At 43.1% G+C, this 144,179-nt stretch overlaps 2 protein-coding genes across 4 annotated transcripts; one reads left to right on the top strand and one right to left on the bottom strand.

The window, feature by feature from the left end:
• The first annotated feature begins 21,202 nt into the window (after positions 1 to 21,202).
• TSN (translin) lies at positions 21,203 to 34,977 on the top strand. The gene is made up of 6 exons (XM_063428531.1): positions 21,203 to 21,405; positions 28,407 to 28,500; positions 31,027 to 31,123; positions 32,326 to 32,441; positions 33,411 to 33,490; positions 34,113 to 34,977. The coding sequence occupies exons 1-6, from the start codon at positions 21,340 to 21,342 to the stop codon at positions 34,347 to 34,349; spliced, it is 690 nt and encodes a 229-aa protein (XP_063284601.1). The 5' UTR covers positions 21,203 to 21,339; the 3' UTR covers positions 34,350 to 34,977.
• Positions 34,978 to 45,645: 10,668 nt separating this feature from the next.
• On the bottom strand, positions 45,646 to 132,715 carry LOC134571116 (uncharacterized). Of its 3 annotated transcripts, none has more exons than XM_063429196.1 (8): positions 132,671 to 132,715; positions 131,696 to 131,901; positions 89,223 to 90,970; positions 87,984 to 88,131; positions 56,400 to 56,604; positions 54,359 to 54,978; positions 50,349 to 50,494; positions 45,646 to 50,069 (listed from the first exon to the last, which is right to left on the bottom strand). In XM_063429196.1, exons 3-8 carry the CDS (start codon positions 90,869 to 90,871, stop codon positions 49,271 to 49,273), a joined length of 3,567 nt encoding a protein of 1,188 aa, XP_063285266.1. In that variant the 5' UTR covers positions 90,872 to 90,970; positions 131,696 to 131,901; positions 132,671 to 132,715; the 3' UTR covers positions 45,646 to 49,270. The 3 variants fall into 3 exon arrangements, with proteins under 3 accessions (XP_063285266.1, XP_063285267.1, XP_063285269.1); XM_063429197.1 differs by lacking the exon at positions 132,671 to 132,715 and adding an exon at positions 132,308 to 132,331; XM_063429199.1 differs by lacking the exons at positions 131,696 to 131,901; positions 132,671 to 132,715 and having other exon boundaries at positions 89,223 to 91,074.
• Between the last annotated feature and the right edge of the window lie 11,464 nt (positions 132,716 to 144,179).

The following is a 144,179-nucleotide window of genomic DNA, read 5'->3' as shown; positions in this document are numbered from 1 at the left end:
TACACACACACTAACAGCACCCTCACACACACAGCACCCATACACATACAGCACCCTTACACATACACACAGCACACACTAACAGCACCCTTAAACACACACAGCACCTACATACAGCACCCTCACACACACACATCAGTGTATGTGTGTGTGTGTATATATATATATGTATATATATATATACACACACGGTGTGTGTGTTTGTGTTTTAGGGTGCACACCCTTATGCAATAGGCTTCGCACGCCTATGACTGATTTCCAAACACATTTTTTGTAGTTTAAAGACAGATTACTGGGAGTAGTATTGCTGTGGAGCTCTGTGATAAACTCACACACATTACTGGGAGTATTATTGCTGTGGAGCTCTGTTATACACTCAGACACATTACTGGGAGTATTATTGCTGTGGAGCTCCATTATACACTCAGACACATTACTGGGAGTATTATTACTGTGGAGCTCAGTTATATGCTCAGACACATTACTGGAAGTATTGTTGCTGTGGAGCTCCGTTATACACTCAGACACATTACTGGGAGTATTATTACTGTGGAGCTCAGTTATATGCTCAGACACATTACTGGAAGTATTATTGCTGTGGAGCTCAGTTATATACTCAGACACATTACTGGGAGTATTATTGCTGTGGAGCTCCGTTATACACTCAGACACATTACTGGGAGTATTATTACTGTGGAGCTCAGTTATATGCTCAGACACATTACTGGAAGTATTATTGCTGTGGAGCTCAGTTATACACTCAGACACATTACTGGGAGTATTATTACTGTGGAGCTCAGTTATACACTCAGACACATTACTGGGAGTATTATTACTGTGGAGCTCAGTTATATGCTCAGACACATTACTGGAAGTATTATTGCTGTGGAGCTCAGTTATACACTCAGACACATTACTGGGAGTATTATTGCTGTGGAGCTCCGTTATACACTCAGACACATTACTGGGAGTATTATTGCTGTGGAGCTCTGTTATACACTCAGACACATTACTGGGAGTATTATTGCTGTGGAGCTCTCTTATACACTCAGGCACATTACTGGGAGTATTATTGCTGTGGAGCTCTGTTATACACTCAGACACATTACTGGGAGTATTATAGCTGTGGAGCTCCGTTATACACTCAGACACATTACTGGGAGTATTATTGCTGTGGAGCTCAGTTATATGCTCAGACACATTACTGGAAGTATTATTGCTGTGGAGCTCAGTTATACACTCAGACACATTACTGGGAGTATTATTGCTGTGGAGTTCCGTTATACACTCAGACACATTACTGGGAGTATTATTACTGTGGAGCTCAGTTATATGCTCAGACACATTACTGGGAGTATTATTGCTGTGGAGCTCTGTTATACACTCAGACACATTACTGGGAGTATTATTGCTGTGGAGCTCTGTTATACACTCAGACACATTACTGGGAGTATCATTACTGTGGAGCTCTGTTATACACACAGGCACATTACTGGGAGTATTATTACTGTGGAGCTCTGTTATACACTCAGACACATTACTGGGAGTATTATTGCTGTGGAGCTCTGTTATACACTCAGACACATTACTGGGAGTATCATTACTGTGGAGCTCAGTTATATGCTCAGACACATTACTGGGAGTATTATTGCTGTGGAGCTCTGTTATACACTCAGACACATTACTGGGAGTATCATTACTGTGGAGCTCTGTTATACACTCAGACACATTACTGGGAGTATTATTGCTGTGGAGCTCTGTTATACACTCAGGCACATTACTGGAAGTATTATTGCTGTGGAGCTCTGTTATACATTCAGACACATTACTGGGAGTATTATTGCTGTGGGGCTCTGTTATACACGCAGACACATTACTGGGAGTATTATTGCTGTGGAGCTCTATTATACACTCAGACACATTACTGGGAGTATTATTGCTGTGGAGCCCTGTTATACACTCAGACACATTACTGGGAGTATTATTGCTGTGGTGCTCTGTTATACACTCAGACACATTACTGGGAGTATTATTGCTGTGGTGCTCTGTTATACACTCAGACCCATTACTGGGGGTATTATTGCTGTGGAGCTCTGTTATACACTCAGACAAATTACTGGGAGTATTATTGCTGTGGAGCTCAGTTATACACTCAGACACATTACTGGGAGTATTATTGCTGTGGAGCTCAGTTATACACTCAGACACATTACTGGGAGTATCATTACTGTGGAGCTCTGTTATACACTCAGACACATTACTGGGAGTATCATTACTGTGGAGCTCTGTTATACACTCAGACACATTACTGGGAGTATTATTGCTGTGGAGCTCTGTTATACACTCAGGCACATTACTGGAAGTATTATTGCTGTGGAGCTCTGTTATACATTCAGACACATTACTGGGAGTATTATTGCTGTGGGGCTCTGTTATACACGCAGACACATTACTGGGAGTATTATTGCTGTGGAGCTCTATTATACACTCAGACACATTTCTGGGAGTATTATTGCTGTGGAGCCCTGTTATACACTCAGACACATTACTGGGAGTATTATTGCTGTGGTGCTCTGTTATACACTCAGACCCATTACTGGGAGTATTATTGCTGTGGAGCTCTGTTATACACTCAGACAAATTACTGGGAGTATTATTGCTGTGGAGCTCAGTTATACACTCAGACACATTACTGGGAGTATTATTGCCTTGGAGCTCTGTTATACACTCAGACACATTACTGGGAGTATTATTGCTGTGGAGTTCTGTTATACACTCAGACACATTACTGGGAGTATTATTGCTGTGGAGCTTTGTTATACACTCAGACACATTACTGGGAGTATTATTGCTGTGGGGCTCTGTTATACACTCAGACACATTACTGGGAGTATTATTGCTGTGGAGCTTTGTTATACACTCAGACACATTACTGGGAGTATTATTGCTGTGGGGCTCTGTTATACACTCAGACACATTACTGGGAGTATTATTGCTGTGGAGCTCTGTTATACACTCAGACACATTACTGGGAGTATTATTGCTGTGGAGTTCTGTTATACACTCAGACACATTACTGGGAGTATTATTGCTGTGGAGCTCCGTTATACACTCAGACACATTACTGGGAGTATTATGGCTGTGGAGCTCTGTTATACACTCAGACACATTACTGGGAGTATTATTGCTGTGGAGCTCTGTTATACACTCAGACACATTGCTGGGAGTATTATTGCTGTGGAGCCCTGTTATACACTCAGACATATTACTGGGAGTATTATTGCTGTGGAGCTCTGTTATACAGTCAGACACATTACTGGGAGTATTATTGCTGTGAGCTCTGTTATACACTCAGACACATTACTGGGAGTATTATTGCTGTGGAGCTCTGTTATACACTCAGACACATTGCTGGGTATTATTGCTGTGGAGCCCTGTTATACACTCAGACACATTACTGGGAGTATTATTGCTGTGGAGCTCTGTTATACACTCAGACACATTACTGGGAGTATTATTACTGTGGAGCTCAGTTATATGCTCAGACACATTACTGGAAGTATTATTGCTGTGGAGCTCAGTTATACACTCAGACACATTACTGGGAGTATTATTGCTGTGGAGCTCCGTTATACACTCAGACACATTACTGGGAGTATTATTGCTGTGGAGCTCTGTTATACACTCAGACACATTACTGGGAGTATTATTGCTGTGGAGCTCTCTTATACACTCAGGCACATTACTGGGAGTATTATTGCTGTGGAGCTCTGTTATACACTCAGACACATTACTGGGAGTATTATAGCTGTGGAGCTCCGTTATACACTCAGACACATTACTGGGAGTATTATTGCTGTGGAGCTCAGTTATATGCTCAGACACATTACTGGAAGTATTATTGCTGTGGAGCTCAGTTATACACTCAGACACATTACTGGGAGTATTATTGCTGTGGAGCTCCGTTATACACTCAGACACATTACTGGGAGTATTATTACTGTGGAGCTCAGTTATATGCTCAGACACATTACTGGGAGTATTATTGCTGTGGAGCTCTGTTATACACTCAGACACATTACTGGGAGTATTATTGCTGTGGAGCTCTGTTATACACTCAGACACATTACTGGGAGTATCATTACTGTGGAGCTCTGTTATACACACAGGCACATTACTGGGAGTATTATTACTGTGGAGCTCTGTTATACACTCAGACACATTACTGGGAGTATTATTGCTGTGGAGCTCTGTTATACACTCAGACACATTACTGGGAGTATCATTACTGTGGAGCTCAGTTATATGCTCAGACACATTACTGGGAGTATTATTGCTGTGGAGCTCTGTTATACACTCAGACACATTACTGGGAGTATCATTACTGTGGAGCTCTGTTATACACTCAGACACATTACTGGGAGTATTATTGCTGTGGAGCTCTGTTATACACTCAGGCACATTACTGGAAGTATTATTGCTGTGGAGCTCTGTTATACATTCAGACACATTACTGGGAGTATTATTGCTGTGGGGCTCTGTTATACACGCAGACACATTACTGGGAGTATTATTGCTGTGGAGCTCTATTATACACTCAGACACATTACTGGGAGTATTATTGCTGTGGAGCCCTGTTATACACTCAGACACATTACTGGGAGTATTATTGCTGTGGTGCTCTGTTATACACTCAGACACATTACTGGGAGTATTATTGCTGTGGTGCTCTGTTATACACTCAGACCCATTACTGGGGGTATTATTGCTGTGGAGCTCTGTTATACACTCAGACAAATTACTGGGAGTATTATTGCTGTGGAGCTCAGTTATACACTCAGACACATTACTGGGAGTATTATTGCTGTGGAGCTCAGTTATACACTCAGACACATTACTGGGAGTATCATTACTGTGGAGCTCTGTTATACACTCAGACACATTACTGGGAGTATCATTACTGTGGAGCTCTGTTATACACTCAGACACATTACTGGGAGTATTATTGCTGTGGAGCTCTGTTATACACTCAGGCACATTACTGGAAGTATTATTGCTGTGGAGCTCTGTTATACATTCAGACACATTACTGGGAGTATTATTGCTGTGGGGCTCTGTTATACACGCAGACACATTACTGGGAGTATTATTGCTGTGGAGCTCTATTATACACTCAGACACATTTCTGGGAGTATTATTGCTGTGGAGCCCTGTTATACACTCAGACACATTACTGGGAGTATTATTGCTGTGGTGCTCTGTTATACACTCAGACCCATTACTGGGAGTATTATTGCTGTGGAGCTCTGTTATACACTCAGACAAATTACTGGGAGTATTATTGCTGTGGAGCTCAGTTATACACTCAGACACATTACTGGGAGTATTATTGCCTTGGAGCTCTGTTATACACTCAGACACATTACTGGGAGTATTATTGCTGTGGAGTTCTGTTATACACTCAGACACATTACTGGGAGTATTATTGCTGTGGAGCTTTGTTATACACTCAGACACATTACTGGGAGTATTATTGCTGTGGGGCTCTGTTATACACTCAGACACATTACTGGGAGTATTATTGCTGTGGAGCTTTGTTATACACTCAGACACATTACTGGGAGTATTATTGCTGTGGGGCTCTGTTATACACTCAGACACATTACTGGGAGTATTATTGCTGTGGAGCTCTGTTATACACTCAGACACATTACTGGGAGTATTATTGCTGTGGAGTTCTGTTATACACTCAGACACATTACTGGGAGTATTATTGCTGTGGAGCTCCGTTATACACTCAGACACATTACTGGGAGTATTATGGCTGTGGAGCTCTGTTATACACTCAGACACATTACTGGGAGTATTATTGCTGTGGAGCTCTGTTATACACTCAGACACATTGCTGGGAGTATTATTGCTGTGGAGCCCTGTTATACACTCAGACACATTACTGGGAGTATTATTGCTGTGGAGCTCTGTTATACACTCAGACACATTACTGGGAGTATTATTGCTGTGAGCTCTGTTATACACTCAGACACATTACTGGGAGTATTATTGCTGTGGAGCTCTGTTATACACTCAGACACATTGCTGGGAGTATTATTGCTGTGGAGCCCTGTTATACACTCAGACACATTACTGGGAGTATTATTGCTGTGGAGCTCTGTTATACACTCAGACACATTACTGGGAGTATTATTGCGGTGGAGCTCTGTTATACACCCAGACACATTACTGGGAGTATTATTGCTGTGGAGCTCTGTTATACACTCAGGCACATTACTGGGAGTATTATTGCTGTGGAGCTCTGTTATACACTCAGTCACATTACTGGGAGTATTATTGCTGTGAAGCTCTGTTATACCCTCAGACACATTACTGGGAGTATTATTGCTGTGGAGCTCTGTTATACACCCAGACACATTACTGGGAGTATTATTGCTGTGGAGCTCTGTTATACACTCAGACACATTACTGGGAGTATTATTGCTGTGGAGCTCAAACCTGGAAAGTGACACATTCTGCCAGTGCCCTCAAAAGAGGATTTTTTCACTAAAAAATGCTTTTGGTAAATTGCCACTGATTGGCAACATTTAAACATTATTAGAAAGCATGGATAAAGGCAGACTGTGACGGTACTACCACTGGGATATTGGCCTACATTGTGCAATGGCGTTAATTCATGACAATTCACGGATTAGTGAATAAATCAAAAACAAGAAATATCTACCTGGGAATTGGCCAACTGTGGCCTGCTGGTAGCCCAGCTTCCTCTGTGGATACGTTTGGAATACAATTCCCAGCATGCTCAGCCAGAGAGACCATCATGCACAGAGGTATGTTGTGTATCTAACTGTATTACATAGTAACATAGGCTAAAAAGAGACGTGCGTCCATCAAGTTCAGCCTTCCTCACATATGTTTTTGCTGTTGATCCAAAAGAAGGCAAAAAACCCAGACTGAAGCGCTTCCAATAGTTGTTCAATAGCCATTGTGTATCAGTGTAAAGATTCAGAGAGACTAAACTGAGGCAACCTGGTGGATTCAATGGAGCAGGGCTGAAAATGGATCACGTGGGATGTTAATAAATCCTCTACATCAGTATCTTTATAATTCTATTAATCTGGATACAACATGATTTGATAGCTATGAATGATATGGTGCAAAAAGGGGGAAATTATAGTGATATAATGATCCCACAGTGACATCTAGTGTCAATTATACAAATTGCAGTAAGTTTTAATGAACACACATAACATTTAACTTCTGTATGTTCACTGTATTAATTGATCATTCCAGCTAATATTGCAAACCTGTCAGCTTACACAATGCCTGGTGTAGATTCCCAGCCATGCCCGGTACAGATATTACACGTTGATCAGCAGATTCCCAGCCATGCCCTGTACAGATATTACACGTTGATCAGCAGATTCCCAGCCATGCCCTGTACAGATATTACTCGTTAATCAGCAGATTCTCAGCCATGCCCTGTACAGATATTACACGTTGATCAGCAGATTCCCAGCCATGCCCTGTACAGATATTACACGTTGATCAGCAGATTCCCAGCCATGCCCTGTACAGATATTACACGTTGATCAGCAGATTCCCAGCCATGCCCTGTACAGATATTACTCGTTAATCAGCAGATTCTCAGCCATGCCCTGTACAGATATTACACGTTGATCAGCAGATTCCCAGCCATGCCCTGTACAGATATTATACGTTAATCAGCAGATTCTCAGCCATGCCCTGTACAGATATTACACGTTAATCAGCAGATTCTCAGCCATGCCCTGTACAGATATTACTCGTTAATCAGCAGATTCTCAGCCATGCCCTGTACAGATATTACACGTTGATCAGCAGATTCCCAGCCATGCCCTGTACAGATATTATACGTTAATCAGCAGATTCTCAGCCATGCCCTGTACAGATATTACACGTTGATCAGCAGATTCCCGCCAGCCATGCCCGGTACAGATATTACACGTTGATCAGCAGATTCCCGCCAGCCATGCCCTGTACAGATATTACACGTTGATCAGCAGATTCCCAACCATGCCCTGTTCAGATATTATACGTTAATCAGCAGATTCCCGCCAGTCATGCCCTGTACAGATATTATACGTTAATCAGCAGATTCTCAGCCATGCCCTGTACAGATATTACACGTTAATCAGCAGATTCTCAGCCATGCCCTGTACAGATATTACACGTTGATCAGCAGATTCCCAGCCATGCCCTGTACAGATATTACACGTTAATCAGCAGATTCTCAGCCATGCCCTGTACAGATATTACACGTTGATCAGCAGATTCCCAGCCATGCCCGGTACAGATATTACACGTTAATCAGCAGATTCTCAGCCATGCCCTGTACAGATATTACACGTTGATCAGCAGATTCCCAGCCATGCCCTGTACAGATATTATACGTTAATCAGCAGATTCCCGCCAGCCATGCCCTGTACAGATATTACACGTTGATCAGCAGATTCCCAGCCATGCCCTGTACAGATATTACACGTTGATCAGCAGATTCCCGCTAGCCATGCCCTGTACAGATATTACACGTTAATCAGCAGATTCTCAGCCATGCCCTGTACAGATATTACACGTTGATCAGCAGATTCCTAGCCATGCCGTGTACAGATATTATACGTTAATCAGCAGATTCTCAGCCATGCCCTGTACAGATATTACACGTTGATCAGCAGATTCCTAGCCATGCCCTGTACAGATATTACTCGTTGATCAGCAGATTCCTAGCCATGCCCTGTACGTTAATCAGCAGATTCCCAGCCATGCCCTGTACAGATATTACACGTTGATCAGCAGATTCCCCCCAGCCATGCCCTGTACAGATATTACACGTTGATCAGCAGATTCCTAGCCATGCCCTGTACAGATATTATACGTTGATCAGCAGATTCCTAGCCATGCCCTGTACAGATATTATACATTTATCAGCAGATTCCTAGCCATGCCCTGTACAGATATTACACGTTGATCAGCAGATTCCTAGCCATGCCCTGTACAGATATTATATGTTGATCAGCAGATTCCCGCCAGCCATGCCCTGTACAGATATTATATGTTGATCAGCAGATTCCCGCCAGCCATGCCTTCTACAGATATTATACTTTAATTAGCAGATTCCCAGCCATGCCCTGTACAGATATTACATGTTGATCAGCAGATTCCCAGCCATGCCTTGTACAGATATTATACTTTAATTAGCAGATACCAAGCCATGCCCTGTATAGATATTAGATGGGGCTCCACGCAGAGACTCCTAGACGTCCTCAGTACAGATATTGGGAGTCCCACTATACTGACTGCATCACCCTTTATCACCCACTACAGTATCCGCGCAGACTGGCTGCATTGATTATTAAGAGATCATTGTTTATATAAACTGGGATATTATTTGGGATTCTCAATATTGCAAATTGTAACAGAAATAAAAGGTTAATGAGGATCCTGCTTGAACCAGTTTGAATCTAGAGGCGGTGGGTACTGGGCCTCCAGGGGCCAATACTGCAAGGAATCACTTTTATTTCTCATTTTGGTTATACATTCAGATAATCAGGGGATGGAATATGATATACAATATGAATATCTCCCAGTGTGAGAAATGTATAAATAAACTCCCCAATCTGTGATATTATAATAACTGATTGTAATCTACAGATTGGGGGATTATCCCAGCATTCCTGGGGCTCGGTTATTATAATATCACAGATTGGGGGATTATCCCAGCATTCCTGGGGCTCGGTTATTATAATATCACAGATTGGGGGATTATCCCAGCAATCCTGGGGTTCAGTTATTATAATATCACAGAGTGGGGGATTATCCCAGCAATCCTGGGGCTCAGTTATTATAATATCACAGATTGAGGGATTATCCCAGCAATCCCGGGGCTCAGTTATTATAATATCACAGATTGGGGGATTATCCCAGCATGGGGTTCAGTTATTATAATATCACAGATTGGCGGGTTAACCCAGCAATCCTGGGGCTCAGTTATTATAATATCACAGATTGGGGGATTATCCCAGCAATCCTGGGGCTCAGTTATTATAATATCACAGATTGGGGGATTATCCCAGCAATCCTGGGGCTCAGTTATTATAATATCACAGATCGGGGGATTATCCCAGCAATCCTGGGGCTCAGTTATTATAATATCACAGATTGGGGGATTATCCCAGCATTCCTGGGGCTCAGTTATTATAATATCACAGATTGGGGGATTATCCCAGCAATCCCGGGGCTCAGTTATTATAATATCACAGATTGGCGGGTTATCCCAGCAATCCTGGGGCTCAGTTATTATAATATCACAGATTGGGGGATTATCCCAGCAATCCCGGGGCTCAGTTATTATAATATCACAGATTGGGGGATTATCCCAGCAATCCTGGGGCTCAGTTATTATAATATCACAGATTGGGGGATTATCCCAGCATGGGGCTCAGTTATTATATTATCACAGATTGGGGGATTATCCCAGCAATCCCGGGGCTCAGTTATTATAATATCACAGATTGGGGGATTATCCCAGCAATCCCGGGGCTCAGTTATTATAATATCACAGATTGAGGGATTATCCCAGCAATCCTGGGGCTCAGTTATTATAATATCACAGATTGGCGGGTTATCCCAGCAATCCTGGGGCTCAGTTATTATAATATCACAGATTGAAGGATTATCCCAGCAATCCCGGGGCTCAGTCATTATAATATCACAGATTGGGGTATTATCCCAGCAATCCTGGTGCTCAGTTATTATAATATCACAGATTGGGGGATTATCCCAGCAATCCTGGGGCTCAGTTATTATAATATCACAGATTGGGGGATTATCCCAGCAATCCTGGGGCTCAGTTATTATAATATCACAGATTGGGGGATTATCCCAGCATTCCTGGGGCTCAGTTATTATAATATCACAGATTGGGGGAGTATCCCAGCAATCCCGGGGCTCAGTTATTATAATATCACAGATTGGGGGATTATCCCAGCATTCCTGGGGCTCAGTTATTATAATATCACAGATTGGGGGATTATCCCAGCAATCCTGGGGCTCAGTTATTATAATATCACAGATTGGGGGATTATCCCAGCAATCCCGGGCTCAGTTATTATAATATCACAGATTGGCGGATTATCCCAGCATGGGGTTCAGTTATTATAATATCACAGATTGGGGGATTATCCCAGCAATCCCAGGGCTCAGTTATTATAATATCACAGATTGGCGGGTTATCCCAGCAATCCTGGGGCTCAGTTATTATAATATCACAGATTGGGGGATTATCCCAGCAATCCCGGGGCTCAGTTATTATAATATCAAAGATTGGGGGATTATCCCAGCAATCCTGGGGCTCAGTTATTATAATATCACAGATTGGGGGATTATCCCAGCATGGGACTCAGTTATTATAATATCACAGATTGGGGGATTATCCCAGCAATCCCGGGGCTCAGTTATTATAATATCACAGATTGGGGGATTATCCCAGCAATCCCGGGGCTCAGTTATTATAATATCACAGATTGAGGGATTATCCCAGCAATCCTGGGGCTCAGTTATTATAATATCACAGATTGGCGGGTTATCCCAGCAATCCTGGGGCTCAGTTATTATAATATCACAGATTGAAGGATTATCCCAGCAATCCCGGGGCTCAGTCATTATAATATCACAGATTGGGGGATTATCCCAGCAATCCTGGGGCTCAGTTATTATAATATCACAGATTGGGGGATTATCCCAGCAATCCTGGGGCTCAGTTATTATAATATCACAGATTGGGGGATTATCCCAGCAATCCTGGGGCTCAGTTATTATAATATCACAGATTGGGGGATTATCCCAGCATTCCTGGGGCTCAGTTATTATAATATCACAGATTGGGGGAGTATCCCAGCAATCCCGGGGCTCAGTTATTATAATATCACAGAGTGGGGGATTATCCCAGCAATCCTGGGGCTCAGTTATTATAATATCACAGATTGAGGGATTATCCCAGCAATCCCGGGGCTCAGTTATTATAATATCACAGATTGGGGGATTATCCCAGCAATCCTGGGGCTCAGTTATTATAATATCACAGATTGGGGGATTATCCCAGCAATCCTGGGGCTCAGTTTGATGTAGATTAATTTAGAAATAAACAAATATGTTTAAATGTCTATCTGTTCCTGTCCAAATCTGAGATGATTAAATTGCGTATACGCAGAAGTAAGTTCACACTGACACATGGAGTTCAGGTTAAAAGCACTTCAGAAAATTTAATGGCATCTGGTTAGAAAACGAGTATGCAGACCCTTTTAAAGGCAAAATGACATCATCATTGAATATCAGATAATAACAAATAAACATCATTAATTGGATTAAATGTTAAGTGACTATATCAGTGTCCACCCATCAATATTATTAATTGGCTCAGGGATTTGAGTGACTAGCTAGGTGTCCTCCCACCGGGAGGTGGTATTGTTCTGGACACGGGTGTGGACAGAAGGCTCAAGCGCCATCTTTCCCAGCATGAGGTTTACTCGGTGGAAAGGGGGGCTTGAGCGTCATTTTACACAGTCAGTGATGTCAGGTCTTGTGGTCAGGTGCAAGGTTCTCTTATGAATAGAACATTTCATTAGTACAGTGTTCTCATGGCCTTGGCTCTGGCCTTGGTTATACTTTGTTGCATGTTACAGGAGATTCAATAATTCCGCAGTCAGCTATGTCTTTATAGAAAATACAGTCTCTGTTCATTGTATTGCATGTTGCTGGGAAATTCTGTCATGTAATGTAGTTTAAGATGGAGGATCTGTCAGGTAATGAGGACAAAATGGAGGGTCTGTCACAGTGTAAGGTTAAAATGGAGTTAGTACAATAATTCAATACAAGTTCAATAAAGATTTTTAATAATTCTACATCAGTCCCCCCTATGAAATGTTAAATTCTAAAAGATAAACTTTATTGGTTAGTTTCAGAAGACAGGTTAGCCCAAAGGCACAAAACCCTATGAAGTAACGGTTCTTAAAGTCTTCTTAGTTCTACAGAGGAACATCATAAAATAGACAAGCTTACATTACCATATGGACCTGTGTTATCTGGAGTATAGGCACAACAAGTCATTTTTTCTTTAGAGTCAAAAGTGTGTCAAAATCAACAAATGTTACTTCCCATGTTGCAGAGAGAGAGAGTCTTGAATCTGGAACAATGAATCCACTGAGTGATCTCTGCAACTTTCACAATGCACTATTGGGTGTATGGTCTTGGTTGTCACATTGATGACCGGCTAGGCTTCTGGCCATCCTGACAAAATGTCTATTATAACTAGTGCATATTTGACCCAGCAGCTCTTTGTCACCTGGATTCTTGAAAGGGATGGTGAGAGTTAGCTGGGTGCTTAAGATTCTCCTCCTCTTCTGCCTGAGCTGTCCTTGGCACAAATAACACAGGATCGGCAGTAACTGATGATTAGAGGAGTAATTCTAGGTGCTTTAGAGTATTTAGAGATCAAAGAGTTCATGAGGGTCTTGGATAGGTATAAAGTTCCATGGGCCCACTGCCCAGTACATGTTTTTGGGTAAACAGAACTTGAGAGTGTTGGAGTACAGCCCGTCTTCAAGGGTTGCCCCTTTCTGTTTTTCCAGCTTTGTATTTCTTCAGGGTCATTCTTTCAGAAGCCTGAGATCTGCGGGTAGGGCCTACATGGTGAGTATAGAAGTTTCTTTAGCGGACACCATTCTGTCCACTTCCCTTGGTGCACTTGTGGCTTGGTTGGCAGCTTGGTCAGCTGAGTGGTGCTTCTTATCTTCCAGATTGATCCAAAATAATGTGCTGCACCCAGGGCATATCTTGAGTCAGTGTAGATATTGGCATGTCTTCCTTCAGGCATTTTGTATGCCACTGAGGAGGCTGTCAATTCAGCGTCTTGAGCAGATGTGGGTGAGGAAAGTGAAGATGCTTGACGTACCTGATCTTCTGTAGCAACAGCAAATCCAGTATGGTACCTTTCCTCTTTATCCGCAAACAGAGTGGAGTCAGGATCTGGTAAAGCTACTGCATGCTCTGTTGAAAGGTGTCTTGTTTCTTCTTTCATCTGTTTAAAGCAACCATGAGGAGCAGTAGAAGAGGTTTCCTCACCTATTTCTGTGTGAGATTGGGGGGTATTTGTCTTTCTATTTACAGTTCTCTTGCTGACCCCCCTCTGTAGAGAGTTGTAAATTGATTGTTCATGTTTTGTTCTAATGAGTCAGGTTCCTTTCATGAGATTTCTGGGGACTTAGTGAAGAAAACATGAGGGACAGCCACCTCCCTTACAGGTGTCTTACTTCCATGGGAATCTGGGTCAGGACCGCACTATTTCCTTGAGAGTGTCCAAAACAGTTCTTTCAGTGTGGTATTCCCCCCTGGGAAGTGGCGGAAGAGTGGCCAGAGCAACTTTTCTTCAAAATATAATGTTGTCAGGTAGAGGCAGAGTTGTCTATGAGCGGAGGAAATTGGTAAGGAATAAGAAGGGAGGAAGCATATAAAGGATATAGATATGGTAGTGGGGAGGTGGAGGAATGAGTAGTGGATAGAGCGAGAGGGGAAGAAGGTGGAGTAGGAAGGACAGGGAAAGTGGGAAGAGGAGAAGGTGGAGTAGGAGGAGGAGAAGGTGGAGTAGAGGGAGGAGTAGAAAGAGGAGGGAGGAGTAAGAGCAGGAAGAAGGAGTAGGAGGAGGAGAAGGTGGAGTAGAGGGAGGAGTAGGAGGAGGAGAAGGAGGAATAGAGGAGAAGTAGGAGGAGAGAGGAGAAGGTGGAGTAGAAGGAGAAAGTGGAGTAGAGGGAGGAGTAGAAAGAGGAAGAAGGAGTAAGAGGAGGAGAAGGTGGAGTAGAGGGAGGAGTAGGAGGAGGAATAGAGGAGAAGTAGGAGGAGAGACGAGAAGGAGGAGTAGAGGAGAAGTAGGAGGAAAGAGGAGAAGGTGGAGAAGAGGGAGGAGTAGGAGGAGGAATAGAGGAGAAGTAGGAGGAGAGAGGAGAAGGTGGAGTAGAGGGAGGAGTAGGAGGAGGAGTAGAGGAGAAGTAGGAGGAGAGAGGAGAAGGTGGAGTAGAGGGAGGAGTAGGAGGAGGAAGTGGGAGACTGTAGATGAAGGGGAGGGATCGGTGGAAGGAGTAAGCGGGGGTGGGCAGGTAAGGGAGCAGACAGGTGATGTAGCAATGGAGGATACATCAGAAATCAAGACTAGGTAGAAATGCAATGGAGGCTGCAAATAGCCCATGTACAACAACTATTAACTGGCCCTATGCTTTCCCTAGAGAAAAATAATAAAAGGCTAACATGCTCATCTTGTCTGCACAGGCCTCGAACGTTTCACTCCGTGGGTGTCCCGCAGCGGCTAGCCCACCACTTCTCCCACACCAGACTTGTGCCCGTGGAGACAGACGCTATCCCTGACTCTCGTTCTTTATTTTATTTATATCACAAATATACATTATCACAATTTTATGTCTTGCAAATGGGATAAAACTTATTCTACTTTTCACTGATAATGTATTATTACTATTTTTTTTTTTTTTTTTTTCAAACATACAAAATAGACAAATAACATTGTCTTCTGCAAAATAAATGAAAAAGATAATGGAGATTTTGTTAAGCATTGTTAAACAGCTATACATTAATTCACATTTCTTGTTCTCCAGTTTCTGGCTGTTAATGACAATGTACAATGTAATAGAGCAGCAGAAAATGCTAGCAGAATGCTTGGTTGCATAGGGAGAGGTATTAGCAGTAGGAAGAGGGAAATGCTCATGCCATTGTACAGAACACTGGTGAGACCTCACTTAGAGTACTGGATACAGTACTGGAGACCATATCTTCAGAAGGATATGGATACCTTAGAGAGAGTTCAGAGAAGGGCTACTAAACTGGTTCATGGATTGCAGGATAAAATTCACCAGGAAAGGTTAAAGGATCTTAACAGGTATAGCTTGGTGAAAAGACGAGACAGGGGAAATATGATAAAAGTATTTTAAGTACATAAAGGGAAACAACACAGTAAAAGTGGAGACTATATTTAAAAGAAGGAAAAACTACCATAACAAGAGGACATAGTCTCAAAAATAGAGGGACAAAGGTTTAAAAATAATATCAGGAAGTATTACATTACTGAGAGGGTAGTGGATGCATGGAATAGCCTTCCAACTGTAGTGGTAGAGGTTAACTCAGTAGAAGTGTTTAAGCATGCGTGGGATAGGCATAAGGCTAAGCACTTGCTGCTAGTAACAGATCTAGAATTAATACACTATAATGCCCAAAGTCTCAATTCCTATGCATATGCAATAATAAAATATCTGGGCTTACAACAAAAATTATGTTAGTCAGTCTTTTAATCTTGGAGGCAAACATTATCCGTTAAAAAACAGATTGGAACACACTCCCACCTTATTCATTTGTTAATAGTTATGCTTATAATGTTAACTGGTTCCTTTTCAATTAGATCAAGACATTTTTTTTTTTCAATCCTTAATTGTATCACCATTTGTTCAAGAAATCTTGGTTTATTAGAACTTTCTTTTAGTAAATGTTCTTTAAGATAACCCTTCTTTCAGCATGTTATCAATATTTGTACACAAAGTTAAAACACACTTGTTACTTATACGTGAATCGATAGACATATATATTCTATCTACATATTAACCATTACTTGTCACAGACACTTTCCTGATATAGGGAAACTAATAGTAGGATTATTTTAGTAATTGTAACTTTTTGTTCATAATATATGGGAATTGAGGAAGACAGCATGTCTTAGGATAGGATGAGCGTGGTAGAAGTAGATCTCGAATTGACACGATATATGGGCGGATATGACCTCACTAAGGGCAGAGTGAGGGCAGGAGCCTGGACTGACCTGTCTCTTTAGGGACAACCTTCTTTTGTTCTAGGGGCCATTTTCTTTTAGGGCATTTCAGCTTGCAGTAGCTTTACACTAAATTATAGCTTAATAAAAATAAATCAGAGAAGCAACATTCTGTTAGGCAAAATGAAAGCTTTGAAATAACATGGTGCAAAAATAAACTCACGGGATGCAACTAACCTCCCCCATCATTCACCAGCTATTAATCACCCAACACGTCCAAATACATATACAACGCCACGGAACCTGCTGGCGTCGCACAAATGGCAGCAGCAACAACACACAAACCCTAGAAACCTCCTATACGACACATCACTCCTATGTAAGTAGCAAAATACACAATTAGAATATTTTCTAGCAAAAAAATTCCATTGCTAAGTCTTATCAGTAGTAACTCTACGAAACACAAATCTGAATCCGCAAGCACGCAACCCCCCCTCACAGAAAGCAAGAGAGAGAGAGGAAGGCGGGGGAAGTGGGAGAGAGAGACTGCCAGCAGAATCTCTTTAACCATGTCAATGCTGTACAGTAACAAGACAGAAGGATAGCCACGTTACAGTTATTGCAAAAGCAAAGAGACACAAAAACACAACATTTAGTAATACTCTCAGTGAAGCTCAATACAAAACCCCCACCCTTTACCAGGGTAATGGCTAATACAAAATACAAAAACAATTATTATGATATACATACATTCTTAACCCTTTGTGATCTAGTTCTTCCTCAGCCCAACCTTCCTGCTGAATAGCATTGCTACTCTGTCAGTACTCTACGCCAGCTTTCTGGCTGCAATCTACCACATGAAGGCACAGCAATTTTACACACTTTAGCAATCTCTATCTTCAACTAGATCACACGCGCTAGCCAGCCCTTTATTGGGCTTTTCTAATCCCTGTTCCATATCCCTACCTATACAGGCGTCCCAGATATAGGGGAAAGAAGATGAAACAGATTATCTACAATGGTCGGCTGCCACTCAGAAGGGTGGGTCCCTCCAAGTGCATCTTCCCAAAACGCAGACTAGTCACTAATTCCGTGTACCCGAGGTGGTAGCCACGGATTGGAGCGGGGTGAGAAGTGTGTGACCAATCACTTCTCTCACAAGAGAAATAGTAGAGGATAGTGTAAATAATACAGGAAGTATAGGAAAAGTAAAAAGTAAGGAGAAGTTTTAGAGACAGACACAGGAGTTTGAATGACTCCCAATTAAACAAACAAGACAACAATACAATTGAAATACAATGCATGCATCACAGTTCAAATAAAATCAACAGTAATTCCTTTCCTTTACTCGCGTGACCTAAGTCACCTCCCTCAACCTCGTAGTGTCCCCGCTCGGAGAACGACTTCCTCAAGTCTCACTACCAGCGGCCACAGGAAACAGCAATCCTCTCCTACCCGAATCCTGTCTAGCCTCCCTCGTTACAGCAGTCCACAAAGTGTGGCCACCTCTATCCTCACTCCCGTAGCGCCCCTATGAACCCACTCATAAGTCTCACTACTACGTGGTGCTGGAGACAAGCAATGCCTGCTTGAATCCGCCCGCCACAAATAAAAAAAATTGGAATTCCACCAGCCTCAGCGCTCGAAGCTGTGGGTTACCACCTCTCTGCAAGCAGAGTTACGTGCACAATGAGGCTAGCTAGGCTATCAAAGTGACACAAGAAGGATCACAGGAAACTATGAGTCTACACAATTTCCACAGTTCCAACACACCTCTTTTTCCATACAGCCACAGCCACGAGGCTCCTAAAAGAGGTAAACAGGCAAAGAAGACCCCCAGGAAAACATCCACAGGTCCACCCCCCTTTTTCCATACAGCCACAGCCACGTGGCTCCTAAAAGGAGTAAACAGGCAACAGGACTCCAGGCAAATCCCCCGGGTCCATCCCCCTTTATCCCAAAAGGGGTAAACAGGCAAACAGGCAAACAGAGGACCCCAGGCAAAACCCCCGCAGGTCCACCCCCCTTTATCCCAAAAGGGGAAACAAATAAACAGGCAAACAGAGGACCCCAGGCAAAACCCCCGCAGGTCCACCCCCCTTTATCCCAAAAGGGGTAAACAGATAAAACACTCAACCCGGGCACTTAAACTAAAATAGGCCAATACAAACACACCCAGGCAACAGATAGACTAAATGCAGGTAAACAAGTGAGTAACAAGACACCGGGCAAGATATTACCTGTCTTTGATGTCCTCCCGGGAAGCAGTCACAGACACGTGGACGGGTTAATCAAAGGGGGCTGGAACATACCGGCTAGGCTCTGCAGAAGTCTCTACCGTGTACTTGGAGGTGATCAGTCTCCCTTTCCTTCCCCCAGGATTCCTCCGTCCAACAGCGTCTTCCTTAGGACGGCTCACCGGCCAGACATAGCCCGGTGCCCCACGTTCTGGGCGCCAAATTGATGTAGATTAATTTAGAAATAAACAAATATGTTTAAATGTCTATCTGTTCCTGTCCAAATCTGAGATGATTAAATTGCGTATACGCAGAAGTAAGTTCACACTGACACATAGAGTTCAGGTTAAAAGCACTTCAGAAAATTTAATGGCATCTGGTTAGAAAACGAGTATGCAGACCATTTTAAAGGCAAAATGACATCATCATTGAATATCAGATAATAACAAATAAACATCATTAATTGGATTAAATGTTAAGTGACTATATCAGTGTCCACCCATCAATATTATTAATTGGCTCAGGGATTTGAGTGACTAGCTAGGTGTCCTCCCACCGGGAGGTGGTATTGTTCTGGACACGGGTGTGGACAGAAGGCTCAAGCGCCATCTTTCCCAGCATGAGGTTTACTCGGTGGACAGGGGGGCTTGAGCGTCATTTTACACAGTCAGTGATGTCAGGTCTTGTGGTCAGGTGCAAGGTTCTCTTATGAATAGAACATTTCATTAGTACAGTGTTCTCATGGCCTTGGCTCTGGCCTTGGTTATACTTTGTTGCATGTTACAGGAGATTCAATAATTCCGCAGTCAGCTATGTCTTTATAGAAAATACAGTCTCTGTTCATTGTATTGAATGTTGCTGGGAAATTCTGTCATGTAATGTAGTTTAAGATGGAGGATCTGTCAGGTAATGAGGACAAAATGGAGGGTCTGTCACAGTGTAAGGTTAAAATGGAGTTAGTACAATAATTCAATACAAGTTCAATAAAGATTTTTAATAATTCTACATCAAGTTATTATAATATCACAGATTGGGGGATTATCCCAGCAATCCCGGGGCTCAGTTATTATAATATCACAGATTGGGGGATTATCCCAGCAATCCTGGGGCTCAGTTATTATAATATCACAGATTGGGGGATTATCCCAGCAATCCTGGGGCTCAGTTATTATAATATCACAGATTGGGGGATTATCCCAGCAATCCTGGGGCTCAGTTATTATAATATCACAGATTGGGGGATTATCCCAGCAATCCCGGGGCTCAGTTATTATAATATCACAGATTGGGGGATTATCCCAGCAATCCCGGGGCTCAGTTATTATAATATCACAGATTGGGGGATTATCCCAGCAATCCTGGGGCTCAGTTATTATAATATCACAGATTGGGGGATTATCCCAGCAATCCCGGGCTCAGTTATTATAATATCACAGATTGGGGGATTATCCCAGCAATCCTGGGGCTCAGTTATTATAATATCACAGAGTGGGGGATTATCCCAGCAATCCTGGGGTTCAGTTATTATAATATCACAGATTGAGGGATTATCCCAGCAATCCCGGGGCTCAGTTATTATAATATCACAGATTGGGGGATTATCCCAGCAATCCCGGGGCTCAGTTATTATAATATCACAGATTGGGGGATTATCCCAGCAATCCTGGGGCTCAGTTATTATAATATCACAGATTGGGGGATTATCCCAGCAATCCTGGGGCTCAGTTATTATAATATCACAGAGTGGGGGATTATCCCAGCAATCCTGGGGTTCAGTTATTATAATATCACAGATTGGGGGATTATCCCAGCAATCCTGGGGCTCAGTTATTATAATATCACAGATTGGGGGATTATCCCAGCATGGGGCTCAGTTATTATAATATCACAGATTGTGGGATTATCCCAGCAATCCTTGGGCTCAGTTATTATAATATCACAGAGTGGGGTATTATCCCAGTACTGGCCCTTGGGGGCCCCATGTAATGCTCAGTAAATACCCGGAACCATTGTGACCGGTTGCAGTTACTGACCGAGCCTATTATATCACCGGACCGTATGTACGTCATTTCCGGTCAGGGATGGTGACGCTAAGTGCAGGTAGTGACGTCAGGTTCCGGAAGTGTTTTCGCTTCCTCGTGTGGCTGCAGTGTCCGCAGAAGTTAAGAGCCGCACCCACCAATCACCGCTCGCCAACCATCCTGACCCCGCCCCCGAGGTGACGTCAGTGCCAGAATGTCTGTGATTGATATGTTCGTGGAGCTGCAGAGCGGACTGAGCGCCGACCAGGAAATCCGGGAGGTGGGAGTCGGCTGGGGGGGGGACACAGAGTGCGGGGAGACACACAGAGTCTGACAGAGTGCGGGGGACACACACACACACACAGAGTCTTACTGAGTGCAGGGGGGGACACAGAGTCTGACAGAGTGCGGGGGGACACACACACACAGAGTCTTACAGAGTGCGGGGGGACACACACACACAGAGTCCTACAGAGTGCGGGGGGACACACACACACAGAGTCCTACAGAGTGCGGGGGGACACACACACACAGAGTCCTACAGAGTGCGGGGGGACACACACACACAGAGTCCTACAGAGTGCGGGGGGACACACACACACAGAGTCCTACAGAGTGCGGGGGGACACACACACACAGAGTCCTACAGAGTGCGGGGGGACACACACACACAGAGTCCTACAGAGTGCGGGGGGACACACACACAGAGTCTGACAGAGTGCGGGGGGGGCACACACAGAGTCTGACAGAGTGCGGGGGGCACACACACACAGAGCTACTGAGTGCAGAGGGGACACAGAGTCTGACAGAGTGCGGGGGGGGCACACACACAGAGTCTGACAGAGTGCGGGGGGGGACACACACACAGAGTCTTACTGAGTGCAGGGGGGGACACACACACACACAGAGTCTGACAGAGTGCGGGGGGGACACACACACAGAGTCTTACTGAGTGCAGAGGGGACACAGAGTCTGACAGAGTGCGGGGGGGGCACACACACAGAGTCCTACAGAGTGCGGGGGGACACACACACAGAGTCTGACAGAGTGCGGGGGGGGCACACACAGAGTCTGACAGAGTGCGGGGGGCACACACACACAGAGCTACTGAGTGCAGAGGGGACACAGAGTCTGACAGAGTGCGGGGGGGGCACACACACAGAGTCTGACAGAGTGCGGGGGGGGACACACACACAGAGTCTTACTGAGTGCAGGGGGGGACACACACACACACAGAGTCTGACAGAGTGCGGGGGGGACACACACACAGAGTCTTACTGAGTGCAGAGGGGACACAGAGTCTGACAGAGTGCGGGGGGGGCACACACACAGAGTCTGACAGAGTGCGGGGGGGACACACACACAGAGTCTTACTGAGTGCAGGGGGACACACACACACACACAGAGTCTGACAGAGTGCGGGGGGGGCACACACACAGAGTCTGACAGAGTGCGAGGGAGACACACACACACAGAGTCCTACAGAGTGCGGGGACACACACACACACACAGAGTCCTACAGAGTGCGGGGGGACACACACACACACAGAGTCCTACAGAGTGCGGGGGGACACACACACACAGAGTCCTACAGAGTGCGGGGGGACACACACACACACAGAGTCCTACAGAGTGCGGGGACACACACACACACAGAGTCCTACAGAGTGCGGGGACACACACACACACAGAGTCCTACAGAGTGCGGGGACACACACACACACAGAGTCCTACAGAGTGCGGGGGGACACACACAGAGTCCTACAGAGTGCGGGGGGGGCACACACAGAGTCCTACAGAGTGCGGGGGGGGCACACACAGAGTCCTACAGAGTGCGGGGGGGGCACACACAGAGTCCTACAGAGTGCGGGGGGGGCACACACAGAGTCCTACAGAGTGCGGGGGGGGCACACACAGAGTCCTACAGAGTGCGGGGGGGGCACACACAGAGTCCTACAGAGTGCGGGGGGGGCACACACAGAGTCTGACAGAGTGCGGGGGGGGCACACACAGAGTCTGACAGAGTGCGGGGGGGGCACACACAGAGTCTGACAGAGTGCGGGGGACACACACACACAGAGTCTTACTGAGTGCAGGGGGGGACACAGAGTCTTACAGAGTGCGGAGGGGGCACACACACAGAGTCTGACAGAGTGCGGGGGGGGACACACACACAGAGTCTTACTGAGTGCAGGGGGGGACACAGAGTCTTACAGAGTGCGGGGACACACACACACACAGAGTCCTACAGAGTGCGGGGACACACACACACACAGAGTCCTACAGAGTGGGGGGACACACACACACAGAGTCCTACAGAGTGCGGGGGACACACACACAGAGTCCTACAGTGTGCGGGGACACACACACACAGAGTCCTACAGAGTGCGGGGGGACACACACACAGAGTCCTACAGTGTGCGGGGGGGACACACACAGAGTCCTACAGAGTGCGGGGGGACACACACACAGAGTCCTACAGAGTGCGGGGGGACACACACACAGAGTCCTACAGAGTGCGGGGGGGACACACACAGAGTCCTACAGAGTGCGGGGGGGACACACACAGAGTCCTACAGAGTGCGGGGGGGACACACACACAGAGTCCTACAGAGTGCGGGGGGGACACACACACAGAGTCCTACAGAGTGCGGGGGACACACACACAGAGTCCTACAGAGTGCGGGGGACACACACACAGAGTCCTACAGAGTGCGGGGGACACACACACAGAGTCCTACAGAGTGCGGGGGACACACACACAGAGTCCTACAGAGTGCGGGGGACACACACACAGAGTCCTACAGAGTGCGGGGGACACACACACAGAGTCCTACAGAGTGCGGGGGACACACACACAGAGTCCTACAGAGTGCGGGGGACACACACACAGAGTCCTACAGAGTGCGGGGGACACACACACAGAGTCCTACAGAGTGCGGGGGACACACACACAGAGTCCTACAGAGTGCGGGGGACACACACACAGAGTCCTACAGAGTGCGGGGGACACACACACAGAGTCCTACAGAGTGCGGGGGACACACACACAGAGTCCTACAGAGTGCGGGGGACACACACACAGAGTCCTACAGAGTGCGGGGGACACACACACAGAGTCCTACAGAGTGCGGGGGACACACACACAGAGTCCTACAGAGTGCGGGGGACACACACACAGAGTCCTACAGAGTGCGGGGGACACACACACAGAGTCCTACAGAGTGCGGGGGACACACACACAGAGTCCTACAGAGTGCGGGGGACACACACACAGAGTCCTACAGAGTGCGGGGGACACACACACAGAGTCCTACAGAGTGCGGGGGACACACACACAGAGTCCTACAGAGTGCGGGGGACACACACACAGAGTCCTACAGAGTGCGGGGGACACACACACAGAGTCCTACAGAGTGCGGGGGACACACACACAGAGTCCTACAGAGTGCGGGGGACACACACACAGAGTCCTACAGAGTGCGGGGGACACACACACAGAGTCCTACAGAGTGCGGGGGACACACACACAGAGTCCTACAGAGTGCGGGGGACACACACACAGAGTCCTACAGAGTGCGGGGGACACACACACAGAGTCCTACAGAGTGCGGGGGACACACACACAGAGTCCTACAGAGTGCGGGGGACACACACACAGAGTCCTACAGAGTGCGGGGGACACACACACAGAGTCCTACAGAGTGCGGGGGACACACACACAGAGTCCTACAGAGTGCGGGGGACACACACACAGAGTCCTACAGAGTGCGGGGGACACACACACAGAGTCCTACAGAGTGCGGGGGACACACACACAGAGTCCTACAGAGTGCGGGGGACACACACACAGAGTCCTACAGAGTGCGGGGGACACACACACAGAGTCCTACAGAGTGCGGGGGACACACACACAGAGTCCTACAGAGTGCGGGGGACACACACACAGAGTCCTACAGAGTGCGGGGGACACACACACAGAGTCCTACAGAGTGCGGGGGACACACACACAGAGTCCTACAGAGTGCGGGGGACACACACACAGAGTCCTACCGAGTGCGGGGGACACACACACAGAGTCCTACCGAGTGCGGGGGACACACACACAGAGTCCTACCGAGTGCGGGGGGGACACACACAGAGTCCTACCGAGTGCGGGGGGGACACACACAGAGTCCTACCGAGTGCGGGGGGGGACACACACAGAGTCCTACCGAGTGCGGGGGGGACACACACAGAGTCCTACCGAGTGCGGGGGGGACACACACAGAGTCCTACCGAGTGCGGGGGGGACACACACAGAGTCCTACCGAGTGCGGGGGGGACACACACAGAGTCCTACCGAGTGCGGGGGGGACACACACAGAGTCCTACCGAGTGCGGGGGGGACACACACAGAGTCCTACCGAGTGCGGGGGGGACGGACACACACAGAGTCCTGCCGAGTGCGGGGGACGGACACACACAGAGTCCTGCCGAGTGCGGGGGACGGACACACACAGAGTCCTGCCGAGTGCGGGGGACGGACACACACAGAGTCCTGCCGAGTGCGGGGGACGGACACACACAGAGTCCTGCCGAGTGCGGGGGACGGACACACACAGAGTCCTGCCGAGTGCGGGGGACGGACACACACAGAGTCCTGCCGAGTGCGGGGGACGGACACACACAGAGTCCTGCCGAGTGCGGGGGACGGACACACACAGAGTCCTGCCGAGTGCGGGGGACGGACACACACAGAGTCCTGCCGAGTGCGGGGGACGGACACACACAGAGTCCTGCCGAGTGCGGGGGACGGACACACACAGAGTCCTGCCGAGTGCGGGGGACGGACACACACAGAGTCCTGCCGAGTGCGGGGGACGGACACACACAGAGTCCTGCCGAGTGCGGGGGACGGACACACACAGAGTCCTGCCGAGTGCGGGGGACGGACACACACAGAGTCCTGCCGAGTGCGGGGGACGGACACACACAGAGTCCTGCCGAGTGCGGGGGACGGACACACACAGAGTCCTGCCGAGTGCGGGGGACGGACACACACAGAGTCCTGCCGAGTGCGGGGGACGGACACACACAGAGTCCTGCCGAGTGCGGGGGACGGACACACACAGAGTCCTGCCGAGTGCGGGGGACGGACACACACAGAGTCCTGCCGAGTGCGGGGGACGGACACACACAGAGTCCTGCCGAGTGCGGGGGACGGACACACACAGAGTCCTGCCGAGTGCGGGGGACGGACACACACAGAGTCCTGCCGAGTGCGGGGGACGGACACACACAGAGTCCTGCCGAGTGCGGGGGACGGACACACACAGAGTCCTGCCGAGTGCGGGGGACGGACACACACAGAGTCCTGCCGAGTGCGGGGGACGGACACACACAGAGTCCTGCCGAGTGCGGGGGACGGACACACACAGAGTCCTGCCGAGTGCGGGGGACGGACACACACAGAGTCCTGCCGAGTGCGGGGGACGGACACACACAGAGTCCTGCCGAGTGCGGGGGACGGACACACACAGAGTCCTGCCGAGTGCGGGGGACGGACACACACAGAGTCCTGCCGAGTGCGGGGGACGGACACACACAGAGTCCTGCCGAGTGCGGGGGACGGACACACACAGAGTCCTGCCGAGTGCGGGGGACGGACACACACAGAGTCCTGCCGAGTGCGGGGGACGGACACACACAGAGTCCTGCCGAGTGCGGGGGACGGACACACACAGAGTCCTGCCGAGTGCGGGGGACGGACACACACAGAGTCCTGCCGAGTGCGGGGGACGGACACACACAGAGTCCTGCCGAGTGCGGGGGACGGACACACACAGAGTCCTGCCGAGTGCGGGGGACGGACACACACAGAGTCCTGCCGAGTGCGGGGGACGGACACACACAGAGTCCTGCCGAGTGCGGGGGACGGACACACACAGAGTCCTGCCGAGTGCGGGGGACGGACACACACAGAGTCCTGCCGAGTGCGGGGGACGGACACACACAGAGTCCTGCCGAGTGCGGGGGACGGACACACACAGAGTCCTGCCGAGTGCGGGGGACGGACACACACAGAGTCCTGCCGAGTGCGGGGGACGGACACACACAGAGTCCTGCCGAGTGCGGGGGACGGACACACACAGAGTCCTGCCGAGTGCGGGGGACGGACACACACAGAGTCCTGCCGAGTGCGGGGGACGGACACACACAGAGTCCTGCCGAGTGCGGGGGACGGACACACACAGAGTCCTGCCGAGTGCGGGGGACGGACACACACAGAGTCCTGCCGAGTGCGGGGGACGGACACACACAGAGTCCTGCCGAGTGCGGGGGACGGACACACACAGAGTCCTGCCGAGTGCGGGGGACGGACACACACAGAGTCCTGCCGAGTGCGGGGGACGGACACACACAGAGTCCTGCCGAGTGCGGGGGACGGACACACACAGAGTCCTGCCGAGTGCGGGGGACGGACACACACAGAGTCCTGCCGAGTGCGGGGGACGGACACACACAGAGTCCTGCCGAGTGCGGGGGACGGACACACACAGAGTCCTGCCGAGTGCGGGGGACGGACACACACAGAGTCCTGCCGAGTGCGGGGGACGGACACACACAGAGTCCTGCCGAGTGCGGGGGACGGACACACACAGAGTCCTGCCGAGTGCGGGGGACGGACACACACAGAGTCCTGCCGAGTGCGGGGGACGGACACACACAGAGTCCTGCCGAGTGCGGGGGACGGACACACACAGAGTCCTGCCGAGTGCGGGGGACGGACACACACAGAGTCCTGCCGAGTGCGGGGGACGGACACACACAGAGTCCTGCCGAGTGCGGGGGACGGACACACACAGAGTCCTACCGAGTGCGGGGGACGGACACACACAGAGTCCTACCGAGTGCGGGGGACGGACACACACAGAGTCCTACCGAGTGCGGGGGACGGACACACACAGAGTCCTACCGAGTGCGGGGGACGGACACACACACAGAGTCCTACCGAGTGCGGGGAACACACACACACAGAGAGTCTTACAGAGTGCGAGGGCGACACACACACACAGAGAGTCTTACAGAGTGCGAGGGCGACACACACACACAGAGTCTTACAGAGTGCGAGGGCGACACACACACACAGAGTCTTACAGAGTGCGAGGGGGGACCGGAGGCGTGTCGGGGCTCAGTCTTACAGAGTGCGGGGGTGACACAATCATACAGAGTTTCTGCTCTATATTGTCATCACTGATGGTTTTTAGGATGTTAACTTTCTTTTTTTCTTGTTTTTAGGATATCAGGAAAGTAGTTCAGACTTTGGAGCAGACTGCGCGGGAAATTCTTATCCTTCTTCAAGGAGTACATCAGGAGGCTGGGTTCAAAGACAGTGAGTCCATATATCCTAGGCTACTGGTTCTTTCTGTAATGAACAGCTAGTGATAGTGATCACATTGTTTGAACAATTTGGCCTGGCTGCACATTCTAGGTAATACTCTTTCTCACTGACAGATTAAGAGCCCAGTGGGCCTAGTGCTGACAATTATGATGGGTCTACAAAATATTATCAACCAAAAACACTAAAACAATCATACCTCCCAAGCGTCATGTATATGATGGAGATGGTGCTGGAGGGAAATTCATAGGATGCAGCTATGAGAAAACACATACCCACGCTTTCATCTTTCAAGTTATTTCATACCCACTACTGGCAGTGTCCAGTAAAGCAGGAAGTCTATGAACGGGGTAAAAGGGTGGGCCAATGATGCAAATCACATAACCAGAACTGCCAAAAGAGGCGAACATACCCAAAAAGGGGGCATGTGTATGTCCTCATGTCTCCCAGACCCTTAGTGTCTGTGTCCCCATGTCTCCCAGTGTCCCCATGTCACTAAGATACTAGGGGACATTGAGAGACATGGGGACACTGAGATACTAGGGAACACTGGGAGACACTAAGGACTCAAATCTATCACCGTGAGTGCCTGAGATTTCTTTTTCTTTTATACTAGAGGACACTGCGAGACATGGGGGCACTGGGAGACATGGGGACTCTGGGAGACATGGGGCACTGAGACATTGTGATACATAGGGGACACTGGAGACTTGATAAAGACATGGGTACAACCTGCTTAAATCTATCACACTTAGTGCCTGAGATTTTTTTTTTTATACTAGGGGACACTGGGAGACATTGAGACACTCTGAGACTAGGGGACTTTGGAAGACTAGGAAACACAGAGACACTGGGGACACTGGCACACTACAGACACTGAGAGACACCAGAGACACTGGGAGACATGGGGACACTGAGATACTAGGGACACTGGCTGGGAGACATGGGGACACTGGGAGTGCCCCATGTCTCCCAGGTCTAAAACTCGCCCAGTGTCCCCTAGTGTTTGTATGTCCATGTCTCCCAGTGTCCCTTAGCGTCTGTGTCCCCATGTCTCCTAGTGTCACTGTAAGAGACATGGGGACACAGATACATGGGGACACAGAGAGACTAGGGGACTCTGGGAGACTAGGGACACACATTAGGGCCACTGGGAGACATGGGGACAATGAGACACTAGGGCCACTGGCTGGGAGACATGGGGACACTGGTAGACATGGGGCCACTGTGTCCCTAGTGTCTCGGGGTCCCCATGTTCCCCAGTGTCTCAATGTCTGTGTCCCCAATTCTCTAACTGTCCCCATGTCTCAGTTTCCCCTAGTCTCCAAATTCCCCTAGTGTCTGTGTCAACAAGTGTCCCTATGTCTCCCAGTGTCCCCAAGCCTCTCACCGTCCCCATCTGTTTCCCCTATGTTAATCCGTCCCTGCTCTTTCTATGGACATTTGCAAGGTTGTTTTTTTTTTGTTTTGTTTTTTTTAAGGGACACTATGGTCATCAAAACAACTTTAGCTCAATTAAGCTGTTTTGGTGTATAGATCACGCCCCTGCAGACACACTGCTCAATGCTCTGCCATTTAGTAGTTAAATCACTTTGTTTCTGTTTATGCAGCTCTAGCGACACCTCCCCTGACTGTGATTGACACAGCCTGCATGAAAAGAAAACGGTTTCATTTTCAATCAGATGAAACTTACTTTAAACGTTTTTATCTCTGTAAATTAAACTTTAATTACATAGAGGAGCCTCCTGCAGGGTCTACCAAGCTATTAAAGCAGGAGATAAGAGATTCTAAATTAAACATAATTTGCAAAAACGGAAGTGTAAACTTTAGATGGCTTTTTACAGGAAGCGTTTAGGAAGGCTGTTTAAGTCACATGCAGGGAGGTGTGACTAGGCTTCATAAACAAAGGGATTTAACTCCTAAATGGCAGAGAATGGAGCAGTGAGGCTGCAGGGGCATGTTCTATACACCAAAACTGCTTCATTAAGCTAAATTGTTTTTGATGTCTATAATGTCCCTTTAATGGAAGGGAAGATAATCGTTCATTCAGTACCCTGGTCCATAGTAGACCTACTTCAATGTATACTAGTGTGGTCCTTGAATTATTTGTGTGTGCACGTAATGAATATATTGTGGGTTCGTTTGTATTGATTCTTTACTGCAGTTCTTAGCCTGTCTCTATATTGAGAATGCACTAGGAATGATCATTTCAAACCCTGGTACCTAGTGGGAAGCATATTGTTTCCACTCTGCGAATTCTGTAGTGGGCACCATGATGGTATATCCTGGCTAAGCGTTATTGTTTATATATTGTATGTAAACCCCTGCTGCCCATCACACCGCTCTCTTTTATCCAAGACTAAGCCAATATGTGTTCGCTCTGGAGAATGTAGCATTAAGTATGGGCAGTAGATTTCTTTGCATCTTATTATGCTCCTTGCTTTTTGTTTTGTTTTTTTTTTTGTTTAATTTTTATTTGGTTATTATTGTCCATTTTCCTTTACATGTTCCATTTATCAGTACCTGCAAAATGTGTGAAAGTACGGGAACACTTCAGCACTGTCAGATCCCAGCTCGCCATTCTAAAGACCAAATTCCCATCCGAGCAGTACTACAGGTAAGTCATTCATCATCGGTCGCTGGCATTCAGGTTAATCTTTTTGCATAGCCTTATAACTACTCTTCATTTTATAAATAAAAAGGCAAAACCGCAGCCGCACCAAACCACCCAAAGATACCCAAAATAATAAATACAATAGTTTAATAAGGAGCTTCAGTGTCTGCTTCTAATTGTTTACTAGAATCTAATATTTATTGTAAATTAGTTGCTATAATCACACCCAGTGTACTTTTTCTTAAGTCTCATGCACAAAACAACTTAAATTACAGCAATACAAAGTGGATGGAGCTCTTAAAATTGATACAAATAGGTGTTTAATTTACAATGTGCAATTGCATTACAAAGTGGCAGAGGTTGGCTTCGCTTTGTGGTGGAGTGGCACATTGTAAAGCAAGCATTTATTTTGTATGAATTTAAGTGCTTCATACATCTTGTATTGCGATAATAAAATATCTACTTAAGCATAAGGAACAGGAATCGAGGATACGTGTTATTTGAAATGTACGTCACATGTGGAATAACTCATGGAAAAGATAACTAGAATCACTCAGAAAGTATTGATGAGGTCATTCAGGTACAGATTGTGAACTGGCTGAGCCAGTATTGTGGGGACCCACTGGGAGCTGTTTGGATCTAGTAAGACTAGGTAGTTTCATGATCTCACACAGACCATGTCTGCTCCGTGAACCAGGTTAGTTTTTTACTTTATACACTCCCAATTGCTCAGCATTTCTCAGAAAATTATGTTCTGAACACAAAGTGATTTCTCATTAGTTTAATATGAAGCACACAAGTGAGTAATATCGGCTCTTGTGACCTCTCCATACGCTGAAAAATGAATAAAATAACTGTGAGCCATTCTTGTGTCAACTCTCTTTTTCGCCTTCATAAATAGGTCCCGATCAGTGCAGTATGTCCTTCTCTAGCTGGGAAATCCTGCTCATTGATTTACTGGAAGAATTGCAGCATCATTTGTTCTAGTTTGCTTGTCTTTCTGGAGGCCAATGTATTACATTGTGGTTTTGCAGTGTTTGGGGGGATAAAAAGAAGGTGCTGTTTTTGTGATCACTTTGCTTATCGGAAGTGAGACGAATTCTGGGGGAATTCTTTACATTTTCTGGAAATGTCTGAGCATTTGGAGACTTGTCCAGTGTTCTCATTCTGTGATGAGTTGATTATCGGAGACTTCCTCTCTGCAGGTTCCATGACCAGTGGCGGTTCGTATTGCAGCGCCTCGTCTTCCTGGCATCCTTCCTGGTTTATCTGGAAGCTGAAGAACTGGTAACCAGGGAAGCTGTGGCTGAAATACTGGGAAGTAGGTTTACAATGGCAGACTTTTTTTATTTTGTTGGTTTTTGTTTTGTGTTTCCTGTGATTTCTTTTAAATTAGTGGTTTTATATTGTGATTTTAAAAGATAATCTTTTTGTGTATTTAAACGTGTCTCCAAATGGGCGTGTAACTGTTTGCCATTTAATCATTTGTTTACTGCTGTCATAATACAATTAGAAGTTAGATGGCATGTCTACACAAGTAACTAAAACCTGAATTTCTGTTCACATTCCCAATTACTGGTGATCAGAGTCCGGAGTGTTACATGTTATGATGTGCGGAGGCTATATTAGGCACTTATACCAATAAAGTATATAGCTCGCTGGCGCAAACCTTGTATGCGGTTTTCCACGGTGAGCTGAATAAATGTTGTCTATGGTGCTGATTCTGTGAAGCCTCTATACTTTATTGAACAACAATAATACCTAATAAAGCCTCTATACTTTATTGGTATACATCGATTTTTATGGTGCACGGGTGTGGCAGTAGACGCGCTTAGAACCGATGTTCCTTTGTGCAGTATCTTACTATCTTATAGCACCTAAGAGCACTCCTGCAAAGCATTGTGGGACAGTGTTACAATGGTCTTCATAGTAGTTTTTAACCTCCCTGATATTCCATGTAGAGACATTGGTCATCCATGACTGCCGGAGATCACTGTGTTTTTCCATCTAAATGTTTGATATTATTGCCATGACTTATGTATGCCAGGATCTGACATTATTGCATGATAAAACTACGGCCTATTTGTTCACTGAAAACCTTCATGGAAAACCTTTCTTCCTGTTTCTTTCCCTCTCATGATAAATGACTATAAAGCCACACACAGCTTCTCGCGGTCCTCCTCCTGGTATCAGTTTTCCTGTCACATGTTAGAAGGATTTTAATCTGTAATGTATTTAGAAACTAAACCTTTTGTGTCACTGCTCAGCACAGCATTTCTGTTTGTTCTAGTTGAATATGAACGAGAGAAAGGGTTTCATCTAGATATTGAGGATTATTTGTCTGGGGTGCTGAACCTCGCCAGTGAGCTGGTAAGTATGAGGGTTATTTTGTACAAGAAATCTAATGTTTAAGATCTTGTAAAGTTTTTAATTGAAATTACCAAAGAAACACAAGTGCCGTAAGCGATACAGCCCACCCACCATAGTGGTTACGGTGCCAGGAGTCCATGCGATCCTCGACACTAATAATCTGAGTGTTACGCCAAAGCACAAGTTCTTACCGTCTCCTGATGCTCTTGGCCAATGAATTGTGTCCAAACCGGTTATTAGTTGTGATTTAATGTTGAATCATTATTAAAATTATGGTGGAATAAACACACAGTGCAAATTCTATGTTTGGTTTTGGTTCAGAAGTTGGACAGTTGCCTCAGTCCTTAGGGGGTTAAAGGCCAGGGGCTTCATGTATCCTCTACATTTTTGTACTTTAGTGCATTGTGCGAAAATGCCTGGCTGGCTGGCTGGCTGTGTGTATGTATGTATATGTATTTTTTAATGTTTTTCTTTATTGTCTGCATCATGAAAGTTTCAAATAGAATAGTTTGCCATCTTGGTCACCATTTAACTTTTGAAACTGATTTATTTTGTATGTATTTATTAATTGTTTGATATTCTTTTTACTTATTCTATTGTTTGTGTTTGGACCACTCTCCAGTCTAGGTTAGCTGTGAATAGCGTCACTGCCAGAGATTACGCCCGACCCCTCCGCATTGCTACATTCATCAACGAGCTGGATTTTGGCTTTCGACTGCTCAACCTGAAAAATGATTCCTTGAGGAAGCGTTACGATGGTCTAAAGTACGACGTGAAGAAGATAGAGGAGGTGGTTTATGATTTGTCCATCAGGGGACTCGGCCGAAGTCAGCCCAGCACCAGCTGTGCGGACAAGTAATAGATGCTTGTATTTTTAGACTCGTGAGCTCAGATTGCCAGAGCAGTCGTTCTGCGGTCCATTCCAGCTTGCTAGTTTGGGGTAAAGGTGTTTTGATGCTGCATATTCTACCATTGTTTCATTTTATTGGGGTTGTTACAGTTGATATGATTACCGAGTTCATTAAGGAAGCAGAGTGAGTAAGAGTATTTGTTGGAACCTGTGTTTTGTCTTTTCCTTTTTCTTTCCAGTAAATATTTGCTATTCAGCATGTCAGTCCTGCAGTCTCGACAGTTCTGGTGCTATTATTGTCTTTTTGGTTAACCTGATCTTTCTCAATAATGATTAAACCAGGGACCGCCTGGCAATTGCCCTTCAACCCCCACTATTCTCAGCTAGCCAAGTAAAGGTGGTGGGAGGTGTGGTCAAGCCACAGATGACCCTATAAGCATTTAAAATTGTGATGCTGTCCCTGTTTGGGAATCGTTTCAGCTCACTGTGAACGGACTGTTCTTTACACTAATCGTTTAGATACCGCAGGAAAGCCTGAACCCATTAAAGAACCAATGTCGTTGATGGATGGGGGAGACCTACAACTTGTTGTTTATCAGATTATTCCCACATTTTCTATAATAAAGAATTTATTGAAGGAGCTGACTTATGCAATATATTTTTTGGGGGTGTATTTCTCCTTGGCTGTAGAACAAACCGTCTCTGCCTGTACATGTCACTTGTACCCAAATGTTACAAACCTGGTGCAGAAGTGCAACCTTTATTCTGTTTTCTTGTCATTTCAAGCAATGCCTCGGTTTATAGCTGGGCTGGCTCAGTCTGACTGTTGTAATAATAGACATTGCTAACATATGAAATCTATAAACCTGCTTTGCTCATTGACATAAGGATAGGAGTTCGAATTAAAAATCTTTCTACAATTGTATTGTGTCTGCTCTGACGAGCGTCTTCGTAATGTAGAGGACTATATGAGCTGACTGTTGCTGGCTGCAGTTAGTGACTGGATGAAGGCCCTAGCTCTGCGTGAGGCTTGCCTGACTATTGCAGTGATCCAATCCAAGTTGGTAATCATGGCTCAATTCTGCTTTTTTGATTGGACAGATTGGATCAGTGCAAGTAGCTTTTTCCAAACGTCCAAGCGGCAGTCGTGACAAGTGGGATGTAGCTGCCCATTTCTCACAGGACCGGTAGCATTGAAAAGGTTCAAACAATAAAATGCAGTCCCCACCCCCCAGTCTTCTCCCCTCTGAGCCTTCTTTGAACTCCCCAGTATTTGCCTGTCTCGAGAGAGACCGGTCAGGTAGCAGAGCTTTTTTAGTGTTTTGGATAGACGTGGTGAGGGGGCTGCGGCTCCTGGAGGGCTCTGTCTTGTTTTTTGAAGGTTTGCTTGGCCAGTGCACTTGTCCTTTAATTATCATATTATATGAACACACGACGGGCTCCTGTATTTCACTCCTTTATCGTTCTGCTCAATCCGTGATGGGAGAGGCGAAGATGCGGCTGTATGCACAGCTGGGAGGCTCCGAATGTGGACAACACACTGGGGTGTTGTTGCATTCCACTTACGGATCGCAGAGTGCTATGTACGTGCACAATGCGATCTCGGCACCTGGTGAGAACTCTTCAATCTGGAGACTAATCGCAGGATATTTAAACCCAGCAGTAACTATGTGGCCACCGGGTGTGTTTCAGATTAGTTACCAGTGTGCTCTCACCAGAGGCTTATTAGGGTGAGACGAGTAGCTTTCATCTTAATAGTCTTTCTTTCCTAAATAAGTTCATTTGTAGTGTCTCCCAGGTGCAATCCACATTAGCCTTCGTGTGTTTCGCCAATTTGTCCAACAAACAGAGAGGCAATTAGGCAACCAATTCCTTATAGCCTCGTTATCCGTATAGGAGGCACAAGCACGTTTAAGCTAAGTGCATATTAGTTTATGTTTCAGCAAGTTTGTACTAAAATTCAATGCTATTTCCAAGGCTGGCTTCTCTACAAAGGAATAGCCTGTTCACTGCGTATGCTGGTCTGAGTGTTGCAGAAAGGCTGGGCTTCCTCATTGTGGAACACACGCATGGGTTTCTCTGGGTCTCCAATGACCGAAAAGGAATGTACACACAGGTTGTGATTTATCTCCTCTATCGGCAAATGCATGTGCAAGTTATCGTCTTTTTTGGTGCAACTGCTTAACTGCCTGTTGGTGTGCAATGTTCAGGCCCACCTATGTACAGCCTAACTGCATGTCTGTGGGCAGTGCTCAGACCCATCTATGTACAGCCTAACTGCATGTCTGTTGGCAGTGTCCAGGCCCACCTATGTACAGCCTAACTGCATGTCTGTGGGCAGTGTCCAGGCCCACCTATGTACAGCCTTACTGCATGTCTGTGGGCAGTGTCCAGGCCCACCTATGTACAGCCTAACTGCATGTCTGTTGGCAGTGCTCAGGCCCACCTATGTACAGCCTAACTGCATGTCTGTGGGCAGGGCTCAGGCCCACCTATGTACAGCCTAACTGCATGTCTGTTGGCAGTGCTCAGGCCCACCTATGTACAGCCTAACTGCATGTCTGTTGGCAGTGCTCAGGCCCACCTATGTACAGCCTAACTGCATGTCTGTTGGCAGTGCTCAGGCCCACCTATGTACAGCCTAACTGCATGTCTGTGGGCAGTGTCCAGGCCCACCTATGTACAGCCTAACTACATGTCTGTTGGCAGTGCTCAGGCCCACCTATGTACAGCCTAACTGCATGTTTGTGGGCAGGGTTCAGGCCCACCTATGTACAGCCTAACTGCATGTCTGTTGGCAGTGCTCAGGCCCACCTATGTACAGCCTAACTGCATGTCTGTGGGCAGTGTCCAGGCCCACCTATGTACAGCCTAACTACATGTCTGTGGGCAGTGTCCAGGCCCACCTATGTACAGCCTAACTGCATGTCCGTGGGCAGTGTCCAGGCCCACCTATGTACAGCCTAACTACATGTCTGTGGGCAGTGTCCAGGCCCACCTATGTACAGCCTAACTGCATGTCTGTGGGCAGTGTTCAGACCCACCTATGTACAGCCTAACTACATGTCTGTGGGCAGGGTTCAGGTCCACCTATGTACAGCCTAACTGCATGTCTGTTGGCAATGTTTAGACCCATCTATGTACAGCCTAACTGCATGTCTGTTGGCAGTGCTCAGACCCATCTATGTACAGCCTAACTGCATGTCTGTGGGCAGTGTTCAGACCCACCTATGTACAGCCTAACTACATGTCTGTGGGTAGTGTCGGGGCCCACCTATGTACAGCCTAACTACATGTCTGTGGGCAGTGTCCAGGCCCACCTATGTACAGCCTAACTGCATGTCTGTGGGCAGGGTTCAGGCCCACCTATGTACAGCCTAACTGCATGTCTGTTGGCAATGTTTAGACCCATCTATGTACAGCCTAACTGCATGTCTGTTGGCAGTGTTCAGACCCACCTATGTACAGCCTAACTACATGTCTGTGGGTAGTGTCGGGGCCCACCTATGTACAGCCTAACTACATGTCTGTGGGCAGTGTCCAGGCCCACCTATGTACAGCCTAATTACATGTCTGTGGGCAGTGTTCAGGCCCACCTATGTACAGCCTAACTGCATGTGTGTGGGCAGGGTTCAGGCCCACCTATGTACAGCCTAACTGCATGTCTGTGTGCAATGTTCAGACCCACCTATGTACAGCCTAACTGCACACAGACATGCAATGTTCAGACCCACCTATGTACAGCCTAACTGCATGTCTGTGTGCAATGTTTAGACCCATCTATGTACAGCCTAACTGTATGTCTGTGGGCAGTGTTCAGACCCATCTATGTACAGCCTAACTGCATGTCTGTTGGCAGTGCTCAGGCCCACCTATGTACAGCCTAACTGCATGTCTGTGGGCAGGGCTCAGGCCCACCTATGTACAGCCTAACTGCATGTCTGTTGGCAGTGCTCAGGCCCACCTATGTACAGCCTAACTGCATGTCTGTTGGCAGTGCTCAGGCCCACCTATGTACAGCCTAACTGCATGTCTGTTGGCAGTGCTCAGGCCCACCTATGTACAGCCTAACTGCATGTCTGTGGGCAGTGTCCAGGCCCACCTATGTACAGCCTAACTACATGTCTGTTGGCAGTGCTCAGGCCCACCTATGTACAGCCTAACTGCATGTTTGTGGGCAGGGTTCAGGCCCACCTATGTACAGCCTAACTGCATGTCTGTTGGCAGTGCTCAGGCCCACCTATGTACAGCCTAACTGCATGTCTGTGGGCAGTGTCCAGGCCCACCTATGTACAGCCTAACTACATGTCTGTGGGCAGTGTCCAGGCCCACCTATGTACAGCCTAACTGCATGTCCGTGGGCAGTGTCCAGGCCCACCTATGTACAGCCTAACTACATGTCTGTGGGCAGTGTCCAGGCCCACCTATGTACAGCCTAACTGCATGTCTGTGGGCAGTGTTCAGACCCACCTATGTACAGCCTAACTACATGTCTGTGGGCAGGGTTCAGGTCCACCTATGTACAGCCTAACTGCATGTCTGTTGGCAATGTTTAGACCCATCTATGTACAGCCTAACTGCATGTCTGTTGGCAGTGCTCAGACCCATCTATGTACAGCCTAACTGCATGTCTGTGGGCAGTGTTCAGACCCACCTATGTACAGCCTAACTACATGTCTGTGGGTAGTGTCGGGGCCCACCTATGTACAGCCTAACTACATGTCTGTGGGCAGTGTCCAGGCCCACCTATGTACAGCCTAACTGCATGTCTGTGGGCAGGGTTCAGGCCCACCTATGTACAGCCTAACTGCATGTCTGTTGGCAATGTTTAGACCCATCTATGTACAGCCTAACTGCATGTCTGTTGGCAGTGTTCAGACCCACCTATGTACAGCCTAACTACATGTCTGTGGGCAGTGTTCAGGCCCACCTATGTACAGCCTAACTGCATGTGTGTGGGCAGGGTTCAGGCCCACCTATGTACAGCCTAACTGCATGTCTGTGTGCAATGTTCAGACCCACCTATGTACAGCCTAACTGCACACAGACATGCAATGTTCAGACCCACCTATGTACAGCCTAACTGCATGTCTGTGTGCAATGTTTAGACCCATCTATGTACAGCCTAACTGTATGTCTGTGGGCAGTGTTCAGACCCATCTATGTACAGCCTAACTGCATGATGTGGGCAGTGCTCAGGCTTACCTATGTACAGCCTAACTGTATGTCTGTGGGCAGTGTTCAGACCCATCTATGTACAGCCTAACTGTATGTCTGTGGGCAGTGTTCAGACCCATCTATGTACAGCCTAACTGTATGTCTGTGGGCAGTGTTCAGACCCATCTATGTACAGCCTAACTGCATGTCTGTGTGCAATGTTTAGACCCATCTATGTACAGCCTAACTGTATGTCTGTGGGCAGTGTTCAGACCCATCTATGTACAGCCTAACTGCATGTATGTGGGCAGTGCTCAGGCTTACCTATGTACAGCCTAACTGTATGTCTGTGGGCAGTGTTCAGACCCATCTATGTACAGCCTAACTGCATGTCTGTGTGCAATGTTTAGACCCATCTATGTACAGCCTAACTGTATGTCTGTGGGCAGTGTTCAGACCCATCTATGTACAGCCTAACTGCATGTATGTGGGCAGTGCTCAGGCTTACCTATGTACAGCCTAACTGTATGTCTGTGGGCAGTGTTCAGACCCATCTATGTACAGCCTAACTGCATGTCTGTGGGCAGTGTTCAGACCCATCTATGTACAGCCTAACTGCATGTATGTGGGCAGTGCTCAGGCTTACCTATGTACAGCCTAACTGTATGTCTGTGGGCAGTGTTCAGACCCATCTATGTACAGCCTAACTGCATGTCTGTGGGCAGTGTTCAGACCCATCTATGTACAGCCTAACTGTATGTCTGTGGGCAGTGTTCAGACCCATCTATGTACAGCCTAACTGCATGTCTGTGGGCAGTGTTCAGACCCACCTATGTACAGCCTAACTACATGTCTGTGGGTAGTGTCGGGGCCCACCTATGTACAGCCTAACTACATGTCTGTGGGCAGTGTCCAGGCCCACCTATGTACAGCCTAACTGCATGTCTGTGGGCAGGGTTCAGGCCCACCTATGTACAGCCTAACTGCATGTCTGTGGGCAGGGTTCAGGCCCACCTATGTACAGCCTAACTGCATGTCTGTTGGCAATGTTTAGACCCATCTATGTACAGCCTAACTGCATGTCTGTTGGCAGTGTTCAGACCCACCTATGTACAGCCTAACTACATGTCTGTGGGCAGTGTCCAGGCCCACCTATGTACAGCCTAACTGCATGTGTGTGGGCAGGGTTCAGGCCCACCTATGTACAGCCTAACTACATGTGTGTGGGCAGGGTTCAGGCCCACCTATGTACAGCCTAACTGCATGTTTGTGGGCAGTGTCCAGGCCCACCTATGTACAGCCTAACTGCATGTGTGTGGGCAGGGTTCAGGTCCACCTATGTACAGCCTAACTGCATGTTTGTGGGCAGGGTTCAGGCCCACCTATGTACAGCCTAACTGCATGTCTGTGTGCAATGTTCAGACCCACCTATGTACAGCCTAACTGCACACAGACATGCAATGTTCAGACCCATCTATGTACAGCCTAACTGCATGTCTGTGTGCAATGTTTAGACCCATCTATGTACAGCCTAACTGTATGTCTGTGGGCAGTGTTCAGACCCATCTATGTACAGCCTAACTGCATGTCTGTGGGCAGGGTTCAGACCCATCTATGTACAGCCTAACTGTATGTCTGTGGGCAGGGTTCAGACCCATCTATGTACAGCCTAACTGTATGTCTGTGGGCAGGGTTCAGACCCATCTATGTACAGCCTAACTGTATGTCTGTGGGCAGTGTTCAGACCCATCTATGTACAGCCTAACTGTATGTCTGTGGGCAGGGTTCAGACCCATCTATGTACAGCCTAACTACATGTCTGTGGGCAGTGTCCAGGCCCACCTATGTACAGCCTAACTGCATGTGTGTGGGCAGGGTTCAGGCCCACCTATGTACAGCCTAACTACATGTGTGTGGGCAGGGTTCAGGCCCACCTATGTACAGCCTAACTGCATGTTTGTGGGCAGTGTCCAGGCCCACCTATGTACAGCCTAACTGCATGTGTGTGGGCAGGGTTCAGGTCCACCTATGTACAGCCTAACTGCATGTTTGTGGGCAGGGTTCAGGCCCACCTATGTACAGCCTAACTGCATGTCTGTGTGCAATGTTCAGACCCACCTATGTACAGCCTAACTGCACACAGACATGCAATGTTCAGACCCACCTATGTACAGCCTAACTGCATGTCTGTGTGCAATGTTTAGACCCATCTATGTACAGCCTAACTGTATGTCTGTGGGCAGTGTTCAGACCCATCTATGTACAGCCTAACTGCATGTATGTGGGCAGTGCTCAGGCTTACCTATGTACAGCCTAACTGTATGTCTGTGGGCAGGGTTCAGACCCATCTATGTACAGCCTAACTGTATGTCTGTGGGCAGGGTTCAGACCCATCTATGTACAGCCTAACTGTATGTCTGTGGGCAGGGTTCAGACCCATCTATGTACAGCCTAACTGTATGTCTGTGGGCAGTGTCCAGGCCCACCTATGTACAGCCTAACTGCATGTGCGTGGGCAGGGTTCAGGTCCACCTATGTACAGCCTAACTGCATGTTTGTGGGCAGGGTTCAGGCCCACCTATGTACAGCCTAACTGCATGTCTGTGTGCAATGTTCAGACCCACCTATGTACAGCCTAACTGCACACAGACATGCAATGTTCAGACCCACCTATGTACAGCCTAACTGCATGTCTGTGTGCAATGTTTAGACCCATCTATGTACAGCCTAACTGTATGTCTGTGGGCAGTGTTCAGACCCATCTATGTACAGCCTAACTGCATGTATGTGGGCAGTGCTCAGGCTTACCTATGTACAGCCTAACTGTATGTCTGTGGGCAGTGTTCAGACCCATCTATGTACAGCCTAACTGTATGTCTGTGGGCAGTGTTCAGACCCATCTATGTACAGCCTAACTGCATGTCTGTGGGCAGGGTTCAGACCCATCTATGTACAGCCTAACTGTATGTCTGTGGGCAGGGTTCAGACCCATCTATGTACAGCCTAACTGTATGTCTGTGGGCAGGGTTCAGACCCATCTATGTACAGCCTAACTGTATGTCTGTGGGCAGGGTTCAGACCCATCTATGTACAGCCTAACTGTATGTCTGTGGGCAGGGTTCAGACCCATCTATGTACAGCCTAACTGTATGTCTGTGGGCAGTGTTCAGACCCATCTATGTACAGCCTAACTGTATGTCTGTGGGCAGTGTTCAGACCCACCTATGTACAGCCTAACTGCATGTCTGTGGGCAGTGTCCAGGCCCACCTATGTACAGCCTAACTGCATGTCTGTGGGCAGTGTTCAGACCCATCTATGTACAGCCTAACTGTATGTCTGTGGGCAGGGTTCAGACCCATCTATGTACAGCCTAACTGTATGTCTGTGGGCAGGGTTCAGACCCATCTATGTACAGCCTAACTGCATGTTTGTGGGCAGTGTTAAGACCACCTGTGTTTTTTTTTTTTTGTTTTTCGCCTTTAAACACACTAGGATATTTGGTACACTTGTTTCAGTTAAAGCACTGTTGAGACCTGTTGAACTATATACATACTGGGTGTATGTGAAATGTTCAATCAGAGATATTTCTCCCAAAGATTCAATTACAATTATGTATATAGTGCCAACATAGTCTGTGACGCTGTGCAATAACTTAACGAACACAAACAATCCTACAACGGTAGGTGAAGAGGGACCAACCCAAATAAGCTCATTATCTAAAAGCTTGGCTTTTTCCTTGGACAAAGTGAATTCCACTACAGTTTGACCATTATCATGGGTGTTTTAACTCTGTTTGCTGCCAATATAAATTACTGGTGGAATTTTATTTTTAACCTATGGTTATCCACAGTTGTGTCTGATTAGTATCAGATCCCCTGTTATCCCCTGCTATCTGTGCAGGAAAGTGTTTAACCCATTTCCGACCAAGGACGTATCCAGTACGTCCGACAAAAAACGGTCCTTAAGGACCACGGACGTACCTGATACGCTCGTGAGGAATTAGAGTGCTGGAAGTGATCATGATTGCTTCCACCAGCTCTAATGGTATTGCAGTGATGCCTCGATGTTGAGGCATCCCTGCAATATCCTCCTCACTGCCGGTGGCCCCCGGAGTGATCGCTCCCCCTGGAGCCCAGCAGTGAGGCAGAGCATCGGAAGCCATCAGGAAGGCTTCCGATGCTCTGCCTGTACTCAGTGCCTCGAGGGGTCGAGGCACTCAGTAAATATAAATTAAAAAATAGTTCAATAATTATCCCCTCCCCCCATCCCAATGTACTTACCAATCACCAGCGTTACCTATATATTTTTAAAATGTATTAACTCTATTTTTTTTTATTTTTTTTTTTTACTTTTTCCACCAGCAGGGGGACTGCCTGTCAGTTCAGTTATGCATATATATGATTTCATTATAAGTGTACTTTGAGATATATAAATATATATTATACATGTATAGGAAATAAACGTGTGTGTGTGTGTATGTATGTATGTATGTGTATATATATATATATATATATATATACACACACACACACACAAAGGTGTTATATATATATATATATATCTCATATAAATTTTACAAAAAAATAAAACCTTTATTAAAAATACAAATAAAAACGCTAACTTTGGCCAGTGTTTGTGACTAAGTGGCAACTACAAAAGACTGGGAATACCCCATTTGGAATACCTTGGGTTGTCTACATTTGAAAATGGTATGCCATGATGGGGTTATTTCACATTCCTGGGCTACCATATGGTCTCAAAAGGAAACACCGATCCAGCAAACCAATCTGGCAAACTGAATTGGGCAAGAACAAACAAAAAAAACAACAACATAAAACCTGTACATGGGGGGGGATTGTTAAACACAAATATGAGTGTTTAAAACCGTAAATATGGTTTGATGGGGGTATATCACATTGACCGGTTTCAAAAATGTCCCAATTAAGACATGGGTGCATGATGACCAGCTGTGGAAATTCCAAGATGGAAAACTGCAATGCGCACCCTCCAAATAAGGTCTTTTAGCCCCCAGAGAATCCAACAGACCTATACATGGAGGGGTATCACTTTACTCAGGAGATGATGCTGAACACATATTGGGGTGTTCTTTGGCAGTAACCCTTAAAGTTCTCCATACATGTATTCTTAAATTGCTATGTGTGTCAAAAAAATCACTAATTACTTTTCTTTTTTTTAGTTTGGCACGGATTGGTGATAAAATGGCTGCATGAAAAGAGTCAAAATACCCCAAGTTTAATATCTTAGGTTGTCTTCTTTTAAAAAATCTATCCATGTGAAGGGTTATTCGGGGATTCCTAACAGATATCAGTGTTACAATGTTACGTTCATTTTGAAAAAAAAATGCTTTGGAAATAGCAAAGTGCTACTTGTACTCAGGACAAAATTTAGAAACTATTTAGCATGTGTGTTTTTTGGTGGTTGTAATGCATAACAGACTTTTTTCAAAGTTAGAAAAGGTGTGTTTGTTTTTTAAAAATTTTTCATCCTATTTTATATATTTTATAGTAAATTATGTGATATGATATGATGAAAATAACGGTATCTTTAGAAAGACCATTTAATGGCGAGAAAAATGTTATATAATATGTGTGGGTACAGTAAATGAGTAAGAGGAAAATTATAGCTAAACACAAACACCGCAGAAATGTAAAAACAGCCCTGGTCCGTAACGGTGAGAAAATTGAAAAGCTGGTCACTAAGGGGTTAAACGCCAATATCTGTGGGGGTGGGATCCTACTATTAAAAAATCCATAGTGCAAAACCAAAAAACTAATGGTGTGTTGTTCCATGCTGTGTATAGTGAACAAAGAAGTGGGAGTCATTATTTTACCAATATTTCAAAAATACGTATTACAGTATGCTCCCTCATTTAAAGGGACACTCCAAGCACCATAACTACTGCAGCTACCTTTAAAGGCACACTCCTGGCTTCCAGCAGCACACGTTTGGTTACAGTTAATTATACAAAGTGAGGATTAGGTTACTAAAGTGTATTTTAAATTTATAACCAATTTAGCCAAACTATAAGAATTCAGTCAGTTACACTAACCATTTGGATACTTTGGCCTAGCATTTGATATTCAGTTTAAATTCCTGACAATTTTATATAAATATATATATCATAAATAGTCCAGTGAGTCTTACTGATCTCTGAAGACTGGAAGGTACAGTCCTACAAATCTGAACATAACCTGAACCTGGCTGGGCATTTAATAACTAACTTTGAATGTGAACACGTAATGTAATATGGCCGTGTAATACCAAAATGTTCTGTTTAGAAAAACATTATTAAAATGTGTTTCTTGAGTGATCCACCATAATCTGCCTTGTATGGCGCAGTGATACCATCAGTAGAATAAATCAGTCTGGAGTCAAGGCGTATAAAACATTTTATATTAAATAACAATTCCTGTACAACAAACATTATACATTGTGTTATCCATGGTCCTAATCAATGGAAGGAACCCGATTCTCTGGCGTTTTTCCATCTTTGCACCCTAGAATTTTTCAATAAACACTTTTTTTCCTGGTGATGCTACAGATTGATTTATTATTTATTTATTTCCACTTTTTCCCCACAGAAAAGTGTTTCACTTCTCTTTTTCACCCTCGGCCTTGTAATATAGTCTTGGTGACACTGTTATAGCGGCGGTGTAGTGTTGTCTCTGTGACATTGTTACAGCGAATGGGTAGTGTTTTCGGTGACATTGTTATACTGGCTGTGTAGTGTTTTCGGTGACTGTTACACTGGCTGTGTAGTGTTTTCGGTGACATTGTTACACTGGTTGTGTCATGTTGTCTCGTGACATTGTTATACTGGCTGTGTGGTGTTTTCGGTGACATTTTTACACTGGCTGTGTCGTGTTGTCTCGTTGACCTTGTTATAGCGGCGGTGTAGTCTTGTCTCGGTGACATTGTTACACTGGATGTGTCGTTTTGTGTCTGTGAAGTTGTTGCACTGGCTGTGAAATGCTATGCTGTCAGACTGGTGCAGAAGTAAGGGTGACTATACTATAAACAGTTTGGGAACCATGTGCTATGAAACCATAGTTCTGTCATGTAAGTGAAGGCGTATTGGTGTCTGTGCCATGAAACCATAGAAGTTGGGATGCTTGTGCCATAATTCTGCAGTTGTAGGGGTGTCTGTGCCATGTATTCGCAGGAGTATGGATTCTTGTGCCATGTAATCACAGAACTAGTGGTGTCTCTGCCAGGTGTTCGTAGGAGTACCATGTAACTGCAGGGTATCTGGGCTTTCTACCATGTACCTGCATGACCAATACTGTAATCTGTGCCATAGAGCAAGGTATCTGGGTGCTTTACACCATGTAACCCCAGCAGTATTAGTGCCCTGTGCCATGAAACTGCCGGAGTATTCATACCACTAACTTCAGTATGGGTATTATACTGGGTACCCAGTGATAACAACATGTAGGGGTATGGGTAACCAGTGTGGGTACATGTAGAGGTATTGGTACTCAGTGATGGTAACATGGAGGGGTATCGGTATTCAGTGATGGTAACATGGAGGGGTGTCGGTACTCGATGATAATAACATGGAGGGGTGTTGGTACTCGGTGATAATAACATGGAGGGGTGTCGGTACTCGGTGATGGTAACATGGAGGGGTGTCGGTACTCTCTGATGGTAACATGGAGGCGTGTTGGTACTCGGTGATAATAACATGGAGGGGTGTCGGTACTCGGTGATGGTAACATGGAGGGGTGTCGGTACTCGGTGATGGTAACATGGAGGGGTGTCGGTACTCGGTGATGGTAACATGGAGGGGTGTCGGTACTTGGTGATGGTAACATGGAGGGGTGTCGGTACTCGGTGATGGTAAGGTGTAAGAGTATGGCTACCCAGTGACGGTAACGTGTAGTTGTATTGGTACCCTCTGACAGTAATATGTAGTTGCATCAATGACTTCTGAATGCAAAATGGTGGAGTATGTGCCAGAGCAGTCTGTTCTGTGTTGGAGAATTGTTTCTCAGGCTGAAAGTCTCAATTAAGAGACAAACCGGGAACATTGAATGCACTGGATGCTGTTAAACAGCTACATTAAAGGGACACTATAGGCACCCAGATCACTTCAGCTCATTGAAGTGGTGTGGCCGCAGTGTCTCAGGTTCCTTAACCCTGAGCAGGTAATTATTGCAGTTTTTAACAAAGTGCAATAATTGGGGATATTTGATTGTTACTTGTCACTTATCATTTAGGAACTAAAGGAGAGTAGTGTTGGAACGGGTAACCTCTCATGTACTGGCTTGGCAGGACTAGGTCTCCAGAGTCTTGAGGGCTCATTTCCTATTGGCAACACAGCACTCATATCAGGCACATCAAACAACCATTTCTTGGTTCCTGCGCAATAAAATGAGGGGAATTCTGATTGGCTGCTGACCTCACATACTCTTAGCAGGTATATATTTAATCAATAACAGTAATAGTGTGATGGAATTTCTAGACAGCCCTTTTGTAGTTATAGTTCTAGGAGTAGCTTTGTAAGCTGTGACACCATTTACCTGATTCTGGGATGGCACTAGTGCACTCCTGGCACCATAACTACTACACACGCCAGATGTTGTGGACTGCATGTTACTTTGCTAGAAATATGGGGGATGTAGTCCACAACATCTGGCGCGCCGAAAGTTGCCTAGATACAGATAACATTTTTGGGTTCTGAGGCTGAGCAATGCTTTGGCAATCTGTGTTTAATATTTGTAGGTGTAGTGCGCTGACATGCCTTGTTAATATACCCCGCTGGTTAATGCTCGTACTGGTGGAAAAAACGCTACAGATTTGAAAGCATTATTACTAAAATCTTGAAATCTCTTTTTATTTGCCAGGCGTATGTGGAAAAGATCAGTAATTCTCTGTTTTACGAATAGAAATAGGATTATTTGGGTCTATTCTGCACCGATAGTTAATACAGAACACTCTGAACAATATTTAAACTTCCTGGAAAAAGTGATGAACAGATTTTATTTTTCCCCTAAACCAGGAATTGGAGAAATGACCGGAATTTCAAATTAACATCGCTGGAAATGTTCACTAGTTCAGCTATTAGACCTCAGATTTGAAGTTCCCTCAAACTTCGTTTTATGTGTGAGATATGTGTGTAAATCATTGCTTCCTTGTGAACTGCCCACAAAAAGCTAATGGCAGATCTGTGTGGAGCGCGCTGCTTTGTGAATCTAACGGTTTATTCGATGAACGTCTCATAGATTCAGACAGATTATTCGACTGGGAATAGGTTCTGTTAGTGAGTGAAATGTAAAACTACGCCAGATCTGATTAACAATACATTATTTGGTGAAGAAACTGCTGATTGGCATTGCCCCTTCTTCATTAACCCCTCTCAACCAAGACAGAAAAAAACTGCACAAACTCTCCATAGCGAATTCAATGAGCAGATATAGAGATATAAAAAATTCTTGTTTTTGCTCCTGTACTTTTGCTTTTTGTTGTTTTTGTCTTTTTTCCTTCTCTCCATCCAGACTAGTTGATAAAAGACCTACAAACAGTGTTAATAACCACACGGTGCGAAAAGCATTGCCCACATTGCAGGCTCTCCGCTTTAGTTTCTCTCTTGAACTCTGTGTCAATTGTTCATGAAAAGGTAACACGATTTGCCTTTGACTGACATGGTCTTATGTGAAATGTGCTGAGATCAGCACGGCTGGGGTTTGGCCATTGTGGAAGAAGGGCAGAAGTCGGGATTTACACCCATCTTGTCCTGTGATTGCTAGGTTCAAGGCCTGCCTTGCGTTGTGCTTATCATAATATTAGGGAGAGCGTTTCTCCGTTTCTTCCAGGATCCAAGGTCTCTGGAGTAGATTTTGATTTGCCTGAACCAGTGCTGAGTTGTGTCACTGTCAACATCCCGAAACACAAACCCTTCACGTTTTATCTCCAATAGTTCAAATGTCTCCTCACAGTCAGGATCAGAGGATACCACACATTGTCCAAGCCTCAGAGGCTCCCTTAGCATTACAAACTTCCCATTGTTTTTGTCTTTGATGAGTACTAAGACAGCATCCCTCACAATATGGTTGTCCGCACTTCCTTCAAGACCGGACTCCGATGTCCTTCGAATCTTCGCCATCAGTAGTGCTTGCACATTCTGAAATTTTAGAGCCTTGCAGCCCTTCTTAACCCACTGGCCGTCTGTGGGCTGTGCTAAATGCATAGGTCCTTCCTTGATAAAGCGTGTCTCTTCTCTGGGCCAACCTACCTGCTTGATGGCCATTTCTCTTATCTCAATATTGGTAAGTTCTTTATTTTTCCTGCTTTCTCTGCGGAAGGAACGCAACGTCCATGGATTTCCCTCCTGCTTAGTCTTCATGTTGATGTGTTCAAGGTGTGACTCAATACGGCTCTTTGCCTCCCACAGGCTGCCGTTATCTGGGTGGAACTCCGTTGTACTCTTTAGGATACGACTAAGCAGGAGAGGATACTTGGTGACCCTCTGCAAAGGAGCCATGAGAAAGGATCGGAGGTTCATGCGCCTCAGTGCTGTGTTGTCATTCTGAGACACATCTAAAAATATCCTAGAATAGGAAATAGAAATATAACAATAATACACTATTCTCCCACAATTCCTAGTGACTTCTTGCAGTGAATGGATATTTAAAATATTGTTTTGTGGAAAATACAGCATTTTCGAAATTTCTACTTTTAGGACAAACTTTCCATTAAAAGGTAAAAAAAGAGAATTTTAATGATCTTGTCTTAAAATAAAGGATTAATAAGAAAAAAGTAATTTTATACGTTACAGGAATAGTGCTGGAATTGTTTCCAATGGCAGTGTCACACATTACAATGCTCACCTCAGTAGTTCCTTCTCCTTCTCTAGTGCATTGAGCATGGCTATCGAGGCAGATTGCTGCAGACAGTATGTCTGGAATGAAGGCAGCATGTTGACAAACTCCAGAAACACTTCGCCAATACAGACGGTCATTAAATCATCGTCACTCTGCGTACACAAGAACACAGATACAGACAAAGAATCATTATTACCCTGCTCTCAACAAGAACACAGATACAGACATAGAATCATCTCCCTGCGCACAAGAGAACACAAATACAGACATACAATCATTACCCTGTGTGCAACGAATACACAAATACAGACCTAGAATCATTATCAAACTGTGTGCACAAGAACACAAATACAGACATAGAATCATCGCCCTGTGCGCACGAGAACACAAATGCAGACATAGAATCATCGCCCTGCACGCACGAGAACACAAATACAGACATAGAATCATCGCCCTGCGCGCACGAGAACACATACAGACCTAGAATCACTGCCCTGCGCACACTATGACACAAATACAGACATAGAATCATCCTCCTGTGTGCAACAACACAAATACAGACATAGAATTATTGCTCTGTGCACACGAGAACACAAATACAGACTTAGAAACATCTCCCTGCGCACACAATGACACAAATACAGGCTTAGAATAATTGCCCTGCGCACAAGATGACACAAATACAGACAGAATCATCGCCATATGCACATTAGAATTTAAATAGAGACATAAAATCATCGTCCTGTGCGCACCAGAACACAAACACTGACAGAATCATCATCACCCTGTGTGCACAAGATCACATATTCAAAAATAGAATTGTCATCACCCTGCAGATTTGGCGAAACAAATACAGACTTAGAATCATCTTCCTGTGCGCACAACACAGATAGAAACATAGAATCATCATCACCCTGTGTTCACACAAATACAAACATAGAATTGTCATCGTCCTTTGTGCACGAGAACATTAATATAGACAGAATCATCATCACCCTGCGCACACGACAACACAAATACAGACATAGAATCATCTTCGCCTGCATCAAGAGAGTTATCATTAACGGTAAATTTTTCAGGCTGGTGGTAAGTGGTGTCCCTCAGGGTTCTGTTCTGGGATCCCTTCTATTTAACATGTTTATAAATGATCTTGAAGACAGCGTTGAAAGTCATGTTTCAGTGTTTGCAGATGACACAAAACTCTGTAAAATAATACAATGTGAGCAGGATATTCATTTGCTGCAGAGGGATTTAGATAGACTGGGGGACTGGTCACTCAAATGGCAGATTAAATGTAATGTAAAAAAATGCAAAGTTATGCAATTCGGCGTAAAGAATACACCAGCAACGTATACCCTTAATGGAAGCGAATTAGGGATAACACGCGAAAAGGACTTGGGAATTGTTATAGACAACAAACTATGCAACAATGTGCAATGTCAATCAGCAGTGGCCAAGGCCAGTAAGGTATTGTCATGCATGAAAAAGGGCATTCATTCTCGGGATGATAATATCATTTTGCCTCTTTATAAATCGCTGGTAAGACCACACATGGAATGTGCTGTGCAATTTTGGGCACCTGTTCTAAAGAAGGATATTATGGCACTGGAAAGAGTGCAGAGACTGGCTACAAAATGAATAAAAGGAATGGAACATATCCACTATGAAGAAAGGTTAACAAATTTAAACCTATTTAGTTTAGTATAACGTTGCCTTAGAGGGGATATGATAACATTATATAAATATATTCGGGGCCAATACAAACCATTGTGGAACATCTATTCACAAACCAAACTTTACATAGGACACGAGGCCATGCGTTTAGACTGGAAGAAAGAAGTTTTTGTCTAAGGCAAAGGAAAGGTTTTTTTACCGTAAGAATAATAAGGATGTGGAATTCTATCAGAGTCCATGCAGATGTTTAAACAGCAACTCGATGCATACTTGCAAAAACAGAATATACAATGATATTTTTCAACTTTAGGGTAATAGCTTCTTGATCCAAGGAATAATCTGACTTCCATTCTGGGGTCAAGAGGGAATTTTTTTCCTAGTTTGTTGCAAATTTGTTTTTGATTGTTTTTGGATCAATAGCAAAAAAGAAAGGTGAGGAAGGTTGAACCTGATGGACACGTCTCTTTTCAGCCCATGCCCTGCGCACAGGACAACACAAATACAGACCTAGAATTATTACCCTGCGCACACAACACAAATACAGACAGAGCATCATCGACCTGTGCACACTACGACACAAATACAGACAGAATCATCATCACACTGCGCACACGACAACACAAATAGACATGGCATTATCGCCCTGTGCACACGACAACACAAATACAGACATAGAATTATCATCGAAACGAGAACACAAATATAGACAGAATCATCACCTTGCACACACGACGGCACAAAAATTTCATGACTAATAATTGAACATCGGTACACAGTTATGGGAAATTAATTATTTCACAAGTTTAAAATGGATATTTCAGCCTATAATTTGAAATTCACACTTTAGTGAATAATCCTCTAAATGTTGCAAGAGCTTATTTTGTGAATGTCTCCCTGGCTAACAATATATAATATGACAAAGGTTGCACCCTCTACCCTCCTAACAAAGGAAATACACCTAACTCTCTGATGCTGGCCCTTTAACATCGGATTACTAGAAAATGAAAAATTCTGCTTTAAATAGAAATTAGAGTTGGGAAGTTAATTCTGTATTTCCATATAAGCTACTTATTTCCCTTTGTTGCGGTCTTAATCCCCTGTATTATCTCCCACCGAGGAAACAACTTCTGATTCCTATGGCAGCAGCTGTACAGACATCCCAGCTTCCATCCTGACATATACTGGCCTGGGTTTCACACAGCTTCCATCCCGACATATACCGGCCTGGGTTTCACACAGCTTCCATCCTGACATATACTGGCCTGGGTTTCACACAGCTTCCATCCGGACATATACCGGCCTGGGTTTCACACCGCTCCCATCCTGACATATACCGGCCTGGGTTTCACACCGCTCCCATCCTGACATATACCGGCCTGGGTTTCACACCGCTCCCATCCTGACATATACCGGCCTGGGTTTCACACCGCTCCCATTCTGACATATACCGGCCTGGGTTTCACGCAGCTTCCATCCTGACATATACCGGCCTGGGTTTCACGCAGCTTCCATCCTGACATATACCGGCCTGGGTTTCACGCAGCTTCCATCCTGACATATATCGGCCTGGGTTTCACGCAGCTTCCATCCTGACACATACCGGCCTGGGTTTCACGCAGCTTCCATCCTGACATATACCGGCCTGGGTTTCACACAGCTTCCATCCTGACATATACCGGCCTGGGTTTCACACAGCTTCCATCCTGACATATACCGGCCTGGGTTTCACACAGCTTCCATCCTGACATATACCGGCCTGGGTTTCACACAGCTTCCATCCTGACACATACCGGCCTGGGTTTCACACAGCTCCCATCCTGACATATACCGGCCTGGCTTTCACACAGCTCCCATCCTGACATATACCGGCCTGGGTTTCACACAGTTTCCATCCTGACATATACTGGCTTGGGTTTGACACAGTTTCCATCCTGACATACTGGCCTGGGTTTGACAATTTTAATAAAGTTAATAGGGTTACTTACTAAGGTGAGATTTCAAGGTGAATTCAAAGTTAATTTTAAATAATATTTTATTTTTCTGCTACTTTGACCTGAAATTTAAAATTCAGTTTGAATTCGCCTTGTTTCTCACTTTTCATTTTAAAGACATAATGAGAGAAAGCGACAAAATGAGCATAAATAGGCAGTGGGTATTAGTTAAGTGAATACAAATGAGCATCACTATGGACTGGGAGTCGTTTTTCTGAACTTACTATTCTGTTTACGTTTCCTGCATGTTAATGTCAACCTAACATTTGTCTTTAATAAACTAGAGCACATGGGATTTCACACTCAGACTCAGAATTCCCTAGTGACAGCCATGAAGGTTTCTTTATTTACCTGGTCAAACGCTTGGTCGATTTCTTCTTGTAGGACCTCCAGAAACTTCCCGTTGAGGTCAATGAGCTCCTGGATGTTGCTGAAGACAACCAGCAGCTGTTCAGGAGTTAGAAGTCCTGCAGTCTGCATGGGGATGTAAAATTCCTCCTTTATAATCCTTATATCGTCCCCGTAGCTGGACTCTGTGTTTACAAACTCCATAACGGCCTCCTTGCGCTCAGTCCTGCGCATTACACATTTTATACACAAAGTGTCCTGTCTCTTCCCTCGAACTTCTGTATCCATGGCTGAATCTCTTTCCCCACAATCGGTGCAAGGCCGATGAGCCTTCCATGCCTCCAAGGAAGCTGCAGCTTCTGCCACCCTTGCTCTCCACTTCCTAGACATTGCATCCCCAATGCCACTGTCCACCCTTTCTACCTCCCCTGGTTTGGCAGCCCTGCTTGTGTTACCCTCACAGTCATCTCTGTCGTCATTGACACCAACTATCCCGCTGTCGGTGCTCAGGCTGCTGATGTTGCTCCAGCGATGCCGAGACTGGTTACAGTGTCCGGTGGTATAAGGGGCGTTAGTCCCCGTGCTGCAAGAAGTGGTCGTGTTGGCCTTCAACAGCACCGGCCCTGGGCAAACAAAGAGGATTTACTTAAAAAAATCACACTATGTAAATAATAATTCATGTATCTCTAATCCCTCAGCTTATTGTATTGTCTTCTCCTTGAATGGGCTTCCTAACCTTTTCTGACATGGACTCATATTACATCATGACATTCGCTTGGTCAATCCATTTCCCACCTGACTAGGTGGATAATCGAATAAAATGAAATCCCTGATAGGGCCATTAATCTTAACTACATATTGTTCTCTCCAGTTGGCTGGATGATGTACAGGGGAATTTATTTCACTTGACTCAGGATAAACTATGAAAAACTACCCACAGGAAATGGCCGGGGCTGTGGTAGACATTTATTTCTGGCGGCTATCTTGGAATCGCAGAGGCGGAGTTTCTCTGAGAATGCGTTGTTAATATTCAGGAAAGACTCTGAAGGCTCTAGATCAGGGGTAGGGAACCTTCGGCCCTCCAGATGTTTTGGACTACATTTCCCATAATGCTTACAGCCATAATGCTTGCAAAGCATCAAGGGAGATGTAGTCCAAAACATCTGGAGGGCCGAAGGTTCCCCACCCCTGCTCTAGATCCTTTCTGCCCTATTATTTTTTAACTGCTCGTAGGCAGTGAGGAGTGCTCATGGATTATTTTAATATATTTAACATTTCACACTGCACTTTATATGTATTTTTAGAATTTCTTTTTGTCATGTGCACTTTTTTTTTTTTCAAAAGCTTTATTTAAGCAGCAATGGTCATGCGTAAGTACGTAACATCAGAGTAGTGGTCTAAAGGCGCAATACAGCACAGAGAGAAACCGGTCATACATGAAAATATAACGTTGACCTAAGCTAGTAACGCATAGTGTGAGCAAAATCAAACAAAAATGTCAAACAGAGGTAATGTTATAGCAGACGCTACCAAGCAATATAGGAGTTCTAAGGACCAATGGGACCAGAAATATGCCTAAAGGTTATGGTCTGAGGTCATGAATGATAATAAAAGGCCTAGGTTAAAGCCCTAGTGTCGGCCCATAATACGACTAGTATACACAGGTGCATGTAGTGTACATATAGGCTGGAAAACCGTCAGGTAGGGTCTGTTTAACACCTTCTTTCTGGGTTGAGAGTTGTTTGATTAATTTATGGATTGCCTGGTTCAGGATATGTGGGTAGTTATAACTACCTATTATATAATTATTATAATAATATACTCCACTACAAGCGCTGGTTTGGGGGGATGGTGGGAGCAGAGTTTTTTAATGGTTTAGTTGTTAAAACATGAGAGTCCTGCCTGTGCGTTGTAGTACTCTATCTACAATTTGTTCTTGTCAATGGTTTTTATACAATACTTTATATAATGCTTTAATACAACCGTTTCAATTAGAAAGCTGTACTGATCCTGTCTCAGTGAGCGAAATAATGGTAGTTGGTACCGTTTTCTCTGTCCTGCCTCCTCCGCTGAGCGTGGTGCCGGGCAGCGGCGGCGATTTTTAGTTCCAGCTGCTTTCTCTTCACTGCGTCCGTGGGCATGGGGTCACTGAAATGAGGCCGCAAGCGACACCCACGCGGAGTCTTTCCAGTCTCCCCGGCTTCGTGACTCATATCTGAGCTGGATCTCCGACATCCTGGGCTGCAGAGCTGTACGAAAAAACAGTCGTGAACTGTCAGTTACTAACCCCTACACTACCAGGTTCCTAAAAATGAAATAACAAATTAGCATGACGTTTGTTTGAAACATGGGATGCACAGCTAGCAGAAAGATATGGGAACAAATAAAGATTTCCTAAAACTATATATTATATAAATGTATAGAGATATTTCCATCTATTCCTTACTGCCGAATACACAAGTCACTCCCTGAAATATTAGCATTTATGGTTTATACAGTAAGTATAACCAGAAACATAAAGTACCCAGTTATGTTTTTTTGTAAGGAACATAATGGGAATGGAGATTCCTAGAAATGGAAGCAGGATGTAAAGAAATATCTGAATGTAGCTCTGTATATTGTGAGCTCTTACATCATGTAACAATACAGAGCACTGTTGGCTGCACCCTCCCTTCTCAGTACTAGCTATTTGTAACTATGGAGTTTCTATAAATTCTGGGGACACCATTCACAGACCCCCTGAGGACCAGACTGGAGCACTGGCAGATATTTAGTGTCGCGGCAGAGTGGTAAATAGCACTGAAGTCGAGGATAAGCAGGACTTTATTTCCTTATGCTAAATGCTATGTCCCTATAGGCACCCAGACCACGTCATCTCATTGAAGTGGCCTGGGTGCAGTGCCCCTGTCCCTCTTAGCCCTGCAATGTAAAACTGTTTTAGAGAAACTGCAATGTTAACAGATAGCCACTAGAGGTACTTCCTAGCCTTTCACAAAGTTTAACTCCATTTAAATCCCCATGTCTTATAAAACCACATAGGAAAGCATTGATTCAGTGCTTTGTTATTGGAGAGGGCTTATTGCATGTGTGGTGCTCACCTCACAAGCAAATTACGTACCCCCATAGCCTTACGGAGGAGCAGCGCGACCCAACGCCGAGGGACGTTGGCACTGGCGTAAGGGGAGTGACTGAAAGTTTTTTTTTAAATCTTTCATGGCCAGGGTGTTGGCCAGGATATTAGGAGTACATCTTTGCATTTCTAACATTACACAGTTACATAATTACATAGATAGCTGAAAAGAGACTTGCGTCCATCAAGTGCAGCCTTCCTTACATTTGTTTTTGCTGTTGATCCAAAAGAAGGCAAAAAAACCTAGTCTGAAGCACTTCCAATTTTGCAACAAACTAGGAAAAAATTCCTTCTTGAACCCAAAATAGCAGTCCGATGTCTCCTTGGATCAAGCAGCTATTACCCCACTAATTAGAAATTGTATCCCTGTATGTTATGTTTTTGTAAGTATTTATCCAATTGCAGTTTAAACATCTGTAGTGACTAACAAAACCACCTCTTCAGGCAGAGAATTCCATATTCTTATTGTTCTTACTGTATAAAAACCTTTTCTTTGCCTTAGATAAAATCTCCTTTCTTCCAGCCTAAATGTGTGACCTCGTGTCCTATGTATAGCCCTGTTTATGAATAGATTTACAGATAATGGTTTGTACTGGCCCTGAATATATTTGTATAATGTTATCATATCCCCTCTCAGGCGCCGTTTTTCCAAACTAAAGAGATTTACATTTGTTAACCTTTCTTCGTAACTAAAGTGCTCCATTCCTTTTATCGTCTCTGCACTTTTTCTAGTGCCATGATATCCTTCTTTAGAACAGATGCCCCAAATTGCATATTCAAGGTGTGGTCTTACCAACGATTTATAAAGAGGCAAAATTATATTTTCCTCCCGAGAATTTATGCCCCTATTTATACATGACAAATCCTTACTGGCCTTAGCAATGGCAGATTGACATTGCATATTGCTACCTAATTTGTTGTCTATAACAATTCCCAAATCCTTCTCGTGTGTTGTTATCCCTAATTCACTACCATTTAGGGTGTAAATTGCTTGTGCATTCTTAACCCCGAAGTGCATAACTTTGCATTTCTCTACGTTAAATTTCATCTGCCATTTTAGTGCCCAGTCCCCCAATCTATCCAAATCCCTCTGCAGCGAAGCAATATCCTGCCCACATTTCATTACTTTACAAAGTTTCGTGTCATCTGCAAACACTGATACATGGCTTTCAATGCCTATTTCAAGATCATTTATAAATATGTTAAATAGAAGCGGACCCAATTAGATTTTCCTTTAATGAAAGCGTCATCCTATCGGTAGCAATGCTCTGACTAATGGAAACTCCCACCCACTGATTGCCTTCCTTGTGCCATTTCTTGATGTTTGAAATCTATCGGTTCTTAAGAGGTCACTTTACAGCTTGCAATGTGTAGGTGGGTGACTCACTGCAGCGCGATGATGGAGGCCAAACAGCATATTGCTGCACAGCATCCGTCAATACGACAAAATTCATCTCATTACTTTAATAAGCAGCTTTCTCTTTAAACTTTCTGTCTCTGGGGGGAGTTCTCTGAAAATTCTATGATTCTAGTTGAATAAATAAACTCAATAGGCAAATGTCAGAGAATTTAACATGTTTAGTGTTTGAAAAGATGAAACAGTCCGTCAGGAAGGACAAACTGATATACAGGGCTGCTGCTGTCTAATATATAAATCCATAGATAGATAGAAGCAGGGCTCGCTCTGTTTATACATTATATAAATCCATAGATAGAAAGAAGCAGGACTCGCTCTGTTTATACACTATATAAATCCATAGATAGAAAGAAGCAGGACTCGCTCTGTTTATACACTATATAAATCCATAGATAGATAGAAGCAGGGCTCGCTCTGTTTATACACTATATAAATCCATAGATAGATAGAAGCAGGGCTCGCTCTGTTTATACACTATATAAATCCATAGATAGAAGCAGGGCTCGCTCTGTTTATACACTATATAAATCCATAGATAGATAGAAGCAGGGCTCGCTCTGTTTATACACTATATAAATCCATAGATAGATAGAAGCAGGGCTCGCTCTGTTTATACACTATATAAATCCATAGATAGAAGCAGGGCTCGCTCTGTTTATACACTATATAAACCCATAGAGAGATAGAAGCAGGGCTCGCTCTGTTTATACACTATATAAATCCATAGATAGATAGAAGCAGGGCTGGCTCTGTTTATACACTATATAAATCCATAGATAGATAGAAGCAGGGCTTGCTCTGTTTATACACTATATAAATCCATAGATAGATAGAAGCAGGACTCGCTCTGTTTATACACTATATAAATCCATAGATAGAAGCAGGGCTCGCTCTGTTTATACACTATATAAATCCATAGATAGATAGAAGCAGGGCTCGCTCTGTTTATACACTATATAAATCCATAGATAGATAGAAGCAGAGCTCGCTCTGTTTATACACTATATAAATCCATAGATAGAAAGAAGCAGGACTCGCTCTGTTTATACACTATATAAATCCATAGATAGATAGAAGCAGGGCTCGCTCTGTTTATACACTATATAAATCCATAGATAGATAGAAGCAGGGCTCGCTCTGTTTATACACTATATAAATCCATAGATAGATAGAAGCAGGACTCGCTCTGTTTATACACTATATAAATCCATAGAGAGATAGAAGCAGGGCTCGCTCTGTTTATACACTATATAAATCCATAGATAGATAGAAGCAGGACTCGCTCTGTTTATACACTATATCAATCCATAGATAGATAGAAGCAGGGCTCGCTCTGTTTATACACTATATAAATCCATAGATAGATAGAAGCAGGGCTCGCTCTGTTTATACACTATATAAATTCATAGATAGATAGAAGCAGGGCTCGCTCTGTTTATACACTATATAAATCCATAGATAGATAGAAGCAGGGCTCGCTCTGTTTATACACTATATAAATCCATAGATAGATAGAAGCAGGGCTCGCTCTGTTTATACACTATATAAATCCATAGATAGATAGAAGCAGGGCTCGCTCTGTTTATACACTATATAAATCCATAGATAGATAGAAGCAGGGCTTGCTCTGTTTATACACTATATAAATCCATAGATAGATAGAAGCAGGGCTCGCTCTGTTTATACACTATATAAAACCATAGATAGAAGCAGGACTCGCTCTGTTTATACACTATATAAATTCATAGATAGATAGAAGCAGGACTCGCTCTGTTTATACACTATATAAATCCATAGATAGATAGAAGCAGGGCTCGCTCTGTTTATACACTATATAAATCCATAGATAGAAGCAGGGCTCGCTCTGTTTATACACTATATAAATCCATAGATAGATAGAAGCAGGGCTTGCTCTGTTTATACACTATATAAATCCATAGATAGATAGAAGCAGGGCTCGCTCTGTTTATACACTATATAAATCCATAGATAGAAGCAGGGCTCGCTCTGTTTATACACTATATAAATCCATAGATAGATAGAAGCAGGGCTCGCTCTGTTTATACACTATATAAATCCATAGATAGAAGCAGGGCTCGCTCTGTTTATACACTATATAAATCCATAGATAGATAGAAGCAGGGCTCACTCTGTTTATACACTATATAAATCCATAGATAGAAGCAGGGCTCGCTCTGTTTATACACTATATAAATCCATAGATAGAAGCAGGGCTCGCTCTGTTTATACACTATATAAATCCATAGATAGAAGCAGGGCTCGCTCTGTTTATACACTATATAAATCCATAGATAGATAGAAGCAGGGCTCGCTCTGTTTATACACTATATAAATCCATAGATAGAAGCAGGGCTCGCTCTGTTTATACACTATATAAATCCATAGATAGATAGAAGCAGGGCTCGCTCTGTTTATACACTATATAAATCCATAGATAGATAGAAGCAGGGCTCGCTCTGTTTATACACTATATAAATCCATAGATAGATAAAAGCAGGGCTCGCTCTGTTTATACACTATATAAATCCATAGATAGATAGAAGCAGGGCTCGCTCTGTTTATACACTATATAAATCCATAGATAGAAGCAGGGCTCGCTCTGTTTATACACTATATAAATCCATAGATAGAAGCAGGGCTCGCTCTGTTTATACACTATATAAATCCATAGATAGATAGAAGCAGGGCTCGCTCTGTTTATACACTATATAAATCCATAGATAGATAGAAGCAGGGCTCGCTCTGTTTATACACTATATAAATCCATAGATAGATAGAAGCAGGGCTCGCTCATTTTATACACTATATAAATCCATAGATAGATAGAAGCAGGGCTCGCTCTGTTTATACACTATATAAATCCATAGATAGATAGAAGCAGGGCTCGCTCTGTTTATACACTATATAAATCCATAGATAGAAGCAGGGCTCGCTCTGTTTATACACTATATAAATCCATAGATAGATAGAAGCAGGGCTCGCTCTGTTTATACACTATATAAATCCATACATAGAAGCAGGGCTCGCTCTGTTTATACACTATATAAGTCCATAGATAGATAGAAGCAGGGCTCGCTCTGTTTATACACTATATAAATCCATAGATAGATAGAAGCAGGGCTCGCTCTGTTTATACACTATATAAATCCATAGATAGATAGAAGCAGGGCTCGCTCTGTTTATACACTATATAAATCCATAGATAGATAGAAGCAGGGCTCGCTCTGTTTATACACTATATAAATCCATAGATAGAAGCAGGGCTCGCTCTGTTTATACACTATATAAATCCATAGATAGATAGAAGCAGGGCTCGCTCTGTTTATACACTATATAAATCCATAGATAGATAGAAGCAGGACTCGCTCTGTTTATACACTATATAAATCCATAGATAGATAGAAGCAGGGCTCGCTCTGTTTATACACTATATAAATCCATAGATAGAAGCAGGGCTCGCTCTGTTTATACACTATATAAATCCATAGATAGATAGAAGCAGGGCTCGCTCTGTTTATACACTATATAAATCCATAGATAGAAGCAGGGCTCGCTCTGTTTATACACTATATAAATCCATAGATAGATAGAAGCAGGGCTCGCTCTGTTTATACACTATATAAATCCATAGATAGATAGAAGCAGGGCTCGCTCTGTTTATACACTATATAAATCCATAGATAGAAGCAGGGCTCGCTCTGTTTATACACTATATAAACCCATAGAGAGATAGAAGCAGGGCTCGCTCTGTTTATACACTATATAAATCCATAGAGAGATAGTAGCAGGGCTCGCTCTGTTTATACACTATATAAATCCATAGATAGATAGAAGCAGGACTCGCTCTGTTTATACACTATATCAATCCATAGATAGAAGCAGGACTCGCTCTGTTTATACACTATATAAATCCATAGATAGAAGCAGGGCTCGCTCTGTTTATACACTATATAAATCCATAGATAGAAGCAGGACTCGCTCTGTTTATACACTATATAAATCCATAGATAGAAGCAGGGCTCGCTCTGTTTATACACTATATAAATCCATAGATAGATAGAAGCAGGGCTCGCTCTGTTTATACACTATATAAATCCATAGATAGATAGAAGCAGGGCTCGCTCTGTTTATACACTATATAAATCCATAGATAGATAGAAGCAGGGCTCGCTCTGTTTATACACTATATAAATCCATAGATAGATAGAAGCAGGGCTCGCTCTGTTTATACACTATATAAATCCATAGATAGAAGCAGGACTCGCTCTGTTTATACACTATATAAATCCATAGATAGATAGAAGCAGGACTCGCTCTGTTTATACACTATATAAATCCATAGATAGATAGAAGCAGGGCTCGCTCTGTTTATACACTATATAAATCCATAGATAGATAGAAGCAGGGCTCGCTCTGTTTATACACTATATAAATCCATAGATAGAAGCAGGACTCGCTCTGTTTATACATTATATAAATCCATAGATAGATAGAAGCAGGACTCGCTCTGTTTATACACTATATAAATCCATAGATAGATAGAAGCAGGACTCGCTCTGTTTATACACTATATAAATCCATAGATAGAAGCAGGGCTCGCTCTGTTTATACACTATATAAATCCATAGATAGATAGAAGCAGGGCTCGCTCTGTTTATACACTATATAAATCCATAGATAGATAGAAGCAGAGCTCGCTCTGTTTATACACTATATAAATCCATAGATAGAAAGAAGCAGGACTCGCTCTGTTTATACACTATATAAATCCATAGATAGATAGAAGCAGGGCTCGCTCTGTTTATACACTATATAAATCCATAGATAGATAGAAGCAGGGCTCGCTCTGTTTATACACTATATAAATCCATAGATAGATAGAAGCAGGACTCGCTCTGTTTATACACTATATAAATCCATAGAGAGATAGAAGCAGGGCTCGCTCTGTTTATACACTATATAAATCCATAGATAGATAGAAGCAGGACTCGCTCTGTTTATACACTATATCAATCCATAGATAGATAGAAGCAGGGCTCGCTCTGTTTATACACTATATAAATCCATAGATAGATAGAAGCAGGGCTCGCTCTGTTTATACACTATATAAATCCATAGATAGATAGAAGCAGGGCTCGCTCTGTTTATACACTATATAAATCCATAGATAGATAGAAGCAGGGCTCGCTCTGTTTATACACTATATAAATCCATAGATAGATAGAAGACGGGCTCGCTCTGTTTATACACTATATAAATCCATAGATAGATAGAAGCAGGGCTCGCTCTGTTTATACACTATATAAATCCATAGATAGATAGAAGCAGGGCTTGCTCTGTTTATACACTATATAAATCCATAGATAGATAGAAGCAGGGCTCGCTCTGTTTATTCACTATATAAAACCATAGATAGAAGCAGGACTCGCTCTGTTTATACACTATATAAATTCATAGATAGATAGAAGCAGGGCTCGCTCTGTTTATACACTATATAAATCCATAGATAGATAGAAGCAGGGCTCGCTCTGTTTATACACTATATAAATCCATAGATAGAAGCAGGGCTCGCTCTGTTTATACACTATATAAATCCATAGATAGATAGAAGCAGGGCTCGCTCTGTTTATACACTATATAAATCCATAGATAGATAGAAGCAGGGCTTGCTCTGTTTATACACTATATAAATCCATAGATAGATAGAAGCAGGGCTCGCTCTGTTTATACACTATATAAATCCATAGATAGATAGAAGCAGGACTCGCTCTGTTTATACACTATATAAATCCATAGATAGATAGAAGCAGGGCTCTCTCTGTTTATACACTATATAAATCCATAGATAGATAGAAGCAGGGCTTGCTCTGTTTATACACTATATAAATCCATAGATAGATAGAAGCAGGGCTTGCTCTGTTTATACACTATATAAATCCATAGATAGATAGAAGCAGGGCTCTCTCTGTTTATACACTATATAAATCCATAGATAGATAGAAGCAGGGCTTGCTCTGTTTATACACTATATAAATCCATAGATAGATAGAAGCAGGGCTCGCTCTGTTTATACACTATATAAATCCATAGATAGAAGCAGGGCTAGCTCTGTTTATACACTATATAAATCCATAGATAGAAGCAGGGCTCGCTCTGTTTATACACTATATAAATCCATAGATAGATAGAAGCAGGGCTTGCTCTGTTTATACACTATATAAATCCATAGATAGATAGAAGCAGGGCTCGCTCTGTTTATACACTATATAAATCCATAGATAGAAGCAGGGCTCGCTCTGTTTATACACTATATAAATCCATAGATAGATAGAAGCAGGGCTCGCTCTGTTTATACACTATATAAATCCATAGATAGAAGCAGGGCTCGCTCTGTTTATACACTATATAAATCCATAGATAGATAGAAGCAGGGCTCACTCTGTTTATACACTATATAAATCCATAGATAGAAGCAGGGCTCGCTCTGTTTATACACTATATAAATCCATAGATAGAAGCAGGGCTCGCTCTGTTTATACACTATATAAATCCATAGATAGAAGCAGGGCTCGCTCTGTTTATACACTATATAAATCCATAGATAGATAGAAGCAGGGCTCGCTCTGTTTATACACTATATAAATCCATAGATAGAAGCAGGGCTCGCTCTGTTTATACACTATATAAATCCATAGATAGATAGAAGCAGGGCTCGCTCTGTTTATACACTATATAAATCCATAGATAGATAGAAGCAGGGCTCGCTCTGTTTATACACTATATAAATCCATAGATAGATAAAAGCAGGGCTCGCTCTGTTTATACACTATATAAATCCATAGATAGATAGAAGCAGGGCTCGCTCTGTTTATACACTATATAAATCCATAGATAGAAGCAGGGCTCGCTCTGTTTATACACTATATAAATCCATAGATAGAAGCAGGGCTCGCTCTGTTTATACACTATATAAATCCATAGATAGATAGAAGCAGGGCTCGCTCTGTTTATACACTATATAAATCCATAGATAGATAGAAGCAGGGCTCGCTCTGTTTATACACTATATAAATCCATAGATAGATAGAAGCAGGGCTCGCTCTGTTTATACACTATATAAATCCATAGATAGAAGCAGGGCTCGCTCTGTTTATACACTATATAAATCCATAGATAGAAGCAGGGCTCGCTCTGTTTATACACTATATAAATCCATAGATAGAAGCAGGGCTCGCTCTGTTTATACACTATATAAATCCATAGATAGATAGAAGCAGGGCTCGCTCTGTTTATACACTATATAAATCCATAGATAGAAGCAGGGCTCGCTCTGTTTATACACTATATAAATCCATAGATAGATAGAAGCAGGGCTCGCTCTGTTTATACACTATATAAATCCATAGATAGATAGAAGCAGGGCTCGCTCTGTTTATACACTATATAAATCCATAGATAGATAAAAGCAGGGCTCGCTCTGTTTATACACTATATAAATCCATAGATAGATAGAAGCAGGGCTCGCTCTGTTTATACACTATATAAATCCATAGATAGAAGCAGGGCTCGCTCTGTTTATACACTATATAAATCCATAGATAGAAGCAGGGCTCGCTCTGTTTATACACTATATAAATCCATAGATAGATAGAAGCAGGGCTCGCTCTGTTTATACACTATATAAATCCATAGATAGATAGAAGCAGGGCTCGCTCTGTTTATACACTATATAAATCCATAGATAGATAGAAGCAGGGCTCGCTCTGTTTATACACTATATAAATCCATAGATAGATAGAAGCAGGGCTCGCTCTGTTTATACACTATATAAATCCATAGATAGATAGAAGCAGGGCTCGCTCTGTTTATACACTATATAAATCCATAGATAGAAGCAGGGCTCGCTCTGTTTATACACTATATAAATCCATAGATAGATAGAAGCAGGGCTCGCTCTGTTTATACACTATATAAATCCATACATAGAAGCAGGGCTCGCTCTGTTTATACACTATATAAATCCATAGATAGATAGAAGCAGGGCTCGCTCTGTTTATACACTATATAAATCCATAGATAGATAGAAGCAGGGCTCGCTCTGTTTATACACTATATAAATCCATAGATAGATAGAAGCAGGGCTCGCTCTGTTTATACACTATATAAATCCATAGATAGATAGAAGCAGGGCTCGCTCTGTTTATACACTATATAAATCCATAGATAGAAGCAGGGCTCGCTCTGTTTATACACTATATAAATCCATAGATAGATAGAAGCAGGGCTCGCTCTGTTTATACACTATATAAATCCATAGATAGATAGAAGCAGGACTCGCTCTGTTTATACACTATATAAATCCATAGATAGATAGAAGCAGGGCTCGCTCTGTTTATACACTATATAAATACATAGATAGATAAAAGCAGGGCTCGCTCTGTTTATACACTATATAAATCCATAGATAGAAGCAGGGCTCGCTCTGTTTATACACTATATAAATCCATAGATAGATAGAAGCAGGGCTCGCTCTGTTTATACACTATATAAATCCATAGATAGAAGCAGGGCTCGCTCTGTTTATACACTATATAAATCCATAGATAGATAGAAGCAGGGCTCGCTCTGTTTATACACTATATAAATCCATAGATAGAAGCAGGGCTCGCTCTGTTTATACACTATATAAATCCATAGATAGATAGAAGCAGGGCTCGCTCTGTTTATACACTATATAAATCCATAGATAGAAGCAGGGCTCGCTCTGTTTATACACTATATAAACCCATAGAGAGATAGAAGCAGGGCTCGCTCTGTTTATACACTATATAAATCCATAGATAGATAGAAGCAGGGCTCGCTCTGTTTATACACTATATAAATCCATAGATAGATAGAAGCAGGACTCGCTCTGTTTATACACTATATAAATCCATAGATAGATAGAAGCAGGGCTCGCTCTGTTTATACACTATATAAATCCATAGATAGATAAAAGCAGGGCTCGCTCTGTTTATACACTATATAAATCCATAGATAGAAGCAGGGCTCGCTCTGTTTATACACTATATAAATCCATAGATAGATAGAAGCAGGGCTCGCTCTGTTTATACACTATATAAATCCATAGATAGAAGCAGGGCTCGCTCTGTTTATACACTATATAAATCCATAGATAGATAGAAGCAGGGCTCGCTCTGTTTATACACTATATAAATCCATAGATAGATAAAAGCAGGGCTCGCTCTGTTTATACACTATATAAATCCATAGATAGATAGAAGCAGGGCTCGCTCTGTTTATACACTATATAAATCCATAGATAGAAGCAGGGCTCGCTCTGTTTATACACTATATAAACCCATAGAGAGATAGAAGCAGGGCTCGCTCTGTTTATACACTATATAAATCCATAGAGAGATAGTAGCAGGGCTCGCTCTGTTTATACACTATATAAATCCATAGATAGATAGAAGCAGGACTCGCTCTGTTTATACACTATATCAATCCATAGATAGAAGCAGGACTCGCTCTGTTTATACACTATATAAATCCATAGATAGAAGCAGGGCTCGCTCTGTTTATACACTATATAAATCCATAGATAGAAGCAGGACTCGCTCTGTTTATACACTATATAAATCCATAGATAGAAGCAGGGCTCGCTCTGTTTATACACTATATAAATCCATAGATAGATAGAAGCAGGGCTCGCTCTGTTTATACACTATATAAATCCATAGATAGATAGAAGCAGGGCTCGCTCTGTTTATACACTATATAAATCCATAGATAGATAGAAGCAGGGCTCGCTCTGTTTATACACTATATAAATCCATAGATAGATAGAAGCAGGGCTCGCTCTGTTTATACACTATATAAATCCATAGATAGAAGCAGGACTCGCTCTGTTTATACACTATATAAATCCATAGATAGATAGAAGCAGGACTCGCTCTGTTTATACACTATATAAATCCATAGATAGATAGAAGCAGGGCTCGCTCTGTTTATACACTATATAAATCCATAGATAGATAGAAGCAGGGCTCGCTCTGTTTATACACTATATAAATCCATAGATAGAAGCAGGACTCGCTCTGTTTATACATTATATAAATCCATAGATAGATAGAAGCAGGACTCGCTCTGTTTATACACTATATAAATCCATAGATAGATAGAAGCAGGACTCGCTCTGTTTATACACTATATAAATCCATAGATAGATAGAAGCAGGGCTTGCTCTGTTTATACACTATATAAACCCATAGAGAGATAGAAGCAGGGCTTGCTCTGTTTATACACTATATAAATCCATAGATAGATAGAAGCAGGGCTCGCTCTGTTTATACACTATATAAATCCATAGATAGATAGAAGCAGGGCTCGCTCTGTTTATACACTATATAAATCCATAGATAGATAGAAGCAGGGCTCGCTCTGTTTATACACTATATAAATCCATAGATAGAAGCAGGGCTCGCTCTGTTTATACACTATATAAATCCATAGATAGAAGCAGGGCTCGCTCTGTTTATACACTATATCAATCCATAGATAGAAGCAGGGCTCGCTCTGTTTATACACTATATAAATCCATAGATAGAAGCAGGGCTCGCTCTGTTTATACACTATATAAATCCATAGATAGATAGAAGCAGGGCTCGCTCTGTTTATACACTATATAAATCCATAGATAGAAGCAGGGCTCGCTCTGTTTATACACTATATAAATCCATAGATAGATAGAAGCAGGGCTCGCTCTGTTTATACACTATATAAATCCATAGATAGATAGAAGCAGGGCTCGCTCTGTTTATACACTATATAAATCCATAGATAGAAGCAGGACTCGCTCTGTTTATACACTATATAAATCCATAGATAGATAGAAGCAGGACTCGCTCTGTTTATACACTATATAAATCCATAGATAGATAGAAGCAGGGCTTGCTCTGTTTATACACTATATAAATCCATAGATAGAAGCAGGGCTCGCTCTGTTTATACACTATATAAATCCATAGATAGATAGAAGCAGGGCTCGCTCTGTTTATACACTATATAAATCCATAGATAGAAGCAGGGCTCGCTCTGTTTATACACTATATAAATCCATAGATAGATAGAAGCAGGGCTCGCTCTGTTTATACACTATATAAATCCATAGATAGATAGAAGCAGGGCTCGCTCTGTTTATACACTATATAAATCCATAGATAGATAGAAGCAGGACTCGCTCTGTTTATACACTATATAAATCCATAGATAGAAGCAGGGCTCGCTCTGTTTATACACTATATAAATCCATAGATAGATAGAAGCAGGGCTCGCTCTGTTTATACACTATATAAATCCATAGATAGATAGAAGCAGGGCTCGCTCTGTTTATACACTATATAAATCCATAGATAGATAGAAGCAGGGCTCGCTCTGTTTATACACTATATAAATCCATAGATAGATAGAAGCAGGGCTCGCTCTGTTTATACACTATATAAATCCATGGATAGAAGCAGGGCTCGCTCTGTTTATACACTATATAAATCCATAGATAGATAGAAGCAGGGCTCGCTCTGTTTATACACTATATAAATCCATAGATAGATAGAAGCAGGGCTCGCTCTGTTTATACACTATATAAATCCATAGATAGATAGAAGCAGGGCTCGCTCTGTTTATACACTATATAAATCCATAGATAGATAGAAGCAGGGCTCGCTCTGTTTATACACTATATAAATCCATAGATAGATAGAAGCAGGGCTCGCTCTGTTTATACACTATATAAATCCATAGATAGAAGCAGGGCTCGCTCTGTTTATACACTATATAAATCCATAGATAGAAGCAGGGCTCGCTCTGTTTATACACTATATAAATCCATAGATAGAAGCAGGGCTCGCTCTGTTTATACACTATATAAATCCATAGATAGAAGCAGGGCTCGCTCTGTTTAAACACTATATAAATCCATAGATAGAAGCAGGGCTCGCTCTGTTTATACACTATATAAATCCATAGATAGATAGAAGCAGGGCTCGCTCTGTTTATACACTATATAAATCCATAGATAGATAGAAGCAGGACTCGCTCTGTTTATACACTATATAAATCCATAGATAGATAAAAGCAGGGCTCGCTCTGTTTATACACTATATAAATCCATAGATAGATAGAAGCAGGGCTCGCTCTGTTTATACACTATATAAATCCATAGATAGATAGAAGCAGGGCTCGCTCTGTTTATACACTATATAAATCCATAGATAGAAGCAGGGCTCGCTCTGTTTATACACTATATAAATCCATAGATAGATAGAAGCAGGACTCGCTCTGTTTATACACTATATAAATCCATAGATAGATAGAAGCAGGGCTCGCTCTGTTTATACACTATATAAATCCATAGATAGAAGCAGGGCTCGCTCTGTTTATACACTATATAAATCCATAGATAGAAGCAGGGCTCGCTCTGTTTATACACTATATAAATCCATAGATAGATAGAAGCAGGACTCGCTCTGTTTATACACTATATAAATCCATAGATAGATAGAAGCAGGGCTCGCTCTGTTTATACACTATATAAATCCATAGATAGAAGCAGGGCTCGCTCTGTTTATACACTATATAAATCCATAGATAGATAAAAGCAGGGCTCGCTCTGTTTATACACTATATAAATCCATAGATAGATAGAAGCAGGGCTCGCTCTGTTTATACACTATATAAATCCATAGATAGATAGAAGCAGGGCTCGCTCTGTTTATACACTATATAAATCCATAGATAGAAGCAGGGCTCGCTCTGTTTATACACTATATAAATCTATAGATAGATAGAAGCAGGGCTCGCTCTGTTTATACACTATATAAATCCATAGATAGATAGAAGCAGGGCTCGCTCTGTTTATACACTATATAAATCCATAGATAGAAGCAGGGCTCGCTCTGTTTATACACTATATAAATCCATAGATAGAAGCAGGGCTCGCTCTGTTTATACACTATATAAATCCATAGATAGAAGCAGGGCTCGCTCTGTTTATACACTATATAAATCCATAGATAGATAGAAGCAGGGCTCACTCTGTTTATACACTATATAAATCCATAGATAGATAGAAGCAGGACTCGCTCTGTTTATACACTATATAAATCCATAGATAGAAGCAGGGCTCGCTCTGTTTATACACTATATAAATCCATAGATAGATAGAAGCAGGGCTCGCTCTGTTTATGCACTATATAAATCCATAGATAGAAGCAGGGCTCGCTCTGTTTATACACTATATAAATCCATAGATAGATAGAAGCAGGACTCGCTCTGTTTATACACTATATAAATCCATAGATAGATAAAAGCAGGGCTCGCTCTGTTTATACACTATATAAATCCATAGATAGATAGAAGCAGGGCTCGCTCTGTTTATACACTATATAAATCCATAGATAGATAGAAGCAGGGCTCGCTCTGTTTATACACTATATAAATCCATAGATAGAAGCAGGGCTCGCTCTGTTTATACACTATATAAATCCATAGATAGAAGCAGGGCTCGCTCTGTTTATACACTATATAAATCCATAGATAGATAGAAGCAGGGCTCGCTCTGTTTATACACTATATAAATCCATAGATAGATAGAAGCAGGGCTCGCTCTGTTTATACACTATATAAATCCATAGATAGATAGAAGCAGGGCTCGCTCTGTTTATACACTATATAAATCCATAGATAGATAGAAGCAGGGCTCGCTCTGTTTATACACTATATAAATCCATAGATAGATAGAAGCAGGGCTCGCTCTGTTTATACACTATATAAATCCATAGATGGAAGCAGGGCTCGCTCTGTTTATACACTATATAAATCCATAGATGGAAGCAGGGCTCGCTCTGTTTATACACTATATAAATCCATAGATGGAAGCAGGGCTCGCTCTGTTTATACACTATATAAATCCATAGATAGATAGAAGCAGGGCTCGCTCTGTTCATACACTATATAAATCCATAGATAGATAGAAGCAGGGCTCGCTCTGTTTATACACTATATAAATCCATAGATATAAGCAGGGCTCGCTCTGTTTATACACTATATAAATCCATAGATAGATAGAAGCAGGACTCGCTCTGTTTATACACTATATAAATCCATAGATAGATAGAAGCAGGACTCGCTCTGTTTATACACTATATAAATCCATAGATAGATAGAAGCAGTGCTCGCTCTGTTTATACACTATATAAATCCATAGATAGATAGAAGCAGGGCTCGCTCTGTTTATACACTATATAAATCCATAGATAGAAGCAGGGCTCGCTCTGTTTATACACTATATAAATCCATAGATAGAAGCAGGGCTCGCTCTGTTTATACACTATATAAATCCATAGATAGATAGAAGCAGGGCTCGCTCTGTTTATACACTATATAAATCCATAGATAGATAGAAGCAGGACTCGCTCTGTTTATACACTATATAAATCCACAGATAGATAGAAGCAGGACTCGCTCTGTTTATACACTATATAAATCCATAGATAGATAAAAGCAGGGCTCGCTCTGTTTATACACTATATAAATCCATAGATAGATAGAAGCAGGGCTCGCTCTGTTTATACACTATATAAATCCATAGATAGATAGAAGCAGGGCTCGCTCTGTTTATACACTATATAAATCCATAGATAGGTAGAAGCAGGGCTCGCTCTGTTTATACACTATATAAATCCATAGATAGAAGCAGGACTCGCTCTGTTTATACACTATATAAATCCATAGATAGATAGAAGCAGGGCTAGCTCTGTTTATACACTATATAAATCCATAGATAGATAGAAGCAGGACTCGCTCTGTTTATACACTATATAAATCCATAGATAGATAGAAGCAGGGCTCGCTCTGTTTATACACTATATAAATCCATAGATAGATAGAAGCAGGACTCGCTCTGTTTATACACTATATAAATCCATAGATAGATAGAAGCAGGGCTCGCTCTGTTTATACACTATATAAATCCATAGATAGATAGAAGCAGGGCTCGCTCTGTTTATACACTATATAAATCCATAGATAGAAGCAGGACTCGCTCTGTTTATACACTATATAAATCCATAGATAGATAGAAGCAGGGCTAGCTCTGTTTATACACTATATAAATCCATAGATAGATAGAAGCAGGACTCGCTCTGTTTATACACTATATAAATCCATAGATAGATAGTAGCAGGACTCGCTCTGTTTATACACTATATAAATCCATAGATAGATAGAAGCAGGACTCGCTCTGTTTATACACTATATAAAACCATAGATAGAAGCAGGACTCGCTCTGTTTATACACTATATAAATCCATAGATAGATAGAAGCAGGGCTCGCTCTGTTTATACACTATATAAATCCATAGATAGATAGAAGCAGGGCTCGCTCTGTTTATACACTATATAAATCCATAAATAGATAGAAGCAGGGCTCGCTCTGTTTATACACTATATAAATCCATAGATAGAAGCAGGACTCGCTCTGTTTATACACTATATAAATCCATAGATAGATAGAAGCAGGGCTCGCTCTGTTTATACACTATATAAATCCATAGATAGAAGCAGGGCTCGCTCTGTTTATACACTATATAAATCCATAGATAGAAGCAGGGCTCGCTCTGTTTATACACTATATAAATCCATAGATAGATAGAAGCAGGGCTCGCTCTGTTTATACACTATATAAATCCATAGATAGATAGAAGCAGGGCTCGCTCTGTTTATACACTATATAAATCCATAGATAGAAGCAGGGCTCGCTCTGTTTATACACTATATAAATCCATAGATAGAAGCAGGGCTCGCTCTGTTTATACACTATATAAATCCATAGATAGATAGAAGCAGGGCTCGCTCTGTTTATACACTATATAAATCCATAGATAGATAGAAGCAGGGCTCGCTCTGTTTATACACTATATAAATCCATAGATAGATAGAAGCAGGGCTCGCTCTGTTTATACACTATATAAATCCATAGATAGATAGAAGCAGGGCTCGCTCTGTTTATACACTATATAAATCCATAGATAGATAGAAGCAGGGCTCGCTCTGTTTATACACTATATAAATCCATAGATGGAAGCAGGGCTCGCTCTGTTTATACACTATATAAATCCATAGATGGAAGCAGGGCTCGCTCTGTTTATACACTATATAAATCCATAGATGGAAGCAGGGCTCGCTCTGTTTATACACTATATAAATCCATAGATAGATAGAAGCAGGGCTCGCTCTGTTCATACACTATATAAATCCATAGATAGATAGAAGCAGGGCTCGCTCTGTTTATACACTATATAAATCCATAGATATAAGCAGGGCTCGCTCTGTTTATACACTATATAAATCCATAGATAGATAGAAGCAGGACTCGCTCTGTTTATACACTATATAAATCCATAGATAGATAGAAGCAGGACTCGCTCTGTTTATACACTATATAAATCCATAGATAGATAGAAGCAGTGCTCGCTCTGTTTATACACTATATAAATCCATAGATAGATAGAAGCAGGGCTCGCTCTGTTTATACACTATATAAATCCATAGATAGAAGCAGGGCTCGCTCTGTTTATACACTATATAAATCCATAGATAGAAGCAGGGCTCGCTCTGTTTATACACTATATAAATCCATAGATAGATAGAAGCAGGGCTCGCTCTGTTTATACACTATATAAATCCATAGATAGATAGAAGCAGGACTCGCTCTGTTTATACACTATATAAATCCACAGATAGATAGAAGCAGGACTCGCTCTGTTTATACACTATATAAATCCATAGATAGATAAAAGCAGGGCTCGCTCTGTTTATACACTATATAAATCCATAGATAGATAGAAGCAGGGCTCGCTCTGTTTATACACTATATAAATCCATAGATAGATAGAAGCAGGGCTCGCTCTGTTTATACACTATATAAATCCATAGATAGGTAGAAGCAGGGCTCGCTCTGTTTATACACTATATAAATCCATAGATAGAAGCAGGACTCGCTCTGTTTATACACTATATAAATCCATAGATAGATAGAAGCAGGGCTAGCTCTGTTTATACACTATATAAATCCATAGATAGATAGAAGCAGGACTCGCTCTGTTTATACACTATATAAATCCATAGATAGATAGAAGCAGGGCTCGCTCTGTTTATACACTATATAAATCCATAGATAGATAGAAGCAGGACTCGCTCTGTTTATACACTATATAAATCCATAGATAGATAGAAGCAGGGCTCGCTCTGTTTATACACTATATAAATCCATAGATAGATAGAAGCAGGGCTCGCTCTGTTTATACACTATATAAATCCATAGATAGAAGCAGGACTCGCTCTGTTTATACACTATATAAATCCATAGATAGATAGAAGCAGGGCTAGCTCTGTTTATACACTATATAAATCCATAGATAGATAGAAGCAGGACTCGCTCTGTTTATACACTATATAAATCCATAGATAGATAGTAGCAGGACTCGCTCTGTTTATACACTATATAAATCCATAGATAGATAGAAGCAGGACTCGCTCTGTTTATACACTATATAAAACCATAGATAGAAGCAGGACTCGCTCTGTTTATACACTATATAAATCCATAGATAGATAGAAGCAGGGCTCGCTCTGTTTATACACTATATAAATCCATAGATAGATAGAAGCAGGGCTCGCTCTGTTTATACACTATATAAATCCATAAATAGATAGAAGCAGGGCTCGCTCTGTTTATACACTATATAAATCCATAGATAGAAGCAGGACTCGCTCTGTTTATACACTATATAAATCCATAGATAGATAGAAGCAGGGCTCGCTCTGTTTATACACTATATAAATCCATAGATAGAAGCAGGGCTCGCTCTGTTTATACACTATATAAATCCATAGATAGAAGCAGGGCTCGCTCTGTTTATACACTATATAAATCCATAGATAGAAGCAGGGCTCGCTCTGTTTATACACTATATAAATCCATAGATAGAAGCAGGGCTCGCTCTGTTTATACACTATATAATAAATCCATAGATAGATAGAAGCAGGACTCGCTCTGTTTATACACTATATAAATCCATAGATAGAAGCAGGGCTCGCTCTGTTTATACACTATATAAATCCATAGATAGATAGAAGCAGGGCTCGCTCTGTTTATACACTATATAAATCCATAGATAGATAGAAGCAGGACTCGCTCTGTTTATACACTATATAAATCCATAGATAGATAGTAGCAGGACTCGCTCTGTTTATACACTATATAAATCCATAGATAGATAGATAGAAGCAGGGCTCGCTCTGTTTATACACTATATAAATCCATAGATAGATAGAAGCAGGACTCGCTCTGTTTATACACTATATAAATCCATAGATAGATAGAAGCAGGGCTCGCTCTGCATATATACTATATAAATCCATAGATAGATAGAAGCAGGGCTCGCTCTGAATATACACTATATAAATCCATAGATAGAAAGAAGCAGGGCTAGCTCTGTTTATACACTATATAAAGCCATAGATAGATAGAAGCAGGACTCGCTCTGTTTATACACTATATAAATCCATAGATAGAAGCAGGGCTAGCTCTGTTTATACACTATATAAATCCATAGATAGATAGAAGCAGGGCTCGCTCTGTTTATACACTATATAAATCCAGAGATAGATAGAAGCAGGGCTCGCTCTGTTTATACACTATATAAATCCAGAGATAGATAGAAGCAGGGCTCGCTCTGTTTATACACTATATAAATCCATAGATAGATAGAAGCAGGACTCGCTCTGTTTATACACTATATAAATCCATAGATAGAAGCAGGGCTCTCTCTGTTTATACACTATATAAATCCATAGATAGATAGAAGCAGGGCTCGCTCTGTTTATACACTATATAAATCCATAGATAGATAGAAGCAGGACTCGCTCTGTTTATACACTATATAAATCCATAGATAGATAGAAGCAGGGCTCTCTCTGTTTATACACTATATAAATCCATAGATAGATAGAAGCAGGGCTTGCTCTGTTTATACACTATATAAATCCATAGATAGATAGAAGCAGGGCTCGCTCTGTTTATACACTATATAAATCCATAGATAGATAGAAGCAGGACTCGCTCTGTTTATACACTATATAAATCCATAGATAGATAGAAGCAGGGCTCTCTCTGTTTATACACTATATAAATCCATAGATAGATAGAAGCAGGGCTTGCTCTGTTTATACACTATATAAATCCATAGATAGATAGAAGCAGGGCTTGCTCTGTTTATACACTATATAAATCCATAGATAGATAGAAGCAGGGCTCTCTCTGTTTATACACTATATAAATCCATAGATAGAAGCAGGGCTCGCTCTGTTTATACACTATATAAATCCATAGATAGATAGAAGCAGGGCTCGCTCTGTTTATACACTATATAAATCCATAGATAGATAGAAGCAGGGCTCGCTCTGTTTATACACTATATAAATCCATAGAGAGATAGTAGCAGGACTCGCTCTGTTTATACACTATATAAATCCATAGATAGATAGAAGCAGTGCTCGCTCTGTTTATACACTATATAAATCCATAGATAGATAGAAGCAGGGCTCGCTCTGTTTATACACTATATAAATCCATACATAGAAGCAGGGCTCGCTCTGTTTATACACTATATAAATCCATAGATAGATAGAAGCAGGGCTCGCTCTGTTTATACACTATATAAATCCATAGATAGATAGAAGCAGTGCTCGCTCTGTTTATACACTATATAAATCCATAGATAGATGGAAGCAGGACTCGCTCTGTTTATACACTATATAAATCCATAGATAGATAGAAGCAGGGCTCGCTCTGTTTATACACTATATAAATCCATAGATAGATAGAAGCAGGACTCGCTCTGTTTATACACTATATAAATCCATAGATAGATAGAAGCAGGACTCGCTCTTTTTATACACTATATAAATCCATAGATAGATAGAAGCAGTGCTCGCTCTGTTTATACACTATATAAATCCATAGATAGATAGAAGCAGGGCTCGCTCTGTTTATACACTATATAAATCCATAGATAGATAGAAGCAGGGCTCGCTCTGTTTATACACTATATAAATCCATAGATAGATAGAAGCAGGGCTCGCTCTGTTTATACACTATATAAATCCATAGATAGATAGAAGCAGGGCTCGCTCTGTTTATACACTATATAAATCCATAGATAGATAGAAGCAGGGCTCGCTCTATTTATACACTATATAAATCCATAGATAGAAGCAGGGCTCGCTCTGTTTATACACTATATAAATCCATAGATAGAAGCAGGGCTCGCTCTGTTTATACACTATATAAATCCATAGATAGATAGAAGCAGGGCTCGCTCTATTTATACACTATATAAATCCATAGATAGAAGCAGGGCTCGCTCTGTTTATACACTATATAAATCCATAGATAGAAGCAGGGCTCGCTCTGTTTATACACTATATAAATCCATAGATAGATAGAAGCAGGGCTCACTCTATTTATACACTATATAAATCCATAGATAGAAGCAGGGCTCGCTCTGTTTATACACTATATAAATCCATAGATAGAAGCTCTATCTCCAGTTTTATGGCAGTCGATGTGATAAATCGGACATTACATACTGCTATTACTATGAAGTTTTGTGTGATACATAGACACATTACTGTTTTATCGTTTTATCGTTCTATAACTCTATAGACCCATCTATATCAAACGGAGCAGAGCTGCTATAACAGTATTTACATGGCGATTAGGGAGATAATAAACGCCTCTGGTCCAAATGACGTGTGAATATTAGTGTAAACATAAGCTGTGCTGATCTGTGACATAGAGGTAAAGCTCAGACTCCTGGTAACGAGCCGTGAAATAAACTGAAAAACCTGATTGGAATTTCTTCTAATAGAAATACCAAGATATCTTGTTTTTGTAAAACTAGTTGACGAGACGGTTGTGTCATATTTAGGTCTAAAGTAACGAAAACAATGGAGTTTCCTAGACTGTTTTTGCAGATAATCCGTCTGTGTGAACCGGAGAGACAGGTGCTGAGTCTATACTAAGCGACAATTACAGCGGAAATTATTTTAAGCTGCACTTGGAATGTTTAGACAAAATAATATCACATAGATGGTTTATTACTGCAGAAAATGACATACACTCACTATGTCAGCATCAGACTGGGCTGTATCAGGATGGGACTGGGCTGTATCGGGATGGGACTGGGCTGTATCGGGATGGGACTGGGCTGTATCGGGATGGGACTGGGCTGTATCGGGATGGGACTGGGCTGTATCGGGATGGGACTGGGCTGTATCGGGATGGGACTGGGCTGTATCGGGATTGGACTGGGCTGTATCGGGATGGGACTGGGCTGTATCGGGATGGGACTGGGCTGTATCGGGATGGGACTGGGCTGTATCGTGATGGGACTGGGCTGTATCGGGATGGGACTGGGCTGTATCGGGATGGAGCTCGGCTGTATCGGGATGGGACTGGGCTGTATCGGGATGGGACTGGGCTGTATCGGGATGGAGCTCGGCTGTATCGGGATGGGACTGGGCTGTATCGGGATGGGACTGGGCTGTATCGGGGTGGGACTGGGCTGTATCGGGGTGGGACTGGGCTGTATCGGGGTGGGACTGGGCTGTATCAGGGTGGGACTGGGCTGTATCAGGGTGGGACTCGGATGTATCGGGGTGGGACTCGGATGTATCGGGGTGGGACTCGGATGTATCGGGGTGGGACTCGGATGTATCGGGGTGGGACTCGGATGTATCGGGGTGGGACTCGGATGTATCGGGGTGGGACTCGGATGTATCGGGGTGGGACTCGGATGTATCGGGGTGGGACTCGGATGTATCGGGGTGGGACTCGGATGTATCGGGGTGGGACTCGGATGTATCGGGGTGGGACTCGGATGTATCGGGGTGGGACTCGGATGTATCGGGGTGGGACTCGGATGTATCGGGGTGGGACTCGGATGTATAGGGGTGGGACTCGGATGTATCGGGGTGGGACTCGGATGTATCGGGGTGGAACTCGGATGTATCGGGGTGGGACTCGGATGTATCGGGGTGGGACTTGGATGTATCGGGGTGGGACTCGGATGTATCGGGGTGGGACTCGGATGTATCGGGGTGGGACTCGGATGTATCGGGGTGGGACTCGGATGTATCGGGGTGGGACTCGGATGTATCGGGGTGGGACTCGGATGTATCGGGGTGGGACTCGGATGTATCGGGGTGGGACTCGGATGTATTGGGGTGGGACTCGGTTGTATCGGGGTGGGACTCGGTTGTATCGGGGTGGGACTCGGATGTATCGGGGTGGGACTCGGATGTATCGGGGTGGGACTCGGTTGTATCGGGGTGGGACTCGGTTGTATCGGGGTGGGACTCGGTTGTATCGGGGTGGGACTCGGTTGTATCGGGATGGGACTCGGTTGTATCAGGATGGAACTCGGTTGTATCAGGATGGATGTACCATTATGGCTCTTGGCTGCAGTGGAGTCTTTTATTAGAATGGGACTTTGAATCTGCATGTGTGGTTGTATCAGAAAGCGGCTTTGGTTGCGTTAACCATCGGCAGCATGGGGTGCTCTCTCTGTGCTTTGTATAGGAGCCTGTGGGCAGTTTGAGTGAGTCTCAAGTAGCTTGTTGAAAAGAAAAAATTAATTCATGGCTGTATATTCCCGATCCCTAAAAATATACCGGTACTTTATATCTCATTTTATAAATTATTATTCCTTTAGTCGAGAAAAACAGAGCTGTGAGGGAATAGGAAGCTGTCACTGATCTGAGTACTGTCTGATTATAAGCGAGGGAATGGGAAGCTGCCACTGATCTCAGTACTGTCTGATTATAAGCGAGGGAATGGGAAGCTGCCACTGATCTCAGTACTGTCTGATTATAAGGCAGGGAATGGGAAGCTGCCACTGATCTGAGTACTGTCTGATTATAAGTGAGGGAATGGGAAGCTGCCACTGATCCTAGTACTGTCTGATTATAAGCGAGGGAATGGGAAGCTGCCACTGATCCAAGTAGTGTCTGATTATAAGCGAGGGAATGGGAAGCTGCCACTGATCTGAGTACTGTCTGATTATAAGCGAGGGAATGGGAAGCTGCCACTGATCCTAGTACTGTCTGATTATAAGCAAGGGAATGGGAAGCTGCCACTGATCCGAGTACTGTCTGATTATAAACGAGGGAATGGGAAGCTGCCACTGATCCGAGTACTGTCTGATTATAAGCGAGGGAATGGGAAGCTGCCACTGATCCGAGTAGTGTCTGATTATAAGCGAGGGAATGGGAAGCTGCCACTGATCCGGGTACTGTCTGATTATAAGCGAGGGAATGGGAAGCTGCCACTGATCCGAGTACTGTCTGATTATAAGCGAGGGAATGGGAAGCTGCCACTCATCCGAGTACTGTCTGATTATAAACGAGGGAATGGGAAGCTGCCACTGATCCGAGTACTGTCTGATTATATGATTATAAATGAGGGAATGGGAAGCTGCCACTGATCAGAGTACTGTCTGATTATAAGCGAGGGAATGGGAAGCTGCCACTGATCCGAGTACTGTCTGATTATAAGTGAGGGAATGGGAAGCTGCCACTCATCCGAGTACTGTCTGATTATAAACGAGGGAATGGGAAGCTGCCACTGATCCGAGTACTGTCTGATTATATGATTATAAATGAGGGAATGGGAAGCTGCCACTGATCCGAGTACTGTCTGATTATAAGTGAGGGAATGGGAAGCTGCCACTGATCTGAGTACTGTCTGATTATAAGCGAGGTAATGGGAAGCTGCCACTGATCCTAGTACTGTCTGATTATAAGCGAGGGAATGGGAAGCTGCAACTGATCTGAGTACTGTTTGATTATAAGTGAGGGAATGGGTAGCTGCCACTGATCTGAGTACTGTCTTATTATAAGAGAGGGAATGGGAAGCTGACACTGATCCGAGTAGTGTCTGATTATAAGCGAGGGAATGGGAAGCTGCCACTGATCCGAGTAGTGTCTGATTATAAGCGAGGGAATGGGAAGCTGCCACTCATCCGAGTACTGTCTGATTATAAACGAGGGAATGGGAAGCTGCCACTGATCCGAGTAGTGTCTGATTATAAGCGAGGGAATGGGAAGCTGCCACTGATCCTAGTACTGTCTGATTATAAGCGACGGAATGGGAAGCTGCCACTGATCCGAGTACTGTCTGATTATAAGCGAGGGAATGGGAATCTGCCACTGATCCTAGTACTGTCTGATTATAAGCAAGGGAATGGGAAGCTGCCACTGATCTGAGTACTGTCTGATTATAAGCACAGAAGGGTTTATTCACTAATATGAGAATTGAGTGAATTGCAGGTGATTTTTTTTTATTTTATGCCAAAGTGGCCAAACAGGAAACATACCCGACATAACTTTACAATTCTGTTAATTTGGTCTGAAATGTGATTTCTCCCTTTAGTGAATAACTGCTAACGTCAATTTTCCTTTTAGCAAATTCAGTTGTATAATTGGTTCGATTCTCTAAATTCAGCTGATAAAATGCCTGTGAATCACTTTGTTCTCAACAACAAATTGACAAACCGTTTTCCTGGCACTGCAGGTCCCCTCTCCCTTCCACCCCCCATCCCAAGTTGCTGAAAGGGTTAAAAACCCATTCAGTGACTCACCTGTATCCGGCGCCGATGTCCCTCGGTGCTGGTTCAGGGTCCGTCCATGCTCCTCCCCCGCCGATGTCATCCGGCAGGGAAGACCTATTGCGCATGCGCGGCCACTGGCGGGGGGAGACCTAATGCGCACGTGCATTAGACCTCCCCATAGGAAAGTATTGAAAAATGCTTTCAATGCTTTCCTATGGGGATTTCAGCGACGCTGGAGGTCCTCACACTTTTCGTGTGCTATAAACCACTAGACAGCCACTAGAGGAGTTAACCCTGCAAGGTAAATATTGCAGTTCATGAAAACTGCAATAATTACACTTGCAGGGTTAAGAGTAGTGGGAGTTGGCACCCACACCACTCCAATGGGCAGAAGTGGTCTGGGTGCCTGGAGTGTTCCTTTAAGGCTTCTGTCCTCTTTCTAATATCGCCACTTTTTTTTTCTTTATAAAGAAACTATTTAAATAGGTGAGACCTTGCTCCATTACCAATTATTGATTTATTTGTTTTTTGATCTCGCTCCAGATCGGCGATTCTACTTGTCTCCAGCTACGTGCAATTGTGATTTTAACAGATACAAAACAATGAATTACGAAAAATTTATCTACTTAAGTTCAATTTGGCCAGTCGAGAAAGGCCACTTCTGGTGACCTAATAATATTGGGAACACCAATTTGTGCAAGACAATCAAACAATTTATTCCAAAGTCTAAGTATTTTTGGACAGTACCACCATATATGAATATATGAGCCGATAGCTTGGTTGCATCTCCAACATATATTCAAATTTGTAGCAGATATTTTATGAAGCTTATCTGGTGTATAATACCATTTATATATAACCTTTACACGAGTCTCTACATAGTTTAGGCAGTGAATGTTTTTTGTGACCAAATAGAAACCTTTCACCCACTCAGCTGTAGCTATTTGATGGCCCAATACTTTTTCCCCATCTAGTTATCACAGAAATATCCACAGGAGATAAAAAGGATATAAATTAAATAGATCTTGACAAGGGTCTATTTATAATATCGACATTTAACAACCTATATATATGAGAAATATGTTCTGATGTAGATTCAGTCTTGTAAAGACCTATGAAATTTTTAAATTCTCAAATATGAGAATAATTCAGAATTTTGAAGAGAGTATTCCTCTTGTAATCTGGGAAACGGTTTAATATTAGTGCCGACCATGATTTGATCTACCTGTTTAGTACCATGGCTTATCCAATTTCTTAATGTGACATTTTCTATATAATTATAAAGATTAGAATAATAATCATTAAAAGGCCGCCCAATTTCTACAGGGTTATTAAATGTTTTAGAATCAACTATTAATTTATGAACTCTATTATCTGTTTAATTTTTTAATAAGGATTTTATCTGCCCTATTTCCTCTATAGTAATAATTTATTTTCATTTTTTAAGATTTGCGGTTATTCTTTCTGTGATTTTATCCCTAATTAGTTTGTTCAAAGTGTCCTTTGACAGATTTACTTTATACTCTCTAGACAATTTGTAATGATCGTGGTATAGGTGGGATAGCGGTTGCTTCTTTATTTGACTTTGTAGCGTTATAAAATGACCACGCATCACAGCCTTAACGGCACACCAATACATGCCTGAAGAAGTATCTAATATACTATTATCCAACATAAAATCTTCTGTTTTATAATATATAATATATGATTTCCTGAGTCTCCAAGTTGCTATTAAAGGATGGGAAATCACTATCTAAATCCATTTCCAAAATGCTCAGACCACCCATTATCAACGCGTTATCTATTCTTTTAACCTTATCTACTGTCATGTGATTTCCCCCAATCATGTCGATTCTCGAAAGAGAGGGGTGAACCCTGGGGAGATGAGTAAACTCTTTATCCTCGGGGAGAAACACCCTCCATATACCAAACAGGTTGTTTAAATTAAGAGTAATTGTGAGATTTTGCTCGTTTTGATTCTGTATCTACTAATAGTGGCTCCTACTGGCATTTTATTATTACTCCCACCCGCCTCATCACTCTCCTAGACGCTCCTATGTATTAGAAAATATATGTAGTAATTTAAGAAATTTTCATATGTATTCCTGAAAAGGGAGAGAAATAAACAATTTTTTCTAAATTGTGATATCTATATTAGTGTCACTGTTAGTCCTTTTCGTCTATCTATATATTTCTAATCCATTAAAAAATAATAAAAATAAGTATGTGAATAATTACTTTTACCTTAATCTTTCCTTCGTGGTATTTAAAAAAATGACCGATATCCGCCCCAGTGCTCGTATTATATCTTGCCTTTATATTTGTAAGAATTAGTCGTGCTTCTTATACTGTGTCTATATCTAATAATCTATTAGAACTCCTCTTATCGTTTCATTACATACCCGATTATTTGTGTTCTATATTATATGTGTTAGTGCTAATATATTAATACGGAGTAGGATCTATATATTTCTATCTAGTTGCGTTTAAATCCTTACTCAAGTGACTCATTTTTGTCAGAAAGAAAAGTCCTTTTAATGATTCATATTATCCCTCTCCATTCTCCTTTCGTTCTCTCCATAGAGCTCCGTACAGATTTCTCTCTTTCTTTTCTTCTTCCTCTAACTCAAATTAGGATGGCCAACGCGCTCCAACGAAATGTAATATTGTGTGTTTTAAACAAGTTCATTTCTGCGATATTGTTTTATATAGGAATAGTCCTGTAGTACCCGGAGACTTCTTAAAGGTGCTTCGAAGTTATTTGGAGCTCTGATTGCTTTAAAAATGTGTTCCTTAATTTGAAATGAAAAAAAATGGACTATTACATCCCTGGGAGTACTTTTGGGGATACCCCTTGGTTTGGGGAGTCTATACCAACGATTCATTAAAAATGGATGAAGTTTAGTGTTAACTCCCAGCTTTCCAAAAAATTCTTCAAAAAATATTTGTAATCTTTCATCATTTATTTCCTCAGATATATTTCTAAATCTTAAATTCTGTCTTCTTGCGCAATTTTCCATGTCACCTCATTTTAATTCTAGATCCAATATTTTCCATTCAGATATTACTTGGAGCTCTTTAAAGGATTGACTGTTCTCCTCCATTTCAGCTATTTTTTGTTCAAGCTGATTAGGACGTGTACTTAGGTTTCCAATTTCTTGTTTAATGTCTATAGCACTAGACTTAATATCGTCTTTCAGTGTTTCCACCATAGACTGTATACAATATTTTAAAAAAGTCTGGGATACATACGTGTCTTCAGGGTCTTGGCTTACCTCCAGAATCTTTTGCCCGGCCTTTCTGTGTTTGCTATGATTGATTTATCTTTTTGAGCGACTGGGGAGAAGAACCGAGGCAAACTTTTGTTTAGTTTATTGTCTCTCTTATCCCTTTTTGTCGTCTGGCTTTTGGTGGCCATTTTACATGTAGAAGTAGTTTTTAATGATATCTCTAGGAGATGATGAGAGAATATCGCCCGTAGGGTTATATTTCTAAAGGGCTAATCTCTGAGCCAAAAAGGAAAAAAACTCAAAAGCCAAAACATTAACTGAGAAAAAATCAAAAATATATATACATCCAGAACGGAATAATTGCTTTTTCCCCTTCTCTTTATATCTTCTCCTTCTTAAGTTTTCCACCTAATACAGCATTAGAGAGTATATAGCATATTTAAATTGTTTATGTTGTTATGTTGTACTCATCTTTTTTCTGCTGGAGGAGCTGTCTCTTCGTGATCTGATTGCTGTATCGGATCTCTTCGGTTTCTGCTCGTCCACTATCCTTCGGGCTATAACAGGGTTGCAGTGCAGACGCTGTAGTCTTGCTCGTCCCCAGGCACCAGCAACACGTGGGAGATGGCTTCTGCTCTTCTGTCCTAAGGAGTATAGCAGTGCATACACAGCAATCCTGCTCGGCCCCAAACGCCGGCAGCACGTGGCAGAGCCTCCAAGAGCCAACTCCAGACTGTCTTCCCTCCAAAACAAGTCACTCCTATGTGTACCGGGTATAAAAGCCACATATCCCGGATTCAAAACAGCTACCAGTTCGGTACTAATTTACTGTGGCATGGACATGTGGGACTTTTAAAATATCAATGGGTGGTGGACAGTTTGAGAATTCCCTGCATTATTTAATATTTTATTACATTTATTTGGCAAAATGTTGAGAAACACCACAAAAGTTTCTACATTAACCCTTTAATTGCTAGGTAGGGCATGTTATGTATTGAAAAACCTATCTCACCATTAACTGGTCTAGCCTGATGGGAGTTGGCATCTGCCAGCTGATATTATTGTTCTGCCTCCTCCCAAGCTGTGTTGTACTTACACTGGGCTTGCAGTCAGTTGTCGTACAGCTTGATGTTGACATGGCACCAGATCGAGATTGACAGCTGTCCTCCTGTGATGTGGGATCAGTTTTCAAGAGTTCATATGATACTCTAACCGGAGGCTCGATGCTTGGCTCAGTGATACAGCTGGGAAGAAAGGAACATCATCACTAACAGCGAGGCCCCTGTATACTGCCACAACACAGCATGGGCCATGGGCAATCTGTAGCCCAGATACAGCATCATTATATACACCAGCACAACCAACTCTCTCCTTATCTCTGTCTATATCACCTCCAGACCCTTATATGTGAAGAGTGTGTCCTCTTTTTTCATTTTACAAAAAGTGCCGATTTGAATATAAATTGGCACCTTTATAAATTATACTGGTTACACCCCCCTGACTGTCAATCACACCCGGTTCTGTTATTTCCTGGTTGTTTAGCTCAGTGAAGCTAAACTCAAGAGGCAGCAACTGCCCAGAGCTCCTGCCTTGCAAAGACTTCTCATTGAGCTGCATTGGGAAGTCTTTGATTGGACAGCCACAGAAAGTCTGGGCGGGGATTAAAGGGGAGGGCTTGCATGGGCTGCAGACAAGAAGTCTGAATTACAAAACTCAGGCTAAAATAGTAAAGCAGTAACTATACCTGGGTTGGAGAATTTTTCCAGATCAGCTATTTTAGCTTGAATTTTGCCATGTAGACTTTATTTCACTACAATTCAGACTAGGGCTTGGCAAATTTGCTTTGAATCTAGCAGCCAGCTAAAAAAGTTAGGAGCCAGTTTTTTTACCGTCATAAATAGAATTCCTAAAGGGACACTCTAGTCACCAGAACCACTACAGCTTATTTTGTCCTATACATTCATATTCCGGCTGCCGGCATAATAGCAGATCACAGCTCCCTTGCCACCTCTGCTTTTAGTCAGGGCCCATCCACCTCTGCCCTCCATGAGCCGGCTGCCTGCCTCCGATATCAGTCAACCGGTCACCTTGGGGGCTGAACGAGCTGACAAACACCCAGGTGCCGGGAAGTCATGGGGACCTGGCGTCTGGGATTTGTCGAGCACAGACTATGGTAAATAACCTAAGCTAGAAGCGATTTGTATCCAAGAACACATGGTATTCCTATCCTAGTGATGCCACTGACCACGACTCTGTTATCTAGCAGAGCTAAAACCTGCATATGATATCATTAGAGTCTCAAGAACAAACTGCTTAGAGCAAGCAATACCGTTACCTTTTCTTAATGAGATCCAAGGCTGAACCTATGAGCCCATCCTTCATTTTCTGCAGCTTAGATCCATAGCTGGATAAATCTGTGGCTTCTAAAAGCAGAGATGGACAGCAAGAAGAATGGGCTTCAGAAGTTTGACCCTGCTCTGCAATGCCGTGCAGTCCACTAGGACTATTGGTATCAGACACATGTGGCTCACACTCAACAAGCTGCTCTTTGTCAATGTGCATGGTAAGCGTCTGCAATGGGAACTTTGAAACAGGACCGGAACAAATGGGAGCTGAGAAAGCACACCGGTATGAGGGTGAGTGAGCTCTGCTTTCTAATGAGCCATGCTGTGCAATGCTACACATAACACTGTCATTCAAAGGTACTTTGCCTTGGGAGGAACCCACCAGGTCACTGTGGGTCTGGCGAGGATTCTCTGCTGATAACTCGCTTGTTTCATTACCCAGTCTGTGGGTGTGGACTTCCACCATTACTGGTATGCAAGACTGTCTATCTCCTTCTGTGCAATGGACCTCTCGTGGAGATAATTCCATATTTTGTAAGGAAACATCAGTTTTGCCCAACAAACCCTTCTCTTTCTCACGCATCCTCTTAAATTCTTCAAATGTTGGGATATATAATCTACCTTTAACATCCCTGGTGGCCCTTGCTGGCTGTGTTTCCCAATCTCTACTACTCTCAGGCCTCTGTTCTTTGAATGATTCTGTGGTTTTTGATTTAGCCATGCCCCTTTGCTCTTGATCTCCATGAGTAAGTGCAAGGTTTGGGAAGCTGTTTTGCCTGCGGAGTTGCAGCCTTCGTATGGCCTCTTGTTTAATGTGCTCTGGGCTGGTTCTGTGGTATAAGGTGCTTGCACATCTCTTTGTATTTGTGCTGTTAGTATGTGCATGATGCTCTGCAGGTGCTGTGCTGCATGGAAGACTACACTTGCAGTGCTGGCATCTCCTGCTTTCTGTAGGTACGTTGGCCAAGCAGGTAGATTGGAAAGTCTGTGGGCGAACAGGTCGAATGGGTTCCACAAGCTTGGAGCTATGTATTCTAAGCTTCTCCTTCAGTTCTCTTTTGGTATCACCTTGGGTGACCTTGTCCTCTGCTCCAGGAAAGAGCCACTGGTGCACTTTGGCAATGGGGGGTACCGAAAGGTCTCTAAAGCCAGCTAATCTCTCGGTGGAATGTCCACAGATGTCTGTCAGACTATGGAGAGACCCTTTCTCAGCAGAATCTTCTGACATGTGTCTGGTGCTCCTGCAATGCAGATTAAAATCACTTCCCACGCTCCTGTACTGAGCATAAACACTGGATTCTGAAATTGCAGCCCAGTGCAGGTTTTCCAAGCTTCGATACAGCCTGGTGGTGTCATTATGGACGGACGTGGTGACACCTGCACGACAAGTCTGAAGTGGATAGAATTCCCTAATCACAGCATGAGCCTCTATACTCTTTAATGGATACATGCTGCCGAATGACAATTCCTTGTATTTTGTGCACGGCTGATTAGTCTGGGAGTTTGAAATGACTCTGGAATGGCGTGTTTCATCCTCATGGATGTATGTCATAGCAGATGAACATGGGAACTTTGTACACGGATGTTGGAGGAGACAGAGGGACCCTGAGTAGCTGTCTTGGTGATGCCGTGTGTCCATACCATCTAAAGAAGCCAAATGTGCAGTGATTACTCACAATGGCTTCCAGTGAGCAGTTTATAAGGATGCCACGGAATGACTCCTCTCTGGAGATAAAGCCTTGAAAAAAGAAAAGACACTGGGCGTTAGTTAGTATGCACAGTACGATACAGCACCATCAGTCCTGGTTTCCTAAATGACAAAGCATTTAACCCTATAATACCACTACCCTTCCTACAGTAGCTAACGATCACTGGGGTTAAGTATTAAATGCAGTTTTGGAGCAAAGTGAGCAATCAGCAAAAAATATGCTCTGGGTTTTAAAGCGATTGCTTCAGGCTTTGCTTTTTTAAACCATAAAGGCTTTTTTTAGCGATAACCCTTGTTCTCTGCAGATCACAGGTGTATTTAAATTGGATGGTCTGACCCAATGGCATAGCATGGGTTTCCAACGTCCAGGCAAGGTAAGTATTGCAGCCCATCCCCAAGTTCCTTAACGGGCGCCTAGATAGCCTCGCTCCTTCTTCACTTCCCGCCTCATCTCAATGAGGTGTGTGACACGGATATTCTATACACATTACCTACACATTACCTTAGTCATGAGGTGGATTTAAAAAATGACACAACGCAACGAGCACTGAAAGTATTGGAAAAGTGGAGCGCAAAAATACTTATAGCTGATGTCACACACATAATGGGACGAGGTGGGTAGGGAAGGAGGATTAAGGCTATCTAGGTGCCTGTTACCGGCGTACCGGTATGATACCATTTAATAGGTATTTACATGATGCCTATTAATAGTGTGATTTCTTCATACGAGAAATCACGTAATGTAGTTCACCAATAATGATTAAATAAGGACAGTGTGGCTGTATTAGCAAGAGTAATACTGTAAAATCTTGCGTGTCAACGTTTATTTGACCCATCATGTTCAGGGTCACCAGATCAACCATGTTACAGGGACACATATAATTTTGTCATATTTATGAAACCGGACACATATAGGCCATTGTGGACTTCTGTTAATAAATCCTGAAATTTACTCTGAATTAAACTGGGAAACCCAGCATGTACAATGACTTACCTATAAATCAGGAAGGACATTGCAATGTGCTCTACTCTTCTCTTTCTGTTTTCTAACCATAGGATATAAAGTACTATGGCTTCTCTTACTCTACTCTAATCCTGTGCTGGCTAATGACACCCAATGCACCTCCAGCAGCACAAGGGTTACACTCCGTGTGTGTAGCATTTCAAAGTGAAATGCTGCACATACAGACCCCAGGCACCATAACTACATCACATCACTGAGGTGATCATGGTATTTGGAGTAATCATTTTAACTGACACAAGGCGGTTTCATTTTTACACTCAGACGGGTGATAGAATGCTGTGTATGGTGTACATTGTGTTTATATGTGTGGTGTGTATGGTATGTCACTTTGTTTATATGTGTGGTGTGATTGTATGTATGTATGTATGAAGTATCACTGTGTTTATATGTGTGGTGTGACTGTATGTATGTATGATGTGTCACAGTGTTTAGATGTGTAGTGTGACTGTATGTATGTATGGTGTGTCACCGTGTTTATATGTGTGGTGTGATTGTATGTATGTATGTATGTATGGTGTGTCACTGTGTTTATATGTGTGGTGTTACTGTATGTATGTATGTATGTATGTATGGTGTGTCACTGTGTTTATATGTGTGGTGTTACTGTATGTATGGTGTGTCACTGTGTTTATATGTGTAGTGTGACTGTATGTACCATAGAAACATAGAATGTGACGGCAGATAAGAACCATTCGGCCCATGTAGTCTGCCCAATTTTCTAAATACTTTCATTAGTCCCTTGCCTTATCTTATAGTTAGGATAGCCTTATGCCTATCCCACGCATGCTTAACTTCTTTACTGTGTTAACCTCTACCACTTCAGCTGTAAGGTTATTCCATGCATCCACTACCCTCTCAGTAAAGTAAAACGTCCTTATATTTTTAAACCTTTGTCCCTCTAATTTAAGACTATGTCCTGTTGTTGTTGTAGATTTCTTCTTTTAAATATCATCTCCTTTACTGTGTTGATTCCCTTTATGTATTTAAATGTTTCTATCATATCCCCCCTGTCTCGTCTTTCCTCCAAGCTATACATGTTAAGTTCCTTTAACCTTTCCAGGTAAGGTTTATCCTGCAATCCATGAACCAGTTTAGTAGTCCTTCTCTGAACTCTCTCTAAAGTATCAATATCCTTCTGAAGATACGGTGTCCAGTACTGCGTACAATACTCCAAGTGAGGTCTCACCAGTGTTCTGTACAATGGCATGAGCACTTCCCTCTTTCTACTGCTAATACCTCTCCCTATACAACCAAGCATTCTGCTAGCATTTCCTGCTGCTCTATTACATTTTCTGCCTACCTTCAAGTCATCAGAAATAATCACCCCTAAATCCCTTTCCTCAGATGTTGAGGTTAGGACTCTATCAAATATTCTGTACTCTGCCCTTGGGTTTTTACGTCCAAGATGCATTATCTTGCACATTAAATGTCAGTTGCCACAACTCTGACCATTTTTCTAGTTTACCTAAATCATTTGCCATTTGGCTTATCCCTTCTGGAACATCAACCCTGTTACATATCTTAGTATCATCAGCAAAAAGACACACCTTACCATCAAGACCTTCTGCAATATCACTAATAAAAATATTAAAGAGAATGGGTCCAAGTACAGATCCCTGAGGTACCCCACTGGTGACAAGCCCGAGCTTCGAATATACTCCATTGACTACAACCCTCTGTTGCCTGTCACTCAGCCACTGCCTTACCCATTCAACAATATTGGAATCCAAACTCAAAGATTGCAGTTTATTGATAAGCCTTCTATGTGCAACAGTGTCAAAAGCCTTACTGAAATCTAGGTAAGCAATGTCTACTGCACCACCCTGATCTATAATTTTAGTTACCCAATCAAAAAAATCAATAAGATTAGTTTGGCATGATCTCCCTGAAGTCAACCCATGTTGTCTCTGATCTTGAAATCCATGTGATTTTAAATGTTCAACAATCCTATCCTTTAACATGGTTTCCATTACTTTCCCCACTACTGAAGTAAGGCTTACTGGCCTATAGTTGCCCGACTCCTCCCTACTACATTTCTTGTGAATGGGCACAACATTAGCTAACTTCCAATCTTCTGGGACTACTCCTGTTAACAATTATTGGTTAAATAAATATGTTAATGGTTTTGCTAGTACACCAGTAAGCTTTTTTAATAACCTTGGGTGTATTCCATCAGGTGATGTGTCACTGTGTTTGTATGTGTAGTGTGACTGTATGTATGTATTTATGAATATCATTCCTGTGTTTGTATGTGAAGTGTTACTGTATGTATGTGTGGTGTGTCATTGTGTTTATATGTGTAGTGTGGCTGTATGTATGTATTTATGATTATCATTCCTGTGTGTATATGTGTGGTGTTAGGTTACTTTATGTATGTGTGGTGTGTCATTGTGTTTGTATGTGTGGTGTATTATGATTATCATTCCTGTGTTTGTATGTGTGGTGTGTCATCATAGGCACTCTGACCGGTCTGCAGCTACGCAGTCCCATACGCAGTCCATGGCCCGAACAATGGTATACCGGTTGTTTTTCCTTGCACCATTTCTGGTAGGTACTAGCACTGCATACAGGAACACCCCACATAAACTTGTCGTTTTGGAGATGCTCTGACCCAGTCGTCTAGCCATCACTATTTGGCCCTTGCCAAAATCAGACCTGAGTCTTTTCACTTGCACATTTTTCCTGCTGCCAACACATGAAATTCAATAACTGACTGTTCTCTTGCTGCCTAATATCGCCCGCCTCTTGACATTGTAATGATATAATCAATATTATTCACTGTACCGGTCAGTGGGTTTCATGCTCAGGCTGAACGTTATATTCTTCAATTCAGGTATGGTTTCCCATTGGTTGAATATCAGCTGAATCACTCAGAGAATCTGCCCATTCAGCCGGGTAGTCAGAGAATCTGCCCATTCAGCCGGGTAGTCAGAATCTGCCCATTCAGCCGGGTAGTCAGAGAATCTGCCCATTCAGCCGGGTAGTCAGAGAATCTGCCCATTCAGCCGGTCTGAGAATCTGCCCATTCAGCCGGGTAGTCAGAGAATCTGCCCATTCAGCCGGTCTGAGAATATGCCCATTCTGAGCATTTTGTGTATACTCAGTAAGTTTAAACATTAATGGGTGGCAAGGGGCTTATTCACAGTGTTTGCACTGAATTATTACAGAAAATTTAAATGCAGATACCAAACACTCTTAGCTGGTTACTTTGTAGGTAATGTTTGGAAACGACCACATTTATAACCAAAAAAATAACAAAAATCTTTTCAATTCAATAGGTTTCTTCTGACATTGAAAAGGTTAATATTTTCTGTGGAAAATTCTGACCATGGAATTAAACAGACAATCCTCACATCACTACTAATTGAATGAGCCATGTCCAATATTATCATCTCTTCTACTGAACTGCCCGCAGGGAGCAATCATATCGTACGCTGAGAAACCAGGATAAAACCAATTCGCGCCCACCTCATTCACAGCACCAAATGTCCCTTCCAACTCACACAGTCACAGAGAAAATACATATCCACCAATCCGACGGACTGGCGGTCTTACATTAAAGGGAAAAAAATGAACTATTTCTTATGATTTCAATGATTACATGAAAAAAGAGATAAAACAAAACTTGGTATAATTTGAGTACTACATTCCCAAGCTGGGATATAAACACAGAGACAGGTGTCATTCACCTTTATACATGCCCAAACTATGGAGAATGGAGTACAGGGTTTGAGGTATCATGCTGAGGCTGGATTTCCAAAAGAGAGAGTTACTTTGGAAATAAGTGACTGTAAAAAGGGTTACTCCAACCACCATGACGACTTCAGTGATATAAAGTGGTTATGGTGTTTGGAGCCTGTTTGTGCAGTGTTTTTTTTTTTTTATATATTTTTTTTTTCTCATTTTCTGTTTCATGAGCAGTAAATATGCATTGCATAACAGTGTGGCAAATCAGGTAATTCACAAATTCGCATGGTATATATCAAATGTAGTTACATGTCCGGGACAATGTTCAGCTCAGTTTTGCAAATTAAACATTAAACATAGAATTTCAATTAAGTATCAAACTCCATAACTTCATATTCCCCCGAGTGAAATGAAATCTACATGGTCTCATAGCTGTGACTAACACAAGAGCATAGACAGTTCACTGTAGGCTGTATACTAATATGTCCCTCATGGTGGAATTATACCTTTCAGAAACTGTTTCCATGGTTGCCAAATATCTTGATATTTGTGGTATTTATCCAGCATGTTTGTGCAGTGTTTAACTATGAATTGCTGCACATACAAAGTTTAACCCCTTTTTTACCAGGCCTGTAACTCCGCCTCCGGCAGCATCATTGGGGCGTCATTACCCAGCCGGAAACAGGAGTTTTAGTCTTGCTAATGTCAATTCTGAGCATGTTTGGTGTCTGTTGTCAGCGACAGACAGCCAATGGCAGCATGCTGCCTCCCCTATTCTGGCCACGTTCTCCCTACAGCCCGCTCTTCCCTGGTGTCCATCCCTCTTAAGCAAGGAGCGATGTAAGCAGAAGAGGAGAACTTGGCCACAGCACTGGATCAAGGCGAGTTTTAACAATTTCATTTTTACTTATATATTTTCTGGCTATTTAGAGGTGGACATTAAAGATAAAGTTAGTAGGGGTAACCAACAGATGTACAGCCTGCAAACAAAGTATAGGGAACCAGGGGCTAAGAGAGCACTTCCTGTCAGACCGGGATGCCGCCCCCCTTGTTCCTCCTGTGTTAGGGGGGCCCAAAAGGTGGCCTACTGGTCCCCGGCGGGCGGCTGTGTTCCTGGCAGAGGCGGCAAGGGAGCTGTGTTCTCCTTGCTCTGCTCCCTCGCACGCCGTTTGCTAATACTGGGAGCCACAATATGACGTCATATTCTGGCTTCCGGGATCAGTAGACAACCCGTGCGGCACGATGGAGCAGAGCAGGGAGAACACAGCCACCCACCTCACTGAAGCCCCACTGGACACCAAGGACAGAGCCACACCAGCACTCCAGGTAGGGAGGGTGGGTGGACATTTTTCAATTTAAAAAATATGAATAATGTGTGTGTGTGTGTGTGTGTGTGTGTCTGAGAGTGTGAGTGTGTGTGTGTGTCTGAATGTGTGTGTGTCTGTGAGTGTATGTGTCTGAATGAGTCTGAGTTTGTGTGTGTGTGTGTGTATATGAGTGTATCTGTTAGTGCATGTGTGTGACTGTGTATGTGTGTCTGTATGTATGGGTCTCAGTGTGTATGTGTATGTGTGTGTCTGCATGTGTATCTGTATGTCTGCATGTGTGTGTGTGTGTGGGGGGGGGGAACATATGGGGGGGCCCAGGGCAATTTTCACACCGGGGCCCCGTGGTTTCTAGTTATGCCTCTGTAGGGAACATTAAAGATAAAGTTAGAACGGGTAACCATCAGATGTACAACCTGCAAACAAAGAGGTGGACCAGGATAGGAAGGGTTACTTTGCCCAAAAATAACGTTTGTAAAAACAATGATTATCTTAACATATTGAAAATGCTGCTGCTGAGTTATCAAGAAGACATTATCTGACATGTGAGATCAATTAACAACTTGCAGTCAGGATTCAAACTAACCACCCTCATACATAACGGCCGAAAACTAGATTGTAAGCTCATTTGGTCAGCATCTTCTTCACGGTTTGGTTTTGCCAACTCTCTTTGTCTATGATTTGCTGTTTTATATTCCCCTTCTAAAATTCTGAATTCAGGGTATACACCTCCAAATAATGATTAGCTCCAGAAACATAAGGAATCATTAAATACTGGCCTGATAACTCTCTGTTAAACAGAACATGTGGATCCGATTGTGAATTGACGAGTTTAGGGAATAATCCTGTAAATTGAGTCTTGTTCAGAAACAACGTGGGATTTATTTCTCCACAGTCTGCAATGAATTTCTGCTTTATTTGTTCATCCCAAGAGATCCATTTGTAATTGATTCGTTTTGTGGTCACTTTGACGCAGACCATTCTTGCTTCTGAGGGAGGAAACGTTTGTTTATTGCAATTTGAGGACAGACAGTCCGAGCAGCCATTCCAGTATCATCCTATGTATTTATTGATTCTCTGAAAGCAAGGCTAATGAGGAAGGTTGTCCACACGCGTTTGCCTTCCGTATGGGTATATCTTTAATTAACTGCCTCATAATAAAATGAATTATACAGCTAGCTCCCTGTCTTGATTAACGTCGGCTGAAATAATGAAGTTGGAATTACGACATATTGCACAGATCAGGTTAAAAGTGTTTTTAATGTATTCTGTTATCTCCGGATCTGATCAGTAAAGGGTGCAATTGTTACACACCTTCGAGTGTCATTGTCCCTGCAAAGGCTTCTATCCTTTAACGTTTCCAGTTTGTTCAGGCTGATTCATAAACAAATGCATCACTTAATTCAGAGATTTTATTACTGCCAGAAACAATGGCTGCCTGTCTAGAATCTACCTTCTATCCAGAGCTTCGGCTGTGTACCCACGTGGAGCCGTATTTATTCATTGTTCTAGCCTGTAATTTAGCAACATGGTGTAAGGAGGTAACACCCTGCCCAATATTTAGTGGGTGCAAACAATATTACACAAACAGGATCATGCTTTCCCAAATATTATTGCTGCCAGATGAACAGAGGGTATGACCGCAGGCATTAGCCTATCCTCAGCCCTGGCACTCGGTGCCAAACACCAGAATGTATCACACTCTGTGGATGTAACATTTTCTAATGAGTTAATCGGCTGGTGGCGATGCCTCTAATTAAAGGCTCTGTAACGGGGGACAGCAGCCTCAAATTCCCGGCTGGGCATCTGTCATTCAGCAGCGAGGTCACACAATGCTACCCGCTCTCCATAGACTCCTGGCATTTATAATAAGGATGACCTTTAGCGGCCAATCAGCTGGAACAGCAAATTGCAGAGTATTTTTTTATTTGAGCTGCCATTTAGATCTCAATGGATGTATTGTTGACAGGTTGGGTCCTTCTGCCATTTGATTGGAGACATCACTTTCAGATGAATGCGTGTCTCGCTGGATGCTAGAATACTCCACGGGACAGTGTGATCAAACAGTCTATTACCATAGGTTAACACTATTAAAGGAGGGATTCTTGTCAGTTTGGCAAAATATTGTAAATAAATACTCACTCGTTAGATCAGTAGTGAGTACAGCCACGTGAACATTGCAAGCAAGCAGAATCTGTGAATTGTGTGGCATGTAAAGTGAATTTGTAGCCTAAGATATCCAATCTGAAAACCCAGCTGATGTACATCCCAGTTATTATAACATGCAGCTGCCAAGGTGAGTCTTCTCCAGTTGATGGCCAATTAGCCATGGATTTAATATGTGAGTTTTCAAAGCAACACAGAACAATTAATAAGGACTGTGGGTACACCTGTCACAAAAATGCTAATTATTGTCATTTATGTATCAAAATGAATAACCACGAATAGCAGACGTGAACAACCTACACTGAGGAACGGTGAGCGTCTTCTAGAACCAAGCTTTCTACACACAGCTAAACTAACTTTATATTAATACCCTCTATAATCTCCATATCTAAACATTGATCGTTCTCTTTCCTGTAGCGCCCTATTCATCCTTTATAAAATAAGGGCATTTCATTTTGTATCACAGTACTCCAAAAAGGGTGGTCCCAGTCCTTATTGAATACTCCATAACATTAATTAAATATTCATTCAACAAAATTCATATATTGTGCTAGAAAAAGTAACTTAGATCAGTGCTCCCCAACCCAGTCCTCAGGGACCACCAACAGTCCAGGATTTATGTATTTCCCTGTTTTATTCCAATGGAGATACTGACAAAACCTGGACTGTTGGTGATCCATGAGGACTGGGTTGGGGAACACTGACTTAGAAGTATTCATCAAGAAAATATAAATTATCTGTATACCAGGAACTCTTTATCTGTCTATCTTTGTATCTGTCCGTCCATCCACGTGTCCATCTATTTATCTACCACTTTACTTAGAACATTGCCTCTTATCTATGTTTTCTCATACCTACCAAACTGGTTTGTGGGTACTGTAAGTTTGGAACATTTAGTCACATGGTGTAAACAAAAGAATAATAAAAATAAAAGACTGCGCTTCTCACCATAATTAATGCTGGCACCAACATAGCAATCTCTGGTTATTCTATCAATAATACAATCCATCCTATGACCACAAGTTTAATTATACTGTTCTGTGTGAGAATGAGAAGAGACATTAGTTTAGCTATGACCCAGTTTCAATGCTTTGGTCAGGTTATATTACCTAAACCTCAAATTTCAAATATGTTTATATTGTTGCTGCCGATTTCATGAAGGAGAAGATACAAAGTGTTTTTATTTTCTTTCTTACGAAATAATAACCAATGCTAACCTAATTTATTGAACTAACATTGATGGTTTTAATTCTGGAATAACTCTGTACATGTATAAATACCCATTAGACTGTGCGGCGCTCAGTGGGGAGGAAATCACCGGACGTTGCTCAAGACAACGTGTAAATATGAGGTCTGCCATCTCTTCATTTAGAGGGATCCCTCTGGATATGGGGCGGAGCAGTGCCCTCATCTAGACTGTCCTAAATTAGAATACTCCCCCTCTATGCATTTACTTCTGACACGGCCAGATTTCCCATTAGGAGGAGCAAGCGCCTCTCCACCGCTATCTGTATATGGCCCCGCCCCCTCAGACTGAACACAGTGATCTGTGCATGGCCCCCTCAGACTAAACACAGCGATCTGTGCATGGCCCCGCCCCCTCAGACTGAACACAGCAATCTGTGCATGGCCCCGCCCCCTCAGACTGAACACAGTGATCTGTGCATGGCCCCGCCCCCTCAGACTAAACACAGCGATCTGTGCATGGCCCCGCCCCCTCAGACTGAACACAGTGATCTGTGCATGGCCCCGCCCCCTCAGACTGAACACAGCAATCTGTGCATGGCTCCGCCCCCTCAGACTGAACACAGCAATCTGTGCATGGTCCCGCCCCCTCAGACTGAACACAGCGATCTGTGCATGGCCCCACCCCCTCAGACTGAACACAGCAATCTGTGCATGGCTCCGCCCCCTCAGACTGAACACAGCAATCTGTGCATGACCTCGCCCCCTCAGACTAAACACAGCGATCTGTGCATGACCTCGCCCCCTCAGACTGAACACAGCGATCTGTGCATGGCCCCGCCCCCTCAGACTGAACACAGCGATCTGTGCATGGTCCTGCCCCCTCAGACTGAACACAGCGATCTGTGCATGACCTCGCCCCCTCAGACTGAACACAGCGATCTGTGCATGGCCCCGCCGCTCACACAAATGGTCACACACGAAGTTGATTTGTGCATAGCACAGGGAGGGATAGCTATTATAAATTATAATAGTATAATTATAAATGTGTGAAAACCTTTCTCCCCGTGAAGTTTTACTCTGTCCGAAAGCAGTTAGGGGACCCAGCTATACATGTGTGCCAGTTAGCAGCCTGAACACTAATATACTGTATGTACCGACGTCGCCACATACGGACACATCCCACACTCGGTACTGGAAGCTTGAGAATCTACGTGCAAAAACATAAGCGCAGATTCCTTAACAGGACACAAAAAGGAAATAACTTCTCGACTTATATTATTGTGACATGTTGTACAATTTACACAGCAGCATATATTAAAAAACGGCATCCAAGGGCTAACAGCTGGAACAAAGTAACAGTGGCATGTTCAATTACCACAGTTGGCAAATTCCTAGCCCGTTCCCCACAGTTGGCAGTTTAGTGAATAAGCCCCTTTAAGTCAGTGGCTTTGCATTCTGAATGGCTGTTGCGTTATACGAAATATTCGTTCCATCATTGTGACAGAGTGCAGCGCTGCCTGTATACGAGGTTTAGTAATGTCATTATATATCTGGTATGGATGTTAAAAGGACCTCTACATGATGATATTTCATTCCAGAGAGGGCTCCCTCCTGGGACACAGGATTAAATCACTGTAACTGCTCATTTCCCCATCCTGTAAAATCTATCACTCACACTCCGCGTTTCAGTAAATGGCTGACATTTCACTGATACCAGCTTTCATCACAATCTAAATATTCCAGATGAGCAGCTCCGTCTTTATAGGAGGATGGTCACTGGACAAGTCCCACATGGGTTAAAGCAGGTTCTTTGTGTCCTTGTAACAGACAATCCCAATCAATTAGCTAAACTCAAAATGAAACATTGCGCATGCAGACTCCTGGCTCAATGATAGTCAGGGCGCATTGAGTAAAAGATACGGTGAGGGTAAAAGTGGACCTGTAAATATAATGTCTTGGTAAATCAATTAGAACATTTTTAAATAAAAGTGACCTCAATCAGAATACGAACCGCCAGGGTGGAGAGTTTGGAATCTGATTGATTGCTTCTGTGGACAGGTGTCTTTTATACAGGTAACGAGCTGAGATTAGGAGCACTCCCTTTAAGAGAGTGTTCCTAATATCAGCTCATTACCTGTATAAAAACACATGGGAGCCAGAAATCTTGCTGATTGATAGGGGATCAAATACTTATTTCACTCATTGACATGCAAATCAATCTATAACTTTTTTGACGTGTTTTTCTGGATTTTTGTTTTTTTGTCTCTCGCTGTTACAATACACCTACCATTAAAATTATAGACTGATCATTTGTTGGTCAGTGGACAAACGTTCAAAATCAGTAGGGGATCAAATACTTTTTTCCCTCACTGTATATACCAGTCTATCACAGCATTTACTGACCGGTCCTGTTTATCACTCATAGGGAAAGACTTAGACCTCTCCACCTTACTGCCCCCCATCTACACAGTGTATACCAGTCTATTACAGCATATATTGACCAGTCCTGTTTAACACTCAATAGGGAACACTGAGATCCCTCCACCTTACTGTATCTGTACAGTATATTGGGATGAGTTGGCAAATCATTTGCCAAACTAAAGAAAAAGAAAAAAAGTTACCTGTGCTCTTTCCCAAATCCCTATATATGTTTAAACAAATGGAGGTTTTTAGTTACCTCCAATGGCCATGAGAGGAAATGCCCACCTGCCACGTCAAGGCAGACCCCCCCAGGTGGTCCTAACTCTAACCATTCGCCTTGCTTCCTTGAGCTTCTAGCAATGATATCTCTAATGAGACAAAAAGGGGTGTTTTCTATATACACCCCTACATGCTTATTAACCCTTAATAGAGCACTTGTTTTTTTGTATATGTATTCACTTTTGTAAGAACTTTTTTTTTTTTTTTGTATTTTGAATTTGTATTCACTTTTTGTATCTCACTGCTTTGTTACAATTCTGCTGCCCATCCCCTGTGTTCCCTATTAAGGGTTAATAAGCATGTAGGGATGTATATATAAAAAATACCCCTTTCTGTCTCATTGGAGATATTTTTGCCAGAAGCTCAAGGAAGCAAGGTGAATGGTTAGAGTTAGGACCGATCCTAAGATGTCTGCCTTGAAGTGTCAGGTGGGCTCATCCTCGCATGGCCATTGGAGTAAAAAAAACCTCCATTTGTTTAAAAATACATAGGGATGTGGAAAGAGCGCAGGTAACTTTTTTTCCTTTGGTTTTTACTGTATGTATTGGGGCTGATGTGTACTGTGGTCATTGCTGCCGCCCAGGAGTAATGGGAGTTTGAGCGCAGGACTTGTTTTTTTGAATTTGCCAAACTAGTTGAGTTAGAATAAATCTTACGTTCTACTAAATTTTAGATTTTTTTTTTGCTTTAACTTACTTACATTTTTGTACAAACTTAAGCAAATGGTTTTACAACTTCATTGAAAGTGCAAAGACCCATTGTGTCAAAACTAGGTCACCTGTGATATAAGTGAATTCCCATAATGTCCAATCACAGGTTCAATAAAGCAACTGTCCAATCACAGGTTCAATAAACCAACTGTCCAATCACAGGCCAAATAAACCAACTGTCCAATCAAAGGCCAAATAAACCAACTGTCCAATCACAGGCCAAATAAACCAACTGTCCAATCACAGACCAAATAAACCAACTGTCCAATCACAGGTTCAATAAAGCAACTGTCCAATCACAGGTTCAATAAACCAACTGTCAAATCACAGGTTCAATAAACCAACTGTCCAATCACAGGTTCAGAAAAGCAACTGTCCAATCACAGGTTCAATAAACCAACTGTCAAATCAAAGGCCAAATAAACCAACTGTCCAATCACAGGTTCAATAAGCCAACTGTCCAATCACAGGCCAAATAAACCAACTGTCCAATCAAAGGCCAAATAAACCAACTGTCCAATCACAGGCCAAATAAACCAACTGTCCAATCACAGGTTCAATAAACCAACTGTCCAATCACAGGCCCAATAAACCAACTGTCCAATCACAGGCCAAATAATCCAACTGTCCAATCACAGGCCAAATAAACCAACTGTCCAATCACAGGTTCAATAAACCAACTGACCAATCACAGGCTCAATAAACCAACTGCCCAATCAAAGGCCAAATAAACCAACTGTCCAATCACAGGCCAAATAAACCAACTGTCCAATCACAGGCCCAATAAACCACCTGTCCAATCACAGGTTCAATAAATCAACTGTCCAATCACAGGTTCAATAAACCAACTGTCCAATCAAAGGCCAAATAAACCAACTGTCCAATCACAGGTTCAATAAACCAACTGTCCAATCAAAGACCAAATAAACCAACTGTCCAATCACAGGCCAAATAAACCAACTGTCCAATCACAGGCCAAATAAACCAACTGTCCAATCAAAGGCCAAGTAAACCAACTGTCCAATCAAAGGCCAAATAAACCAACTGTCCAATCACAGGTTCAATAAACCAACTGTCCAAATCACAGGCCAAATAAACCAACTGTCCAATTAAAGGCCAAATAAACCAACTGTCCAATCACAGGTGCAATAAACCAACTGTCTGATCACAGGCAAAATAAACCAACTGTCCAATCACAGGCCAAATAAACCAACTGTCCAATCACAGGTTCAATACACCAACTGTCCAATCACAGGCCAAATAAACCAACTGTCCAATCAAAGGCCAAATAAACCAACTGTCCAATAACAGACCAAATAAACAAACTATCCAATCACAGGTTCAATAAACCAACTGTCCAATCACAGGTTCAATAAACCAACTGACCAAATCACAGGCTTAATAAACCAACTGTCCAATCAAAGGCCAAATAAACCAACTGTCCAATCACAGGCCAAATAAACCAACTGTCCAATCACAGGGGAAATAAACCAACTGTCCAATCACAGGCCAAATAAACCAACTGTCCAATCACAGGTTCAATAAACCAACTGACCAAATCACAGGCTTAATAAACCAACTGTCCAATCAAAGGCCGAATGAACCAACTGTCCAATCACAGGCCAAAAAAAACCAACTGTCCAATCACAGGCCAAATAAACCAACTGTCCAATCACAGGTTCAATAAACCAACTGACCAATCACAGGCTCAATAAACCAACTGCCCAATCAAAGGCCAAATAAACCAACTGTCCGATCACAGGCCCAATAAACCAACTGTCCAATCACAGGTTCAATAAAACAAATGTCCAATCACCACTTGGTGTTCGATTCTGCAATGATATCTGTGACACATTATTTAACTGTTACATGAGTGAGCCACTCTTTAAATCTCTTTAGTTTGGAAAAGCGGCGCCTCAGAGGGGATATGATAACATTATATAAATATATTCGGGGCCAATACAAACCATTATCTGGAAATCTATTCATAAACAGGGCTATACATAGGACACAAGGTCACACATTTAGACTGGAAGAAAGGAGATTTCATCTAAGGCAAAGAAAAGGTTGTTTTAACGTTAGAGCAATAAGGATATGTAATTCTCTGCCTGAAGAGGTGGTTTTATCAGAGTCCATACAGATGTTTAAACTGCAATTAGATAATTTTTTGCAAAAACATAATATACAGGGATATAATTTATAATTAGTGGGGTAATAGCTGCTTGATCCAAGGAGACATCTGACTGCTACTTTGGGGTCAAGAAGGAATTTTTTTCCTAGTTTGTGGCAAAATTGGAAGCGCTTCAGGCTGGGTTTTTTTTGCCTTAATTTTGGATCAACAGCAAAAAACATATGTGAGGAAGGCTGAACTTGATGGACGCAAGTCTCTTTTCAGCTATGTAACTATGTAACATGAGTGAGCCACTCTGTAACTGTCATGTAAAAACATTACAAATCAATCTTGCAGTACCCCTTCCTTAGACTCCCCCCAATCTATTACATCTATAAACACATTTATGTCTTAGTAACTATTGCTTGCAGTTGACTGGGGTCTGAACAATATCCAACATTTGGGGACCCACTGAAATATTGTAGCAACCCCACTTTGAGACTAACCCAGGAGTTAAGAACGACTGATTTAGACAGTGTATAGTGCATTTAATTCACAATGACGCATTTCAATAGGATGAGCATCATTGAGAGTGTCGCCATAATGTGTGCAGAACAACGTTACTTCTAAATTATAAATTTTAATGGGATTAGGAGACCATATACATTAGTTACAAGAGAACACCTGCAATCCATTGCAGAGAGTGATGGGTGTTACAATCCACAGGATTTCCAGTGTCCACAAGGGTTAGTGGAATTTGTTCTGTATTGTAATGATCAGATCATTATACATGGCAATAATGGTAATTAGATCATACCGGTTTAACCTCCGTATTTTCATAGTACACAGTAATACATTGGAATTGTAAGGAACCATTTCTCCATATGGCTACTAATTCCTGAGCTCTTCTAGAAATGTTACTGACGGGAAGGGAGCCAGGGACACAGACTGTTTACCTTTTATAGCAACATAGTGAGATACGATTACAATAGGATTCTGTAGAGAGAGAAAGTACATTTATAACTGTCCGATCACAGGTCAAACGAAACAACTGTCCGATCACAGGTCAAACGAAACAACTGTCCAATCACAGGTCAAACAAAACAACTGTCCAATCACAGGTCCAATGAAACAACTGTCCAATCACAGGTCAAACGAAACAACTGTCCAATCACAGGTCAAACAAAACAACTGTCCAATCACAGGTCAAACAAAACAACTGTCCAACCACAGGTCAAACAAAACAACTGTCCAATCACAGGTCAAATGAAACAACTGTCCAATCATAGGCCGAATAAAACAACCATCCAATCACAAGCTAAATGAAACCGTCCAATCACAGGGTGAATTAAACCATCATAATATTCTGATATTCAAGAATTTTATCATCAGGTTCTACAGGTAAATAAGGTAATAAAGATAAGTCAGGCTCCCATCTGCAGGAACATCTGAAACTTACCGGTGTCATTCATATTATAATTATAGAAAATGTTTAAGTTTAAACCGTGAAACGCGCCGGCTGGAGTCTGGCAGCTACGTTCAGAATAGAATCCTATTCCTGCCATCATGTAATAACTGTGAATTAGTTGACTCAGAGACCCTTATCTGTCGAGAAAGTGGGATAATGATGTGATTACAGGGGAGTAAGTGGATATAAATGAATACGGTATAATGTAACACACTGCACACTCAGCAGTCTAGTGAAATGAAAGTTATTATCTTTGTTTTCTCCAGTGGCTTTTTATGTACCCCGTGGGAGATTGCTATATTTATTGTGTCCCAATGTTTTCAGTTTATATATTTATTGGAGCATTTATTTCTTACAGTTGCGAGACATCAGAGCTTTACTATGCCATCAGGATTTTTTTCAATGGTGTAAATTCCAGAGAAGTGACAGTTTTACTTTATATTGCTTACTGATCCCATGCCAAGACAGCTCTGATTGGTAAGTGTACCAGGACCTAACTAGTTCATTAAAGTGTTACTCCAACCACCATGACTACTGCTGCTTTTAAAAGTAGTCATGGTGTCCGGAGTTTGTATGTGCAGTGCGGCTGCTTCAAATACTGCATATGCAGAGATACAATCACATTTGTGCACAAGCGCCCGCTGCTAGTTGCCTGCAAGGGAAGCGTTTTTATTCTTATTTTTTGTATTCCCTCCCTCCCCCTAATGCCCCAAAGTGTGCGTATGTGCTCTGAGCCAGTGAAACAGTCCAATCAAATGCTATTGGACCTCACAACAGCTGCAGTGACGTCAGGCAAGGAGTGAGAGCAGCAACAGCTTTGTCGAACACTGATTATCCGAAAGGTTAGATTTATAATGTATTTTACGGTTATGGGGATGACCTAAAGAATAATGCCCAATAGAGATATGAGTCGAAATACTCACAAAACAACTGGAAAAAATGTATATATATAAAAAAGGATTGGAGTAACAGCTCACACAGCATATAACATTTCACACAGAACAAAATTATAAACACAACACATTTGTTTTTGCCCCCATTTTTCACGAGCTGAACTCAAAGATCTAAGACTTTTTCTATGTGCACAAAAGGCCTATTTCTCTCAAATATTGTTCACAAATCTGTCTAAATCTGTGTTAGTGAGCACTTCTCCTTTGCCGAGATAATCCATCCACCTCACAGGTGTGGCATATCAAGATGCTGATTAGACAGCATGATTATTGCACAGGTGTGGCATATCAAGATGCTGATTAGACAGCATGATTATTGCACAGGTGTGCCTTAGGCTGGCCACAATAAAAGGCCACTCTAAAATGGGCAGTTTTACTGTATTGGGGAATCGGGGGGGACCGGGAGTTCTGGAAACCAGTCAGCATCTGGTATGACCACCATTTGCCACACGCAGTGCAACACATCTCCAACAGGAAGTCTGGGCAGGGTTAGAAAGGGAGGGTTTGCAAAGGCTGCAGACACAGCAATCTGCAGCTTTTATTAAGTGTTTATAAATAGATCTCCAATAAAAAAAAAAAAATTAACCCCTTCAGGACCGGCCTGTTTTGGCCATGTTGTACGTTAACCCCTTAACGCCGTTACGGCGTTCTATGCCGTCGCGGCTTTAAAGGGCTTTAAAGCCGTTGCGGCGGCATAGAACGCCGTAACGGCTTGCAGCCCCAGGAGCAGAGGTGTACTCACCTCCGCCGCGATCCTCTTCTGGGGGGCTGTCTGAGAGCCCAGGCAGCCCCCCTCCGGCAAATGAGGCCCCCGGGGGCCATGTGATCGCTCTCAAAGAGCGATCACATGGCCCCCTATAGCTGGCTATGGATCTGCCAGCAGGGGGACTGTTTAAAATATTAGACAGTCCCCCTGCTGGTAGGTAGTGTAAAAAAATAAATATAAAAATGTTATAAAATAAATTAAATGCCTTTTTATATATATATAATATGTATATATATTATATATATAATATATATACATATTATATATATGTAACGTCATACGTAATGTATTTTAATATTAATATTAGTATATATATTAATATTAAAATACACTTAGAATGACGTTACATATATATAATATGTATATATATTATATATATAATAGATCTACATATATATATTATATATATATATACGCATAATTACAATAATAAATAAATAAAATAATTAAATAAATAAATAAAATATTGAAACAAAATATAAAATAAATTATATATTCATATGTAATTTCATTCTAACTGTATTTTGTTATTAATATATATATATTGGAAACAGAATACACTTAGAATGACATTCTATATATATCTATCTATATATAAAATACAAATAACCGCAAATATATATAGAGAGATAAATACATATAATTACATAAAAGATTACATTAGTATACACGTAGAATTTATATACCTATAAATGCATATATATTAAAATTCTACGTGTATATTTAAGTAATTTTTTAACATAATTATGTCATTTGATTAATTAAAATTTGATTGACATGCCTGACAACACAGGGAGAAAGTGCAGAGAATTTAATTCGCATGCACTATATTAGACCCTGTAACTCTCCAAGACACCATAAAACCTGTACATAGGGGGTACTGTTTTACTCGGGAGACTTCGCTGAACTCAAATATTAGTGTTTAAAACTGGTAAATTGTATTACAACGATGATATTTTAAGTAAAAGTGACGTTTTTTGCATTTTTTACAAACAAACGGCACTTTTATGGACTATATTATTGTTGTAATATGTTTTACTGTTTTAAAACACTAATATTTGTGTTTAGTGAAATCTCCCGAGAATAACAGTACCCCACATGTACAGGTTTTATGGTGTTTTGGAAAGTTAGAGAGTCACATATAAGGCTTGCATTTCATTTTTTTGACATTGAAATTTGCCAGATTAGTTATGTTGCCTTTGAGACTGTATGGTAGCCCAGGAATAAGAATTACCCCCATGATGGCATACCATTTGCAAAAGTAGACAACCCAAGGTATTGCAAATGGGGTATGTCCAGTCATTTTTAGTAGCCACTTAGTCACAAACACTGGCCAAATATTAGTTTTTTGCTTTTTTCACACAAAAACAAATATGAACGCTAACTTTGGCCAGTGTTTGTGACTAAGTGGCTACTAAAAAAAACTAAACATACCCCACGTTCAATACCTTGGGTTGTCTACTTTTTCAAATGGTATGCCATTATGGGGGTAATTCTCATTCCTGGGCTACCACACCGTCTCAAAGGTAACATTACTAATCTGGCAAATTTCAATTTGAAAATGGAACGTTCTATATTTGACCCTGTAACTTTCCAAAACACCATAAAACCTGTTAATGGGGGGTACTGTTGTACTCGTGAGACATCGCTGATTACAAATATGTGCATTTTGTTGCAGTAAAACCTAACAGTATTATGACATTTACAGCTAAAATGTGAGGCGGAACTACAAATTTAAAAAAAAAAATCAAATTTCTCACAGTTTTTTTTAATTTTATTCATAATAAATTGTTTCAAATACAAATATTTTATATGAAATGAAAGCCCTGTTTCTCCTGAACAAAATGATATATAATAAGTGTGGGTGCATTTAATATGAAAGAGGGGAACTACGGGTGAACAGACATATAGCGCAAATTCCAGTTTTTGTTTACGTTTTGTTTTGATCAGAACGTGTACTATTGACTCCGTCCTGAAGGGGTTAAGGACCAGGGCTCTTAACACTTTTGTGGTGTTTGTGTTTAGCTGTAATATTCCTCTCTCTCATTTACTGTTCCCATACAAGTTATATTTTTTTTTCCCCCAGGATAAAAAAAAGACTTTCTTTACATAGCATTAGTTCTATCAAGTCATATAATTTACTTTAAAAATAATAAAATAAGGTGAAAAACAAAAAAATAAATGTTTTTTTACTTTTGCTGGAAAAATATTTTACTTACCTACGAAGCTAATGAAAAAAACTGCTAAATAGATTCAAAATGTCCTGAGTTTAAAAACACCCAGTGTTTACATGCGTTTTTGCTTTTTTGGCAAGTTATCTATAAGTACAAATAGGAAATTGCGGTTTTAAAATATACATTTTTGAAATGTATCAATAGTGACATTGTAACACTATTATCTGTCATAAATCTCTGAATAACACCCCACATGTACATATTTTTTTTAAATTAGACAATCCAGGGTATTCAATATGGGGTATGTCCAGTCTTTTTTAGTAGCCACTTAGTCACAAACACTGGCCAAAGTTAGCATTCATATTTGTTTGTGCGTGAAAAAAGTAAAAAACGAAATTGAATGCTAATTTTGACCAGTGTTTGTGACTAAGTGGCTAGTAAAAAAATCTGGATATACCCCATTTGCAATACCTGGGGTTGTCTTCTTTTGCAAATGGTATGCTATCATGGCGGTAATTCTCATTCCTGGGCTACCATATGCTCTCAAAGGCAACATAACCAACCTGGCAATTTTCAATGTAAAAATATTTGACCCTGTAACATTCAAGAACACTATAAAACCTGTACATGTGGGGTACTGTTATACTCGGGAGACTTTGCTGAACACAAATATTAGTGTTTCAAAACAGCAAAATGTATTACAACAATGATATCATCAGAGAAAGTGCTGTTTGTGTGTGAAAAATTAAAAAAAAAGTCACTTTCACTGACAATATCATCACTGTGATATGTTTTACTGTTTTGAATCACTAATATTTGTGTACAGCGAAGTCTCCCGAGTAAAACAGTACCCCCCATGTACAGGTTTTAGGGTGTCATAGAAACTTAAAGGGTTAAATACAGTGCTAGCAAATTAAATTCTCTGGACTTTCGGCCTGGGTTGTCAGGCAGGTCCCTCAAATTGCAATCAATAAAAAATTACTTAATTATGTAAAAATATGGGGGCCTGACAGCCAAGATGGCCGGACGTGCATCCTGAAACCTCCAGCACCAGCAGACACAAATTCATTAACCCTGTCCGAACCACAGGTGCCAGCAACTTAAGGTGCTTGGAACAGGATGCAGTACCTCACAGGGATCACAGCGATACCAGTCCGGCACCGGTCCACACTGGTGGAGCCGGAACCGGCCATGCGGCCTAAAACGGAGCGGAGCCTGCAGCATGGGCGAGGCGGCCGATCACCCGGCAAGGGACCCGCTTCCGTACGAGACACACACACAGCCCTGCTACCCCCCTCCATGGACCGGCGGGGGTTATCCCGGTCCTCGCTGGGGACGGTCACCCCCAACCTAGCAACTAAATCGAAGGACAGGCAACAATGCAGGGGCCCAACTAAGATGGCGGCTCGGACGCGGCCCGCGAAGGGGAGAACCCGCATCACACCACCTTTACACACTCTGGAGTTCTTTGACCGGCTTGGCGCAAGCCTCTGGTCAGCACTCCATAATAAAGGCCAGATCTTTAAGCAGATATTGAAACAAGCAGCGGTGTGGATACGCCCTACGACCCGCCACCAACTAAGCAGACACCCGCCAACGGCTCCCAGGGCGGCCGCCCGGCGGTGGCTACACCAAGCACTTACACAGCAGAAGAAATTAATAAACCTCCCGGGCGCCGGCTCGCGCTTGAACGTGCACCGGAGGGGGGCCACCCTTCTTGTCAGACCCACTCCTCGCCCAGTGACATCTGCAACCTGCAAAACGGCGCAATACCGCATGGACGAACATGCTGAACCCCGCACCCAAGAGCACAAAGCTGCTAAGACGGCCTCTCACACAAGCGACTCACAAGCTCCAAGAGTCATCGTCCAGCCGGGCTCGCATCTACCCTTTCTCAGCACAGCTGCACACCGGAGTGTCGACTCACCGACCAACGCACACCTAAACGACACAGGGACGCCAGGCTCCCACACACCGGAGAGACCGAGCCAAATGTACCGACCATCACAGGGGGCACACACTCAGCCCCAACACGGCATCGGCTGATCCTACAGAGACTTGGACATTATGCCAGGCATAGTAATCGTTGTTACCCAGCCTCATATGCCCAAAATGAACCCACATGAACCTCTGACATAATGTTTTGTTTTCTTTTGTTGTTGTTTTAATTACTGCTTGTTTCTATGATACCGGAGGCCTGACTAACATTTAAACGCAGCCATGGGTGACTCAGTAGACATCTCACCTAGCACCCACTAATTTATTGCTGCCCTGTACTAATCTATGTCCTAGCCACAGTTACACTACTTTTTATATAGCACTATAGCCGCACAGTTAATTAAACCTGTTTATGCTGCAAGCTTAATATTGGTGCTATTAATTTTGACGCAATAGCTTATAATCATCATGCACGCGACTTAATATAACTTTTAACGTCAGATTATCACCTTTATTTTGACATACTGCTTAGCCTTCTCAGCTGCCATGTGTGCTTAGCCATTTACCAATATACAATAACCTGAGGCAACGCAGTTAGAAATCGTCTACGTTCATTCTACTTATAGTAAGCTTGTATAAATACGTGTGTCAAGCGATCATAACTTTAAAAATGTGCAGTTTTAACCAATGCCTAATTAACGCAAATCGTTGTTTGATTTTACATGCTCAAGCTGTTGTGGCACGACATGTTATATGTGTTTTCTCCATGCACAAATAAAATAAAGAATTTAAAAAAAAAAAAAAAATTATGTCAAAATATTACATAAATGCACACATAGAATTTAAATATATATGCATATTTATATATTTGAAGTCTACGTGTATATTTATGAAATTATTTATGTAATTTTGTATATGGATATATATATAGACTGATTTTCCTCTCTAGTCGGTCCTCTCACACCTCACCCCTCTGCCAGTCCTTACATTGGCTCCCTGTATCCTATAGGATTCAATTCAAAGTGCCAACCCATACATTTAAAGCACTGAACAATTCTAGCCCCTCTTATATCTCTTCACTGATCCATAGGTATGCCCCTCCTCGTAGCCTCCGCTCTGCCCGTGACCACCTCCTGACCGCTGCTCGCACCCGTACGGCCAACTCGCGCTTGCAGGACCTTTCCTATGGAATAGCCTGCCTACTGCCATCAGACTCTCCCCTAGTCTTCGATCATTTAAGAAGGGCCTTAAAACCCATCTCTTTAGGAAAGCTTATGGCCTCCCAGAGTAATCTCTACCTCACATACCTGTCTCTTGCTCTCTCCTATGGGACAGTGCTTTGCTCTCTCCTCCAGCCCTGCTTCACTCCCACCTTATTTGGTTGATATTTCATGTCCTAATGTTTCTAATACCCCACCTCCTATAGTCTGTAAGCTCGTTTGAGCAGGGTCCTCTTCAACTTATTGTTCCTGTAAGTTTTCTTCTATATAAATGGCAATAATAATAATATATATATTTCAAGTAATGCATTCATCCTTGGCCAACATTGTCATTGCTTACTGAAGGCGGGATCTTCCCACTGGGTTACAAAATGGAAAATCTAATTTTCATCACATTAATTAACGTCACTTTTATACACAATTCTGCAGCTGCTGACTGACATTACACATTGCTGCAAAATTTGTAAATGAGTGAAATCGATGTGAGAGTGAAATCAACAGGTCCTGCAAGAGAATTTCATTGAAATTAGTGGATTTTAAAAGCAACATAATCCCATGTTTGGCAAAATGTGACAAAAGGCGGAATTTCTAACAGGTTCTACCTGTGGCCTGTCGCCAGCGAATCGATGAGTGATGTAATGTTATGTCCATATACAAGAAGTGACCTCATCATTTTCAAATGACCCAATGAAAGAACATTATCGCCAATGAACGGTGTGCCAGATATAGAATTAAAACAATAGACAATCCCCTGCACTGATTCGGTAACTGGCAACACAGCGCACACACAGAAAACCCTAGTACCTGCTACCATACCATGGTATAATAGACGGTATATTGGGTAATAGAGTACAGCATATTATAATGTCTTACAGTATGAACAGCCTTGTCATACCATGTATCTATTAATAAAGATTATCCCCGGGCACATGCGGTGCTCAGTGTGGGGGTGCAGCATTAACATGTGTAATACTTGGTGTATCACACAGAATTCCAGTAATCTTTACAATAAGACAATCTTCCACGAGGCCTGTGCGGCATTCATCACTGATTGAGGAGAATGGTAGTAATTGAATGGAGTAGAATGGAGGTAATTGCAAAAGACAGTCTAGACCCCGACAGTTAGTCTACCTCCCTGACAGTCCCTTTACACAGTGACAGAAACAAGAATCCTCCTGAAAGCTGCGGCCTTCTGTCGTGGAGGTGCTATGTGCAGAAGGTGGACAAGGCTGAATCCACCAGTGGACAGAAGTAGAAGAACACAGGCAACACTCCAGGATCGAGAAGGTAAGTTTATTTCTGGATACACCACCTCATAAAGTGAAAAGTGCAACGTTTCAGCTCAACAGAGCCTTAATCATGCATAAGGGATACAATACGACAAAGTGCTTAAATAACCCCAACCCCAATTGAACTAAATAATGGATGGCATCACATATTAGTTAAATACATCCACAGAGAAAACGTTAAAACATGACAAGGAGTCTAATAGAAATCATAAATAGTACTTAATAGTCTAAGGTACAGTAACCAACTTCATCTTAAAACTACAAAGCAGAATATGAATCTGTGTGACATAATGAGAAAATAGGGGGGGGAAAACATCCATAATCATATAAGTCAGCAAAATATCAGAACTAAGAAATGGAGCAAAAGATCAGAACTAAGAAATGGAGCAAAAGATCACTCTAGTGGAAATTCCCAAAATAGAACAAATCAGCCTAAAATTTTACCATTTAATTAATATTCCATATACTCATGGTCTGACCAATCGTCAGTGAATATAAGCCAGTATATAATGTATCTATGTAAATACATAAATAGAAACATGGTAATATGAGATACATGATCACAATATAAAAAATTAAATGTATATATTACAGGTAAAATAGAATGTTCCTCATGGGAAACCGCCATGATCCAGGTGGACACGAGAAGGTACAACAACGCTGATCTTTTGATCCATTTCTTAGTTCTGACGTTTTGATGACTTTGATGATTAAGGATATTTTTCTGTGAGTCCCTCTACACCGTAACAGTCAGTCTACCTCCCTGACAGTAAATCCACTCTCCATTCAGTCACTCCACACTCCACTCAGTTACTCAACACTCCATGCGGTCACTCCACACTCCATGCCGTCACTCCACACTCCATGCCGTCACTCCACACTCCATGCCGTCACTCCACACTCCATACTCCACTCAGTTACTCTACACTCCATGCAGTCACTTCACACTCCATGCCGTCACTCCACACTCCATGCCGTCACTCCACACTCCATACTCCACTCAGTTACTCCACACTCCATGCGGTCACTCCACATTCCATACTCCACTCAGTTACTCCACACTCCATGCAGTCACTTCACACTCATTGCAGTCTACACTCAGCATTCAGCCTGTCTCCCGTCACTCTGCCCCTCTTTGCCGTTGTTAAACCCTGTGCAGTTTCTCCATTGTCACGCAGGCCTGTCTGCCTTAACCCCTTAAGGACCAAAGTTCTGGAATAAAAGGGAGTCATGACATGTCACACATGTCATGTGTCCTTAAAGGGAAACTCCAGTGCCAGGAAAACGATCCGTTTTCCTGGCACTGGAGGGTCCCTCTCCCTCCCACCCCCCAATCCCCAGTTACTGAAGGGGTGAAAACCCCTTCAGTCACTTACCTGAGGCAGCGGCGATGTCCCTCGCCGCTGTCTCCTCCTCTGCGCCGCTCCTCCTACTGGCTCCGTCAGCCGGCGGGCGAGACTGATCCCGCCCACCGGCCCCGGAGACCTAATGCGCATGCGCGGCAATTCCGCGCATGCGCGTTAGGTCTCCCCATAGGAAAGCATTGAAAACTATTTCCAATGCTTTCCTATGGGGATTTGAGCGACGCTGGAGGTCCTCACACAGCGTGAGGACGTCCAGCGACGCTCTAGCACAGGTTTCCTGTGCTATGGACCAGGAAGAGACCTCTAGTGGCTGTCTAGTAGACAGCCACTAGAGGTGGAGTTAACCCTGCAAGGTAATTATTGCAGTTTTTAAAAAACTGCAATAATTACACTTACAGGGTTAGGAGTAGTGGGAGTTGGCACCCAGACCACTCCAATGAGCAGAAGTGGTCTGGGTGCCTGGAGTGTCCCTTTAAGGGGTTAAATCCTTCTCATTGAATCCTGTCTCGGTCAGATCTCAGTACTCTGTAATTTGAACAGACTCCAGGATGAGATGTGACGGAACCTGCTATTAGGTAGACAGAGCACACAGCGCTGGCACAGTGCTCTCATATAAACACACAGCGGACCGGATATAAACAGTAACAAGGTGCAATTAAAAACGGGATATGTTTTTCTTCGTCTTAATTAAACCAACATTAAAATCATCTCCTAGGAGGATTATAGATTGGTTCTAGTGTTTCTAAACAAACCATACGTAATGAAATAATACCCACTATTTATTGCGGTCCTGACCTCTGCGGGCTAAATGTATAAATCAATAATTATTACGATCCAGGGTTTTATTAATGTGCGCGGCCATCTTAGCCCTATCAGCCACAGGATGTGTGGCCTACAGACAGACACCTGCTCCTTATAATATTTCCAGGAAGGGATAGTCGGACACATTAAAGGAATCAGGATCAGACACCAGCAAAAAGTAGGAAATATTAGCTGTAAGCACGATAAATACGGAGGTTCTGCATCCAGAATGGTGCAATCTGTAACATGAAATATTTGGCCATCTGTTTACATTTGCGTCGTAACATCCTGTATAAAGATCAGTAACTGTGCTTCATACATAGAAACAAAATGGCCAACGGAGAATTTGATTTAAAAAATGTTGCATTTTGTGCCGATTTATATACATTTATATAATTACGTCTGGCAGTAGTCTGTCAGAAATGCCCCAGAAATCGAATGATAAGTATCTTTGAAGGCATTTGGTCTGATATTTCAGTGGTGACCTTTGCATGTATTATTGTAATTAGAAAATCCTCTTTAATTCTTCAATGAGATGCTGCAGAGAGCTCAGACCATCACTCGCAGAGGCCTGTTATTGGCTGAATCAGGATGGGGGGAGATTCTAATTAATCATATCATTGCAGGATGCTGACAGCGGCCATCGCAGGCCCGGGGCGAGCATGTGACTTATACCCAGAAGGGTTTCCTTGATGCCCAGCCACGCAGAACGCAGTAAATCATTGGCAGAGTCTCCACAATGTCATGCAACACCCAAACAGATGTCATCATCACGTGGGCAAAGGAAATCTCCAGACCCACATATTCACCATTTGATTCTATAAGAGTCACAGTAACGACTGGAAATAATGATATCTGCTTTCTGAGTGTATTATGTATTAAATCACCCCTCCAACATTTCTATTAAATAACAAGGGACACTTTCATTTTAGGGGTGTGAGTGGGGGTGTGGCTGTTCTGGTTGTGAGTGGGTGTGGCCAGTGGCGGGGCTGTTCTAGGTCACTAAATAATAATTTATCTAACTAAAATGTAATTTATAACAAGAACAATGTATCTTATTTACACAGACTGATTTCAAAACTGTAGTTTAAAGAAAAATTATTGGGAGTCTTATTGCTGTGAAGCTCTGTTATACACTCAGACACATTACTCGGAGTATTATTGCTGTGGAGCTCTGTTATACACTCAGACACATTACTGGGAGTATTATTGTTGTGGAGCTCTGTTATACAGTCAGACACATTACTGGGAGTATTATTGCTGTGGGGTTCTGTTATACACTCAGACACATTACTGGGAGTATTATTGCTGTGGGGCTCTGTTATACACTCAGACACATTACTGGGAGTATTATCGCTGTGGAGCTCTGTGATACACTCAGACACATTACTGGGAGTATTATTGCTGTGGGGCTCTGTTATACACTCAGACACATTACTGGGAGTATTATTGCTGTGAAGCTCTGTTATACACTCAGACACATTACTGGGAGTATTATTGCTGTGGGGCTCTGTTATACACTCAGACACATTACTGGGAGTATTATTGCTGTGGAGCTCTGTGATACACTCAGACACATTACTGGGGGTATTATTACTGTGGAGCTCTGTTATACACTCAGACACATTACTGGGAGTATTATTGCTGTGGGGCTCTGTTATACACTCAGACACATTACTGGGAGTATTATTACTGTGGAGCTCTGTTATACACTCAGTCACATTACTGGGAGTATTATTGCTGTGAAGCTCTGTTATACCCTCAGACACATTACTGGGCGTATTATTGCTGTGGAGCTCTGTCATACACTCAGATAAACCAACAATATGGAGCTCTCAGAAAAGAATGACATGAGGATAGAAAAGAAGGACAAAGGTATTTAGTACTAAAATAGGGACACTTGGGAGGTATGTCAAATGTAGTTACAGGCCTAGCTAATTGAGCAACATATTGGGTATATCTTAATAAGGATTTGGGGGATTTGCTTGCTCTCTGTGCCGGTAATACCATAATGTGAGTATGTCTCTCTGTGCTGGTAATACCCCAATGTGAGTATGTCTCTCTGTGCCGGTAATACCCCAAATGTGAGTATGTCTCTCTGTGGTGGTAATACCCCACTGTGAGTATGTCTCTCTGTGCCGGTAATACCATAATGTGAGTATGTCTCTCTGTGCTGGTAATACCCCAAATGTGAGTATGTCTCTCTGTGCCGGTAATACCATAATGTGAGTATGTCTCTCTGTGGTGGTAATACCCCAATGTGAGTATGTCTCTCTGTGCCGGTAATACCCCACTGTGAGTATGTCTCTCTGTGCCGGTAATACCATACTGTAAGTGTGTCTCTCTGTGCTGGTAATACCATAATGTGAGTATGTCTCTCTGTGCTGGTAATACCATAATGTGAGTGTGTCTCTCTGTGCTGGTAATACCCCAAATGTGAGTATGTCTCTCTGTGGTGGTAATACCCCACTGTGAGTATGTCTCTCTGTGCCGGTAATACCATAATGTGAGTGTGTCTCTCTGTGCTGGTAATACCCCACTGTGAGTATGTCTCTCTGTGCTGGTAATACCCCAATGTGAGTATGTCTCTCTGTGCCGGTAATACCATAATGTGAGTGTGTCTCTCTGTGCTGGTAATACCCCAATGTGAGTATGTCTCTCTGTGCCGGTAATACCATAATGTGAGTATGTCTCTCTGTGCTGGTAATACCCCAATGTGAGTATGTCTCTCTGTGCCGGTAATACCATAATGTGAGTGTGTCTCTCTGTGCTGGTAATACCATAATGTGAGTGTGTCTCTCTGTGCTGGTAATACCCCAATGTGAGTATGTCTCTCTGTGCTGGTAATACCATAATGTGAGTATGTCTCTCTGTGGTGGTAATATCCCACTGTGAGTATGTCTCTCTGTGCCGGTAATACCATAATGTGAGTATGTCTCTCTGTGGTGGTAATACCCCACTGTGAGTATGTCTCTCTGTGCCGGTAATACCATAATGTGAGTGTGTCTCTCTGTGCTGGTAATACCCCACTGTGAGTATGTCTCTCTGTGCCGGTAATACCATAATGTGAGTGTGTCTCTCTGTGCTGGTAATACCCCACTGTGAGTATGTCTCTCTGTGCTGGTAATACCCCAATGTGAGTATGTCTCTCTGTGCCGGTAATACCATAATGTGAGTGTGTCTCTCTGTGCTGGTAATACCATAATGTGAGTATGTCTCTCTGTGCTGGTAATACCCCAATGTGAGTATGTCTCTCTGTGCCGGTAATACCATAATGTGAGTGTGTCTCTCTGTGCTGGTAATACCATAATGTGAGTGTGTCTCTCTGTGCTGGTAATACCCCAATGTGAGTATGTCTCTCTGTGCCGGTAATACCATAATGTGAGTATGCCTCTCTGTGGTGGTAATATCCCACTGTGAGTATGTCTCTCTGTGCCGGTAATACCATAATGTGAGTATGTCTCTCGGTGCTGGTAATACCCCACTGTGAGTATGTCTCTCTGTGCCGGTAATACCATAATGTGAGTGTGTCTCTCTGTGCCGGTAATACCATAATGTGAGTATGTCTCTCTGTGCCGGCAATACCATAATGTGAGTATGTCTCTCTGTGGTGGTAATACCCCAATGTGAGTATGTCTCTCTGTGGTGGTAATATCATAATGGGAGTATGTCTCTCTGTGCCGGTAATACCATAATGTGAGTATGTCTCTCTGTGGTGGTAATACCCCAATGTGAGTATGTCTCTCTGTGCCGGTAATACCATAATGGGAGTATGTCTCTCTGTGCCGGTAATACCATAATGTGAGTATGTCTCTCTGTGCTGGTAATACCCCAATGTGAGTATGTCTCTCTGTGACGGTAATACCATAATGTGAGTATGTCTCTCTGTGCCGGTAATACCATAATGTGAGTATGTCTCTCCGTGCAGGTAATCCTATAATGTGAGTATGTCTCTCTGTGCCGGTAATACCATAATGTGAGTATGTCTCTCTGTGCCGGTAATACCATAATGTGAGTATGTCTCTCTGTGCCGGTAATACCATAATGTGAATATATCTCTCTGTGCCGGTAATACCATAATGTGAGTATTTCTCTCTGTGCCGGTAATACCCCAATGTGAGTATGTCTCTCTGTGACGGTAATACCATAATGTGAGTTTGTCTCTCTGTGCCGGTAATACCATAATGTGAGTATGTCTCTCTGTGGTGGTAATACCCCAATGTGAGTATGTCTCTCTGTGCCGGTAATACCATAATGGGAGTATGTCTCTCTGTGCCGGTAATACCATAATGTGAGTATGTCTCTCTGTGCCGGTAATACCATAATGTGAGTATGTCTCTCTGTGCCGGTAATACCATAATGTGAGTATGTCTCTCTGTGCTGGTAATACCCCTATGTGAGTATGTCTCTCTGTGCCGGTAATACCATAATGTGAGTATGTCTCTCTGTGCCGGTAATACCATAATGTGAGTGTGTCTCTCTGTGCTGGTAATACCCCAATGTGAGTATGTCTCTCTGTGCCGGTAATACCATTATGTGAGTATGTCTCTCTGTGCTGGTAATACCCCAATGTGAGTATGTCTCTCTGTGCCGGTAATACCATAATGTGAGTGTGTCTCTCTCTGTGCTGGTAATACCCCAATGTGAGTATGTCTCTCTGTGCCAGTAATACCATAATGTGAGTATGTCTCTCTGTGCTGGTAATACCCCAATGTGAGTATGTCTTTCTGTGCTGGTAATACCCCAATGTGAGTATGTCTCTCTGTGCCGGTAATACCATAATGTGAGTATGTCTCTCTGTGCTGGTAATACCCCAATGTGAGTATGTCTTTCTGTGCTGGTAATACCCCAATGTGAGTATGTCTCTCTGTGCTGGTAATACCCCAATGTGAGTATGTCTCTCTGTGCCTGGATAATGAAGATGCTGATGAATTAATGTTGACAAGTTAATTTTCGGCGTGTAAAAAAACAGATGTTGCTCAGAGCCTGGAACAGCAGCTTTATACAAAATGGATATTAATTAAATCTTTTTTAAGAGTATTTGGAAGCAATGAAATAAAAAACATGAAAAATAAAAACACTTCAATGTATTCTTCTACTAGACAATTCAAACTTTAGAAATCATTGCTCTATAGTATATTTCAGCTAAAGGCCTTGGGACCCAGGATTAAACATTCCTAATATGCCTTTTCACAACATAAACCAAGACACACAAGGATTTCTTTTTCCCTCCGCTAAAGAATTAAAGCCTTCACACCGTTCAATTGCTGAATATGTTTATTCCAGTGAATCAGCCGCGGGATCTAATCGCCACCTATTGATCTGTGTCCTTGATGACATCACTGACTGACACTGAAATACTCTGCAATTCTTTCAATATTACAATTCCTTTTTATTTTAAGAGTTATTCACTAAACACTGCACTACTGATTACGAAATGTAATAAAAATAGTTCATTCGGAAACACAGTCTAACTCAGCTACAGTTATCATTTGGCTATTTTATCAAAAGTTTGGCATTTTTTAATTCACTTTATTCTATGTTTTAATGAAAAAGGTTAATTTATCATTTTAAGCCGGCTAAGAAAAAAAAACATAGCTGGTTTTGAGAAATGTTCTAACTTTGCTACTTTGGCTTAAAATGGTAAATTCATTTTGATTTCCTGCCAATTCATTCTTTCAACCATCTAACCACGACACGATTCCCCTGCCTGTATTTGTTTTAATTCTGTCATCGTGCGCTGCACTCTGATCTCTGTAACACTAGGACCTGTTTACCTGTAACCTGAGGATGGTAGACCGCCACGCTCCAATATCAGTAATGACTAGACTAAGCTTTGAGCTCATTAATATGGGTGGTAGCTTATGTGCTGGATGGTAATGTGCACTGCAGCCCAGGAGAATGTAGTGTTCTTTAAGTGTCCCTAAAGGGCAGTGCAGTCAGTTTAACCAGATTGTATTCTCGGAGTATAATTTAATATGATAGAACTTCTTTTTTAAGGCAATTTTAAGACAGTTTAAATATTTCTTTTTTTATTCCCTTTCTGGCCTGTACCCAAAATAAATAGGTCATCATACTTAATATTCTTATACGATGATAATGTATGCTGACATTTAGGGTCTTAACTAAATCGTGAAATATAATGAATTGAAAAACAAGCTTGCAAAATATAGCCAAATTGTATCTATGTTTGCCTTAATTTAGCAATTTCCATGTAAAATTTCACCCCAATTCATAGTCTGGTCAGTTATGCATGCACGCAAAAACAAAAAAGGATTAAAATACAAATAATCCAGTATCATAGAATCTCATTAATCGTCTGAGTGCCTAAGATTGTGCAGTAATGTGGAAACGTTATAAATATGAGTAACTGTAGGGAAAAAGATAGTGTCGTGGCAAACTGCTATGGGAATGAAACGGTCCATCATCACTTTAGGAATATTAACGCTAATTGTAATTCTAAAACCTTTCTGTGTGATCGTCTATTGTAAAACATACCGTAAACAATGAGCACTCATTTTCATAAAAGAAAAACCCTTGTAGATCCAACTGATGTAACAGTAAGTGATCTATTCTTTATTCTACGAATTAGACTTGTGCAAAATTAGTTTTGACAGGTTAGTCCGAACCAAATTCCTTTTAATCAACACCCAAATAATTCAATTTGTCCGGGCTTTATTGAATAGGACCCAGAGGTAAACCCTGGACAGATTGATTGATTAAATTATTTTTATTTATAGAGATTTTGGACTAAACATATTTAGTGAAATGTGGAAATTGTATGTTTTATAACATAAAGGTCGAATTGGAAAACTCTATTTTTTCCACTTTGGCAACTTTGCTGCTAAATGTAAATGTCTTCATCAATTTCTCTAGAGTTCCTGATTAAGCAAATAACCCCCTAAGGTTCTATAGCTGAAGACGTATTCGATCAGCTCTAAATAAAGCATAAAGTGTAAGGAAGCCTAATAAATCAATGGTAAACTGGGCCTGTTATGTAGGAATGCCACTGTATATGCCTATACTGCATAAACCAAGCAATGGAAACAACATGTTTTTACTTAGTATTGAAGATCCTTGCATTTACTCAAATAAAGCACAGCTGTGGGGGTCAGTGAGAAACGGCAAGCAGAGCATTCTGGGAATGAATAGAAAACAGTGTATAGGGCGGAATAGTGCGCAACAAATTGAAAGCCCTAGAAATAGTCTATAATAACTCATTATATATCATCATTTAATCTATACATTTGCTGGAGATTTGGCTTTTGCAAAGTATAGGTAACATTGTACAAGATATCCCAAGTGTATGCTGGGATACGTACATTTCAATGCAAGGAGAAATCTGGATGTTATTATGTGGGCAAGGAGAGAACTTTGCCTTTTAATGGACATTTGAAAATTGCTGCAAATTGGATTTCCCTTCTTGTGGATCAACAGCAGAACGAGAGCTATGTGAATGGTCGACCTTGATGGACTATGTAACTGTGTCTGGCACTAAGCTCCAGGAGACCATTTATATTCACAGCACTTTGATACCCAACGGGATAAGGGCGCAGTGTTTGTTAGAGCTCGGTCTACTTGTCTGAGCCACAGGCTCAAGCTTTACAATCTATCAGGAGATACAGAGTGTTTAACTTACTATAACATAGATTTCTTTGTGATATAATAGCTGACTGGAACAGGAAATAAAGTCTCCAAGCACAGCCTTTAAGAACACTGAATGCAAACAACAAAGTACACTCATTCTTCCAAATTTTGCCACAAAGATGGGTAACGCTGCCATCACACCAAAGTACCTGTGATTAAACCTCTGTCCAAAGGATGGGTAGATTGATGGATAGAGAGAGATGAGCAGTTAGACAGATAAACAGATAGACAGATGAAACGATAGATAGATAGATAATAGATGAAAAGGTAGATAGGTAAATAGACAGACAGATAAATGATAGATAAGACAGATAAAAGGGTGACGTTTCAGGAGAAGAGAGATAGGAGAGACAGGGCTTAGAATAGGGAGACTTTACTGGGAATACAGGGGAGATGCTTACAGAATACCCGTGGGAGCAACAGATCGTTCACAGACAGTGCTGGAGATACAAGTCTATGCTCCCAGCACAGAGATTAGTTTGTAAAACATTTGCAACAATCCGAAGCAGGGGAAAAAATTCCACAACTGCAGGGAAACAGTCACACTGGGAAGTTTTATATTCTATTTACTTAACCATATATTTTACAAATATGTATTTGTGAGATGTGAAAAATAACATTCAGTGTAGGAACCCACATCTCTTTATCCTGCAACGGGACGCTTCCATCTTAGCTCCCTGTCAATCATTGTTATTAGCTCCGCCCTTTACACCTGGCAGTCAGTATAGAGATAGCCACCTCCATCTTAGCTCCCTGTCAATCATTGTTATATGCTCCGCCCTTTACACCTGGCAGTCAATATAGAGAGAGCCACCTCCATCTTAGCTCCCTGTCAATCATTGTTATAAGCTCCGCCCTTTACACCTGGCAGTCAGTATAGAGAGAGCCACCTCCATCTTAGCTCCCTGTCAATCATTGTTATAAGCTCCGCCCTTTACACCTGGCAGTCAGTATAGAGAGAGCCACCTCCATCTTAGCTCCCTGTCAATCATTGTTATAAGCTCCGCCCTTTACACCTGGCAGTCAGTATAGAGAGAGCCACCTCCATCTTAGCTCCCTGTCAATCATTGTTATAAGCTCCGCCCTTTACACCTGGCAGTCAGTATAGAGAGAGCCACCTCCATCTTAGCTCCCTGTCAATCATTGTTATAAGCTCCGCCCTTTACACCTGGCAGTCAGTATAGAGAGAGCCACCTCCATCTTAGCTCCCTGTCAATCATTGTTATAAGCTCCGCCCCTTACACCTGGCAGTCAGTATAGAGAGAGCCACCTCCATCTTAGCTCCCTGTCAATCATTGTTATAAGCTCCGCCCTTTACACCTGGCAGTCAGCATAGAGAGAGCCACCTCCATCTTAGCTCCCTGTCAATCATTGTTATAAGCTCCACCCTTTACACCTGGCAGTCAGTATAGAGAGAGCCACCTCCATCTTAGCTCCCTGGCAATCATTGTTATAAGCTCCGCCCTTTACACTCGGCAGTCAGTATAGAGAGAGCCACCTCCATCTTAGCTCCCTGGCAATCATTGTTATAAGCTCCGTCCTTTACACTCGGCAGTCAGTATAGAGAGAGCCACCTCCATCTTAGCTCCCTGTCAGTCATTGTTATAAGCTCCACCCTTTACACCTGGCAGTCAGTATAGAGAGAGCCACCTCCATCTTAGCTCCCTGGCAATCATTGTTATAAGCTCCGCCCTTTACACCTGGCAGTCAGTATAGAGAGCCACCTCCATCTTAGCTCCCTGTCAATCATTGTTATAAGCTCCGCCCATTACACCTGGCAGTCAGTATAGAGAGAGGCACCTCCATCTTAGCTCCCTGTCAGTCATTGTTATAAGCTCCGCCCTTTACACCGGGCAGTCAGTATAGAGAGAGCCACCTCCATCTTAGCTCCCTGGCAATCATTGTTATAAGCTCCGCCCTTTACACCTGGCAGTCAGTATAGAGAGAGCCACCTCCATCTTAGCTCCCTGGCAATCATTGTTATAAGCTCCGCCCTTTACACCTGGCAGTCAGTATAGAGAGCCACCTCCATCTTAGCTCCCTGTCAATCATTGTTATAAGCTCCGCCCATTACACCTGGCAGTCAGTATAGAGAGAGGCACCTCCATCTTAGCTCCCTGTCAGTCATTGTTATAAGCTCCGCCCTTTACACCGGGCAGTCAGTATAGAGAGAGCCACCTCCATCTTAGCTCTCTGTCAATCATTGTTATAAGCTCCGCCCTTTACACCTGGCAGTCAGTATAGAGAGAGCCACCTCCATCTTAGCTCCCTGTCAATCATTGTTATAAGCTCCGCCCATTACACCTGGCAGTCAGTATAGAGAGAGGCACCTCCATCTTAGCTCCCTGTCAGTCATTGTTATAAGCTCCGCCCTTTACACCTGGCAGTCAGTATAGAGAGAGCCGCCTCCATCTTAGCTCCCTGTCAATCATTGTTATAAACTCCGCCCTTTACACCTGGCAGTCAGTATAGAGAGAGACACCTCCATCTTAACTCCCTGTGAGTCATTGTTATAAGCTCCGCCCTTTACACCTGGCAGTCAGTATAGAGTGAGCCACCTCCATCTTAGCTCCCTGTCAATCATTGTTATAAGCTCCGCCCTTTACACCTGACAGTCAGTATAGAGAGAGCCACCTCCATCTTAGCTTCCTGTCAATCATTGTTTAAAACTCCGCCCTTTACACCTGGTGGTCAGCATAGAGAGAGACACCTCCATCTTAGCTCCCTGTCAATCATTGTTATAAGCTCCGCCTTTTACACCTGGTGGTCAGCATAGAGAGAGAGAGCCACTTCCATCTTATCTTCCTGTCAATCATTGTTATAAGCTCCGCCCTTTACACCTGGCAGTCAGTATAGAGAGCCACCTCCATCTTAGCTCCCTGTCAATCATTGTTATAAGCTCCGCCCATTACACCTGGCAGTCAGTATAGAGAGAGGCACCTCCATCTTAGCTCCCTGTCAGTCATTGTTATAAGCTCCGCCCTTTACACCGGGCAGTCAGTATAGAGAGAGCCACCTCCATCTTAGCTCTCTGTCAATCATTGTTATAAGCTCCGCCCTTTACACCTGGCAGTCAGTATAGAGAGAGCCACCTCCATCTTAGCTCCCTGTCAATCATTGTTATAAGCTCCGCCCATTACACCTGGCAGTCAGTATAGAGAGAGGCACCTCCATCTTAGCTCCCTGTCAGTCATTGTTATAAGCTCCGCCCTTTACACCTGGCAGTCAGTATAGAGAGAGCCGCCTCCATCTTAGCTCCCTGTCAATCATTGTTATAAACTCCGCCCTTTACACCTGGCAGTCAGTATAGAGAGAGACACCTCCATCTTAACTCGCTGTGAGTCATTGTTATAAGCTCCGCCCTTTACACCTGGCAGTCAGTATAGAGTGAGCCACCTCCATCTTAGCTCCCTGTCAATCATTGTTATAAGCTCCGCCCTTTACACCTGACAGTCAGTATAGAGAGAGCCACCTCCATCTTAGCTTCCTGTCAATCATTGTTTAAAACTCCGCCCTTTACACCTGGTGGTCAGCATAGAGAGAGACACCTCCATCTTAGCTCCCTGTCAATCATTGTTATAAGCTCCGCCTTTTACACCTGGTGGTCAGCATAGAGAGAGAGAGCCACTTCCATCTTATCTTCCTGTCAATCATTGTTATAAACTCCGCCCTTTACAGCTGGTGGTCAGCATAGAGAGAGCAACCTCCATCTTAGCTCCCTGTCAATCATTGTTATAAGCTCCGCTCTTTAAACCTGACAGTCAGTATAGAGAGAGCCACCTTCATCTTAGCTTCCTGTCAATCATTGTTATAAGCTCTGCCCTTTACAGCTGGTGGTCAGCATAGAGAGAGCCACCTCCATCTTAGCTCCCTGTCAATCATTGTTATAAGCTCCGCCCTTTACACCTGGGAGTCAGTATAGAGAGAGCCACCTCCATCTTAGCTCCCTGTCAGTCATTGTTATAAGCTCCGCCCTTTACACCTGGTAGTCAGTATAGAGAGAGCCGCCTCCATCTTAGCTCCCTGTCAATCATTGTTATAAACTCCGCCCTTTACACCTGGCAGTCAGTATAGAGAGAGACACCTCCATCTTAACTCCCTGTGAGTCATTGTTATAAGCTCCGCCCTTTACACCTGGCAGTCAGTATAGAGTGAGCCACCTCCATCTTAGCTCCCTGTCAATCATTGTTATAAGCTCCGCCCTTTACACCTGACAGTCAGTATAGAGAGAGCCACCTCCATCTTAGCTTCCTGTCAATCATTGTTTAAAACTCCGCCCTTTACACCTGGTGGTCAGCATAGAGAGAGACACCTCCATCTTAGCTCCCTGTCAATCATTGTTATAAGCTCCGCCTTTTACACCTGGTGGTCAGCATAGAGAGAGAGAGCCCCTTCCATCTTATCTTCCTGTCAATCATTGTTATAAACTCCGCCCTTTACAGCTGGTGGTCAGCATAGAGAGAGCAACCTCCATCTTAGCTCCCTGTCAATCATTGTTATAAGCTCCGCTCTTTAAACCTGACAGTCAGTATAGAGAGAGCCACCTTCATCTTAGCTTCCTGTCAATCATTGTTATAAGCTCTGCCCTTTACAGCTGGTGGTCAGCATAGAGAGAGCCACCTCCATCTTAGCTCCCTGTCAATCATTGTTATAAGCTCCGCCCTTTACACCTGGGAGTCAGTATAGAGAGAGCCACCTCCATCTTAGCTCCCTGTCAGTCATTGTTATAAGCTCCGCCCTTTACACCTGGTAGTCAGTATAGAGAGAGCCACCTCCATCTTAGCTCCCTGTCAATCATTGTTATAAGCTCCACCCTTTACACCTGGCAGTCAGTATAGAGAGACCCACCTCCATCTGAACTCCCTGTCAATCATTGTTATAAGCTCCACCCTTTACACCTGGCAGTCAGCATAGAGAGAGCCACCTCCATCTTAACTCCCTGTCAATCATTGTTATAAGCTCTGCCCTTTACAGCTGGTGGTCAGCATAGAGAGAGCAGACAGAGTAGAGGAGAAATGAAAGTGTTTCTATGTCACCTTTTTTATTATATTGTGTATCCTGTGTGTGCCTTGTCTGAAATGGTTTATGTCATTTGTTAAATTTTTAAACTACAGAGCCCCAGAGGTGGCAAGGTAAATATGTGTGGTTGTTTTTTAAATCGTGCAAATGCTGAACTATATAATGAGCGTGATTTAGTAGATGGTGCCCATGAGATAGTTAGTCCTGTCTGGACTCCATGGTGGTGGAATGATTGATGGCGCATGCACTTATTTAAAGAAAATATTTACCCTGTCCCTTCCAGGGCTCCACAGAACACAAAACCTCTCTTGGGAAAACGTTAACACAAGTTATAGGTGATTGTCAGTGTTTTATTCAATTACGTGAATTCCAGAAAGTGACAGTTTCCCTAATATTTCCTAGATAAGAAATAAAGATATTTCAAACTGCTGCCAAAAATAATATTTCTCTTAAGAAAGAAATATAGTATTGAAACAGTGAAGATTGCCAGATTGTTTTTTTTTTTTTAGTTTAGAATGGTTTAGAGTTTTTTGGGGCACAGAATTTGCCAAATGATGCAGAATCCCATTGTAAAGCGCTACGGAATTTGTTGGCACTATATAAATAATAAATGGATGAATAATTTCCACAGACAGTATATGCATGGATCAATATATCAATGGCTTATTATTGGCAGATTTCCCCTCCAAATCTCTCTACAAAGACATGAGGTTTCAGACAAACCAAAATACATTTTCAATAAATATTGCTGTAAAAGGCCTGATCTTGTCACCAGCCGGACCAGTTCAAGGCTCCATGAAACCTGTGTCTGCAGCTCATGTGACAGGAACAATAGCTCAGAGGCTGCGGCTGTCACAGCCCGGTCACCCTTCTTGTCATTACAATAAAGGTCAGGATATTCCCAGGTGACAGTAAGTAGGTACCCACATGCAATGCTTCCTGACCTACCTACACACAGGTAGAGTTACCTCAAAGGCACCTTGATCAGTACATTTAGATTGTAAGCTCTTAGCAACAACCTCCCCCACCTTCCATTGGTCACAATGCCTCTATGTCATTCTGTGGCTTTGCCCCTTGTACAATGCTACGGAACAGGTTTGTGCTATGTGATTTAAGGGATGACAGTAAAAAAAGGGGTCCAGCTACACAGAGCAGGACAGGGATGAGCTGAATGAACACACCCCCTTTTGCAGAGAGAATGCTCCTTACCATGCTCACAGGAAGGGTCCACTTATTCCGCAGTGCCCCCAGTCAGCCTCCAGGCCAAGCAGGAGGGTCTGCTGTAAATCCATCCATGCATCCGGGAAATTGGCAGCATTGTCCTTGGATGTTCCAGCTGTGGATGTGTCTGTGTGGTGTCCCTGGATGATGGGTGTATGGCAGGGTGAGTGATTACAGCAGCTGGGGTGTGGGTGCTATAAAGGTGACAGATTAATATTGTGCTGTAGTTCTACAATGTGCATGAAGCAGATTATACCCCGAAAAGATCTGCAGAGCTGACTTGTACTGTAGGTACTGTGCTAGGAAGGCACTGATGTGGGTGTGTGTGCTTATAGTGTGTATTCCATCTATACTATGAGTCAGAGCCTGTGATATACCTGTATATAGTGTGGGTCAGTCGGTGCTGCTCTGCAGAGCCTGTGATATACCTGTATATAGTGTGTCCTGCGGTGAAGAGCCTGTGATATACCTGTATATAGTGTCCTACGGTGCAGAGCCTGTGATATACCTGTATATAGTGTGTGTGTCAGTCAGTGCTGCTCTGCAGACCCTGTGATATACCTGTATATAGTGTCCTGCTCTGCAGAGCCTGTGATATACCTGTATATAGTGTGTCCTGTGGTGCACACCCTGTGATATACCTGTATATAGTGTGTCCTGCGGTGCAGAACCTGTGCTTTACCAGTATATAGTGTCCTGCAGTGCAGAACCTGTGCTATACCAGTATATAGTGTCCTGTGGTGCAGAGCCTGTGATATACCTGTATATAGTGTGTCCTGCGGTGCAGACCCTGTGATATACCTGTATATAGTGTGTCCTGCGGTGCAGAGCCTGTGATATACCTGTATATAGTGTCCTGTGGTGCAGAGCCTGTGATATACCGGTGTATAGTGTGTCCTGCGGTGCAGAGCCTGTGATATACCGGTATATAGTGTGTCCTGCGGTGCAGAGCCTTTGCTATACCTGTATATAGTGTCCTGCTGGCTCCCAGCTCAGCTCTTTGTGTGTAGACTCTGCAGTAGCTTCTCTTGCATTGAAAATGAGCTGAGAGCTGCCTCCTCCTCCCTACTCCACCTCCCCATCATCTTCTACTCTCCTCCTCCAGAAAATCATCACTGCCTCGCTCCCTCTATCTCCTGCCTCTCTCTGTCCTAAAGCAATTACATGCTCACTCTCGCTGCCAGCATCCCTTCATCAGTTCCCCTCTCTCTCTCCCCATCAGTCTCTCTCTCTCTCTCCACTCCATTGTCTACACCAGTCTCTCTCTCTCCCCATCCCATTCTCTCCAGTCTCTCTCTCTCCCCATTCCATTCTCTCCCGTCTCTCTCTCTCTCTCTCTCTCTCTCCCCATTCCATTCTCTCCAGTCTCTCTCTCTCCAGTGTCTCTCTCTCTCCCCATCCCATTCTCTCCAGTCTCTCTCTCTCTCTCTCCCCCATCAGTCTCTCTCTCCCCATCCCATTCTCTCCATCAGTCTCTCTCTCTCTCCCCATCCCATTCTCTCCATCAGTCTCTCTCTCTCCCCCATCCCATTCTCTCCAGTCTCTCTCTCTCCCCATCCCATTCTCTCCGGTCTCTCTCTCTCCCCATCCCATTCTCTCCAGTCTCTCTCTCTCCCCATCCCATCCATCAGTCTCTTTCTCTCATTCTCTCCATCAGTCTCTCTCTCCCCATCCCATTGATTCCATCAGTCTCTCTCTCCCCATCCCATTCTCTCCATCAGTCTCTCTCTCTCCCCCATCCCATTCTCTCCATCAGTCTCTCTCCCCATCCCATTCTCTCCATCAGTCTCTCTCTCTCCCATCCCATTCTCTCCATCAGTCTCTCTCTCTCCCCATCCCATTCTCTCCATCAGTCTCTCTCTCTCCCCATCCCATTCTCTCCATCAGTCTCTCTCTCTCTCCCATCCCATTCTTTCCATCAGTCTCTCTCTCTCTCCCCATCCCATTCTCTCCATCAGTCTTTCTTCCCCATCCCATTCTCTCTCTCTCCCCATCACATTCTCTCCAGTCTCTCTCTCCCCATCCCATTCTCTGGAGTCTCTCTCTCTCCCCATCCCATTCTCTCTCTCCCCCATCCCATTCTCTCCAGTCTCTCTCTCTCCCCATCCCATTCTCTCTCTCCCCCACCCCATTCTCTCCAGTCTCTCTCTCTCTCCCCCATCCCATCCATCAGTCTCTTTCTCTCTCATCCCATTCTATCCATCAGTCTCTTTCTCTCATTCTCTCCATCAGTCTCTTTCTCTCATTCTCTCCATCAGTCTCTCTCTCTCCATCCCATTCTCCCAATCAGTCTCTCTCTCACTCTCTCCCCAACCCTTATTCCATTCTCTAAATCAATGTTTCCCCCTAAGCTAGACCCTTTCCCCACAATTTTATATCTCACAATTCTCTTCATCAGTCTCTCTCTCTCTCATCATTCTCTAAATCAAGGTCTCCCCCCATGGTATACGCTCTGTCAGTCTCTCTCTCCTTTCCATTCTCGCCATCATTTCCCCCCTTCCCATTCTATCCACCAGTACCGCCCTCCTATTCTCCCCAGTTTATATCCCCAAGCCCATTCTCAAAATCAATGTTTCTACAAAATTATTTTTATTATTTAAATAATCACCCCAATGCCAACCTAGTGTATTGTGTTCAATATATACCTCCCAGTCTCTACCTTACTCCAGTTATCTAATTATACTTATAAACATTAGAATCTGGGGGGGCAGGGCCTGACAGTAGAACGGAGAGGACACTAAACACATTAGCTCCTGCGAACCACGGCCAAAAAGCCGACCTTTAAAGCCAAAAAAGCGACCAATCGGGCCAGAACAGCCACCCAGCGTGCAGTGACACTAGGGGTACATGTGGATACCAAATAAGCGGCATATCAAACCCCGTTCACCCGGCACAAAGGTGAGGCCTACCTGGATGACAGGCACTGGAGAGACGTCCGCTCCCCTTATGCCACGACCGATCAAGCTTCAAGCCATGAGCCCCAGTTCCCCCCCCCCCCTCTGGACTGGTGGGGGTCATCCCGGTCTACCCCCGCAAGATACCCTTGCAAAGCGGTGGGAAAGCGACCACTACAACAAGCCCGGTACTTCCCGCCAAACAGCCTCCTAAAATGGCGGATACAGCCCACACAGCCTGTGCACAATTTGCCTGGCTAGAAACCGAACTGCGACTAAATACAATCTTTACCTCATTCTGGCAGCAATTGGAAGCCAGAATGCAGCCACGGGCGCACATACCATTGACTGCCGTTGAGCTATGCAGCCCACCACGAGGTACCCAGCGGAGAGAAACAGGTGCTCCTCCTACCTTTACGCCTGTGGCAACCAAGCATCAGCGGGGAGCCCCCTCAGGATCACACCCAAGCTGCAGGGGATCCAACCACAGACCGAGACCCAGGGCCCGGAAGACACCGCGGAGAAAACCTGCATGACTTCCTCATCAGCTCCAGAGGGGTAAAACCAGCCCGACCCGACAGACCAATCTGAGGGATGAGAGACCCAGAAAGGCGTCCGCATCAATACGGCAAACCCGGCACTGCCCCGACCCAAGGCAGCTGAAACCAGCACTACACGCGGTCAACCGGCTGTTAAACTCACCGACCACCAAGCCATTGCAAATCATAGGAGCTGTGAGCTCACACACGCCGAGAAGAAGCACCCAGCACAGGCAAGGCATTGGCTGACTCCACAGAGACTAAGACCTAATGCAAGGCAGGACGCTCACGGTACCAATATGCCTCGATTGAATATCCGCAACCATTTTGACTGTTGACTCTTAAGTTTTAATTTACTTAATGTTGGCTAGCACGGGGGATCACAAGAGGGGTCTCACTCATTGGTCGCTTACCTTACAAATGTTGTTTAAGCATGCTAGACTCACTGCTTACACAGCCTACCTTCCAATAACTGTATCTACCTAGCATTATGTCAGATGCAGAATTAAGTTTGAATAGCAGAACGTTAAAGAGATGGATAAAACAGAAAACATGTGCAAGATGTATACTTGGATGTTAAAGTGTATTTTACGAGCAGTGTAGTGAACTAGACGTGTAAAGCATACCACTAGCTTACAGTCTGTCACCAATCGACTAACCATACATATCAGTATATCTATAACCGTTATGACTTTTCTCTATGCTAGTATATCTCAGCTAACACTCACTCTGACATAATAACTGTTTAGTTAAGCTTGAAAACCATAAAAAATTTGTGCGAACTACCATGCCACTGCATAATCTATGTGAATCTTGAGATACGCTGTTGTGGCGTCTGTTGATACGTCTGTAACCGCCCGCACAACAAAAATAAAGAATATAAAAAAAAAGAAAAAAAACATTAGAAACTAAATTATAAAATATTTCTATTACACATTTGACCAAACCCAGTTTTTCTTTTCATCAAGACGAGCACCTGCCCACCCTGAGAACACTAGACAATATGAATTATGACAGGAAGGAAGGCAGGAACAAAGAGGGGCATGGCTGTAACAATGTCTGTCATTGCAGGGGCACGCTGGCTGTCAAATTGGCAATGTATCCAGACATACATGTAGGGTGTGCCGACAGGTAACCACCAAACCAACCACCCACAGCACCCAGTGTTTCACAGGCAGAAATGTCCTGCATTGGTCTCACGCAACAAAAGGAGTGATCACAGACAGGTGGGAGGATGATTTGAAAATAGGGGCTAAAGTGATACATTGCACACATAAACCTGCATTTATAAATCTTAGTCCAGGAAGCTGGTATTTTAGTGCAGCTACTCAGGGCCGGATTAAGAGCACACTGGGCCTGGTGCTGACAATTATGATGGGCCTAATTACGGAATCTTATCGACCAAAAACACTAATACAGTCATACCTCCCAAGCGTCATGTATCTAATGGAGATGGTGCTGGAGGGAAACTCATAGGATGCAGCTATGAGAAAACACATACTCTATGCTAATCTCTCTCTAATTTATGCTTTCATTTTTCAAGTAAATCCATAACCCCTAACAGCCGTGTCCAGTGAAGCAGGAAGTCAATGGGTGGGGTAAAAGGGTGGGCCACTGGTGCTACCAGACCTGCCAAAAGGGGAGAACATGACCAAGCCTGCTAAAAGGGGAGAACACGTGACCAGACCTGCCAAACGGGGAGGCATGTCTGTCCAAAGAATTTGAAGGACAGCCTGGCATGAATGCATGTCAGGCTGCCCGCCAATCCTGCAGTCTGTCCAACTAAGGGTATACTATGCAGGTAGCACCCTGAGCTTGACATAAATGCGTCTAATGATGCGCTCACTCCATGCTTTCTAAGGACTGTCCCCTAGCACTCGCTGGTCCACTTGTCTCCTTACCTTCTTACTAGCAGGCAGAAGTTCCTGGTATATAGTCTGAGAAAGAGAAAATATGTATGTAGTAAGTGTAAAAGAAAGGGGACATGCCACAGTGTTAGAGAGACCAACGTCTGCATTACCTAAACTAATTTTATTGTCAGCCAGTCCACACAAGTTTTTTCCCATACATCCCTCTTAAGCTTCCAAACTTAAAGGGACACTATAGTCACCAGAAAAACTAAAGCTTATTGTATTTGTTCTGGTAAGTAGAATCATTCCATTCAGGCCCTTTGCAGTAAACACTGACTTTTCAGAGAAAATAACTCAACTGGCCACTCCTTAGATGGCTGCTAGAGGTGCTTCCTGGGGCAGTACTGCCTAGTGTGCAGCACTGCCATTCAGTGTCTCCACCCTCTGCATGCAGACACTGAACTTTCCTCATAGAGATGCATTGATTCAATATATCTTTATGAGGAGATGCTGATTGGCCAGGGCTATGTTGCACTTGTGCTGGCTCTGCCCCTGATCTGCCTAGTTGACAGTATCAGCCAATCCTATGGGGAAGTATTGTAATTTGCTCAGACCACCACTTCTGATGATGTCAGCAGACAGTCAGTTCAGAGGCAGAGCCAGCAGCTGCAGACTTGAATACAAGTTATATTTACTATACTTAGGGAGGCAAGAAGGGGCCAGGGTGGTGGTTTTAACATAATAGGGTCAGAAATACATGATTGTGTTCCTTTAAGCAAGAGTATGTGAAGAGTAGTTAGGGTTGCCACCTTTCTTGGAAAAAAAAATACCAGCCTTAATCATTTGTATAATCACAAGGAGTGACATCAGAGAAAATTCTGTAAAATCACCAACAAACTACTCACAGTTTGATTCTGCTGTATAGATGGATTGCTCACAGTGTCTCAGTCTCGCAAGTCACCCAGTGTCTCAGTGTCCCTATGTATCACAGTGTCAGTGTCCCCATGTTGCCCAGTCCCCTAGTCTCCCAGTGTCTCAGTGTCCCCATTTCTCCCAGTGTTCCAATGTCTCAGTGTGTCCCCATGTCACTAGGATACTGGGGACACAGTGAGACATGGGGACACTGAGAGACCCGGGGACACTGAGAGACATGGGGATACTGAGAGACATGGGGACACTGAGACATTTAGGGAAACTGGGAGAAATGGGCACACTGAAACATTTGGGGACACTAAGACACTAGGGACACAGAGACATGGGAACACAGACACTGGGAGACTAGGGGACACTGAAACATTTGGGGACACTAAGACACTAGGGACACAGAGACATGGGAACACAGACACTGGGAGACTAGGGGACACTGGGAGACTAGGGGACACTGGGGACACTGGCTGGGAGACAGACACTTGGGGACACTGGGAGACATGGGAACAGTTGTGGACATAGACATGGGGACACTGGGAGACATGGGGACACTAGGCACACTGTGACACTAGGAACACAGACACTGGGAGACATGGGGACACTGAAACATTTGGGGACACTAAGACACTAGGGACACAGAGACTGGGAGACTAGGGGACACTGGGAGACTAGGGGAAACTGGGAGACTAGGGGACACTGGCTGGGAGACAGACACTTGGGGACACTGGGAGACATGGGGTCAGTTGTGGACATAGACATGGGGACACTGGGACATATAGGGACACTGGGACACATGGGGACACTAGGCACACTGAGAGACATGGGACACAGACACTGGGAGACTTGGGGACACTGAGACACTAGCGACACTGGATGAGGGACATGGGGATACTGGGAGAAATTGGGACATAGTGTCTCCATGTCCCAATGTCTCGGTGTCTCCCAATGTCCCCATGTCTCACAGCGTCCCCATGTGTCTCAGCATCCAAATGTGTCCCAGTGTCCCCTAGTGTCTCAGTGTCCCCATGTTTTCCAGTGTCCCCAAGTGTCTCAGTGTTTCCCGGTCTCTGAGTGTCTGTGTCCCCATGTGTCCTAGTAGAAAAAACTCACAGGCACTCCAACTTCAAGCCGCAGGAAGATTTATTATGACAGAATGCAACGCAACGTTTCGACCGGAAAGGTCTTTTTCAAGCCAGCTTGAAAAAGACCTTTCCAGTCGAAACGTTGCATTGCATTCTGTCATAATAAATCTGCCTGCGGCTTGAAGTTGGAGTGCCTGTGAGTTTTTTCTTCTTGGATTATTGTACTGGGATTGCTGGTCCTGCTCTGGAGCACCCTTGGCCGTTGGGACTGAGTGCGGTTCTCATCACTTACTCTGCCCATGTGTCCTAGTGTCTCAGTGTCCCCTAGTGTCTGTGTCCCCTAGTGCCTCAGTGTCCCCCTATATGTCCCCTAGTGTCTCAGTGTCCCCTAGTGTCTCAGGGTCCACATGTGTCCCCTAGTGTCTCAGTGTCCCCATGTGTCCTCTAGTGTCTCAGTGTCCCCATGTCTCCCTTCTGCCTTTCCAATCCTCCCTCACTTCCCTGAGCTGTAGTCTGTGTCTGCAGGCTGGGAGCTGCTGTCTGGACTCTCTGTGCTGTGTAGCTGCTCCCCCACGGATCAGTGAGTAGAGATAGGCAGGGAGGGATATGCTGTTACTTCCTATCCCTGCCTTTCTCCACACACAGTGAACCCTACTGGCCGGTGCTGGTATTGCAGAGTAATCTCCATTTATCACCAGTCAGGTGGCAAACCTAAGAGTAGTGTGTAAAAAAAAAAAAAAAAAAAAAATTTTTTTTTTTTTTTTTAAATGGGCCTATTCCATGGGCCTAGGCCTGGAGCTGCAGCTCCATCAGCCCCTATGTTAATCCGGCCCTGCAGCTACTAACCATGATCTGCAGTCTGTTTCTCTCTGCAGATCTTATTATTGCCATTTATAATGAAACATTACCCCATCCTTTATACACACACAGTAACTGGAAGTCAATCTACATTGGCCAATTACCTATGCTGAAAACCAACATTTTGCCACTGACACAGTTACTGTGAAAGATATATAATAAAATATATTAATAAAAGCATCCGTCTAGTACTCGAGGACTTCAGGACAGCTCGCCTTATTTTCGTCACCAAGCCTTCTGAGTCCCATTTGTGGCGAATTAACATCGCCACTTGTGCCTGGAGAGGACTACTTGCCAGCCTCTTGCCATGTGATTATGGTCTCTGGGAGGTTTGGCCCTTTAAATACAGGATTTGGGCATAATGGATTTGTATTGTGCTGCTGCTGGCCCTTTAACTCCCAGAGAAAGGATTTGTACTTTTAAACTGGCACTTCGGATGCAGTCGAAGTGCCAAAGTAGTCGAAGTGGCCGCCGTTCGAAAAACGAACACGTGGCGGCGGCCATTTTAATTTAGTTAAACGCGGTCATAGGTGCGTGCCATCTATGGAACTAAAATCGGCTACACATTTGCACGAACACCGCTGACCCTTACCTTCTCATGAACTTCGATGCTTCGGCTGAAATCAAAGTGCGTTCGACAATTCAAACGCACTGTTAGACTGGGCTATTTGCACAAACGGCCCCGTTCGTGCATTCGAATGAGACTTATACATTTTTCTGTGTGAAATTGACCGACAGCAGAGCCTAACTCTATGGAACTCTTTTGGGCATGAAAATGTGCCTGCAGTCGGTCAAAGGTGACTTATATCTATCTCCCGAACGGCTGAACGGATTCAAATGATTTTTGGGTATGTTTGTATTTGAAAACTTTTATTAATATTGGATGTATAGTTTTAGAGTTATAAAAATTGGGTAAAAGTATGTTTCAAACTGTACGGCTAATTGTATTACCTCTCAGGCTAAGGGGAGGAGATGTGTTGGATGTAACCAGTGTGTGATTGGGTAATTCATAATTGTCTGTGGGCGTCTCCCTTGCACGGGAGAATTGCATAAAAGCAGAGTGTGTGTCATTAAACCTCAGTTCTTCTTCACCCTCAATCTGAGTCCTGTCTCTTATTGGGGGAATCTGCTACAAGGAATTGCTATGTTCGTCATACTCTCTTGCTATAATCACTGAGCTCTTGCAAGAGCTGTTCGGTTCCTGTTACGCTCTCTGGGGAAAGAGAGGTTCACCCACTGGAAGCTGGATCCTGGCCTTGGGTCCGGGTGGGTGGAGACAGCGAGACCCCGGCGCAGCTGCATCGCTGGAAGGGGGGGTCTGCAGTGCTGATGGTGTCGGTTGGAGTGCTCAGCAAGCACTACGAGCATCGATTGTGGAGGTACTCGGTCGGAGTGCCAGCGGTCCGTCACACCATTCTCTTTGCAAATTTATAAAACACAAAACAAAAAAAACTAACAATAAAATGTGTGTATACATACACACACACACACACACACACCACCAGTTATCGCCTCTTTACGCCATTCCATGCCACAGACACAGCAATTGGCAAAGCCATATGTACTGACCAATAACCGCCGCTATACTATACCACCTGGCTATATTGCCTACTTACCAACATGTTATGCCATACCCTTGTAGGTGTAAGTGCAGTAAATGCTTTCCAATTACAAATAGGCAATAATATGACTATAAATGCTGTGACATTGATCAGGGTCGCAATAAACGTTGTTACTACAAATAACAGAAACACCAACTAATTGAACAGCTAAGTATCCTGATTATTGCTGTACCACCCATCAGTTTGTAGTGAATTTTGCAGTTTTGGTTTTTATTGAGTACACTGGTGTATTAGGTGTCTGTGTGAATATCCCTGCTGTATGTGTGTGTAGCTTCGGAGTGTGTATGTGAATGTGGGAGTGTATTTGTGTAGTCAATAAAATTTTTACTGGGGAAAAAAAAAAGAGAGAATAATGCAAAATGCTCAGAATGAATGCAGCTGCAGACAAAACAGGTTTCCAAAATCACAGGATCAAATTAAAAACAAAATGTACATCAATATTGTGTGCTAATGCCATGCCATGGGGCGACCAGTGTGCTACATGCTGGGATCCCAACACCAAGATCAGTGCAGGAGAAAACAATTAAACAGGATTATCTGACACATGAAGACATAGGCTGGCGAAAGGATACACAACTATAGCAGGGAAAAAGGAGAGGAAGAGGGAGAGACTCAGTTAGCAGGAGAACCAATATGGCTGGATGGGAGATGGGGACTGAAACAGAGGCGCAGGGCAATATGAAGAGCACAGCGGAAATGGCTAGCAGAGCTCCATGTTCTGGTAGTATTGTGAAACGAGATCGGTGGCACCCGGGGAGGACACTGACGCCATCTAGTGGAAGATTTTTCTCTTGCAGTTTGTGTTCCTGGCATAAAGTTTTGAAAGTTTTACTTATTATTTAATTTATTTACCTGGAACCAAACTGTGTCACTGTGTGAAGCAGGGTGTATCTGCATGTAGCGTCACCGTGTTAACACAGGGTGTATCTGCATGTAGCGTCACCGTGTAAACACAGGGTGTATCTGCATGTAGCGTCACCGTGTAAACACAGGGTGTATCTGCATGTAGCGTCACCGTGTAAACACAGGGTGTATCTGCATGTAGCGTCACCGTGTAAACACAGGGTGTATCTGCATGTAGCGTCACCGTGTAAACACAGGGTGTATCTGCATGTAGTGTCACTGTGTGAATGCAGGGTGTATCTGCATGTAGTGTCACTGTGTGAAGCAGGGTGTATCTGCATGTAGTGTCACCGTGTGAACGCAGGGTGTATCTGCATGTAGTGTCACCGTGTGAAGCAGGGTGTATCTGCATGTAGTGTCACCGTGTGAAGCAGGGTGTATCTGCATGTAGTGTCACCGTGTAAACACAGGGTGTATCTGCATGTAGTGTCACCGTGTAAACACAGGGTGTATCTGCATGTAGTGTCACCGTGTAAACACAGGGTGTATCTGCATGTAGTGTCACCGTGTGAACGCAGGGTGTATCTGCATGTAGTGCCACTGTGCAAATGCAGGGGGTTTTCTGCATGTAGTGTCACTGTGTGAATGCAGGGTGTATCTGCATGTAGTGTCACCATGTGAAGGCAGGGTGTATCTGCATGTAGTGTCACTGTGTGAAGGCAGGGTGTATCTGCATGTAGTGTCACTGTGTGAAGGCAGGGAGTATCTGCATGTAGTGTCACTGTGTGAACGCAGGGGGTTTATCTACATGCAGTGTCATTGTGTAAATGCAGGGGTATAACTGCATGTAGTGTCACTGTGCAAATGCAGGGGGTTTTCTGCATGTAGTGTCGCTGTGCAAATGCATGGGGTTTTCTGCATGTAGTGTCGATGTGTGGATGCATTGTATATCTGCATGTAATGTTACTGTATGAATGCAGGGCTCTGATTTTTAGTAGTACAAGGAATTCAATTGCTTGTTTAACTGTGTGTAGGGTCACTGTGTTAATGCAGGTGTATATGTTTGTGGTGTCTGAATGAAGGAGTGTATTTGAATATTGTGCGCATGTACGCATGTGGAGGTTTAGTTTTGTTAATGAGTGTGTTTAAATGCAGGGAAGCCTTTGGGTTGGGTTTAGATGGTATATATAGATAGATCCCCTCAGTCCACAAACAATATAGCAACGTGATTGTATCTCTCTATGCTATGAATGACTGTTCGCACCAGGGCGGCCTGTATTCTTCATGCCAAGTCATGTAGGGTCCCTAGCATTCATCTTAAAAATGTACATGTTTTTTTTCACCCCAAATTAAAAGCACTGGTTTTAACCTACACTCCTAGAGTTTTGCAGCAAAAAACAAACAAGGCTGCAGAGATCACATGACATCACCAGCCAATCAGAATTTACGATTTACAGAGCATGCCATTGTGCAGCAAACCGCCAACACTCACATGTTGCTGCGGATCCATGGTACCTAAAAATGTATTCATTTTAGTAAAACCTCTGAACAGTTTGAAAAATTATCAACAGAATATATAGGCAGGTTATAAGAGACAATATCTGATGGCAGAGTCGCTTTAATCTAGGCTCACATTATGTCTGAGGATCTGAGACTTGGTGATTTCCCATGTCAGGGTCTGCGACTTTTTTTAAATTTAATTGGTAGAGTTCCTGGTATCCCTGTGTCTTGAATGTCCTGCAGAGTCCCCAAATAGCCTTTTTCCGCAGCCTCCTGACCCCCCAGTTTAGTAACCTTCCTACCCGCAGAGCCCAGAGTCCCTGTACAACTGGCATCTGGAAACCCTGCATAGAACTG

Source organism: Pelobates fuscus, chromosome 8, assembly GCF_036172605.1.
Source record: "Pelobates fuscus isolate aPelFus1 chromosome 8, aPelFus1.pri, whole genome shotgun sequence".
NCBI classification, from domain to species: domain Eukaryota; kingdom Metazoa; phylum Chordata; class Amphibia; order Anura; family Pelobatidae; genus Pelobates; species Pelobates fuscus.
Note: the sequence above shows the minus strand (reverse complement) of the source record. Positions and strands in the feature narration are given on the sequence as shown.

Excerpts from the sequence above, each read along its gene's own strand:
- TSN (XM_063428531.1), top strand. The coding sequence starts at position 21,340 with ATGTCTGTGATTGATATGTTCGTGGAGCTGCAGAGCGGACTGAGCGCC. Across the intron at positions 21,406-28,406 it reads CCGACCAGGAAATCCGGGAG|GATATCAGGAAAGTAGTTCA; the intron begins GTGGGAGTCGGC and ends TCTTGTTTTTAG. Across the intron at positions 31,124-32,325 it reads CCATCCGAGCAGTACTACAG|GTTCCATGACCAGTGGCGGT; the intron begins GTAAGTCATTCA and ends TCCTCTCTGCAG.
- LOC134571116 (XM_063429196.1), bottom strand. The coding sequence starts at position 90,871 with ATGGACACACGGCATCACCAAGACAGCTACTCAGGGTCCCTCTGTCTC. Across the intron at positions 56,605-87,983 it reads CAACTGACTGCAAGCCCAGT|CTCTGCAGCCCAGGATGTCG; the intron begins GTAAGTACAACA and ends TTTTTCGTACAG. Across the intron at positions 54,979-56,399 it reads GAGGCAGGACAGAGAAAACG|GGCCGGTGCTGTTGAAGGCC; the intron begins GTACCAACTACC and ends TTGTTTGCCCAG.